Source organism: Melanerpes formicivorus, unplaced genomic scaffold (assembly GCF_026170545.1).
Source record: "Melanerpes formicivorus ecotype bairdi unplaced genomic scaffold, bMelFor1.0.p_v2 SCAF_3, whole genome shotgun sequence".
In the NCBI taxonomy this organism is placed as follows: Eukaryota; Metazoa; Chordata; class Aves; order Piciformes; family Picidae; genus Melanerpes; species Melanerpes formicivorus.
The window spans coordinates 41,507,093-41,651,271 of record NW_027142355.1 but is presented as its reverse complement, the minus strand read 5'-3'; the positions used below and the strand labels follow the sequence as shown (position 1 = coordinate 41,651,271).

Here is a 144,179-nt window from a genome sequence, read left to right as displayed (position 1 = left end):
TCATGTTGTGTGTCCATATGCCCAGGCTAAACCGAGCTAGGATGGCTGAGCTAATCTCCTTGTCTCCTCTTGCAAAGATGCTCCACAGGGCACATCCAGCAGTAACGGTCTGGATTTCCCTGCATGTGTAGTACTTTTTGTGGGAGGGAAGGTGATAACCTAAAAAAGCTTGCTAAAGAGGTGGCTTATGAAATATTAAGCCTCTCAGTACAGAAGAGGTCCATTTTTCATTGTTTTTTATGAAGCTTTTGTTTAACTTAAAGAGTGATGATTAGGAGGGTGAGTGGTTAGTTCTAGCTCAACACCATTCTTAGCAAACAGGCATGATGCACGTACCTTCAGATGAGAGGAAGACTGATGGGAGTCCTGAAGAAGTGGGTGATGTTTTAATGAAGTGTGAGAGGCTGGATGAATAACACTTAGGAACTGATAAAAAGATTTTTTGTTCTAAAGTTGGAGAGAACAAAGCAATGGGTAATGAGAGGTGGCTCTGAGTGTGTCGCTTTACCAGAGGCTGATCCAGCTGACTCTGCTAAAAAACCATCCATGGAATAGGGAAATGTTAGTATTCTCTTTCAAGGCTCCATGGTTTTGGCTTGGGATGGAGATGGTTTGCTTTATAGCAGCTTGTATCATGCTGTGTTTTGGATTTGTAATGAAAAGAGTGTTGATATCAAAAAGATGTTTTTATTATTCCTGAGCAGTGCTAGCAGCATCTTCAAAGCCTCTTCTGCTTCTCACATCGCCCCACCTGTGATTGTTTAGCCTGGAGAAGAGGAGGCTCAGGGGAGACCTCATTGCTCTCTACAACTACCTGAAAGGTGGTTGTAGCCAGGAAGGGGTTGGTCTCTTCTCCCAGGCAACCAGCACCAGAACAAGAGGACACAGTCTCAAGCTGTGCCAGGGGAAGTTTAGGCTGGAGGTGAGGAGAAAATTCTTCACTGAGAGAGTCATTGGTCATTGGGATGTGCTGCCCAGGGAGGTGGTGGAGTCCCCATCCCTGGAGGTGTTGAAGAGGGGATTGGATGTGGCACTTGGTGCCATGGTCTAGTCCTGAGGTCTGTGGTGACAGGTTGGACTCGATGATCCTCGAGGTCTCTTCCAACCTTGGTGAGGTGCTGTGTGATTGCACTCAAGATGACCTGTTCCAGAATCTTGCCTGGCACCGAGATTAACACTTCAAAATGTGGGTGAGTTTTGTTAACCTGTTTTCTTTTTCCCCAGTTTCCAACTTCTGATCTTCTTACAACTGAATCAAGCAACCCATGATGTTAATCTGCTGGGTTAATCAGATTATCTCAGGTACAAGTTTCTCCTCTAGAATTGAAATAAATTCCTACAGGGAAGGGGCTGAGCCTCCATCTTGGGATGCCAGTGCAGCTGTGACTGCACCACAGCAGGTACTCCTTCTTTGTTATGAGTATGGCAAAGCCTGGGTCCAAAGACCTGTTGAAAATTCAGGTTGAGTTCTGTGGGTTAAGGCTTGGGCTCTCCTTAATTCATCTCCCAGATTTTAAAGCAACAAGCTCTTTTCCTGACATGTCAGCTAGCACAGTGGCTGCACTTCTTGTTGTTATGTGGTGGGGGTTTATTATTTTCCTTTGTTTTTCTCTGGTAGCAGTTGTGGAATACATCCAGCTGGGATGGGTTTCTGAATAAAAGATCCGTCTAAATAATGGCCAAAAGAGGATGCTTTGATGTGGAACAGTTAGCACTGCAGACCCAGGCTTAGATTGATCCAAAGATCTAAAAGGTAACCTTTGTTCAGAGTCCCTTTGCTCTCAGAATAATACCAGTCATGGTAATACACAGCAAAGTTTATGATTTCCCAGAGGAGAGTTGTATTGATCTATATAGAAGCTTTCCATAGACACAAATTCAAAACAAGGGCCCAAGAAAGGATAAAGGCTTGTCAAGCTGTTGCTGAAACCCAGAACAGAAGCAATTAATTCTTCATGAACAGTTAACTTTGAGGAGTTGAGGTGACTGTGTTCCACAGCCAGCTTAGCATAATAACCGTGTCCAGTTCTGGGCCCCTCAGGTTAGGAAGGAGGTTGACTTGCTGCAAGGTATCCAGAGAAGAGCAACAAAGTTGGTGAGGGGCTTGGAACACAGCCCTGTGAGGAGAGGCTGAGGGAGCTGGGGCTGCTTAGCCTGGAGAAGAGGAGGATCAGGGGTGACCTTATTGCTCTCTACAGCTACCTGAAGGGAGGCTGTAGACAAGCAGAGGTTGGTCTCTTCTCCCAGGCAGCCAGCACCAGAACAAGAGGACACAGTCCCAAGCTGTGCCAGGGAAAGTTTAGGCTGGAGGTTACGAAGAAGTTCTTCACAGCCCATTGGAATGTGCTGCCCAGGGAGGTGGTGGAGTCACCATCACTGGAGGTGTTTAGGGGGAGCCTGGATGAGGCACTTGGTGCCATGGTTTAGTTGATTAGATGGTGTTGGGTGACAGGTTGGACTTGATGATCTCGAAGGTCTTTTTCAACCTGGTTAATTCTATTCTATTCTACGTTTGAAGCAAGCCATTTTCTTTCCTCAAGTGAAGAGGAAGTGACTTGAAGTACAATATGAAACAAAACACAGCAATGGCTCCGCAACCAACACTTCACACAATAGAACAGTGCAGTAAAGCAATGCTAACACTAGTCCACTGCTGCCATGAAAATCCTCATATCCAAAGGCTCTCTGTTCTCCTGCATATCATGTAACTTCATAAAAGTTTTATGGATGGAAATATAGAAGCAGGTGTCCATGGAAAGACTGGCAAACAGCACTATATTCTAAGTTGTAGGAGTACAGAGAGCAATGGAAAATGTGGCATAAGGACATCTAAACCTGAGGCTGCGAAGAACCACCATCATTGGAGGTGTTCAGGAGGAGATTTGATGGGGTGCTTGGTGCCATGGGTTAGTTGAGGTGGGCTGGATTAGTTGATAGGTTGGATGCGATGATCTTGATGGTCTCTTCCAACCTGGTCTGGTCTGGTCTGGTCTATTCTATTCTATGCTATCCTATCCTATCCTATCCTATCCTATCCTATCCTATCCTATCCTATCCTATCCTATCCTATCCTATCCTATCCTATCCTATCCTATCCTATCCTATCCTATCCTATCCTATCCTATCCTATCCTATCCTATCCTATTATTCTATCCTATTATTCTATTCTATTCTATTCTATTCTATTCTATTCTATTCTATTCTATTCTATTCTATTCTATTCTATTCTATTCTCTAACTGTATGCTGTGGGCTTTTCCACGAAGCCAGCTGAATCTGGAAGGCTGGTCCCATAGTTCTAGTCCAGCTCTACAAACACTGTAAGCACATTTAATACATGTAAATTAAATTATTGAGCTGATGCATGTGGGGGGTGGGGTCAGAAGTGGCCAAGCAGTGCTACATTTCATTTAGGGAGATGAGGTTTTGAAGTGAAGTTAACTCAGAGATGCTGGCATTGCTGCTTATGAAGGCAGAGCAGATATGTCGGGCATGCAATGTAAGCTGGGGACAACCAGCTGGCTGCTGAGGACCCTTTGCTTTGAGCTGGTGATGGTCACAAGACCTCATTTTGATACTTTCCTGTTTTAACTGGACTGGAAGATGCTCTAGGTTTTGGTTAGTATTTGGTTTTGAGAATTTAGAATAAATCTTTATTTAGAATCTTTATTTGGAATAAATCAAACCAGGTTGGAAGAGACCTTTAAGATCATCATGTCCAACCCATCAACCAATCCAACCCACCCAAACAGCTAACCCATGGCACCAAGCACCCCATCAAGTCTCCTCCTGAACACCTCCAATGACAGCGACTCCACCACCTCCCCAGGCAGCCCATTCCAATGGGCAATCACTCTCTCTGTGTAGAACTTCTTCCTAACATCCAACCTGAAATTACACACAAAATGGGTGGGAAAGCTGTGAGATCCCAGGAGAGCCCTCTTTTGTGATGATTAAGGTGAATAAAATTTGAGGTGCTCTGTCTCTCTTTTCTTTCAGCTCCCCAAGTAGAGCTGCACTTCATTGTGTGACGTGAGGCCAAGTAGCAAATTCTTCCTTTCAGAAAGGAGGGAAGGTATTTCTTTCTAAACAGTGATATACTTCTTCATAAATAAATATGGTTGGGGCTAGAATAATCCCTTTGATCATGAGCTGCAGCTTGTCCATTACCCATATTACTTCATATTTCATCTTTTCTCATCTAGTTTCTTTTCCTTTTGATCTTGCTCTTTTATTTCTGCCAGTTGTGCTATGTGAGAAGAATAAGTAAACTTGAGGTCTGAATTGGCACTGGCAAGACACATCTCTCTAGCTGGTAAATTACTCATGTTGGATGTCTTGGAAGTTTAATCGGGATGCAAAAGCTTAGCAGTTGTGTTGGACAGTAAAACGAGAGGTTTGTCTGGCATCCATCTGGCACTGTCTGCGGAGCATTCCTCTTGCACTTGGCTCTTCACCAGCTGGTGTGCTCTAGTGCAGAACAGGCACACAAATATGCAAACCCCAAGCTCTCAGAAACAAATCCCAGGGAAGACTGGGGAACTCTGTGACCTTTTTCCCCTCTCAGTATCTCTGGAAGTCTGAAGCCTGCAGTGTTTAGTTTCCTTTAACTTAGAAGTTAGGAAAAAAAGCTTGAATGTGCTCCTTGTGAAAACAAAAGGAGGTCAAAGCTGTGGAGATTCCAGTTCCTCCACACTGATTCTGCAGACAGACCCATTTTGTAGGAAGAGCTTTCATGGAGAGAATAAAAGGAGTTGGGAGGCACATAAACCCTGCTTACCTCAGTGCCTTTGTGCATGGCCATCTCTCTGAAGCCTTTTCAAGGCTTTTTCTTTACTGGGTCTTGGGTTTCTGGGTGAGCCTTAGCCCATTTCTACAAACCAGTGCCCACACTGGCATTGACTGTTCTGTCCTCTGGTACTTTGGCAGAGAGCAACATGAGGAGAGCACAGTCCCACTCACCTTTGACTCAGCAACTAACTGAAGCACAGAAACCCTGAGCACACTATGGTATGTGATATGACAGAGACTTTGGAGAGCTTAAAGAGCTCTTCATGACTGGGCTTGATGATCTGTCTTTTTTTCTTGTTTGGTTGGCTGCTTTTTTTCCTTTTTAAAAACATTCCAATTTCTCCTTCCTATTTGTGCTCCTCTCTCCACCCTTTCAGATGGTACAGCAAGAAGGACAAGAGGACACTTCTCTGCATTTCAGAGGCACCGCAGTGCTTGGGCACGTTGTTGTACATTCCAGGGGATTCCCAAACTTCTCATTGCAACATATTGGTGATACTGTGATACTGTTACTATCTTCATTGATGAGCTGGATGAGGGGATTGAGTCAGTCATCAGCAAATTTGCAGATGACACCAAGTTAGGAGCAGATGTTGATCAGTTAGAGGGTAGAAAGGCTCTGCAGAGGGACCTCGACAGACTGGACAGATGGGCAGAGTCCAACAGGATGGCATTCAACAAGTCCAAGTGCCAGGTGCTGCACTTTGGCCACAGCAACCCCATGCAGAGCTACAGGCTGGGGTCAGAGTGGCTGAGAGCTGCCAAACAGAGAGGGACCTGGGGGTGCTGATTGACAGCTGCCTAAACATGAGCCAGCAGTGTGCCCAGGGGGCCAAGAAGGCCAATGGCATCCTGGCCTGCATCAGGAACAGTGTGGCCAGCAGGAGCAGGGAAGTCATTGTGCCCCTGTACTCTGCATTGGTTAAGCCACACCTTGAGTACTGTGTCTGGTTCTGGGCCCCACAGTTTAGGAAGGACATTGAGAGACTTGAAGGTGTCCAGAGAAGGGCAACAAGGCTGGGGAGAGGCCTTGAGCATAGCCCTGTGAGGAGAGGCTGAGGAAGCTGGGGTTGTTTAGCCTGGAGAAGAGGAGGCTCAGGGGTGACCTCATTGCTCTCTGCAACTGCCTGAAAGGTGGTTGTAGCCAGGAAGGGGTTGGTCTCTTCTCCCAGGCAACCAGCACCAGAACAAGAGGACACAGTCTCAAGCTGTGCCAGGGGAAGTTTAGGCTGGAGGTGAGGAGAAAGTTCTTCACTGAGAGAGTCATTGGTCATTGGAATGTGCTGCCCAGGGAGGTGGTGGAGTCCCCATCCCTGGAGGTGTTGAAGAGGGGATTGGATGTGGCACTTGGTGCCATGGTCTGGTCATGAGGTCTGTGGTGACAGGTTGGACTGGATGATCCTCGAGGTCTCTTCCAACCTTGGTGATACTGTGACACTGTACTGTGATACTGTTAATATTGTAGGAATTAATGCTGTGTTTTCTCACATCTCTTGAAAGACATAAAGGCACAAATCTACTGAGAACTCCTGAAATTTTGATCATGAGATTTAATTCATTCAGTAGTAGGTTGCTTTTTTCTCTCCCACCCCTCCTTTTGAAGTCTCATCCTCTAGAGGCAAGTGACTACTTGAGAGATTCATTTTTCATTTACTTAAAAGAGGTTTTCAGCTCTCATAATCATGGGCAGATGTTTAAAAAACAAACTAAAAAAACCCCAACCCCCAAGTGTGAACTAAAGCACCCAGGAAGTGAAGGAGCTTAAAATAACTGAGCATTGTCAGGTTAGCAGTAATTGCTTTTAAGTGGAATCCCCTGACCAGCTAGATTTATCTCTTGTATTTGGCTGCAGAGTGCCACAGGCTGTCTGCCAGTAGTTGTCTGCATGAGAAAAGCCCTTTCCCTGAGAAAAGCAATCTTTGCTGGTGTGATTTCAAGCCTCATCAGTCCTCTGCTAACCTAATTTTTAATTCATCTTGTCCTTACTTATTCACAGGAATAAGTTGTGCTCCACATTATATTGCTGTTATGCTGCTAATGTATTTTCCCCCTTTGTGTGACAGATTTGCCCAAGGCAGACAGAAGGCTTTGGATGCATAGGTACTGCATAGGGTACATATGTGATCCTTGAGGAGTCCATATCAAGCTGTGTATTCCTTAAATCCCTGGTTCACATCTTCAGTCCATGGTGCCTTGAAGTGTCCTGCTTATTTCTTTCAGCTTTCAAGCCAGTGTGATGAGAGTTGGGGACACACAGGCACCATTCCCCCCCCTCCTTTTTATGTCTGTGACTGGGTAAAGATTAGGTCTTGCACTGCTGATTCCCATCCCCTCTATTAGCTGTAAAGAACCTTTCTCCTTTCCACACCCCCTACCCCCCACCCAGTGAGGTCTAATTCCATGACACAGAGCAACAAACCCTTTCCAGGTGAATATGTGAGTAAGGCCAATGGGCATCCTTGGGTGCCTTAAGAAGAGTGTGGCCAGCAGGTTAAGGGAGGTTCTCTCCACCTCTAGTCTGCCCTGGTGAGGCTTCAACTGGAATGTTGCATCCAGTTCTGGGCTCCCCAGTTCAAGAAGGTTGGGGACTAATGGAAGAGCTCATCGGAGAGCCACTAGAATGATGAGGAGACTGGAATGTCTACCACATGAGGAGAGACAGAGAGCTGGAGGTGTTTAGCCTGGAGGAGACTGAGGCAGGTTTTCACTCATGCCCATCAATATCTAAAGGGCAAGTGTCACCAGGATGGAGCCAGACTCTTCTCAGTGGTGTCTAGTGACAGGATAAAGGGCAATGGGCATAAACTGAAACACAAAAGGCTCCACATACACACAGGGAAAAAATTCTTCCCTTGGAAAGAGGCAGAGCACTGGAGCAGGCTGACCAAAGAGGCTGTGGGGTCTCCATCTCTGTAGGTGTTCGAAACCACCCTGGATGTGTTTCTGTGTGAGGTACTCTGGGGGATTGTGCTGTAGTCGGGGCGATTAGACTAGACGATCTGTACGAGTCCCTTCCAACCCTGCCAGTTCTGTGGTGCTGAACGTGTTGATTTTGTTACAATTTGAAATAGACCATGTTTTCCTTTTAACCCCCAGACCATCACAACTCCTAGCTAGATAGGATCTTTTTCCTCCCTGCCTAATGGCAGTTGACCTCAGTCAGAGCGGTCTGTGGGGAGCCCTCGCTGTGCTACTCGGTGAGGAAGGCAGAAGGACTTACGGGCAGAGCAGGCAGGGAGCACTCTGCTCTCAGTGTTGGCCTTGCAGGCAGCTGTCAGTGAGTGATGGTCTTGGCATGAGGCTGTGAGTCACTGTGAAGCATCAGCCTGCTGACATGAGTCACTCAAAAGGATGGTGGGGTCCAGGGAGAAGGTTTAATGGAGGGATGCCTGTGCCTTTTTGCAGTGTGTTTAAGGAGTGGGTTGGATCTTTTTATCAGGCAGTGGCTTAACATATGTGAACAGACTAATTTATTATCTTTGGTTTTTTCCTGGTTGACAGAGTGTCCTGGTCCTCTCCCTTTGGGAGGTAACACTCAGTGTGCATTGTGCTGAAAGGACTTTGTTTTACTGGGCTCATTTAAATGCAGAAATCATCCTTTGAAGCGCCTGCTGTGAGCTTCTCCCGCCTGCACCTGGCCCTTTGTCTCCTGCCAGTGGCGGTGGTGGAGGAAATCTCTTGTAATGTTGGTTGTAAGGACGTGTTGGGGAAATCCTGATGGTCATGATAGCTGCAGGTGACACTGAGGAAGCAGTGGTGTGCAGCCAGGCCAACTCTGAAACTCTCCAGATGTATTTATTTGAGGTGGTCCAAGAGCTCTTATGGGAAGCCTTGGAGAAGTTTTCTCACTGGCGCTTGGTCTTTAGTGAGATTTTTGTCTTCAAAGTCCATGCAAGGCTTAGTTTTAGGTAACTTGTTCCAACTTTTGTGCCTTTGAAAAAGGTGATGCATAACCTGCCCTTTCTCACAAGTATTTCAGCTATGCAACTGTCTCTCTTCACTGCAATAATGATTTAAGGGCAACAAAGTTGGTGAGGGGCTTAGAACACAAGCCCCATGAGGACAGACTGATGGAGCTGGGGTTGCTTAGCTTGGAGAAGAGGAGACTCAGGGGTGACCTTATTGCTCTCTACAACTACCTTAAGGGAGGTTGTAGACAGGCAGAGGTTGGTCTCTTCTCCCAGGCAGCCAGCACCAGAACAAGAGGACACAGTCTTGGGCTGTGCCAGGGGAGGTTTAAACTGGAGGTTAGGAAGAAATTCTATACAGAGAGAGTGATTGCCCATTGGAATGGGCTGCCTGGGGAGGTGGTGGAGTCACCTTCACTTGAGGTGTTTAGGAAGAGACTGGATAGGGTGCTTGGTGCCATGGGTTAGTTAATTAGGTGGTGTTGGATTGGTTGATAGGCTTGACGCGATGATCTTGAAGGTCTCTTCCAACCTGGCCTATTCTATTCTATTCTATTCTATTCTATTCTATTCTATTCTATTCTATTCTATTCTATTCTATTCTATTCTATTCTATTCTATTCTATTCTGTTAACTTTACACCACACCGTAATGTGTCAGTTTTTCTAGGAGGAGGTTGTGGGAGGACAGTGTTAAAAGCCTTGGAGAAGTCCAGCTGGACAATGTCACCTGCTCACCCTGCATGACTGAGCAAGTTACTTTGTCAAAGAAGGCAATCAGGTTTTTCAAGGATGATTTGCCCCTGGTGAATCCATGCTGGCTTTTCCCAATTACATGCTTCAGCTGACTTGTGGCAGTCCCTGGGAGGATTTGTTCCATAACCTGTTCAGGGATTGAAGTGAGGCTAATGGATCTGTATTGGGTTCTCCTTGGAACTCTTCTTGTAGATGGGGGTGACATCAGACTTCTTCCAGTCTTCAGGGATGTCTCCTGATCTCTGTGACTGGTCATAGATCACGGAGACTCACCTTGCAACAACATCAGTTGCTGGATGGTAGAATACTGGGCAGTGGGACCATGATCTCCCTGGGAAGAAATAAGCTAAGCATCCCTTCTGATCACAGCTGGAGCCCTGAGAGGGTAATAAATGACTTACCATTGCCCTGAAATAACAATAAGGACACCATGCAGATCAGCTGTATCTTCTAAAACACCCAGAAAGATCGCATGTGTCCTCCACCAGCACTAGGGATTTGCATGCCCTTGCTGCACCCTATTCGCTTTATTCTGTTTCCACTGTAATGCAATCAGACTCCATCAAGCTTGCACAAAGTAAATGCTAGAGGTAAGCCATGCTTCAGCCCTTCCATCCCATCCACTGTGCAAGCCCAGATTACCTGGAGCATTCATAAACTCTCAGAGCACGGACTGCCATAGTCATGTATGTTAATGCTAGCTACAGGGCAATTAATTAAATACAACTCAAAGCTTGACACATTTCTGCACATATTGACATTTTCATGCAGATGCAGTGCACTTGGAAAACATCAGCTCCCCTCTAAACAGCATTTCATTTATACAGGGGAAAAAAAAGAAAGGATAAAATAAACAACAAAAACATTTCCTTTCTTACTTCCAGCTTCCCACCATCTTATCAAAAGGGAAATGCAAGCAAACAAAGCACAAAGGAGACAAATACAGCAAAATGGAGGTTAATAAAGCAAACTCCCTGGACTGAAATGCATCTCAGACAGCAGATAAGTGGAATCTAAACAGAGCTTGTCTCAGACTCCCAGAGAACAGTGCTGGCAGAGCCTTGGGTTGGTCACCTCACTTGTGGCCAGTGCACAAGGAAGAGCCAAGCCTACCCCATAGCTGCCAGCCCATGCCGACTCCTGGCCTGGGAAAAGCCTTTGTCCTCCCAGGTTGGCTACACTCACCTAGCCCAGTACACACAGCCCAGGGGCTTTCTTCTGAGCCAGTGGGGATCATTCAGAAAGTCATGAGACTCTTGAATGTGTTCAGAGAAGGCCAACAAGGCTGGTGAAGGGTTTGGAGCACAGCCCTGTGAGGAGAGGCTGAGGGAGCTGGGGTTGCTTATCCTGGAGAAGAGGAGGCTCAGGGGAGACCTCATTGCTCTCTACAACTACCTGAAGGGAGGTTGTAGCCAGGAAGGGGTTGGTCTCTTCTCTCAAGCAACCAGCACTAGAACAAGAGGACACAGTCTCAAGCTGTGCCAGGGGAAGTTTAGGCTGGAGGTGAGGAGAAAGTTCTTCACAGAAAGAGTTGTTAGCCATTGGAATGTGCTGCCCAGGGAGGTGGAGGAGTCAATGTCCCTGGAGGTGTTCAAAAAGGGATTGGATGTGGCACTTGGTGCCATGGTTTAGTAGTAATGATGTTTTGGGTGACAGGTTGGACTTGATGATCTTTGAGGTCTTTTCCACCCTTATTGATTCTATGATTCTATGTACCTTTAGCCAGATACCTTAAGTTTCTTTATACACATCATGTAGTCTGTGAAGGCTTGTGAGTACTGCTGCAGTTATGCAATTGAGAAAAGGCTTTCATAGAGCCATTAAGGCTGGAAAAGACCTCTAAGATTAAGTCCAACTCTCAACCCAACACCACCATGCCCACTAAACCATGTCCCAAAGTTCCATGCCTACACATTTTTTGACCACCTCCAGGGATGGTGCTTGCACTACCTCTCTGGGCAGCCCAGTCTAATGACTGACCACTCTTTCAGTAGAGAAATTCTTCCTAGCACCCAATCTAAACCTGCAATTTAAAGCAATTTCACAGAATCACAGAAACATTCAGGTTGGAGAAGACCCTCAGGATCACCGAGTCCAACCCAGAACCATACTCTGCAAGGTTCACCCCTAAACCATATCCCCAAGCACCACATCCAAACCATCTTTAAACATATCCAGGGTTGTTGACTCCACCACCTCCCTGGGCAGCACATTCCAAAGCCTTACCACTCTTGCTGGTCCAAATGACCAGTCTAAACCTACCCAGTCATAACTTAAGGCCATTCCCTCTTGTTCTGTCACTAATTACCTGTGAGAAGAGACCAGCACCAGCATCTCCACAACCTCCTTTCAGGTAGTTGCAGACAGCAATGAGGTCTCCCCTCAGCCTCCTCTTTTCTAAACTAAACAGCCCCAGCTCCTTCAGTCACTCTTCATAGGATTTATTCTCTGTGAATTATTTCCTCTCATCCTCATGACTAGTTATTTGGGGATAAAGGGGAGGATGAAAGGAAAAAAAAGGTATATAAAAGGAAGTAAAGGAAAAATGAAGAGGATAGAAAGAGAATTTCCTGCTTTCTGCCAGCATTTGCTAATACCATGAGCAACCTGGTATGGAAAGTAATGGTTATGGCTCCATAGATAATGGAATGCCTGAGGTCATGCAGAGGTTGCAGAGCAGCAGCAGAGTGCAAGGTACCTGTTTTGAAAGTCCTGGTGGTCTGGTGTACTGCTTCCCACTGATGTGATGTCAGTGTGCTTCCATGCCACTACTGAACCCTCAGAGGACATGGGTGATGGGAATCAGCTTCCCAGCTGAGATGCCAGCACTAGGCCTGTCCAGTCTTGTTTGTTGGCAAAAGAAAGCAAGAGGCACTACATGGGTTCAACTCTTCCCCCGTGTTCTGTGGTGCTGCTTAGACTGTGCACAGCCAGCTGGGGCTCAGCCATCACACTGGCATGGCCAATGCTACAGACTGAGGGGGAGTCAGCTGTGCTGCACAGTGCCAGTTTTGCATACACACAGAGTCTCAATTATTTGCATGTTTGCCAGCACCTTATTTTCATGATTTGTTGGTTTTGCTGTGAAAGTGAGCACCAAATCAGCCCCAAATAGAAGCAGGGCAGAAGGCTCTGTGTGCTGCTGGAAAACAGCCCACTAAAATAAACAGATGCTGTCATTAAGGAAAAAAAAAGGAAGAAAGAAAAAAAGGCAAAAAGCAGAAAGTCTGTTACATAGAGCTTCCCCTGAGGACAAGGGAAGTATTCACTGCAGTACACATTGAAGTTTTGGGGGTTTATTTTGACCTGTAAAGTTGCTGAAGCCTTACCTGAAGGGTGTGTGGTGCTGTGAGGCTGAGTGCTCTTGGAAGAGGTCTACACCCAGCAGTGTGAGATTGCAGTGACTGGCTTCTCCAGCTCTGGCTTGACCCTGGCACATCCTTTGCAGAGGAGCTGGCTATTGATTTTCATATGCAAAGGAAAATAATCAAGCAGTGTGTGGTTTGAACTCAGAGGACCCTGACTATTTGTTCAGTTACATTTTGTATGTTTTAAGAGACCAAGAGTGCTTCTTGCAGTAAACCTGCCAAGATAAAACTGGTAGGAGATGTGGCAGGGAGTAGGCCATTTGCAGGGGGCAATACTGAAACGGAAACCCCACAGCTCTCTGGAAGTAGGAAAAGATGAAGACAGCATCACCCTGTGAGACTGCCTGAGAAAAAAATGTACAGCACTTTGGAAGAGGCTGCAGAGGACCCTCAAGGGACTTGGGAGCAGTTGATGATTTAGTCCATACTAAACCTTGCAGATTTATGGCTTCATGTCTCCAGCCTATGGCTGAATTATTGTATTCTCAGGCAGAAGCAGCAGCAACTATTAACAAGCAGAGACAGAGGAGGCAGAAGTAGTATTGCAGCATTGCTCCAGGAATAGCACTACAACCTGAGCCTCTTCAATGACCTCATATCATCTCATTACTAATTTTAGCTCTGCTTGAAGGTGGTCTCCCGCTCTCAAGGTCTTGCATTCTTGATTTTACTTTTTTAACTTGGCATTTATGGTACAGCCTGAACCATTTCTGTTACAGCTTAGCTATAATACACTTAGCAGTCCATCTGCCAATGAGGTGCTCTGCCCTGGCACATCTGGGAATGTGTTTCCTTCTAAATGCAGCATTTTTGGAGAGCTGCTTGAAGGAGGCTGGTTTGCATGCAGGGAGGCTTGTGCTCTCACAGTGACCCTCCAGGGAAGCTCCATCAGTCCCCAAAACTTAACCAAAACAATTAATGCTTTAAGGGCTCTCTGATAATTGTTTTTACACCTTAGGAGAATTAACTCCACAGATTCTACGAGGTTTGAGTTTCCCATTCTTTGCCAGCACTCAGTTGGTTTTGATCATCCTGAAGAATTTTCTTAGTAAGCTAATGTAGGAAAAGCTTTCCCTCCTTATTTAAATTAAAGATTAAAGAATTAAGAAGCACAACTTTTGTTTCTGCCCAGGGAGGTGGTGGAGTCCCCATCCCTGGAGGTGTTCAAGAGGGGATTGGATGTGGCACTTGGTGCCATGGTCTAGTCATGAGGTCTGTGGTGACAGCTTGGACTCGATGATCCTCGAGGTCTCTTCCAACCGTGATACTGTGATAGCATTTAAGGCTGACTGTGTGATGGAGGACCCCTCAACCTGGAAGCACAAACTTCTTCTGCACCAATTAAACTTCCCTTTAGCTGTGACAGCTAGGCATTTTCTGTGGGTTGGCACAGGAAAGGACTTGAGCAGTATTTCAAGATATATATCTGCTAGTAGTGCTCCGCAGAGGACAGATTGTTTTACTCTGCCAAAAAAGTAGAGAACTATGGGGTGCTCCCCCTCCTCACTCCAGGTTAAGAGGCTCTGTGTGAGAATTCATTTTGTTTCTGTTTGAAGCTTTAGGAGAAAATGTAATTCAGTACATACAGCCTGAAAGTGGGGGGTGGGGTGGGTTGGTTTGGTTTGGTTTTTCTAAATCCAGCTTGGAATACACCTGTCTGAAATATCTGTGCTAGAATAAGGTCCAGCTTAATTTTCATGAGACTGTTTTGCTCTGTTTTCTTCCCATTGTAGCACAACTGATGTGACATTTTCCACTGAAAAAGTGTCAGTGAAAAAATGTCTGGGTTTGACCATCTCAGTTTAGGAAGGAGGCTGACTTGCTGGTGCATGTCCAGAGAAGGGCAACAAAGTTGGTGAGGGGCTTGGAGCACAGCCCTGTGAGGAGAGACTGAGGGAGCTGGGGTTGCTTAGCCTGGAGAAGAGGAGGCTCAGGGGTGACCTCATTGCTCCCTACAACTACCTGAAGGGAGGTTGTAGCCAGGAGGAGGTTGGTCTCTTCTCCCAGGCAGCCAGCACCAGAACAAGAGGACACAGTGTCAAGCTGTGCCAGGGGAGGTTTAGGCTGGAGGTTAGGAAGAAATTCTACACAGAGAGAGTGATTGCCCATTGGAATGTGCTGCCCAGGGAGGTGGTGGAGTCACCATCATTGGAGGTGTTCAGGAGGAGACTTGATGGGGTGCTTGGTGCCATGGGTTAGTTGTTTAGGTGGGTTGGATTGGATGATGGGTTGGATTGGATGATAAGTTGGACACGATGATCTTGAAGGTCTCTCCTCTCCTCTCCTCTCCTCTCCTCTCCTCTCCTCTCCTCTCCTCTCCTCTCCTCTCCTCTCCTCTCCTCTCCTCTCCTCTCCTCTCCTCTCCTCTCCTCTCCTCTCCGAACCTCTCCTCTCCGAACCTCTCCTCTCCGAACCTCTCCTCTCCGAACCTCTCCTCTCCGAACCTCTCCTCTCCGAACCTCTCCTCTCCTCTCCGAACCTCTCCTCTCCGAACCTCTCCTCTCCGAACCTCTCCTCTCCTCTCCTCTCCGAACCTCTCCTCTCCGAACCTCTCCTCTCCGAACCTCTCCTCTCCTCTCCGAACCTCTCCTCTCCTCTCCGAACCTCTCCTCTCCTCTCCTCTCCGAACCTCTCCTCTCCTCTCCTCTCCTCTCCTCTCCTCTCCTCTCCTCTCCTCTCCTCTCCTCTCCTCTCCTCTCCTCTCCTCTCCTCTCCTCTCCTCTCCTCTCCTCTCCTCTCCGAACCTCTCCTCTCCGAACCTCTCCTCTCCTCTCCGAACCTCTCCTCTCCTCTCCGAACCTCTCCTCTCCTCTCCTCTCCTCTCCTCTCCTCATCTAGGAGAAGAGACCAACCCCCTCCTGGATACAACCTCCCTTCAGGTAGTTGTAGACAGCAATAAGCACATATACTAAGGCATCCTGTCTGTTGTCTCTTGTGGGGTGGTACAGAGACATAAGGGCAGGGTGAGATGCCAACCACCCTGAGGGATCCTTATGCTATTTGAAGGGTAAACACTTACTCAATAAAGAGCAAGGAGGGCACAGTGTGTGCTCTCCCACACCAACATGCCCCACTATTACGGCCCCTTGGGAGGAAGCCAGCGTGAGGGTATCCTCAGGGATGAGGCACAGGAGGTGGCAGGGCTGAAGGCACAGCATGTGGTGTGATGGTTCTCAGTCACCTGGGAGTTTTAGAAGGTTTGGTGAGGTGGAAAGCTGTTGTTAAGCACAAGCCCAGTGATACAGCAGACCCAAGTGAAGAGCCTGTTTTTCTGTAGGTTTTAAAGGGCTTGCTGATATGAGGTGAAACCATTGCTGTCATCACCTCCCCTGCTGATGTCATTGCCAACCATACCATGAGGGTGGCTGGCAAATTCAAGCTTCCAGCTATTAATCTGTTTAATCTCCTCCTGTTCTACGCAATGTTATCAGCTAGCAGAGCGTGGTTTTCCCTTCAGGATAACTAAATTAATTCATTTTAGTCTTCCAAAACCAAAGCAATATTTGGGGAATTGTCTGAATTTAAATGTTGGGGTTTTCCCCCTGGCTGCTATGTTCTTGCCAACAATGATGTGTTTATTGGGGGGTGGGGGTGGGGGGTGGGATGGGGTAGGTTAATTTTTGGATTAAAAAGAAAAGGAAAGTCCAGAGCCAGCTGGATGTACATTAATCTCAGCTAAAAGCTTTTCAGCAGATTAACCCTGGAAGGCAGAAAAGGATGTGACCACAGCTGGAATGGATGATTATTTTCTATTTCAAAGGCATAGCCATAAAGCTCATTTTGTGGATTCACCCTGAATATTACAAAATGATCTTTCTGTCTTCATTCAGACTTCCCTTTACAAGAGTCCTTAGTGTCATGTACCATGGGCTTATTTCTGGTGAGCTGCTGAAGTGTGTCACCTGGATCTTTCCCATCCCTTTTCTGGGCTGTCAGTGGTAGCTGTGATTTCTTAGGGGTTTACTCTATCTATGGTAAATTTACTGGAAAGTCATAGTATCAGTCAGGGTTGGAAGGGACCACAAGGATCATTTAGTTCCAACCCCCCTGCCATGGGCAGGGACACCCCACACTAGATCAGGCTGGACAGAGCCTCATCCAGCCTGGGCTTAAACAGAAAGAGTGATTGCGCTATGGAATGGGCTGCCCGGGGAGGTGGTGGAGTCGCCGTCATTGAAGGTGTTCAGAAGGAGACTTGATGGGGTGCTTGGTGCCATGGGTTAGCTGTTTGGGGGGGTTGGATTGGTTGATGGGTTGGACACGATGATCTTGAAGGTCTCTTCCAACCTGGTTTGGTTTATTCTAATAAAGGCTTATTCTTATTGCTCTCTACAACTACCTGAAGGGGGGTTGTAAACAGGCAGAGGTTGGTCTCTTCTCCCAGGCAGCCAGCACCAGAACAAGAGGACACAGTCTCAGGCTGCACCAGGGGAAGTTCAGGCTGGAGGTCAGGAGGAAGTTCTACACAGAGAGAGTGATTGCCCATTGGAATGGGCTGCCTGGGGAGGTGGTGGAGTCACCATCACTGGAGGTGTTCATGAGGAGACTTGATGGGGTGCTTGGTGCCATGGGTTAGTTGTTTAGGTGGTGTTGGGTGATAGGTTGGACGCGATGATCTTGAAGGTCTCTTCCAACCTGGTTTATTCTATTCCATTCTAAACACCTCCAGGGACAGCGCCCCAACCACCTCCTTGGTGGTAAGGCCAAAACCAAGGATCCTGGGGCACATGCACAGCTTGGTGCTTGTGGTGCACTACCACAAGGCTCATTAGGAGCAGTCAGTATGTTTTTCCCAGGGAAGTCACGTTTGACCAATCTGCCAGCCTTTTATGAGGACATGATCAGGTGGATAGGTGATGTTAGTGCAGTGGATGTGGTTTATCTTGATTTCAGTAAAGCATCTGACACAGTCACTCACAGTGTCCTTGCAGCTAAACTGGTGAAGCATGGTCTGGATGATCAGTTGTGAGGTGGACTGAGAACTGGTTGAAGGGAAGAATTTAGAGAGAGTTGTGGTCGGTGGAAGAGAATCTAGTTGGAGGCTAGTATCTAGTGGAGTCCTTCGGGGGACCAGTACTATTCAACATATTCATCAAAGACCTGGGTGAGGGAACAGGGGGCACTGTCAGCAAGTTTGCTGATGACACAAAACTGGGAGGAGTGGCTGACATACTTAGAATAATAAACCTTTATTTAGAATAAACCAAACCAGGTTGGAAGAGACCTTCAAGATCACCGTGTCCAACCCATCAACCAATCCAACCCACCCAAACAGCTAACCCATGGCACCAAGCACCCCATCAAGTCTCCTCCTGAACACCTCCTTTTTGATTTAAGCCTGGGTAGGAAGCTAAACTTCTGTCTCTTCTGGTGCCTTGTCAAAGATGCAAAGCTTGCTCTTCCAGCTATCCCCTCCATCAGAGCAGCTGGATGACATACTTCACCCAAGTGCTGACCTTGACTTGCCACTGCAAATAAACCTTGCCTATCCTTTTTTACCTAACACTTAATCATATAGCATCTTCACCACCTTCTCAGCTGAGAAGGGACAGAGGTGTGTCCCACAGCACAGGAATTGCACATCCATGTACTTTTGCATAATTCTCTGCTGCTTCTTTAAACACTAAACTAGAAGGACTGCTCTCACCTTGTTCCTGTTCGTGACTACGCAGTTGTTTTCCCCACTGCAGAACATTATCACACAGGTTGGTTAAACCAGATACTTTATTCTGCATAGAGCAATTCATACCAACACCATTGGAATCACCACTTTAAACTGGTAGGACAAATAAATTCACATCTTTTCAAAATTCCTGATTAGTTCAAAAGGGATGCTTTGTTCTACAAACAAAGACAGACTCATGTCTGTCTTGGAAGTCACTGCTACTAACCATCCCTCCCTCCTAAACCAGCTAGTGCTTGCTTCAAGAAGCATCATCTTGATCACTGCCATCTTATGACTTCTAAGCACAAATACATTTTTATTTCCCCTGAAGCTCAATACAAACACCTCACTGGCAGATAAATAGGGTTGTTTTTTTTTTTTACCTGGAGGCTGTGCTGCCATTCAGCAGGGCCTAGGCAGTCTGGGGAGAAAGTTAATGAAATACAGCAAGGGCAGGTGTGGAGTCTTGCATCTGAAACAGAACAACCCCAGGGACCAGTATAGGTTGGGGACTGATCTGTTGGAGAGCAGCACAGAGGGGAGGGACCTGGGTGTCCTGGTGGATAGAAGCAATGTGCCCTTGTGGCCAAGAAGGCCAATGGTATCTTGGAGTGTATTGGAAGGAGTGTGGTTAGTAGGGCAAGAGAGGTTCTCCTTCCCTTCTACTCTTCCCTGGTGAAGCTGCATCTGGAATATTGTGTCCAGCTCTGGGATCCTCAGTTCAAGAAGCACAGGGAACTGCTTGAAAGAGTGCCACACTAAGCCACAAAGATGATTAAGGGGGTGGAACATCTCCCTTGCACGGAAAGGCTGAGGGAGCTGGGTCTCTTCAGCTTAGAAGAGGCTGAGAGGTGACCTGGTTAATGTTTCTGGATGTGTGAAGGGCAAGTGTTGGGAGCACAGAGCCAGAGTCTCCTCAATGATGTGCAATGATAGGACAAGGGGCAATGGGTGCAAGCTGGAACATAAGAGGTTCTGTGTAAGTGTAAAGAAAAACTTTCACTGTGAGGGTGGACTGAGTATCAGAAAAGGCTGCCCAGAGAAGTTGTGGAGTCTCCTTCACTGGAGATGTTCAAAAGCTGCCTGGATGCCTTCCTGTGGGACCTGCTCTAGGAGAAGAGTTGGACTATATGACCTTTTGAGATCCCTTCTAACCACCAACATTCTGTGATTATTTGCTTTCCAACGTTCCCCCCCCACTACCACTGCCCCTAGCAGCAGGCTGAGGGGTGGCCAAGATCTTGGGAGGGGACATGGCAGGGGCAACTGACCCAAACTGACTGGAGGGGTGTTCCATGCCATGTGATGTCAGCTTGGATACAACAGCTAAGAGAGAGAAGGCTGGGTGGGAGCACTCACTACTGGCATTTGTCTTCCAGAGCAACTGCTACATATGTTGAAGCCCTGCATCCTGGGAAGTGGACAGACATTGTCTGCTGATGGGAAGTAGAGGATATATTTGTTTTCCCTTGCTTCTGTGTGTGGCCTTTGCTTTTGCCCTACTAAACTGCTCTTATCTTGACCCATGGGTTGTCATATTTTTCTCTCCCCTGTCCATCTAAGAAGGGGAGGGATACAGAGGCTTTGGTGGGCATCCAGCCTCCAGCTGGGGCCAAACCACCACAGCAAAGACACATTGAGTTCTCAGAAAATAGTGTCCTGGGTTAACACAGCCCACTCCCACAAGCCCCTCTCCCCCTGCACAGATGGGAGGGAAAGTAACACAGGAAAAACCCTTTGGATTGAGGTAAAGTGTTTCCTGGAAACGATGCAAAGCAGTTACCTGAGCCTGTGTGCAGAGAAGTGCAGCAAGATGCAAAAGCAGCAGCAGAAGCCAGTGACCTCCTTCCACTCCCCAGCCCATGGCCTTCACTGTGGAAAGGACCAACACCCCCAACCCAAAAAGCTGAGGCAGCAACTGGAACAGGAAGCCATAAATCATGTTGCAATCTGAACTTCAAGCCCTGTGATCTTTGGCTGCAGCCAGCGCTTTCATTTTGAAGCTGACCTGAGGGCAGCACGGTGTTGAACAGCAGCAGCAGATTCAGCTCAACCCATGAGACACTGCTGGGCAGATTCAGAGAGGTTATTTTAGAAGTGATAGAAGCAGTATTCTTAGGCAAACATCCAGGGGTAACCAATTATGTAGATTGTGTTTCCTACGGTTCACTGGAAAAAACAAACAAGCAAAACCCAATCAAACAAAGTTTTGCAGCCCTTACGATATCATAGCTCCTGTCGAGCCAAGTGTTTGGATGAGAAATACTGCAATTAGGTTTCAGTGAATTCTTTTAGTCCTTGATGCTGACTGAGGATGCACACCACTGCTTTCTGCTGGAGTTGTGCCTCCCAGGGCTGCCAGGGAAGGAAAAGTTCCCCTGCTTGACAGTTTATAGTAACTGGAGAGCCCTTAGCTACTCTAAAGCTGCACAGCAGGACTGCTATGACAGCTGCTAACTACAGCTCTTTTTGGTCACCTCTGTGGAAGCCAGAGACCTTTTCTCTCATCTTCTTCCCTCCTTCCTGTGGAGAGCACCGAGGTTATTGCACACCAGCTCTCTTGCACCTGGCCACACTCTCATGGGTGTCCCTGTGGTGTCCAGGTGTGGCTTCAGAGGGGTGGGTCCCTGACCCGCACTCCGGCTGTCCCAGCTGGAGAGCACTTGGACCTTTAACTTGCTGCCAGCTCCCAAAAGTACAGGCAATGCAAGGTCTGGACTGAATTCTCACTGAAGAAAGAAGACTTCCCTCGTGTTCATTTGTCACCATTATAGGAAATGGAGCTCCTTGGGGAGGAGGATCTTGATAAGTTCCTGCAATAGGGCAAGCCCATAACCGGTTTGGCTTCAGATTCACTGCAGGCATTTATCTCATTTGTGCATTTCCATTCGGAGGAAATGTGGAAGGAAAAGGCTTTGACCATCGATTTTATTCTTTCCTGGGGTTTATTAGTTGCCAGAAAGCAAGGAATACTTCCTGTGGAGTGTGATTATTATTGCTTTGTTCTTTCTTTTAATATCAATGCTTCCAATGCTCTAAGTGTGTTTGCCTTAAAGCAAGACTTCAGATTGGTTTATTCAAGCCAAGCTTTTTGCTGCTGAGTGTTGCTGTAGAGTTAGCTGCCACCTTCTCTACTATGTTCCTTTCTTTTTCAAGGCAGGCAGGGGGAATATGCTAACCACAACATTTTTCATAAAGCTCTGACTGAGGCCCTGAATTTGCTATTTTCTACATCAAGGCATCAGAAGAAACCTCTTATTTACAGCCAAGAAGGCCTGAAAAGAAGAATATGCAATATTCTGCAACATATTCTCAGCTTCCTCCCTCTGACATGACCTATGGCAACAAGTAGCTCAACTTTTTGCTTCATACCCTCTCCCATCAATGCCCTGTGAACTCCAGAGCCTATGCAGCTGTTTGCAGAGAGGTGTAGCCCACCAAAGATTTGTGCATGCCTGCCACATCCTGCTCTTGTACCTTGGAGCCAGACACCACATGGAAACCTGTGGGTAGTTCTGCTGAAGCCAATGGCTTTGGGTGATCCAGGCTAAGTGTTTTGGCTGAGGAACCAGGTTGCTTGCCTGAAATGGCAAATCCTGAAGTTGCTTTGGCAAAAGCTTCACCATTTTTTTTTGCAGAAGCCCCACCCATGCCATACAATTTTGTGTTTTCCTCTGAATCCTTCCACTTTCTGTGTGCATTTCAGTGAGAAGCCATTTATAGTGCTCATTTCCCTAAGGCAGGTCTAGAGGAATTGTTGATATAACTTATACAGTCTTGGAGGGGATGGCCGAGGGGATGGCTTGAGATGGGAGATGGCGCAGAGAATGTGAGCCAAAGTCTGGCAGACTTCAGCCAAGCAGCCTGAAGCTTTCAGGGTTTGGGCCACATCACTCTGTGATTCCAGATATCCTTGGTATGTGCTTGCACACACTGAGTGAGCAGCTACCTTTTTTGATCTGAAGCAGCCTCTGGATGCTTGATGTTGCAGTCGAAAAGGAGCCTGGCCAAGGTATGCAGCTGCTACTTGGATACGTGCAAACAGCTGTGCTGACAACAAGAGGAGGTTGGAGTCTCCCTGGTTCAGCAGGGTTTCAGCTCACATTTAGCAGGCAGGCAGCCTGCCTGGCCTTCCTTCAGACCCCACTATTTTCATTCCACTGTGCTTCAAAGTTTGTTTGCTAGTTGCCAGCTCACCAAGATTTGTCTCCTCAATTCATCTCAGTGGAGCCTGGGCAGCAACAAGTCCAAAGCCTAGCCCTGGGTTACAAACTTGCTAGCATCTAGACAGCAGAATCTGGGTTTAAATTACAAATGCAAAGCATGAACTTATAAGTGGATTTAGTTTTGGCAACCACTTCCTCAGTATGCATGGATGCTTATGGGATGGAGGGAAATATCTTGCTGTGTGCAACAGAGCGAGGCATGGGAGCTGTGACAAGGCTGGAGAAGCACCTGTGCTGAGGGGAGACTTGGCAAAGGCACTGGCAGTGTTTCAGGAGTTGTGCTCTGGAGGAGAGAACAGCAGTGAGAAGGAGCTGGGGCTGTTTGGTTTGAAAAAGAGGAGGCTGAGGGGAGACCTCATTACTGTCTGCAACTACCTGAAGGGGCATTGTAGAGAGGCTGGTGCTGGTCACACGTAATTAGTGATGGAGCAAGAGGGAATGGCCTCAAGCTGCAACAGGGTAGGTTTAGATTGGATATTAGGAACACTTTCTCTTTCCCAGCAAGAGTGGTCAGGGATTGGAATGTGCTGCCCTGAGAGGTGGTTGAGTTACCAACCCTGGATGTGTTTAAAGGTAGTTTGGATGTGGTGCTTGGGGATATAGTTTAGGGGTGAACCTTGTAGGGTTCTTGGTTGGAGAAGGGCAACAAGGCTGGGGAGAGGCCTTGAGCACAGCCCTGTGAGGAGAGGCTGAGGGAGCTGGGGTTGTTTAGCCTGGAGAAGAGGAGGCTCAGGGGTGACCTCATTGCTCTCTACAACTACCTGAAAGATGGTTGTAGCCAGGAAGGGGGTGGGCTCTTCTCTCTAGCAACCAGAACCTGAACAAGAGGACACAGTCTCAAGCTGCCCCAGGAGAAGTTTAGGCTGGAGGTGAGGAGAAAGTTCTTCACTGAGAGAGTGATTGGTCATTGGAATGTGCTGCCCAGGGAGGTGGTGGGGTCCCCATCCCTGGAGGTGTTCAAGAGGGGACTGGACCTGGCGCTTGGTGCCATGGTTTAGTAGTCATGAGGTATTGGGTGACAGGTTGGACTCGATGATCTTTGAGGTCTCTTCCAACCTTGTTGATTCTATGATTATTTTATTGTAGAAAGTTTGGGGTTTTTTAATCTTACTTTTTCAATTTTTTATCCTGGCTTTGGGGCTTTCCAATGTCATTAGCTGGAGAGAAGTTCCTTCAACAAACATCCCTGTGGTTAAGGAAGGGAAAAGAGAGGGGCTGTGAAATGTCTTTGAGCTCTTACATCTGCATAATTATAGCAGGTAGAGCACAGGGAGGGATTCTGTGCCTGCTTGCTAGGTAAATGTCTGAGTGGCTTTTTCTGGTGGCTGCTTGGGATGTGTTCATCCAGGGAAAGAGAAAGGTGTGCTGTGTGCTTTACATGATAATGGAGTTTGTACAGCAAATCCCAGCCATCACTTACTCACCAGAGGTGGTACTCCCTGCTCTGCTCCCATCTGCCCAAGCAGTGCTTTTGCAACACAAAGTCTAATCAAATCTGGGAATGCTGGGGAAAGCTGGCTTGGCAGTGAACCTTTTGGTGTTGCACTGTACTTGATAGCAGCAGTTCATGTACTTGATTCTCAGGCCAGCAAATATTGGCAAAGGGAGCTTGTAGATCCTATGCTGGGGAGCAAAATTTCAAGGTCAAGTGCACTGTAGCTTTTCAAATGTGAAATGTTTTAGCTGTTCTCAGTAGTCCCACCTGAAAAACAGGCATTTTGCATCAGTTAACTATGCAGCAGTTAAAACCAAAATGAATTACAACCCAGTAATTTGGGAGAGTGCCTTAACTTACAACTGGAGCTTATCTGGCAGATAGGAAAGTATCCTCAAACATCACCTGGATTAAGCTTTTTTGTTTGCTTGTTGCCAAAGCTAAGGATTTAAACCAAATTGTCACAGTAGTTCTCACAGTGGCAAAGCAGCTATTTGTGCTCAGAATGTGGCCTGAGACTCCCAGCAGCTCTCAGCCAGAACCTTCCTGACCCATGCAGACTCTCTATTCTCAGTCTGCCATGCCTTTTGTGCTGCTTATTTTGGATTGTGACAGACACGGCAGTGAGAGGAAGAGATGGTTCTAGTGGGACAGCATTGGGAGTGATAAGGATGCAGAGTGATGGCTGAGAAATGCTCTGCTCATATTTCCTAGCTTAAAAACCAACCAACCAACCAAAAACCAACCCAAACCAACTAAACAAAAACCCCAACAACCCCAAACAAACTAGCAGCACACCCCACCCCCCCCACCCCAAACAACAACCCAAAGGCAGGCTAGGTACAATAGCAGAGGTAAGTATGCAGGCACACAGGTCATGCTGGAGAGTTCATTGCTGTGGTAGATTTAGGCTGATGCCTAGGAAAAATTTCCACAAATCTTGAGCAGCAAGTGGTAGAATGTGATTAAATGACCATTGGATGCAAAAGAAAAACAATGGCAAGGTCCAAACAGTCCCTCTGGGCTGGTAACTAACATAGAGTTAGTCATATAAACAAGAGGGGATTGGATGTGGCACTTGGTGACATGGTCTAGTCATGAGGTCTGCGGTGACAGGTTGGACTTGGTGATCTTTGAGGTCTCTTCCAACCTTGGTGATACTGTGATTCTGTGACTCCTGCTCTTTCTGGCTTCTTCACTCTAGCAGATACTGCATGGTGCTTTTGCTTGGCTGTTGGCTGCATTCTTGTTGTGGCTAAGTACTGACAAGCCACCATCTCCTCTTAGCTTTCTCTTGTCCTGTGTACAGGGGAGAAGGTGGGGAAGAGGGGGAAGCTGTCGGTAACGCCCTGGTTTTGTCCAGGTGTCTTGTGTTGTCTATGAATTGTAAACACATATAAACGTTGTATATTTGGCACATACTCATTGCATTCCATGTTTCTAGATTGTGCTTGTAAACACAGCTTCATTTGCTTTCCATCTGAGCTGGTCTGGCAGGTTTCGTTTTGGGGGTTTACTCCAACCCACCTCAGTTGCCTTAGTTTTCATGATGAGCACAGGTTACTGGGGAAGTGTGGACTGTGCTCCCACTGGTAATGTGGGAGAGCATGCTCTTCAGAAAGGATTCATCCTCAAGGATTCCATCCTGTAGAGCAGGGTTGCAGCAGAAAAGTACAGGCATCATATAACCAACCAGGTTGGAAGAGACCTCAGAGATGAAGCCCCATTTATTACCTAATACCGGACACCTCATGACTAACTAAACCATGTTTCCAAGTGCCTTTTTGAACACCTCCAGGGATGGTGACTCCACCACCTCCCTGAGCAGCACATTCCAACGTCTAATCACTCTTTCTGTGAAGAACTTTCTCCTAATATTCAGCCTAAACTTCCCCTGGTGCAGCTTGAGACTGTGCCCTCTTGTTCTGGTGCTGGTTGCCTAGGAGAAGAGGCCAACCCCCATCAGGCTACAACCTCCCTTCAGGTAGTTGTAGAGAGCAATGAGGTCTCCCCTGAGCCTCCTCTTCTCCAGGCTAAGCAACCCCAGCTCCCTCTCCTCACAGGGCTGTGCTTGAGGCCTCTCCCCAGCCTCGTTGCCCTTCTCTGCACACGTTCAAGTATTTCAATGTCCTTAAATGGAGGAGCCCAGAACTGGACACAGTACTCAAGGTGTCAACATGATGCTTTGTTTCCACTTTGGATTTTGTAGGACAGGTATAAAACCAACGTGCAAAGGCTAGCTGAGGAGAGCGTAGTGACAAGAGTCAGAAGAGTTTCCCTCTCTTCAGATGCCATTTCATTTTCTTGAACAAAATCTTACTGCTTCCTCATTATCCTTGCAAACAAACGCTGGTGATGGATCACACTGAAGGATGAAATGCTGAAGTGAAATCTGGGGAGAGCTTGAGGCTCTGTACAGTTCAGGTGTTCGAGTTCAAATTCTGATTGGGAAATTGAAGCCATTATGTGCTTACACACAAATGCCCACAGATTCCTAACAGCATTGTCCTCCTTGCCCTTCTCAGTCTCCATTCCCCATTCACATCACCTGTTGATAATAACCGGGGTGAGAGGGACAGGATTTTGTCTTCTTGGAAGTAAATAGCAAAATGGTTATTTGCCTGCCTGAGGTTTTGTTTAATGCATTCAGAAGGGCAAGGAGAACGAGCAGCAGAGCGCTGTGGTCTCTGCTTTCCTGTAAGGACAAACACTCAGTGTAAAGGCTGTGCTGCTCCTGTTTGGTTATGATTTGGTGATAACGGCTTGGCAATGGCAGCTGGTGAGTCACCAGCGGAGTTTTAACACTGTGTGAGGAAATTCCAGAGATGCTTGATTTGCTCTCTTGGTGTATTAAAGCTGCTCCTGCTGAGCACAATGTGTTGGATATAATTCTTACTCAATTACTAGAAACATGCTGTAAAAATTGTTGGAACTTGGTAAAGGAGCCACAACACACCCAACACATCAATTTACTGTTTCTCCTCTCACTCCTCTTGTAAATGTGGCTGTTTTCATAACTGCAAGTGCATTGTGAGATGAGGAATGGGTTGTGGTTATTTGTGGTTTTGCCTATCTGTGTTTTTTAAGCTGTCTTTTGCCCTCTTTCTGCTGTGTCTCCAGAAGTCTTAGCACAGTAGGGTGTAATTGTAGTTTCTTACAGTAGTGAAAAAGCCAAGCATTATTGAAGTGCTGCCTTAATGCCTCATGTATGTAGTTATAGCAACTCCAGGAATGAGCTATGTTACCTGAGGTAACTGACACTGTGAGGGATTGAGTTAGTTATTAACTTTTAATAATAATAATAATAATCATCATCATCATCATCATCATCATCATCATCTGAATTTTTTACTGTGTAGGCACATTCCTGCAGCAGTGTCTCATCTGGGGTTAGTGACCTGATGTTGAAAGACTAATTTCTCACGTGAAAAGGTACATCCTGTGTTTGTGGATGCCAGCATTTCACTTTGACATTGAAGACTTAGGATGAGCCAAGGAAGTCAAGAAGTGTTGGACATGACAACAAGGGAGAAAGTGATGCTTGACAGTCACAGGGCAGAGAATAGGAAGAGCTGCTCCTGCTTAGGGAAGCAATCTGTAGCAAGAGGTGAGGAGCCCCCCGCTGGGGACTCTCCCTCCTGCCCATGTGCCGTGTTAGGACCAAGTATGTTACTGAAACGAAGTGAGGAGTGGGTGGGTGGAGGAGAAGCTTTAGGCATAAGCAAAGCTGCCAACAGGAAACAGTAACTGCTTTTTGGTTTTGTGGGGGTTTTTCTGTGTGTGTGTTTACTCCAGTTGTCAAATGTTCCCTTTTACTAGTCTGAAAGCTGGAATTTCAGCTCTGCATGCTTAATGGGTTTGGAACATTGGCAATGATGCCTCCTAAATGATAGGCTACAAAGGGACCTGAGAGAGAGCACAATGCATTTAAAGAGTCTAAACCTTTCAGGCAAAACTGTCTAAAGCCTTCAGCCTGGCATGGGGGAAATGAAGTGAATTGTTGGTCCTGCCTTTGATTACAGAGCAAGTTAAACTTTGTTTGCCCTTGCCTCAGATGGGTAGGTGGACCTACCATAATGTTCATGTGGGACAGAATACTTTGAGTGTGGAAACTGAAATGTTGTTTGTTTCTGGTCAGTTGGATGCTTGGCCCTCTCATCTAGTCTTTAATAGGGGAAAGATGTTTATTTCTTAGCAGTCTCTGTATCCCACTCTTCTCTCTTACATGTATTTAGCAACTGCTGGAAACGTGACACAGGCTAAATGGACCGTGCATGTATTGATGTAATGGTCTTAGCCATTTTTTGTGGTCTGGGTTGGGTGGTTTTGCCTGCCTCCCACCCCTTCCAAACCCAATCCCTTCCTTTACTCCAAGCATCACTTTTTGCTTTAAACACTCTCTTCATTTCACCTTGTATAAACTAGAGAGTATTGCTATCTGGGGAGTTACTGAAGATGGAAGGGAAACCACAAAGTTTGAAGCCACTGTGAAAAACAAACCAACCAACCAGCCAACCAACCCCAAGAATTGGAAACTCAAATCTCTGCAGTCATTGCAGGCAGCCTTTGAAACACTAAAGCAAGTTTTATTACAGAGATTATGTTACGGTACACTCATTTATTAAAACCTAAGGACATCTTTATAAAAACTACTGTGTACAAAGATGAGCAGTGCAACAGCAGTGGAAAACACGTTTTTGGTTTGCTTGGCCATCACTTCAGAAAGACAACAGGATTCATAAGTTGGAGAATGCTGCAAAAAACAGGACAGGATTCGATCAAAACCTAGATTAGCAAATCACTGGACACTGGCACCTACTGATTTCAAACAGAAGTGTTGTGTAAACAGTTTTATTGTCAATGTACTACAGAGTGAGAAATCGCTGCAACCCCAGAATGTCTAGTTCCTTAAATAGCCTAAACTTCTTCTGTTAGTAAAATAGACTGTTTCACTGTGTACATTATCATCTTAGTGATTTACTATTTATGTAAAAGGAGGACTAGAAGAAATGCCTTGTCTTGTACAAGGCTGAGGAAAAGATGCTTCTTCCTGGTGGGTGAGCGAGGCTTCTGTTCTCCTAGCATGACTTTTCATACACCGTCACTGGCAGCAAAGTAGGACTGACCTCAAAAATCACGTTGACATTGCTTCGAGTGGACAGTCCTTGTAATAGAAATCACAGCCATAATAAAACTATTAAAAACAGTTATCTAAAATAGCTGCTACAATATGCTGAAGTATATGTTAAGAGGCCAGGTAATTTTCATTCTGGTTTTGTTAAGATCGATAGCTAGGCACGAAAGATGTTTAACACTAAGTCCTGCACAAGCTTTATAACTTCTTTTTATTTTCTACATTGTACATAGCAATTATTAAGAAGCTGGATACAGCTCTCAAGCAAAACCAAAGAGAGAAAATGAGCTGGACAAGGAAGGAGACTACTGGAGCCTGAAGGCCATTACTAGCTGTTGGGACAGACAACTGCCATTGTCAAAGAGGGAGCATAATGGAATTGCACACTACACTTCTCTAAGTGTTAAGTTTTAGATCCATTATTTTTCCAATCATATTGGGATGGACACAGAGGAACATGTGTCTGTTTTAGTCCAGGTCTTTTCTTGCAGAGAATGCTTGCATTTGAAGCAGCCTCTCTGCAGTAGCTGAAGAATTCATTGTGGTTTACCTGATTCACCGTAATTTGATCAGGCTAAATGCGGAGGAACGTCAGAGCACAGCTACACAGATGGTTGAGATGTTCAGGTGACTGTTTGTCTAGACAGTGCTCTTCTGCAATGTCCCAAACACTGAGGCAGAAGGGGTGACAGTGATGGTGAGAGGGAAACACATGTGGTGCATTATTTCCATTTAGTTTAAGGCCCAGCAAGCGTTAGTCTTCCTCAGGATCTTATATTCCTGCTAAGCTAGAGAAGCTATCGGATGACTGCGACAACACAACTGATGAACAACTGTTCATCTACCACATGGATTTATCCATAAATTAATTGATAGGCAAAATCAGAATTTCTGCCAGAGAGTAACTTATTGTCTGGCTTTGTACAGAGAAGGAAAGGAGGCGACAAAAAGCACATCAGTTACAAGGTAGACATGTACTAGAAGTAAAGCATAAAACTGCTCATTAATAACGCACAGTTCCCAAAGGGAAAAAAAAACCCTTACAAAATACAGTAAGTCACACAAACCAGTATCTAATAAAAATTCCTTCATGAACATAAGCTTTTCTCAAAGCTCTCTGTGGCAGTCGTCATCTCACAAGGACAGTGGATGCTAGTAGAAGGTCAAAGGAGCAAATGGTTACTGCAAAGTGCCAAGGTAAGACTGCACTTTGCTGGGTGTCTGCAGGGGCAGCAGACCTTGGAGCCAGTGTGGTGGTGTGGAGAAGATATGATATTAACAGAGGTATGGAGGGCACTGCTTCCACCTACTTGGTTTCCATTGCTTTTCTTGCAAGTTGACACTACAGTGCCAGCTTACATCTCATAGAATCAGCAGTGCCAACCCTTTTCCTGTTGAAGCTCTCATTGTCAAGGAGAGAGCAGTCTGCACTGTTTGCCAGTATCTGCAAGCTACCTACAGCTAATCTTTGTTGAAGGTCCTTTTTTTCCTAGGGAAAGTGCTTTGAATGGTTCTGGTCAAATATTCTGGGTTTGGAAAAGTAAAATCTCTCAGGTTTATTGTGAATCAAGGGTGTAAAAACACTGACTCTCAATCTTCCTTGGAAGCGCTACATTTCTCACGATGTAAAACACCCCAGTCACACTATGGCAGCTGTGCTATGGCTCCACAAGCTGCACTGCCTGACAAGGGGTGTAAGCAGGAGCCTCTGTGGAGAGTGAGAAGGGGCCAGGCTGTCCTGGGACAGGATGGAATCGGATGCCTGCAGGGTGGCACTTGAAGTCTGTCTTACCAGCCGTTCCCTTGGTGATACACTCTGCATTTTGTGTTAGATGGCTTGCAAAGAAAAGAGGCATGTGTATGTTGGTGGCCTGCTTGGGTTGGGCCTTCTTTGAAGACTGGCCATTGCTGTGGTCTCCAGCCTCGCTGGGTCCCTCAGCACTATTTCTTCCCTTGTGGCTCTAGTTGTGTGCCTTTGCGCACTCCGGTAGCCAAGAGATAGCTCACTTGGTAGCCTATCCTGTTTGTGTCCAGCAGATTAAAATGCACCCAAATCGAAGAGCCACGGAAGGCAGATTTGATTGTTCATTGGTGAGGTGCTCCAGATGTTGGTTATACATTAACATACACGAGATTGTACAGTCCCTCGGATTTGCAGGATGAAATACTGAGCCTGAAGGAGCGATTTGGTGTATGGTGCCTTTGTGCTACAATGTCTAGATTAATTCCCCTGTTCAGTTGTCATTGCCAAGTTCCCCATGTATAGATCTTAAATAATTGAGATTTGCTCTTGCAGTTGATAGCTTTCCACAGGTTAAGTTTAAAGTAAGGTAAGTCAAGCTATTGCAGGCTGGTGACCAAGCACTTCACACACTTTGTCCTTCTGCTTTACAAATGGATTCTTACATTTGTGAGGGATAAACTGAAGTCATCTGATGGCTGAGGAAACTGGATTATTGCCTTGTGATGCAGAGGGATAGTGGTATTATTGCTTTTAAAATACATAGTTGGGTGTATAATTTCTTGCCCTGTATCTTTCAGCTTCAGGGTGGATGGGGGTGAAATGGGGTGTCTGTGTTGCTGCTGAATAAAGCTACCCTCTTCGGAAGGGAACGTGAGGCTGAAGCCAAGACATGCCCAGATGTTTGATGGTTTAGCAGAACCATTGCCAATGATCTTAAAATGTGTATTAGGGATGAAGACATCCACAGCCCTGCAGTGTGACTCACTGAAAGAGCTCCATGCATTCAGCTATATGACCATATGTTCAACAGTGGTGAGGACTGCCAGCATCTACCCTATTGTGACAAAAGCATTTACCAGAGAGCTTTGGAAAAACTCACATTCAGTATTCTGACACTCAGATTAGGCTCCAATGGCAATAGATGGATGGGGAGGCAAAGAAAAGTTATCTACCAAAGGTTTGTCTTGTGATCTGTTTCCACCTTTGTGTATGGGTTTGCCAGAACAACTTAAATTTTCTTCCTGTTGAGCATTTCCTTAAATCTGAGAATATTGTCGGTCTAGAATCAAAATATTGCTTGCAGGCTACTTTCTTCCAGAGACCTTTTTCTATACCTGTTGCCTATAGTAGTTGTCTGAATGGTGTTTCTCTTCAGGTGACTTGCTCAATCCCCTCCCTGCATTCTTTCTCCTGCTTCTCCATCACTGGTTTTCATCACTTGTCGTTTAGTTGATACTGTTGAAAGCTGCTCCTTGAAGTCTGATCTCACCTCTCCCATCTTGAGGCACATCAATGTAATTTTCTGGAAGACATAAACCACAAACATTCCCATAATGGTTCATGAGCACACGACACTGAAGTATTTCCTGCAAAGAAAAACTTGTCATTTTTTGGCAATTGTGGATTTCATTTGGGGAGGCAAGAAAGAGGAAGGAAAAAGGTGGGCAGTGAAGGTGGTAGGAGGCTTCTGGCTTCCCTCATTAGCTGAGTTGGTGCAGTGTAAGCTTGTGTCATATGGTTTGGTGCCTCTTTATTTTTCCTTCTACATCATCAGAGTAGGAGGCTAACCATTTCTCCCTGCTCATATTAAACTGGTCCTTGCTCTGCACAATATTAACCATGCAGTAGGTGTGCAAGTTGCATATTCTTACCTGTTATGCCAGGGGAACAGAACATGGGCTGCTGCCTGGCTCCTAGCTTTGGGTGTGTACCTGAGGGGCTGGGACAACACCTGGGTGAGCACCATCAAGAGGGAACCATGGCAACTTATCAGGGAGGGAGATGGGATGGGTTTTTTGCAGGTCATGGGGAGGTTTAGGCTGGATGTTGGGAAGAAATTCTTCACAGAAAGAGAGATTTGCCATTGGAATGGGCTGCCCAGGGAGGTGGTGGAGTTACTGCCACTGGAAGTGTTTAAAAAGAGACCTGATGAGGCACTTAGTGCCATGGTTGAGTTGATTAGATGGTGTTGGGTGATAGGTTGGACTTGATGATCTTGAAGGTCTTTCCCAACCTGGTTAATTCTGTAATTGTGTAACACCCCAGCAAGGCTGTAGGCTACATGATCAAAATCAGATCTCACCCCTACTCTCTACATGTTCCACATTGTTATGTTTTCTACTACCTGCCAGGTGAAAAGATTAACTACCTGCCTGAAAAGGTGTAAGAGGAGATGCAAGGAACTGCTGAACTTTTCATTTCTACTGCTTGTATTCTAATCTGAAAGTGCAGAGGGCTTCCTTCTGTAACCATACATTTATTTAGAAGCAACTCTTGTTTTGTTTTTCCTGTGGACAATTTCACTGGAGCTGTTTACATGACTGAAGTGTGCCTTTATCAAATGTCACAGTGTCTTCCTGTTGCACTCATTACCCAGGTAGCCACCAGACCAAGTACAGGCTGCTTGCTTTAACCCTTATTCTTTTCCTATGATGAGAGAATGCACTTCTCTTTCCACAGATGTAAATGAGTAAATATTATTTCATGAGCTCTCTTCACAGGAGTGCTCCAGTTATCTTTGTTCTGTTTTGTTTCACCTTGCAGTAACTCCTGAACATAACAAATGCTTTAAATGTGCCCTCCCTCACCTAGTGCCAAGTGTAACTGAATGTGTGACCCACCCATGTATGAACTATGGCAGTGGGCAGGTAAATTGGCTGAAAGCCCAACTAGGGTAAGTTTTGAGGTAAACCAACATTCCTAATCATAGAACTGTTGAGGCTGGAAGAGACCTTTGAGGTCAAGTCCAACTGCTCAGCTACAGCTCACAATCATGGAATTGTCAGGGTTGGAAAGGACCTCAAGGATCATCCAGTTCCAACCCCCCTGCCATGGGCAGGGACACCTCACACTACAGCAGGTTGCTCACAGCCACATCCAGCCTGGCCTTAAAAACCTCCAGGGATGAGGCTTCTCCCACCTCCCTGGGCAACCTGTGCCAGTCTCTCACCACCCTCATGGTGAAAAACTTCTTCCTAACATCCAATCTGAGTCTACCCATTTCTAGTTTTTATTCCCATTCCCCCTAGTCCTATCACAACTTGACACACTAAAAAGTCCCTCCCCAGCTTTCTTGTAGCCCCCTTCAGATACTGGAAGGCCACAATTAGGTCTCCTTGGAGCCTTCTCTTCTCCAGACTGAACAGCCCCAACTCCTTCAGTCTGCCCTCATAGGAGAGGTGCTCCAGCCCTCTGCTCATCCTCATGGCCTTTCTCTGGACATGCTCCAGCACCTCCAGATCCTTCCTGTAAAGAGGGGCTCTAGAACTGGAAGCAGTACTCCAGATGAGGTCTCACCAGAGCAGAGTAGAGAGGGAGAATCCTCTTCCTAGACCTGCTGGCTATGCTCCTCTTGATGCAGCCCAGGATGTGCTTGGTTTCCTGGGCTGCAAGTGGACACCAGTGGCTCATTTTGAGCCATCACTACTGCTAAGCTTCTACCACTAAACCATGTCTTAAGCACCATGTCCACACATCTTTTAAATACCTCCAGGGACAGTGATTCTGCCACCTCCCTGGGCAGCCTATTCTAATGCCTGATAACCTTTTCTAATGCCTGATAACCTTTTCTGTGAAGAAATCTTTCCTAATATCCAACCTGAAGCTCCTTCAGCGCAGCTTGAGGCTGTAAATAATTGCAACAGTAAATTGCAGCAGCACATCTGTTTGCTCAAGCAGGCAAGCATAATGGCACAAAGGCAAGCTGTTGGAGGTGCACATTGGTATCCTAGTAGTAACAATACTTAATTAACTCCTCCCACTAGAGTTCTTTGCATATGGTGTATTCCCAAGCCTGCGTTACGTGATACAGATTGCATTCCGTTAACGTATAAAGTATGAAGCAACATCTGGCTCAGGCAGTAGAATGTCTGTGGGAATCAGCATGGTGGAGGTTAGCTATCATTTACCCATCAAATCTGCTCAGTGTGTGAGGCTTGAGTCTCAAGTTCTGCAGCAGCATAACTCCACTGAAACTGCAGCGGCGAATGTGGTCCAAAGCGCAAGGCTGGGTAGGCAGCCACCTGAGCTGTAGCTCAACTGTTTTGTCCTGATTTCAGTATTAGTATCAGTATCACTAAGGTTGGAAGAGACCTCAAAGATCATCACGTCCAGCCTGTCACCACAGACCTCATGACTAGAGTAGGGAGGACACTACTGCCCACTGCAGGCTTGAACTCATGTCCTTCTCATTAAGGGTCTCATGCACTACCAACTGAGTCACATCTGCCTTCACTACCAGCATTTCTCATAGTGCTGTAAGCCAGGAAGGACCCCTGAGCAGAAACAGGCACTTCTCTCAGAACTAGCTTCGAGTTTAAGCCTTTGCCCAAAAGTCAGTCAAATGAAACCTAGCAACAAAGTTGGTGAGGGGTTTGGAGCACAAGCCCTAGGAGGAAAGGCTGAGGGAGCTGGGGTTGCTTAACCTGGAGAAGAGGAGGCTCAGAGGTGACCTTATTGCTCTCTACAACTACCTGAAGGGAGGTTGTAGACAGGCAGAGGTTGGTCTCTTCTCCCAGGCAATCAGCACCAGAACAAGAGGACACAGACTCAAGCTGCACCAGGGGAGGTTTAGGTTGGAGGTTAGGAAGAAGTTCTTCACAGAAAGAGAGATTGCCCATTGGAATGGGCTGCCCAGGGAGGTGGTGGAGTCACCATCACTGAAGGTGTTTAGGAAGAGACTTGATGGGATGCTTGGTGCCATGGTTTAATTGATTAGGTGGGTTGGATTGGTTGATGGGTTGGATGTGATGATCTTGAAGGTCTCTTCCAACCTGGTCTGGTCTATTCTATTCTATTCTATTCTATTCTATTCTATTCTATTCTATTCTATTCTATTCTATTCTATTCTATTCTATTCTATTCTATTCTTTCTATGTGAAGGAAGGTCTGAAAGTTAATTGCTTTGCAATAACTGAAGAGCCTGGGCAGCCTTAGTCATGTCAGAAGTACAAAAACACCAAAACCCCAACATTATTTTGTGTTTTGTTCTCTCACTGCTTTGGTAGAAACAGATGCTAACAAACCATGCAAAGCTACCTCTTGTGAGGTCTGCTGGCAGACAAAGTTTAAAACAACTCCTTTGTATCTACAAACAGTCTCTGAGTCTTCTGAGACTGTAACCAATTTAAAAAATACCTAGGGAGAGAGAAACTAAAGAGCATGAGCCCTGCCATGGCCTGGAGCCACAGGCATCCTCCAGCTCTTTCTACTCTTCTGGAGAGGCCCATGTGTTCTTTTAGTTCAGATGAAATGTTTTCCTGATCTACAGCCTGCATAATTTAAATCACTGGGTTGTTTGACAGGATGCAGTTTTGTTCAGTTATTTCATTTAAAAGAAATGCTGAAGAGGTAGAGCAGGTATTTGTGTGCTGTAGGACACAACACCATTTCAAATGTCAGACCCATCAGCCCGTTGCTCCTTGTCGGGACCTCAGAGTTGCTCCTGTACAGATTCTCCTTCAGAGGCTAATGTAAAATCAATTGTCACCAAAGTGGTGTAAAATGAGAGTTCACAGATCCAAGGACTATAGGAAAGTTTATGAATATTTATATGCAGCACAGAAGGTAAAATATCACTTGTGTGAGTAGTTCCAATTCTCTGACAGTTCCCCTAATGTGTGTATAAAGCTATAGGAGAGTGAGTGGGAGGATGTGAACAGCAGAGCCAGCAACACATAGACCATACTCAGCTCTGAGAGACTCTTACATCAAGTATGAAGTAATCACCCTGCATTTTTCTGAGCTCCTGGCTGAGCCTGGTGCTGAATCAACAGCTTCTGCCTGAAGCTGAACCCTGCCAGGACAGGTGCCAGAATAAATGGTGATCTTCCTCTAGTAAGAAGGGAGGTGTGTGGTTGAGTGATGGCTGGATCAATAAAAGTGAGAGATACTGCTTCAATAATTTTCCAACAGTGGAATCACTGAAAATACTTACCTTTTCCTGAGAGACAAATGTGAATTTCCACGTGCACTCTGCCAAAGCACTGCAGCCCAGCTTCCAGCACAAAGAGCTTGGCAACAGAAACCCTGTGTTTGTCACTTTTGGTCACTTCTACAGCTTTTCAGTGTATTTAGAGCTGAAACATGCTTTGGAGGTGGCTCACGTAGCTCTTACTGACTAGCAAATGTTAGTCACTGTGCAGCACCCTACGCTGCCATTGCTGCTCTACTTGGCTGCTCAGGGACCAGCACCCAAGCTGTCAGCCCATGGCTTGGACAGGAGCACACTGCATTGGGTTAGGAACTGGCTGGAGGCTGAGCCCAGAGAGTGGTGGTGAATGGTGCCACAGCCAGCTGGCAGCCAGGCACTAGTGATGTGCCCCAGGGATCAGTGCTGGGCCCTGTGCTCTTTAACATCTTTATTGATGATCTGGATGAGGGCATTGAGTCCATCAGCAGTAAATTTGCTGATGACACCAAGCTGGGGGCAAGAGTTGATCTGCTGGAGGGTAGAGAGGCTCAGCAGAGAGACCTCGACAGGCTGGACAGATGGGCAGAGGCCAAGGGCAGGAGATTGAACACATCCAAGTGCCAGGTTCTGCACATTGGCCACAACAACCCCATGCAGTGCTACAGGCTGGGGTCAGAGTGGCTGGAGAGTGGCCAGGCAGAGAAGGACTTGGGGGTACTGGTTGATGATAGGCTGAACATGAGCCTGCAGTGTGCCCAGGCAGCCAAGAAGGCCAATGGCATCCTGGCCTGCATCAGGAACAGTGTGGCCAGCAGGAGCAGGGAGGTCATTCTGCCCCTGTACACTGCACTGGTTAGGCCACACCTCGAGTACTGTGTCCAGTTCTGGGCCCCTCAGTTTAGGAAGGAGAGAAGGAGACCTTATTGCTGTCTACAACTACCTGAAGGGAGGTTGTAGACAGGCAGAGGTTGGTCTCTTCTCCCAGGCAGCCAGCACCAGAACAAGAGGACACAGTCTCAGGCTGCACCAGGGGAGGTTTAGGCTGGAGGTTAGGAGGAAGTTTTACACAGAGAGAGTGATTGCCCATTGAAATGGGCTGCCTGGGGAGGTGGTGGAGTCACCATCACTGGAGGTGTTCAGGAGGAGACTTGATGGGGTGCTTAGTGCCATGGGTTAGTTGATTAGGTGGTGTTGGATGATAGGTTGGACGCGATGATCTTGAAGGTCTCTTCCAACCTGGTTTAGTCTATTCTATTATATTCTACCCAGTCAAGCTGCAGTAATTTTCACTGCCTGACAAGGAAGTAAGTGACTAAAAGATTGTCTCCTCTTCCAAAGCAGTGACTTTGCATATAGGCTAAGTTTTGCTGGAAAAAATTACATCCATTATTAATGAAGGAATGATTCAGAGCCTCTGCAGACAAGCCTTTTTTTAGGGGCTTTTGTCATTTCCAGACAAATGAAGGAACCAGTTGCCACATCCACTGCTCAGGGCGGCTCCCTAAGGCAGTGTGCACATAAAAGTGCCATCATCACCACAGCCCTTCAGACCTTAGATAACAAAGCAAACAAACCTTGCAAATGACCAGATCTCACTCTGGCACAAAACTGTATCAGCAATCCAAGCTGATCACAGAATCAGAATGTCAGGGCCTGGAAGGGACCTTGAAAGGTCATCTAGTCCAACCCTGCTTCCAGAGCAGGATCACCTGTACCAGACCATACAGTAATGCATCCTGGTGTGTGCCTGTTGAGGTCCTGCTGTAATACATTCAAACCTGGCCATGGTGGGAGTGGAAGAAAAACATTTGCTCATTCTGTTTGTAGGAAGAGCATGGATACCAGGCTTAGAAGCAGCTTTCTGCATGAAGGAGCCCGTGGTGGATAGACTATTATAGGCAATAGGAATATCCTTCTTTCCCATAAATGGAAGGACAAAGGAGGACAAAGCACAATACACTAGACTTTGACAAAGCTTCACAAGATTAAAAGGAAGAGGATGAGAAATGAATTGCAGGACAAGCACCAAATGAAAAACCTTTCAGTTGTCCAAATATATCACAGACTAGAAAGAAATAGAACATAATCTAATCCCTCTGCTTGTGGAGTCTGCCAAAGAGTAAGGAAATAATTTTCCTGTCTTGGCATCTGTACACTCTTGCGGCTGTGTTATACACAGCAGTCAACATTATATCCTGGATGGCTGCTGAAGTGCTGCTCAGGTTACTAAGTCTTAATTCTTAAAAGTTATGGAATGCCAGAGTGGGCACTGGCAGTGTAACCTCAGGCTGGCTCTCTGGTTACTGTGACAGAAAGCAGAGTCTCATGCTTTGTAGGTGGGGCTTGTCACCTCTCTTTTTGCCTTTGGGAGAGCATCAGAATAACTGAATGGTTCAGGTTTTGCCATTGCAGAGGAAACTTTTAACAGCAGCTAAAATTTGCTTCAGGTTAGCTCAGTCCTGAAACAGTCAAATGTTTTCCTTTTGTGAGTTGGGTAGGAATGCTTCAACCCCACCCAGCGGCACTGGATGTTGCCATCTTGCCCTAAAGGGGTTTGGCCCTCGCCCTCAGGCTGAATGATCTTTTACTGGGTTGCATCACCTTTGATGTAGCACTAATTCTCTTCTAGTCTAGCTGCAAAATATGTCCTGGCACCTGCCTGGTGTGAACTGTTTCCTTATTTAATAGCAGCAGACAAAAGACAGGCCAGTTGCAACAAGGAGTGGAAGAAGTGCACTTAGCTGCTGTCTTCTGGACAGACAAGGCCTGCTCACACATCTTCTGTGACGTGCTCTGAATGGTGTTGGGATGTGCTACATGCTTCAACATGCTCAGGGCTACCACAATAGAACAGAGCAGAATAAACCAGGTTGGAAGAGACCTTCAAGATCATCGCATCCAACCCATCAACCAATCCAACCCACCCAAACAGCTAACCCATGGCACCAAGCACCCCATCAAGTCTCCTCCTGAACACCTCCAGTGATGGTGACTCCACCACCTCCTCGGGCAGCCCATTCCAATGGGCAATCACTCTCTCTATGAAGAATTTCTTCCTAAAATCCAGCCTAAACCTCCCCTGGCACAGGTTGAGACTGTGTCCTCTTGTTCTGGTGCTGGCTGGCTGGGAGAAGAGACCAACCCCAGCCTGTCTACAGCCTCCCTTCAGGCAGTTGTAGACAGCAATAAGGTCACCCCTGAGCCTCCTCTTCTCCAGGCTAAGCAACCCCAGCTCCCTCAGCCTCTCCTCACAGGGCTGTGTTCCAAACCCCTCACCAACTTCGTTGCCCTTCTCTGGACATGTTCCAGCAAGTCAACCTCCTTCCTAAACTGAGGGGCCCAGGAAAATCAGGAGACAAAGTTTTTGTGGGGGTGGGCTAAAAATTACACTAGGTTCATAGCAGTCCTACTGAAGCATCAGAATGACTGCTTTCCCTCAGTGATGCTGGGAAAGCCATGATTCTGGTGCTGCTTTGCAGGTGGCAACAAACCATTTGGATTAAATGAGTTTCCTTTGGATTGTGCTTGCAGCAGTGTATTTGCTTGTGCTGCAATGTGTCAGCATCAGCAGGGTGGCACACTGAATGAGGAACGAGTCAGACGTAAGGTGTGGCTGGGACCATCTCAGAGGTGAAGATACCAATCAATGGAAGTGGGGCTGCATGTCACCTGTCAGACTGTTCTCCACCCTTCCACTTGGGAACCAGAGGTGGGAAACAGGCATGTCCCTGCTTCCATTGTGCTTTCAGAGCAGAACTGCCTGTCCATGTTGTGGAAACCAATTATCACATAGATGCTTGGTACCTTTCAAAAGTGATTTCTGTCAGCTGTCTTAGACATTGGAACCTTGGAGCAATACATTGAAGAGTAGCAGGCACTGCTTACAATGCTCAAGAAACGGTTATTAGAAAAAAACCAAACCACAAGAGCATAACTGATGCATTTGGAAGGACATCCCTTTTCAGTAATTTGCCATGAGCATCGCCAAATTTGGCTTTTGACTTGCTTGCCCTGTTTCCTAAGAACCTTACCTCTTTTAGCCTGGATTAAACTTGTACAACTCCTGTCAGGAGTGGGGGATGCAAAACAAACTGCACTTCACATCAATGCTGAGAGCTGCTCACTGGCTTTAAAGGAGCTTCAGAAAGCTTGGGAACTTCTTGCACCCCCAGGGGATAGGCTGGATTGGGCACTTGTATGGGAGAAGGAGCTGCTGATGGATGATGTGTGCCTGCCAGCCAGGTCCTTGTTTGTACTGCTGTCCTGCAGAGGAAAGGTTGGTGAACTGGGGAAGATGCAGGGCTACTCTTGGTACCAGAGGAGCATACAGCATCTTAGAGGCTCTATAATCTGTTGCTGCTAAATGTGAACCCAGTAGTAAGACCTGCTCATTAATGACAGCCAAGGACCCATTATGAGTGTGGTTACACTTGAGGCATGGTTACTCACACCAGTAAGTGGCCTTTGCTTGCCTCTTTAAGATACTTTTAAATCTGATTCCATGACTTCTTGTTGCTAAGAGAGTAAAACATTTGTTGTCAGAGGAATGCTTTGTCTAGAGCATGTTTGGTGGGTCCACTGGTGGGTCCACTGGTTCTGATTCGTGTCTAGGGCAGTGCTATAAGAGAGCTGTGAAACAAATTAGAACCAGTTAGAAATTGCTTCCCAGCTCTCCCCTGCAATGAAGGGCAGGGCCCTGCACCAGTGCTGGTTTTGGCATGCATGTGGTTTTGTTACCAGTGATCTGGCTGCCTTTTTGGTAAGTGAAACTTGAGACCTGCTTAGATCCCAGGTCACTCTCATGGGCAGAGGTGGGAGGAGACCTGGCATTTGGAGAGAACCTGGAGAGCTGCTGTAGGCAAAGATTTACCTTCCCCACCTCTTCCACCAGAACTGTAGGTGTTAAACCAGCAGTTGGCTTAACTTTGGTTATTCATCTGGCTGCCTGGCTAACAGACTAATGCTGAGGGAGAAAACAGGCTTCTTGTAGCGCTGCTGGAGTGTCTGCAATTGCACAAATGAAATATGCTTTTTATCCCATCAGCTGGGCTTGGTGGGAGAGGAATGAAATCACACAGGACTCAATTTGCTCAATTATTTACTGAAGACCACAGTTTACAATTCTCAGAAAGAGCAGTGAGGTGAAACCAGTGGGGCTGCTAACATAAATATTTCTCACTGTGAATAATGCTTCTTGAAGCAACCCTATGCTCCTGAAAGGCAACTCTGTTTGTTTGTTTGTTTGGGGTTTTCCCCTATTAGTAGCAGTGCTTCTCATTTGATAGCTCCTGAAATGGTAGCTATTTCTGCACACAGCTCTGGACAGTCAAAACACCCAGGAGAAATCCTGAGGGTGGGTTTTTATTTTTGTTCTTTCTTTTTTCTTAAGCAGAAAATATGAAACATTCAAGGTTCTGACACATCAGTGCTGACCAGAGAGAAGATGAATATGGTTGAGGCCACAAATGGGAAGATGATCCCTGAAAAGATGCATGTGTCTTCCATCACTGAAAATTAGTTTAATGACTTGAAATGAAATGCTTTCTACATCCTCTTAGTCTGGAGAAGAGAAGGCTCCCAGGTGACCTCATTGTGGCCTTCCAGGATCTGAAGGGGGCTACAGGAAGGCTGGGGAGGGACTGCTCAGGATCTCAGGGAGTGATAGGACTAGGGGGAATGGAATGAAGCTGGAGGTGGGGAGATTGAGGCTGGAGGGGAGGAGGAAGTTCTTCCCCATGAGAGTGGTGAAGCCCTGGAATGGGTTGTCCAGGGAGGTGGTTGGGGCCCTGTCCCTGGAGGTGTTTAAGCCCAGGCTGGCTGAGGCTCTGGCCAGGCTGATCTAGTGTGGGGTGTCCCTGGCCATGGCAGGGGGGTTGGAACTAGATGATCCTTGTGGTCCCTTCCAACCCTGACTGATTCTATGATACTACTTCAAACAACAACAACAACCAACCAAACCAAAACCATCCAACACACAAAAAACCCTGCTCAAAAGATAACAAATCTATATACCCAAACCAAAACACCCTGAGCCTCCCAAAGCCTCTTAGAAATGGTATTGGCCAATTACAAATAAAGCTGAAACGGAGCTGGAGTGAGTATTTTGCCAGACATCTATGAAATCCCTCGAGTCACTACTGTGGTGCCCAAATGAGGTGCACCACTTGAGGCCAAAATTAATCTGGCTGATTGCTGCCAAATGTTCCTGTAGGCTAATGTGTGGCAACCATTAAATACCTGACACATCTGAAGGCAAACTGCATACTTTACAAACACACACACTCCCAGTTTCATTATGTGTACAGCTTGAACTGCCTTTATTTATTGTCTTTCAAGAGCTCAATGAGTCACAAGGCCAAGCTGAACAGGGATATCAGGTATTGAACTCAGCCTTGTGTCCACTTGAGACTGTGCTCATTTTCACACACTTTCAGCTGACAGGAACCACCAAACAGCATTAATTGCATTTCTGTAACAGGGGAAAATGACTTGAGGCATGTAGACATGGGAAGGCCACAAGGAAGTCTTCCTGGAAACAAGGTGGTTTTGTTTTTTGCCTGCTTCTTTAAGGTCTGGGGCAGGCATGGTGCTTTGGAAAGGAGATTACTGTGCTGTGCAGTGTAATGAAATAGATACTATAAGAGGATTTCATCTCACCTAGCTTTAGACATTGAAGTGGTCAGAATGTCCTCACTTCAGAGCCACCTCTGGCTCCTTTATTGTCAACAGAAAGCAACAGGCACCTCTGCAGAGCTACTCCCCTCCTCCTGGGAGAGGTGCCAAGTCAGGTGAGAGATGCTGTGGGGCCTCCCCTTTGCCATTATTGGCTTCAAAAGAAAAGGATGGGTAATCCATTCAGATGCCCCAGAGCCTCATGCCTAACTTAGGGAATGGCCTTGAAAACTGAGTTATAAACATGTGCAATGCTAGGATAGATTTCTGTCACCATCTTGTTCAGTCTCATCCTGCCACATGCAAATAATCATGTGTGTCACAGATCTACCTACCTACCTATTTGTATGTTTATGGATATATATCCAACTATGTGCTACTTGCTGCCCAGTAATAGTAAGTGGAAACTGTTCTGAAGTCTCTGTGTTCTGGTGAGGAAACTTACTCCCTCGTTTTAATTTGTGAGCAGGTTTGATTAATGTGTTTAAGATCTGTGACATACTAAAAGATTTTGATGGAGAAGCTAAGCCCTATAGGCATTTCTCCACATACAGCTATTTCTGGAAAGAAAAACAGCTTCTCACCCTACATGTGCAGGTGCACTCCCAAAGATTGTAGGTGTTTTTAATCCTCTCTCATGAACTTCCACTGGCTGAGTGGCAGGAAAGGTGCATCCCTGAGGCTTCTGACTGTAGAACCCCAAGAGATGCTCCATGCTCCTGTGCATGAAGCAAGAGACAGGCACTCTTCAGAGCAGGGCTTGATACTCAGGGGTGGGTTGGTTGGTTGGTTGGTTGGTTTGGTGTGGTTTTGGTTTGGTTTGGTTTGGTTTGGTGTGTGTTTGCAATGGAATTTCTTGGTACTGCTGTAAAGCTTCTTTAAAAGATCTGTGAACCTTTGAATGTTCTACATCAGTGGGTAGGGACTGAATTGTCTGTCTCTGATTTCAGCTCATCCCAGTTTCTCAAAAGCTGATGTGATAGACTTTCAGGATCTGTTCCCACAAAGGGCCTTTGCCATACCCAAGATACTTGAGCATTCACAGTTACTGAGCTCTTACACAGGAAGGTCAAAGACCCAAGCAAGCCCTGTGAAAAGTATGAGGCTTTTCAAGAGTGTCCCCTTCAATGTAAAGCACAGGTACATGATGTGAGCAAAAGGCCTCCTTTCAAAACACTGTCTGACAACTGGAAATAACCAATGGAATTCAGATTTGCAGTGGATTGAAAGGCAGGTTTAAAAAGCAAGTAGTGAAACTTACTGTGTGATTTAGGATGTAGCATGCTAGGAGGCTGCATGAGCCTGGAAGGACAGTCTCCTGTCATCTAAAAACTTTACAAGGGGATATTCTAAACCTGAAAGTCTGGGGTATCAGTAGTGCCTGGTTCAGAAAGAAGAGAGGTCACAGAGTGTATTCTTTTATTAAATCTAATCACCCTTTAATTCTTTTGTAATTTCTTTACTATGCCATGACCAATAAAACAGATCAGATTAACCTGTTGCTTGATCTAGACCCCAGCTGGGACAGCCACAGCTCCTAGTAACATGGGACTCACATAATGGTTGGGGTTCGAAGGGACCCCTGGAGATCATCTAGTCCAAGCCTCTGGACAGAGCAGGGTCACCCAGAGCAGGTGACACAGGATGGCATCCAGACAGGTTTGGAATGAGTCCAGAGATGGAGATTCCACTACTTCTCTGGGGAGCCTGTTTCTATGCTCAAACTAAAGAAGTTCATCCTCATGTTTAGATGGAACTTCTCCTGTCACTGGGCACCACTGCACAAAGGCTGGCCCCATTCTCCTGACACCCACCCATTAGGGTAAGATCCCTCCTATGTCTTCTCTAGACTAGGAAGCCCCAAGTCTCTCAGCCTTTCCTCATAAGACAGATGTTCTAGTCCCCTAATCATCTTTGTAGTCCTTTGCTGTACGTCTCAGGTAGTTCCATGTTCTTGAACTGGGGAGCCAGATAAGGCCTCACCAGGGCAGAGTAGAGGGAGAGGAAAACCTTCCTCATCCTGCTTGCTACACTCCACTTGATGCACCCTGATATGCCATTTGCCTTAGCTGCAAGGGCATACTGCTGGTGCATGGCTGTCCTGCTGTCCACCAGGACTCCCAGGTCTGTTTCCACAGAACTGTTTTCAGCAGGTTAGGCTCTAACCTGTATGTATATGTGGGGTTATTCTTCCCTAGGTGCAGTGCCCTACACTTGCCCTTGTTGAACTTCATTAGGTTGCTCTCTGCCCACCTCCTCCAGACTGCTCAGATCTCGCTGGATGGCAGCACAGCCTTCTGGCGTGTCAGCCACTCCTCCCAGTTTTCTGTCAGTGGCAAACTTGCTGTGGGTACACCTTAATCCAGGTCATCAATAGATACAGTGAACAGGACTGGACCCAGCACTGACTTCTGGGCAGTACCAGACTCTATGCCACTGACCATGACCCCCTGGCCTCTTTCAACTCATTCTGCTGTCCATTCATCTGACCCACGCTTGCTTAGCTATGAGGATACTGTGGGAGAGAGTGTTGAAGGCCTTGCTGAAGTCAAGGTAGACAACTGCTAAATACTCCAGGCTCTTCATTCTCCTGTAGAGCAGGTGCTGCAGGAGCAGAAGAGACTCTGAAGATGGCCAGTTTTTGTGCCCATATCCAACAACCATCAAGCAACAAGGGAAGTGGTGAGCCTTTTGGGATGTTGGAACTGCTCCTCAGCTCTCACTGAGCCTCTGTGTTTCATCTGAATTACAGAATCAGTAAGGCTGGAAAAGACCTCAAAGATCATCACGTCCAACCTGTCACCCAAGACCCCATGACTACTAGACCATGGCACCTCTTGAACACTTCCCTGGGCAGCACATTCCAATGGCTAACAGCTCTCTCTATAAAGAACTTCTCCTCACCTCCAGCCTAAATTTCCCCTGGCACAACTTGAGACTGTGTCCCCTTGTTCTGGTGCTGGTTGCCTGGGAGAAGAGACCAACCTCCTCCTGGCTACAACCACCTTCAGGTAGTTGTAGACAGCAATAAGGTCCCCCCATGAGCCTTTTCCTCTCCAGGCTAAACAATCCCAGCTCCCTCAGCCTCTCCTAATAGGGCTGTGCTCAAGGCCTCTCCCCAGCCTCATTACCCTTCTCTGGACATGTTCAAGAATCTCAATGTCCTTCTTAAACTGAGGGGCCCAGAACTGGACACAGTACTCAAGGTGTGGCCTAACCAGTGCTGAGCACAGGGGCACAATGACCTCCCTGCTCTTGCTGGCCACACTATTCCTGATGCAGGCCAGGATGCTGTTGGCTTGCAAAGTTGCTCTTCTGTCTTCCATTTCTTGTCCCCCACCCCTTGGGCATTAAAAATCTCTTATAATAACTGCTGTTTCCTCTGGAAGGGATGAAAACAAGATGTGTGTGCTGCTTCCCTTAACCTCGCCAGAGGCTGCGCCTGCTCCAACTGCAGAACAGTCTATTTAGGAGGGTGGAATCTGTTTCGTCACTTGAATCTTGATCCCCGAACCTGTGGTTTAGCCTGGAGATGTCTATGTACTCCCAGCTAAACTGGGGTTTGATTTACCTCCACACAACACACTTCTGGAAAATCTTCCACTTCTGGAAATGAAATGGCTATTAATGGCATATGGGAAACGCTGCATTTCTTGAGATACTGTTTCATTTACCAGAAAGATTACTATCTGCTTTCAGGCTTCAGTAGTAAGAGGCTTAGTCTTCTGAGATGGTGCTCAAGAAACAAAAGAAAACGTAGTAATTGCTATGGGAGAGCTAGATTTTCATGCTGGCTGGAACAGCCATTGTGTTTCCTTTAACTATTCTTTCCGTGCATGGGTTTATTTCCTCCCTCATTTGGATTCTTGTGGCTTTTCTAGCAGCATGAAATCCAAACCCATTTGTGTTAAAACACATTTCTGAGGCCATTTCAAAAAAGGTCACAAAGAGAGGTTTTAAACATCAACAAAATTATCCACAATTCAGAAAGGAGAAGACGCTGCAGTTTAACCTGGTTACTCTGGCTTCCTGCCGTGGAGCCAGGGTATGTCTCTGTGCATATAACCATCTAAGCAGTGATTATTAACTTTACTTGTAGTTAGAAGCAGAAGGGCAGCACCCACAACAGGGAAGACAACTTCAGAGTCATAGAATCAGTCAGGGTTGGAAGGGACCACAAGGATCATCTAGTTCCAACCCCCCTGCCATGGCCAGGGACACCCCACACTAGATCAGGCTGGCCAGAGCCTCATCCAGCCTGGCCTTAAACACCTCCAGGGATGGGGCCTCAACCACCTCCCTGGACAACCCATTCCAGGGCTTCAGCACTCTCATGGGGAAGAACTTCCTCCTCACATCCAGCCTGAATCTCCCCACCTCCAGCTTCATTCCATTCCCCCTAGTCCTATCACTACCTGAGATCCTGAGCAGTCCCTCCCCAGCCTTCCTGTAGGCCTCCTTCAGATCCTGGAAGGGCACAATGAGGTCACCTGGGAGCCTTCTCTTCTCCAGACTGAACAGCCCCAACTCCTTCAGTCTGTCTTCATAGGAGAGGTGCTCCAGCCCTCTGCTCATCTTCGTGGCCCTTCTCTGGACACCTTCCAGCATGCCCAGATGCCTCTTGTAATAGGGGCTCCAGAGAAGGGCTGTAGAAATGTCTCTTCTTGCTTCTGTCCCTGCCATTGCCATGTAAAATAACATAGAAGAAATTGAGGTGTGTTGAGATGTGGCAAGAGGAGAGGTCGAGGACCCTGGACAGCTTTAGCAGAGTGCAAGAGGCAAGGGAACAATTCCTGTGCGGGGGCGATGTGAGGCGGGCTGCCGGCTGTGCCAGCGCACACGCGCTCGGCTGCCGGCGCTGCGACCGCCACTGCGTTATTGTTTTTAAATTGTCTCACAGTTGCATCTAGATCTTGGTCTGCTGGCACATAAAATGTCCTCTGGCTGCAACAGGATCTTCGTGCATGGGTCGGTGACTGTGTACAAACCCTGCTGAGCAGCATTTCTTGAATCACAGAGGGGGAAAGGAAAACAAAACAGTGCTGCTTTAGTGTCATCGGGCTGAAGTATTTCACTTGGTCTGGCTTGGTTTGAATGATGATTTATGAAGTATGGATATTGTTTTGAATAATCATGGCTGCCAGCTGGTGGGCTATTCCCTGTCCTATGTTCTTCCTTGCTTACTCATTTGCCTGCATGTGTGTGCATGTTTTGTATTGGGGATCTATCGTGGGCTCGTGATTTTGTGACAGACGTTTAGGCTTCTTGCCCAGGGGTGACTGTGGTTTTCAGGTGTGCACCTTAATATTAGATCATAATAATTCAGAATGAATAATTCAACAACAGCTATCACATGCACCCACTGCAACAAGAGAAGCCTGCTGAGCTGTGTCCGCTATAATCTTGCAGCACTTCCATATAGAAACTCAGAAGCCAGTTAACTCACAAAAATAACCTTCACCTCTCCAGCCCTGCTACCATCACCAGGCTTCTGTGAGATGAGCATTTGGCAGGTGGCGCCAAGAGGAGATTTTGCCCAGAGATTTCCATTCTTTGGTGTGATTATACAATCACCCACAGTCTCACTAGCATCAGCAGCTATTATGCAGCAGCTGCATAACCAGGCGTTTATGGGTAGAGGTGGGGAGGAACAAGGCCACACATTTGTCCCCTGTGTTCCCTAATGGTAGAGGATGAAACAACTGGAAAGAGCACTGTGTGATTTTTTGATGTGCAGCTGTTGGCCAGTGAACACTGGCTGCTTTTCAATCACTATTTCTTTAGAACTTAGGTGAAACAGTGCTGGAGATGAGCTGTTAGAAGCAGAAGGATAAAAGGTGTGGGGTTCAGCAGCTCCCTATGACTCATCACTCTTCAGAGACAGAAAACAGGGAATGCAATAGAAAGTAACTTGCCTCCCTTGTCTGTGTGACTGATTTACAAGCCATGTCACTAATCAACACAGAATATAGCTAATGACTCTTTAATTAGTTTAGTGTAATTTTTTATGAAGCACACTGCAGTGACTTTTCCACATGATGCTACGTGGTAGGAATGATCTCCAACAGAAAAAGGCAACCTGCATAGCATGTGTCAGCTCTCAGAGCAGCATCACTTCAACGACTGCAAGGCACTGCTACAATACAGAATTCAGCTTGAGAGATATGATTAGCTACTTAATACAGCTACTTGCATCCTGTGTCCAGTTCTGGGCTCCTCAGCTCAAGAAAGATGTTGGGTTGCTTGAATATGTCCAGAGGAGGCCCCAAAGCTGGTAAGGGGTCTGGAGCACAGCCCTATGGGGAGAGGCTGAGGGAGCTGGGTTTGTTTAGCCTGGAGAAGAGGAGGCTCAGGGGTGACCTTACTGCTGTCTACACCTACCTGAAGGGAGGTTGGAGCCAGGTAGCGGTTGGTCTCTTCTCCCAGCAACACAACAGAGGACACAGTCTCAAGCTGTGCAAGGGGAAGTTTAGCCTTGGTCTTAGAAAGGAGTTCTTCACAGAAAGAGAGACTGGCCATTGGAACGGGCTGCCCAGGGAGGTGGTGGAGTCGATGTCTCTGGAGGTGTGTAAGAAGAGACTGGATGAGGCACTTAGTGCCATGGTCTAGTTGATGAGTTAGGGTTGGGTGATCAGTTGGACTTGATGATCTTGGAGGTCTCTTCTAATCTGGTTGATTCTGTGGTGGCTGGGGATGTTGTGCTGGGGTCTTCTATGTGCTCTCTGGGGTGCTGAGTGTCACTTTAAGGGAATGGGATACAGCTGTGCTATTCCTGTGCTGGTTACTGGCATGCCAGGTTTTGTTCAGAGCAATACAGGACACTTCCAAGAATACCACCCAGAGATCTGCCTCAGGACTGGATAATTATGAGTGGCAAGGCATGTGGGAGAGTATGGGCAAGTGCCTAGAAGAGTGGTCCCCTCCATTGGTTTGGAATTTCACCCCTGAACAAGTGCAAATTCCTGACAAGATGGTGAAATACTTGGAAAATGTCTCTTGTTAGCCCAGAAGCTCCTGAGAGGCAGAAGTCACTGTGGTGTGCTGGGGCCTTGCCCATGCTTATTGAGCTCTTCTCAGCACTGTTCAGAGTGCTCAGGGGCAAGAGATGGTCTCTGGGCCTGCAAACAGACCAAGAGGTGTGGCAGCTGTGCCAGGGAACCAGCCTGTGCCAGTATTAGCTGCCCCTGTATGGAGAAAGAAACACACAGGGAAAGTAGCTCCTCTGGCAAAGGATGAGGGTGAATGGAGGTGATCAGGAGAGTTAGAGCCAGGGGTGGTCAGTCAGTCTTTCTCCCTGGCCTTGGGAGATGGCCAAGGACAACTGGTGGATGAAAAACTAGCAGTCTCTGGCAATATGAGGAAGGTCTCTCTTCCCCTGTCCAGGCCTGTGATTCACATGTGAAGGACCTGTCCTGGAAGGTCAAGCAAAACTCTTTATCTCAACTCTTTATCTCAATCTGTTTTGAGGGTGTTAGTTTCCCTCCTGCCTGTGTGGGGAGGGAGTGGGGTTTGAGAGACTGTGTTAACCCGGCACACTGGTTCATGTTGAGTTGCTCATCAACTCACCCCTTTGTTGCTGCTCTGTACTGTTACATAGTGCCATCCTAATTACACTAATTTCTCTGATACTTGAAGCAGTATTTCTCACTTGTACTGTTTTAGTATCAGGCTATCACCCAGCACTGAAACAACATTAGCAGCATTTTTAATTGTGTGTGTGACATTTGTCATGCTCCTGTCACTGAATATCTTTAACTGGGTTTCTCTCCTTAGCATTTCCAATTTCCATGAAACTTTTTGTACAGTGGATTTCAAGATCTGCTCAGAGGCATGGGGTTTTCTGTTGGTTTTGTTGTTGTTGTTGCCATCATTTTTCCCCTGCAGTGATTTTCTTCACAATGATGGCTGTAGATATCTCTGTGCATCTATTTGTGACAGTGTTGGCCATTTAACTGCTCCAAAACTTACAAAGTTCTTGGACATTGTTTGCTGACTGACATCAGTGTTCTCTGCTGGCTAAATGAACAGTAAAATGACTCCAATATTCCTCATATGTCAACACTCTCTTGATTTATTCTGCTTCTGAGACTTAAACAGCCATATATCTGGTATCTTGCTCGTGAGGAGCAGACCAGCTGTGGCTAATTGCTGGCCTTTTTTGGAGCTGTGCGGCGGTACATCATTATAAACCCAAGGTCAGACGAACATGTTTGATCACTTTTCTGATGAAATGCTCTAATTGCTTGCTGCAGTTGTCTTTGTTGTGATCTAATCAGGGAGAAGTGACAATAAAAGTAGCTCTGTGGTAGAACCTTGACCTCAGCTCTCACTGCAAGTAATTGCCTGATGTTGTTCCCATTTATGGTCACGCACTCATCATTGCCACACAAGCTTCTGGTGATTTTATTACTGTTTGCTATTCCACACTGTGCCATTACTTGATGTAGAAATTTGAGCTTGCTCTAAAGATCTTCAGAAGGATTATTTATTACATCTGGCTGTTCAGTTAATAGTAATGCTTAGAATAATACACTGCTCTGTACATGACCTTCTGCTCCACTACCTGCCTGCTGCTCCCGGAGTTAGGCAGTTATTTGACAGCCAAAATATACATTGGGAGTTGATTTTCACAAGACACTGGAAGCAATGGGATATTACTGCAGAGAGTTTTTCTTCTTCTTTTTCATTTTCATTATGATTTCTACTAAAAGCATTTAGTAATCATAGATTGTTATTTTGCAGGTGCTGTCCATCATTTTCTTTCCTTTTTCTCTCCCCACCCTTTCTTTTTTACCAAAGAGCTTTCTTTCAGTTCAGAACTCTGGGTTACATGAAATCCCCTGTTACAACAGGAAGATCTGCCTGATCATTAACTAGACTATTAACTCCAGCTCCTTAATACCTCCCCTTTTATTTCTTCTGCCACTTGCATTACCTTTGCCTGATGCTGTTGTTTGCTTGCCCATCTGCCTGATTCAGTCTATAGAAAACAAAAAGCAATTACTTCAATTTTACCAAGGGAAAAAAAGAGTCTTGTGAACACCTGCCTTAGCTTCTTAAGTGCAAATGTAAAAGTGGTGTTAGCCAGCCTGGACACCTTGGGTGTGGCACTGAGAGAAATGTCCAGGCTGCAGGAATGTGCGTGGAGATGAAGCTCAGCCTGGGCCTCTGTCAGAGTTCCTCTGTGATGCTTCAGAATCTAAGTGAGAAGCTTTAGAATAACCTTGCTCTTTTATTGCATAGTGCATGTAGAAAATGCATACAATGTGCATTTGCTATTACAGTTGCTATTGAGCATTTGGCATCTAAGAGGATGCAAGCAGTAGGAGTTTTGTTATTACTATAATAAATACGAAGGCTTTTAAAGTTAAGCGGCTTCTCTTGTGACAGAGGTGATGGAACTGGCTGCTAAAATCTGGGATGTCACACTCATTCCTGTATGTGATGATATCATAGTATCATAGTATCAGTGAGGGTTGGAAGGGACCACAAGGATCAGCTAGTTCCAACCCCCCTGCCATGGGCAGGGACACCCCACACTGGATCAGCCTGGCCAGAGCCTCAGCCAGCCTGGGCTTAAACACCTCCAGGGACAGGGCCCCAACCACCTCCCTGCACAACCCATTCCAGGGCTTCACCACTCTCATGGGGAAGAACTTCCTCCTCACCTCCAGCCTGAATCTCCCCACCTCCAGCTTCATTCCATTCCCCCTAGTCCTATCACTACCTGAGATCCTGAGCAGTCCCTCCCCAGCCTTCCTGGAGCCCCCTTCAGATACTGGAAGGCCACAATTAGGTCACCTCGGAGCCTTCTCTTCTCCAGACTGAATAGCCCCAACTCCTTCAGTCTGTCCTCATAGGAGAGGTGCTCCAGCGCTCTGCTCATCCTCATGGCCCTTATCTGGACACCTTCCAGCACCTCCAGATGCCTCTTGAAATAGGGGCTCCAGAACTGGAGGCAGGTGGGGTCTCAGCAGAGCTGAGCAGAGGGGGAGAATCACCTCCCTTGCCCTGCTGGCCACACTTCTCCTGATGCAGCCCAGGATCTGATTGGCTTTGTGAGCTGCAAGTGCACACTGAGAGCTCCTGTTGAACTTCTCCTCCCCCAGCACCCCTAAGTCTCTCTCCTCAGGGCTGCTTTCCAGCCAGTCCCTGCCCAGCCTGGATTTGTGCCTGGGATTGCCTCGACCCAGCTGCAGGACCCTGCCCTTGGTCTTGTTGAACCTCATGAGGTTTGCTTGTGCCCACCTATAATGTTGTGACATTTCATAGTGCAATTGTAAAGGTTAACTGCACTGTTCTGATTTCAGATTAGTTTTGTGCTCCTACCTGCTCCCTCAGTAGCCTTATTCTGCAGCTGTTATAATGTAGGTTAGATAATGATCTCCCTGCAGAAAAAAATTCTACCTAAAACACAGCAGAAAACTTAAATGTGGAAGACATTCAGAAGTGCTTTCCAGGACATTTTGCTAGCTTTCATTCCTCAGTGTGAAGAATTCATTTAGCAATAGTCTTCAGATAGCTTTTCAAACACTCATTTATTTGTTCTAACTGCTATGTTCTGACAATTCCTTACCGCTTTTAGGTTAAAGCCCTTCAACTGTACAGTCCATTTAAAAGACTTCCCTGAAGCTGATGAATGTCCCACTTTGATGGAAAGGCTGAAAACCACCTAAAATAGGGAATATCAATCAGCCCATATCCAATGAATCTGCAGTGAACAGGAGTGTAGAGAAATGAGTGTTGCAATAAGGGGTCAATAATTTACAGATCAAAAGGAAAAGGAGGATCAGGCGTGAGGTGCACAATATGTATTACACATGTACCAACAGAAGATGAAATGTCTATCAAAGCCCAAAGATTGTCTGCATGTAATTGATGTGGATGGAAAGATTGCATATTGACTTAACTTCACATGCTACCAGTGAATTTCTGCACACAGGGAAGAAAGCCTTCAGTAGCTTGTGTATCTTGAAATCATTCAAATGCAGATGATAAAGATAAGATTGAAATCTTCCATTTATTTGCATGATTGTGAGCACTGTGGCAAGTAAACAACACTTGGAGCATTGCAGATTTCTGAGCTCTTTGGTTCCAAGCCATCTGTCTGCTGGTGGTGTTGGTGTCCTGCTCTGATGTCAAACAGGAAGCCAGACAGGGAAGGGATGTGCAATGCAAAATGAGTATCAGCATCTGGCTCTTCCTGCAGCAAGAAGCCATTTCCTCAGCTGAGCCTTTTTTTTTTTAAACCATTTCTATTTTTGCAGTTATGCAGTTCCTAGCAAACAGACAGGAATATTTCCAACAGAAGATATTCAACAGCATCTGCTACTCTGAGCCAATATATTTTGAAGGGAAGGGAGGCACACAGGTAGATCTTACTTGAAACACCTACGTCTGTTACAAGAGAGATTCTCCAGATGATGTCAGCTCTCAGCTCTTACATAAAAGCACTCTGTGAGTATTCAATTCTCTTTCTTTCCTTTTTTTTGTGCTTTTACTATTAGTGCTGTGATTTGTTATATTTAGTCTGAGCATATAAGAATCCAGGTAGGGTCTGTAAAGAAAAGCTAGGCTTTGCTGTGAGATGCAACATTTTGCAGCTTTAACACAGTGGCATCCTATTCCTGTTCAGTGTAATGATCTTGCAAATGTAAGTTCCAGATCTTCCTTGTTTGCCTTGGACTTAAAAAGGAAAGAGACAAACTTAGTTCATTTCATTACTGTAAGCATCTTGTATCATCAAGAGCAGCCTCTGCGAAACCCCCTGTACTTATGGTGGGCTATGGCCATGCTGACACTGCTCACCTGACCCACTTCAGTGCCAATGTGCCAAGGTAGGTGACACAGGTAAGGCTGAATGCACAGCTCTTAGAAATTACCTAAGCTCAGGACCTACTGAATGTGGATGTTTTGCTCCAGTGGTAGTCTCTATCCCATTTCAGGATTTGGTATCAAAGGGAATTCTTTCACACAGCCTTTTTAGCCAGGAGGCTAAAAAGGTTAGGAGGAAGTTCTACACAGAGAGAGTGATTGCCCATTGGAATGGGCTGCCTGGGGAGGTGGTGGAGTCACCATCACTGGAGGTGTTCAGGAGGAGACTTGCTGGGGTGCTTGGTGCCATGGGTTAGTTGATTAGGTGGTGTTGGATGATAGGTTGGACACGATGATCTTGAAGGTCTCTTCCAACCTGATCTGTTTTGTTTTGTTTCGTTTTGGTCCGGTCCTATCCTATCCTATCCTATCCTATCCTATCCTATCCTATCCTATCCTATCCTATCCTATCCTATCCTATCCTATCCTATCCTATCCTTATTCTATTCTATTCCATTCCATTCCATTCCATTCTTGCCCTGTGTTTTTTTGCACAGCTGTTGTGGACATGCTCTGTCACCTGCTGGCTTCTATAGTGCCAATATTTTGATAGACTTTTTTCTCTCTTTGCTTGTAAGTCCTTTGGTAAGTCATTTGAAGAGGTGCCATGCAGCAGGTGAACAGCAGCCGGTTAAAAACCGTTCCATTTCTTGTTTGAAAGACAACATGACTCAGAGGAATTTGCAGCACAAGCAGACTGCAACATCTGATAAGGGGAAGTAAAGAAGGCTTGCTTTGTCTAGCTCATTCCAAGTGCATGGCTTGCCCTGCTGGGCTGCTGCTTTTCCTGATGCTGGACAACCTGCAGGTTTGCAGAACGCGAGAGATGTACGATCACACACACTGCCTCTGCATGCTGCTGGGCAGAAAGGCAGGGAACAGAGTGGCAAAAGTTAGACTTCAAGGCAGTATTCCCTGTGATTTGAATCCTTGACAGAGAGGGGAAGGAGCTTAATATCATCAGGGCAAGACAGAGAGATCATGGTCATCTGTTGCACTCTCACATCTGGAACACACTGAAGCCACAGAGAATCTAGAGAAACTCTGCCAGGCTGCTCTGGTCCACACTTCCTCTTCTGTGGTTTTCCTTGCTATCCTGCCCTTGTCTAGTCACTATTAATTAACAATATTCCCATGAGTGTGAGAACAAGGTTTTTTTCCCCCGGCAGTTAAGCTTTCAAACCCTCAATTTACAGTATCTTATCATATTGGCTCCCTGGCTTCTACTTTGTGGAGCAGCAGTAACGATTTGCCCTCTGCTTGTTGCATTTGATCTCCAGCTGTTAAAAGCTTGCTCAGGCTAACTAGACCAAAGATTCTTACATGGACCAGTAAGCAGGGAAGGGCCCAGCTCATGCACCTCAGCCACGACCTGGACAAACCACTGAGAGGCCAGCCACAACCGTTTAAGCTCATTCGCTCGCAGTCTGTGATGGTGTTTGAGCTGTAGAACGTACATCCACCAGGACCTTCAGACCACACAGGACTTCGGACAGCCCTCAGATGTTTTCCATACTGAAGAAGAAATCAGCATTAGTTGGGCCACAAAATCCATATGCTATAGGATGAAGCAACATTACTCTAAATTGGGGTTGACGTTTCTGAGATTAGTAATTTTCCTTCCCGACCTTGCACAGCACTGCAAGCTCTCTGCAGAGCAGCCAGCAGCGTGGATAATGGATTCCAGACTTCTTTAGTTATAACAATATTATGGCTATACATGGTCCTCTTTGTCTCATGTAAATAACAAAGTATCATAGAATGACAGAGCTATGGAACGGCTCGAGTTGGAAGGGACCTTAAAGATCATCTAGTTCCAACCCCACTGCCATGGGCAGGGACACCTCCTGCTAGACCAAGTTGCTCAAAGCCTCATCCAGCCTGGTGAATAAGGTTTTCACAACAACTTCTCTTGGCAACCCATCCCAGTGTCTCAGTACCCTCATAGTAAAGAACTTCTTCCTAATGTCTAACCTAAATCTACCCTTCTTTAGTTTAAAACCATTGCCCCTTTTCCCATCATTATAAAATGCACTTATAAAATGTCTCTCTCCAGCTTTCTTGTAGGCTCCCTTCAGGCACTGGAAGACTGCTATGAGGTTTCTCTGGAGAATTCTCCAGGCTGAACAGCCCCAAATCCCTCAGCCTGTCCCCACAGAAGAGTTGTTCCAGCCCTCTGATCATCTTTATGGCCCACCTCTGGAGCTTTTCCAGCAAGATCAATGTCCCTCTTGTGCTGGGAGCTCCAGAGCTGGATGGAGTACTCCAGGTAGCGGTCTCATGGATCCCAGAGAGATCTGCTACAATAAAACAGTCAAACTTCTTGGGGCTGGTTCTACCCACCATATAGTATGACTTGCTTGATTTTCCTCTCTGACATACCTGGTTTAGTTACTGCTTTAATTGCCAGTTCATCGTGGTACTGAGGGCATACATGAAATGCAGACTGAAGCAGAACCAGGCTCTCACACTGTGCTTGATTTGCTTTACGTGCAAATGACCATATTTTCATATGTATAACCTGCAGATTAGCTAACAGAAATGAACAGCTAGACAACCTCCTCTTACTCCCTACTGTCTTAGCAATGGCTGCAGGACACAAGGCTATCATATTCTGAAGGAACTGTTTACTCAGTAGTATCTTTCATGTGCTAAACACCTTGCTTGTGATCAGCAGTGCCTAATTTTCTTGGCATTTTTTTTTAATGTATCCAACACAGACTGTATCCTCTGTGCACTTAGATAAGGGATTGTGAGTTTGAAACGTCATAAGTGTGAAAATGTGGGATCTCTTGTAGTGTTTTACATGCCAAAACATAAGGGATAAATAGAGGTTTGCTAAGGAAACGTCTGCTTATTTACTCCATTGAGCAATGAGAGGTTTGGGAAAAGAGAAGAAAACCTCTTGGGGTCTGAGGGGAGCACAGACAGCACTGGGGAAGGGGTGAGGGTTGGTGGAGTGAATTATCAATGCTCATCTCCTGCAGGCACAGGAAATGGAGCATGTGGGATACGCTCACCTGATCCTAACATACATTCTCCGCTTAACGCTTAAGAAGAGAAAAATCAGACAAGAAACAGAACAACAAAAGTCAGTGATGGAAAGTGACCACGAAGCAATGATGACTTTTCTGCAGTTTGCCTGGTTATTCCACTGTGCCATTACATTATCATCAGGTGAGCAGTGTGTGTGTGTACAGATACAGCTATGTATTCGTGTGGTCACTACCTGCTTGTATAAATACATGTGTGTATGCATTAAGCTAGAATACAATTATTGTATGACAAATGTTGGTCTTAACCTGCTTGGCAATTGTGACTGAAGACTGGGAATTCAATGTGCAAAAAAGCTGAAGGACTTAGAAGAGAGGAGATGAAATAGAAGTGAAAATATGAGTGCTTACAACTAAGCACAAGCAAATCTCTATCTTAAGTAGCTCTGTTAGACTCTTCTGTTTAGACAAGACACTGAGTACACACAGTATCAGCTACCAGGCAAATGACCTCCTCTGTCACTCATTCTTGTCCATGGGTCAAGCCACCACTACCTTTTCAAACTACAAAATATCTGCAACCCTATCTGCTCTAGATTTACACTTAAAATGAAAGGCAATGTTATGAAATAAAAGGACTACTGCTGTCATCATCCCACCTGCAACACAGCGCTACCTAGAGCTTTCAGAGCAAGATCAATGGCATGACTTCACATGCTCTGCAGCTTCAAGAGATGCCATCATCTTTTTCACCCTGCTCATTCTTAGATCACTTACTTAATTTTCCCAAAACTCAGCATTCAGCTTTCTGGAACACTTCTAAAGCACATAGGTAATTATTCCACAGCCTCTCTGCCCCCTTATGCTCTCTCACCAAGGAAAACAGCCCCAGCTCTCTTGACACCTTGTTCAGAGCACTGTTTTATTCAGGTCTCTTCCTTTCCTTCCAAACAGTACAAAACCATTAAATGTAACTTTGTCCCATGGCTATCAGTGTTCATTTCTTCTATGGATTTGCATGTTCTGCCTGCTCCTGCGGTATCCATCTCCCATTTAGTCTGGGTTTTTGGTGTTGGTTTTTTTTTGGGGGGGGGGTTGTTTTGTTTTGGTAGCATCTAACTTTACAGTAGCCTACTTGTGTCACACTGACAAATGAGATCAAGCTGTGCTTTTTTGCCTGTGCATATAAAAAACCCTAACCTGGTTTTTATGTTGTTTGTGTTTCTCATACCACAAATAATGTGAATTTGCAACATATTGCATCTAAGCTATTTCAGCGTTGCTATTTCCACAACCTCTTAAACCCAGACCAACAAACACATAGAGCAGTTGAGTCTTTGACACCAGATTAAAATTCATTTTATAATGAAATGTGGAACAAAGTAGTAAAAACTATTTAGCATGGAAAAATGGCAGCATCTATTTGCCTCAGAACAGTATTAAAAGATGATGAAATCTATTCCAGAGTAAAACAATTCTCCCCTAAAAAGTAATTCTGTAAGACAGTTTATAATATAAAGAATGATGTGCTAAAATGGAGCTGCTCAGCCTGGATTTGGAGGTACTTCCAAATACAGGCAATTGCTCCCACTGTAAAACAATAGTCAAAAAATACATTGCAATAGGGCTTCTCTTACTTACCAGGCAGAAGTACTCTGAAAAGACATCAGGGGTGGGCTTAAAGCATCTCCTTTTAAAGTGTGTACTGTCTGGGATGTTTGAGGCTGTGGCTGAGTTTGAGGCTGTGTCTCTGGCTGAGGCTGTGTCTGGCTTGGATCCTGAGGAGGGTTAATCCATCGACTCTGTCCCTGTGTCATCCACTTTCCCTGGATTCCCCAGCGTGCCAGGTAAAACTTGCAAATATCATAGTTCATTGAAGAGTAATATAAAAGGTCCAGTACCAGCAAGATCACCACAAAAAAGCCATAGATCCACACTCCTAGCAGTGCACTGTAGTTGCTGTGAGACAGAAAGGTGAAAGAAAAGTTACCTCATACATCACTAACGTTCGTTGTTGGTTTATCATGGCCCCTTCTTTCATTAAGTACAAGCAGATAAAACCAAAGACGTTGCTCCAATGCATGTGGCCTTATAAATCATTTAGGATTTCCTTGTGAACAGTGCTACATCCATGATGTGGGAGGTGTTTAAAAACTGAAGCCCCCCCACCCCCCTTAAAAACATTTGTATTTCTCCCTCTCATCTGTGTATTTTTATCAGCATGTACACTTGGGGTGCAATTGGCTTCAATGCCTTAAAGTGAGACCGCTGATGTACACGTGGTTGGTAGCCTGTGTGTCTTGCTCTGCATATTCTCACTCCCAGACAGTCACCCCACTGAAAGTGGCAGGGCATTTATGAGAGTGAGGGTTAGCCACGTGAAAATATGCTGTAACAATGGAGACAGAGCAGTGTCTGTACTATTGAAAGTTCTCACTGCTGACATGCAAGACAAAGCAGGTCTTCAGGGCTGTTAAATGTGCTTAGATTTGCCCTGAATTTAATAATTAATTACTGCTGGATATAGAGCATACTAGCAGAAGAACAGGCTTTCAAGGGCAACTGCTAAAGATCCCTTAGTTTGCTGGTAATAAATGTAGGAAGGAGGAGCCTTGACAAGATCACATTAGACAACACGTCCTACACCTAGACGTGTGTGTCGGTGTAATTACTACGTGTGTATGTAGGCAAAGGCCATGAAAATGATCAGCTGCTGACACAGTGCATGGAGCTGTAAAGTTATGACAGGTGACTAAAGACATTAAAAAGAAAGGATGGGGTGGAGGGAGAAGGGTGGAAGGGAGGAAAAAGTGTAAGAGGTCAAGAATGTGGAGTTCAGCAAGGGGAAGAACTAAAGCCCCGCTGGAAAGGCAGTATTAAAAGCACAACGACTGTCAGGTGTAAATGCAGTGTGGACTGGAAACGGTGAGTGGGGAGGGTGAGGCCAGAACAGAGAAGGAAATGAGATTGTCAGGTATAGAAAGAAGGCTAATCTAGCTGTATGTGCTAATGTGGAGCTGTGTATCAGAGACTGCAAAAACAAGGGCAAGCAGAAGGGATACCAGAAAAAAAATTCAGTAAGGAGACAGTGTTGGAGAAAAAAAATGTAATAAATAGGTGAGCAACTCACTTCTGCATAGACCTAAACTCACAGGAGCTACACAACATGAGTAACTCAACCATGCTCTCGCCTACAGATATTCAGACCAACTTTGAGGGAACTGTATTTTATCAGAACATTGATCAAAATCGAAGTGCTGAGGGAATAAAAAAGGTTGAGAAGAAACACAGATGCAAGCTAGAAAGATATTTTTAAACCATGGTCCAAGCCTTTTTGAGTCTAATACATTTCACGTCTCTGCTTTTAACTTTCACTTCCCTTTAAACTTCTGTATGACTCTTTGATTTTATACTTCAATAATCAGAATTTGAAATTGGGTGAAAGAGAAATCACTATTTTAATGTCTGTGTTGCTGGCTGTCATCACTTAAGAAGGCTGATTCTCCTCTTCAGGGGATTGGTTTTCCGCCACACAGGTACCACAGTATCACCAAGCTTGGAAGAGACCTCAAAGATCATCAAGTCCAACCTGGACTCCTAAAGTCCTCAGATTAAATTAGATTCCATAGCAAATAACAAGGGGCAGGTCAGAGCTAGAGCTGTTAATGGGTCTCTTCCTGTGGAACTTTAGGATTAGAGCAGGTTAAAAAGCCACCCTGTGAGTACATTTCCAAAAGCACTGGAGGCAGACAAAATATACTGCTTCTGAAAACCATTAACTTAAGAGCCTTTGCTTCTACTCAGTGCCTACACATGCACATCCAACTTCACACAACAGTGGGCAGACTTCTGTAATGCAGTAAATTCTTTGTGGTGCAGGCACTTGAAAATATACCAGGATCTAGTTAATGCAGGCTTCTCAGCAATGCTACTCTTGACCCTTAGTAGATTTATTTCTATTAGGGTAAATAGTTCTATTTTCTGCTAATGTAAATAAAAGGGAAGTGAAGCCTGGAGAATTGAGGAAGAGCTCCACTCTAACCAGTGCTGTTCTTCATCACTGACCCCAGCAGGATCCATTTTACAAATAGGTGAGGGGGGTTGGTGTGTAGTAAGAAGGGAAGCATTAGAATACAAGCTATTTCTGTTCTGGCAGCGCGGAGAGAGGCAGGAACGTTTGCTGTCTGTGACTCAAACTCGCATTTTAGGCATCTGGTTTCACCCAAAATGTTCAGAATTTTGGGCTAGTGAACACTGCAGCTAATTTAAGTTTTCCAGTTTAAAACAACCATTTATTAATCCTCCCATATGTTAGTTATCCATCTGCTCCTTCTGAATAACATCTGTTTCTCACAAATACAAACCTGAAAGCCTGCTATCTTTTAATTGACAGTGAGACAACAGCACTATCAAAAGGGGCTTGTAAAAAGAATCACAAGCAAGATTAGCAAGTTTACTACACTGAGGGAAATTCCATACTTGGATGTTTCTCCCCCTACTAAGATAGTAGAAAAGATTGGTTTTGCTGATGGCTACTAATTACAGCAAAAATGAAAATGTCCCTAAAAATTAAGATGCCTTAATTGGAAGATGAAAAAGCAAACACAAGATTTAATCACAGAAGTTTCATCTCGCAGTCTGATTTTCCTGTTTCCATTTAGATCAAAACCAAACTGTGAACAGATTCCAGATATACCAAGACTGAAATGATAAGGGGGTTGTTCCCTCATAGGGAGAGTCATGTACAGTAAATTATTTTGGTGTGGTGCCATCTCCTCTCTCTTTCCCTAGTCAGTGCTCCTGCCCCTCCAAATCAGTTATTTTGGAGGCTTCAGTTTAGGTTCAACACAAGCTTTAGCAATCTAGCAGTGAAGATGACTTCTAAAGACGTTGCTCAGTCCTCTGCTGCTGCTGGCACACAAATACAAAAGCTAAAGCTCTAGAAACAGTTGTGAGACAGCACCCTTTTAGCTTCTCTGTGAAACAGGGTAATTCATGGACCTATCAGAAACACTTAGCAGCTCATTCTTTTAAGACCATTCTTCATCTTTCATAGATGACACAGCTTCGATATAAGCCCACTCTTGTAAACTGCAAGATTTGCTCTGACTTCAGGGAGCCTGGAATTGAACTCTCTGAGAACAATAAATACTTTTTACCCTCCAGCTCCTCCTATTCCATCCACAGAGTCCTGCTTAAGAGTTCTCTAACATTCCACACACACAAATGAAAAGACAGGTTCTTCTCTCATTGTTCTTACCCACGTGAGTCACTACATTTTGGAGGGAGGTGACCAGCAGGTTAAAACCAGGCTGTACTTTTTAGGAGAACTTTTTTTTGGGTTTATGTGCAGCACATGAACAGAAATTAATTAATTTGGTAATTCAGGCTTGAAAAAAGGCCAACAGAAATTGTGAGAGGGCAGGCAAACAGAGAATGCAGAGGGCTGAGATATCCCAGGGCATATCAGATTGTACCTGTCTGCTTTGGCCAATGGCTGATTGTCCTGTCCATTTCAGGTTGCTGGTGAAAGGAAGAGGAGCCTTGCCTTAGGAAGCTCTGGCCATGGCTATGTGGAGTAGATGCCAAGATACTGGCTTTCTACTTGGCTGAACTACAAATGGCCACTAACATCCCAAACCCTGGGGTGAAGCTGCCTGGTAGGCAGATGCAGCTGCTCAGCAGTTTCAGTGCAAGGCTTACAGAACAGTAAGGGAAGAAGTAAAGAAAACTTGCTCAATGGAAGACAAAGAACTGGGAAAGTGGCAACAGTGATTCTAATCCATCCTTGAGAGCAACTGTATCATTCTGTCTCTGTCTGGGACTATCACAGAACAGTTAAGTGTTGGAAGGGACCTCTGGAGAGCATCTAGTCGACTCCCTTGCAAATGTGAGTACCTCTGGATCAGATTGCACTGGAATGCATCCAGGGGGTTTTGAAAGTCTCCAGAGAAGGAGACTCCATCATCTCACTGGGAAGCATGGTCCAGTGCTCCATCACCCTCAAAGTAAAGTTTTCCCTTCTGTCTAAGAAAAAGCTCCTGTGTTCTAGTTCCCCTGCACTGAGATTTCTGAGAGTCCCTCTTCTCAGGTAGGCCTCTGATTGCTGCAGGGGCAGACCAGCCATCACAGTAAACAGAGGGAGCACATCCTGCTTTTACCACAAGGCATATTGTCTGGGAGTGCAGATTGCATGGGAGCACTGGGACATACCATGGTGTATATTCCATGGGGTTGGGTGGAGGCATATGTAGCAGAGTAGGTTAACCCAAGGGTGCTATCAGTTTCTAGATTGTCCAGACTGCACAAAAGCTGGAGAACATGGATGGCCTTTAACGGGCATGTTTCACTTGAAATGTCTCCTAGTGTTCTGTGATATGTTCTTGAGATGTTCTACAAGGCCAAGGTATGCAAATGCTACCTCAAGGGCATAGCTGCACATACACTAACAAGACAGTATAGATCCACATGACTTAAAGGTATCTTACATAGAGACTATTTCTGTCTGTCATATACAGTACACAGAATTCTTTATCGCAGGGGATATGATCACTTGAACATATGTAGAGTTACAGTATGCAAGTTCTACACCTGTGCAAGCTTTAAACTTCTCCAGGCAGAGCTGCACGAGGAGTGCTTGCTAAGGAAGATGACAGCTTGCTGACTTCATGCTTCTGGACACAGCTCTACACTCTGCAGTTAAGAGCTGACATCAGTATTCAAACGCCATGGTCTCCTACAGCCTTACTTCCACAGGAATGAACAACTCACTAATGACTTTTGCACTGCAGAAGAAAACACTGAAACCCCTGATGTGAACAAAAACCAAAATACTGCAACTCCAGTTGTCTTAAAGCTGCCTCTGCTGCCCTGGAGGGGCTGAATAGCAGAATGAAATGGCAGAGGAAAACACATAGATCAAAAATTCAACCTTGGGAGTTTGCATCGGATGACAGTTGCCCTCTGCACCAAAATTAGTGTGCCCAGAACGTCAAATACTAAAGAGGAGACAGAGGCTAAGTAAGTAGGTAATCTGTAACAGAGACCTAGTTGCTACTTAGTGGTTCTTTAGAAAAAAACAAGTTGCTGACTTCTATCTTGGAGGATAAGCCCCAGAGGTACACGGAAGTGTCCCAGGTAACAGCCAAGAAGACCACACAATGTCAGCATACAAGCTAACACGTTCTGTTCCCCAAGGTCAGTGACTACAGAAGGTTCATATTCAGAGCATCAGAGATTACAAAAGTAGTGCATTTATGCTGACATGGAAAATGCCAACTCACTCCCTCTCTCTTCTACTGAAAGCTTTGGGGTTTGTACTCCTGATATACATTTAAACACAGTTTGGATCAGATTGGGGTCAAGGGAGAGACTTTTGTAACCTTCATATGTAACCTTAAACTTGTCACATTGACATGCAACTTTTCCACACACCCTCCTCTAGCAGTGTTTATAGCCCATGTCAAAGCAGAGAACGAGACACTAAAATAGCCTTTCTTTTAGGAGTTCTGTACCAGAACTAAGCACCTTTTAGTCATGTTTTTCTGTATGTGCAATTATTCTAATTGCTTCCATCATTAAGTAACACCTCAGATGATGTTATTAGACCAGGAACAGTTTGGTGAAGAGCACTTTAAAACTCGTATACTTACTTATGCATATATCCATCTGTGTTCCCTGTTAAGTTCATCTGCATAACAGTCTGAAATTCTGTCTCATTGCAGCAGTATTTAAACACTGTGTTGTTATGGTGACAGCAAAAGATGTAAGATTTATTGTCAGAAAGACGAGGGCAATGAAAACCAAAGTGGTAGCGACCTTTGTAGTCTGTATATGGCTCACAGACTCGAAAATGCGCGGACAACACTGCAAAACAAAGAACAATATTGGCTTGGTGAGTCACTTGTATGCTATGAACTATCGTTTTTCATTGGTTAAGCTGAAACAATCTTTGCTCCATTTCTGAAAAGCAGTAATCTAGCAGGACTTTCATCATCATCACGTTTAGAGCTGGAAGACTACAGCATTTCGCCTCTTGTTGTAGTTTGGCTTTGACATTGTTACCATGTTTCTGATTATTATTAGTAGTAGTATTTCTTTTAAGGGAATAGAATAAACCAATGAAATTAGAATAAACTAGAATAAACCAAACCAGGTTGGAAGAGACCTTCAAGATCATCGTGTCCAACCCATCAACCAATCCAACCCACCCAAACAGCTAACCCATGGCACCAAGCACCCCATCAAGTCTCCTTCTGAACACCTTCAATGACGGTGACTCCACCACCTCCCCGGGCAACCCATTCCATAGCGCAATCACTCTTTCTGTATAGAACTTCTTCCTAACATCCAACCTGAACCTCCCCTGGCGCAGCCTGAGACTGTGTCCTCTTGTTCTGGTACTGGGTGCCTGGGAGAAGAGACCATCATCCGCCTGTCTACAACCTCCCTTCAGGTAGTTGTAGAGAGTGATAAGGTCACCCCTGAGTCTCCTCTTCTCCAGGCTAAGCAACCCCAGCTCCCTCAGCCTCTCCTCACAGGGCTGTGTTCCAAACCCCTCACCAATTTTGTTGCTGGGACACTCTGGCTGAATGTTTTGGAATATTAACAAAAACAATCAGATATTCTACAAGGAATTTCATTGGTAGATTGGTAGAATGCAGCTTCAAGTTTTGAGTTCAGTTGGAACTTTCCTCAGTTTGCTCCTTTCCTTCTCCCTTTCTAGCTCGTCTGCTTCTGGGCTCCCTGCCAGAGTGACCCTGAACAGATAAGCATGAGGCCTACTAATACTCTGCTTTATTAATGACTGCTCTTTTTCTCTCTTTCTAACTCTCTTTGAGGAAAAGGGGGAGAGAAGAGGGTGCAGGGGGGGAACCCTCCTCCGGAGGAGGGAATTTCGTTCCTGTATTCTTGGTTGTGTTTTTACTTTGCTGTATATTTCTGCCCATAAATTGTAAATACTGTATATTTTGTGTACATATCTTGCATTTTCCACATTGCTTGTAAAATAGAGGCTAGCTGTGGTTTTTCTTCCTTTTTGTGGGGGAGAGATAGCTTAGACCTTCTCTCCAAACCACCACAGAGGACTCCATGAAACCAAAATCTCTAGGTAAAAACTGCACTGAAAGGTTGATGGCATGTGACTTACAGCCAGTGTTCCTGACAGAAAGCGTTTTCTCCACCCTAGAGGTCATTCTTTGCCAAGGATTAGTCTGCCAGAAGTAGCAATTCCAGTACAGTGGTAACACACCTGAACAGCTTGGAATTTGTCAATAGATAGAACTAACAGCAATACAGCTGCTCCTGGGGGTCCTTACACTTCCCCTTTATGAAATCCTCATGTAAGGTGCTTATTACATTTCTAAGAGCATTTTGTTTTACATCACAATGATTTCACCTGCACTTTTCTTGGATGAAAAAAAAGCAAGAAGACAGTACAAAACAAAAATGTTCTCTGTATATCCATATATATCCTTCAAATGCAGGCTTGAGGCTGCTTGCGGTGTGGTGACAGGCACACTGTGGTTCTACTGACATGGTAATACTATGGGCAGACAAGTTCTCTGCCCATGCTTGAAGCCTACTAGTTGCAAACAGCTCTGAACTGGAAGCTGTGCAATCCTTTTAAGCTTCCCTGAGCTAATCAATCACTCAGAGGAACAGGGTATTGATCCCCTCCTGCAGGGTCATAAGCAACCACATGTGTTTTCCTGGTTGATATGGAAAGTCTTATAGGAGGCAATACTTGGTTCCAAACACTGCCAACATCTGAAGTGATTTATGTTTCACATTATAGCCAAGCCTTGTGGCTTACATGTACCATACAGATCCCCCAAAGAGGAAGCAAAATGTAGAACTCAAGAGTCTGAATACTCTTAGCAGTGAAATTGTACAACCACAGAGCACCAGGGGTTGGAAGGGACCTCCAGGGATTATGGAGTCCAACTGCCTGCAAAGCAAGGCTGCTGAGCGCCAGTCTCACGGGAACACATTCAGACAGGTGTTTAAGAGCTCCAGAGAAGGAGATCTGATCAGAGGAGAGAGAGGCAGAGGGATGCTGTGCAGAGCTGCAAAGGTTACACACTTTAGAAAAACATAACCACTTTAGGCTGACAGAATTAACCCCTGTAACTTGGTACATGAGTTTTTTATCAGTTTATCAGTACAAGAGGTTATAGGCTTGCATGGATTCAGCTTAACCATATTGTATTTCTCTGCACATACTCCCTGTTGATCTATAATTTCGTCTGTGCACCTTACCCCCTAATCCTCATTTCTTTCCATGTTGCTCAGGAAAGTCCATACCTAATACTTTTGTTTCTCAGTTTCATAAGATACATGAATGTTGGGAATCTCTCACTCTCTGTCGGTGTAGTCACACTTAAGGATGGTGACAGAGGGGATTACTTCCTTATTTATGTGTATAAAGGGACCCTAGAACAAAATACAGAGTATTAACTGAAGAGAAGATCAGTTTCCTTATACTGTTACACATGTCCCTGTCAGCATTACTTTAGCAAAAATCTTGTTGCAGATTCATTCAGTCAGAGTCTGAAAGTGCTAGAAGAATGCTTTTGAAAGGCACACAGAGACTGAGAAAACTAATTACAGCTCTGTTCCTGCCCTGCCTGGGAAAATCCTGCATTCCAAACCTGAGGAATGTTATAAGCAGTAAAGAGTTTTGCTTTCTGTAGACTTAGGGTTTCAAAAGATACTGTCACTCTTGCAACAAAGCTGCAGGTTCCCATTCTGCTGTCAAACCTACAAAGTATCCAATTACACAAACATGTAGTTGAACAAGTGCTTATTGGTTATCTGGAAGAGGGGATCGAGTCCCCCATTAGTAAATTTGCAGATGACACCAAGTTGGGAGCAGATGTTGATCTGTTAGAGGACAGAAGGGCTCTCCAGTGGGACCTTGACAGGCTGGACAGATGGGCAGAGTCCAACATGATGGCATTTAATAAGTCCAAATGCCAGGTGCTGCACTTTGATCACAACGCCATGCAGTGCTACAGGCTGGGGACAGAGTGGTTGGAGAGCAGCCAGGTGGAAGGGGACCTGGGGGTAGTGGTTGATAGTAGGTTGAACATGAGACAGCAGTGTGCTCAGGTGGCTAAGAATGCCAATGGCCTCCTGGACTGTATCAGGAATGGTGTGCCCAGCAGGAGCAGGGAATTCATTGCACCCCTGTACTCAGCACTGGTTAGGCCACACCTTGAATACTGAGTCCAGTTCTGGGCCCCTCAGTTCTTAAAGGACATCGAGACATTTGAATGTGTCCAGAGAAGGGCACAAGGCTGGGGAGAGGCCTTGAGCACAGCCCTATGAGGAGAGGCTGAGGGAGCTGGGGTTGTTTAGCCTGGAGAAGAGGAGGCTCAGGGGAGACCTTATTGCCCTCTACAACTAACTCAAAGGAAGTTGTAGCCAGGAAGGGGTTGGTCTCTTCTCCCAGGCAACCATCACCAGAACAAGAGGACACAGTCTCAAGCTGGTCCAGGGGAGGTTTAGACTTGAAGGGAGAAAGTTCTTCACTGAGAGAGTTGTTAACCATTGGAATGTGCTGCCCAGGGAGGCAGTGGAGTCTCTGTCCCTGGAGGTGCTCAGAAAGGGATTGGACGTGGCAGTTGGTGCCATGGTTTAGTTGTCAGGAGGTGTTAGGTATTAGGTAATAGGTTGGACTTGATGATCTCTGAGGCCTTCTCCAACCTTGTTGATTCTATGATTTCCCTGCACCCTGCTTCCTCCCCTCCCCTCAGTAAACAGCAATAATGAAAGCCTTCCAGGATTGATTAAGCTTTGAAAAAAACCCTCAATGATTGTGGCTGGAATTAACTTCTAGAGTCACCTGATCCAACTCTTTTCCTCTGTCAGGGCCACTTAGAGCTTGTTGCCCAGAAACCTGTCCAAATGGCTGTTGAATGTCTCCAACGTGGGAGACTTTACAGCCTCTCCAGGCAACCTGTGGCAGTGCTCAGTCCCCCTCACAATGCAATAAAGCCTTTCTTCATCCTCAGAGGGAACAGTCTCCATTTTAGTTTGTGACCACTGCCTCTGGTCCTGTTGCTGGGCACCACAATCTTCTTTACACCCCCCCCTTCAGGTATTTATATCCATTGATAAGACCTCCCTGAGCCTATTGTCTTGAGACTGAACAGTCCCAGCTCCCTCAGCCTCGGCTCACATGAGAGCTGCTCCAGTTGCACTCATTATTCAGCAGCTCTTTGCTGAGCTCCCTCTGGCAGCTCCATCCCTCTCTTGTAAGGGGAAGCTCAGAAATGGGCACAGTACTCCAGATGTGGCCTCACCAGTGCCGAGTAGAGGGGAAGGATCAACCTCCTTCCTGGAGCACTGCCAGGACTCCTACCAACAGAGCCACAAAGAACTTCCCAGCCAGCTGGCTCACAGTGTACCAAAGAATCAGAGAATGGTAGGGGTTGGAAGAGACCTCTGAAGATCATCTAATCCAATCTCCCTGCTAGAGCAGGATCACTCAGAATAAATCACACAAGAACACTTCCAGGCAGGTTTGGAATGCCTTCCAGAGATGGAGACTCCACAACCTCTCTAGAGAGCCTGTTTCAGTGCTCTGCCACCCTCAAAGGGGAGAATTTTTCCCTTGTGTTTATGTGGAAGCTCCTGTGTTCCAGTTTGAATCCATTGGCCCTTGTCCTGTCGAGGGACAGGGCTGCTAGAGCCTGGAGCCCAGAACCATGTCTGGATAACAGCACAGCTCTATGGCCTATCAGCCACTCCTCCCAGTTTTACACCAACAGGAAGCTTGCCAAGGTTGTGCTCTGCCCAATCACAACTTTAGTTTTAGCTATATATAAATTTATTTATTCTTTGAAAAAATTAAATCAAGAAAATAATGGAAGAGACATTTGGCATGGGAGAAATTAACTAACTCAACAGAACTTCTCATTTGATTTCCAGTAAGAACAGGAGCAGGATTCATTTACTAAAACAGAGTTTTCCAGTGCCAGCTGAGATCTCCCTAGGCTGTTCTGTCTTCTCTTCAGCATTCAGTGGAGGAGATACAGTTCTCTTACAGGTCCAGTACACACATGGATGGTCTTGGACAAGTCAAAAGATAGTAGATGCACACAGGCAGGCACTTACAGAAGCCTCTAAATGCTCCATAACTGTTTCATATCAGCTAGCAAGGGTGAATTACATGCATTACAGTGTGTGTACTTCCATTAGTCCTTAATTTCTTCTGGCTAAGATTGCCCTAGGCTGGTGTCTGGTCTCTAGCTTGCAGTTGAGGGGACACAGGTCTCTTAGAGGTCCAGTACACACATGGACAATCTTTGGCAAGTCAAATGGCATTAGATGCACATGGGCAGGCACTTACAGAGGTCTTCAAGTGTTTTGTAAATGTTTGATACCAGCCTGCAAGCGTGCATTACGTGCATTACAGTGTGTGTGATTCCAGTCTCACAGTATCACCAAGGTTGGAAGAGACCTCGAGGATCATCAAGTCCAACCTGTCACCACAGACCTCATGACTAGACCATGGCACCAAGTGCCACATCCAATCCCCTCTTAAACACCTCCAGGGATGGGGACTCCACCACCTCCCTGGGCAGCACATTCCAATGACCAATGACTCTCTCAGTGAAGAACTTTCTCCTCATCTTGAGTCTAAACCTCCCCTGGTGTAGCTTGAGACTGTGTCCTCTTGTTCTGGTGCTGGTTACTCGAGAGAAGAGACCAACCTCTTCCTGGCTACAACCACCTTTCAGGTAGTTGTAGAGGGCAATGAGGTCTCCCCTGAGCCTCCTCTTCTCCAGGCTAATCAACCCCAGCTCCCTCAGCCTCTCCTCACAGGGCTGTGCTCAAGGCCTCTCCCCAGCCTTGTTGCCCTTCTCTGGACACCTTCAAGTGTCTCAATGTCCTTCTTAAACTGTGGGGCTCAGAACTGGACACAGTTCCACTACTCACCATTACTAGGGCAGAAGGTAAGTCTATGCTCAATGTCAACAAACAGAAGGTAAATCTTGATTGTTGGACACAAGTGAAGGGGTAGTCATCAGAGTGTAGCACTGCACTTCCACTAGTGGTCTTTATCCATGGTATTTTTATTGGCAACAGCCAGTACAAGAGCACCCATCTAATCCTTCCATGAGAAATGGCCAGCTTCAGAGGCTTCAAAAGCAGATACATATAAGCTATGATGAAAAACCCAAACCCAAACCTGTGCAATAAACTCCCTACCAAGAAAAATGCCTTTTCCTTCTTCTTTGGGGATCGCTTTAGTCCCAAGCACTTGTGCTGGGGATTTCTTTCTCCCCAGCTGCAGCTCAAGGGTAACTTTCACTGAAGCTACACATTTCTCATCAGAATGAGATGGCTTATCATATGAATTACTTCAGTTGCAGCTGTAGGAAAATATAACTGATCTGATCAGCTTGACAGCTCTCGCTTTTAGCCATCTTGGCATTTCTTCTTCACTGAAATATCTGCACTTTGATCACATCAACAGCTCCTAGGAAACAAAATTTTTCCTTTCTGATACCTGCAAAGCCTTGGAGTGCAACATAAATTACATTTATTGTGCATTACCCACAGAGCCATCTTTCTTTATTTCACAATGCAGGTATCACACCTTTCCTGGCTAAAGATGTATTAGCTTATTTTTCCTTTTAAAAGTGACATTGTTACAACAACTTAAAAGCTAGTCATTTTTGAAGCCTCCAGCAGAGAGGGTGGGTTCAAGTTTAGGGTGTTTCAAGGGAAGATGCACCAGCAAGATCAGCCACTTCTTGGAGGGCTACATTCACTCTGCATCCAGTTCAACTCCCTCTGCAGTCAGCAGGGACATCCTCAACTAGATCAAGTTGCCCAGAGCCCTGTCCAGCCTCAGCTTGAATATCTCCAGGGATGGAGCTCCAACCATCTCCCCAGGCAACCTGTTCCAGCGTTCTACCACCCTCATGGTGCAGAACTTGTTCCTGACATCCAATCTAAATCTACTCTTCTCTAGTTTGAAGCCACTGCCCCTTGTCCTGTCACTACAAGCCTTTGGAAGCAACCTCTCTCCATCCTTCCTGTAGGCTCCCTTCAGGCACCGGAGATGGTGCTTCTCCCTTTTCTACCCTTTATTCTATTGCTAGAACAAGCTTTGCAAGTAACAGGATAGCAAAAACCGTCAGGTTTTGTGTTATTACTGCAGCTTAGCTTGGGTATTCACCTTGGGTATTGCACCTGTGTTAAGCCACCACAGGTGAGCAGCAGCTCTGCAAGGCTACACCTGTCTTGTACATACATTTACTGCACATTAAAAGAATTACATGTAGCTCTTTCTGTTTCTTAAGCTGTCTACACTTTCTACACGTCTGAAATTATTCAGTGCTCCCAGAGAGATATTACCTTGTGAGAATGCTCCAAAGGGCTACAGGACCTTAAGCTTAGCTTGCTCCTGCAAACCACTGCAAAGTGGTTTACTGAACAGCACACCTGAAAGTGTCCCCCCTGATCCTTAGAGAGCTCCTTTGCTCATTTTCAAAGGAAAACAAACCACAAACTTCTATGGAGATGGAAGCTGGGGGAAGAACAGATGACTACAGAGTGAAGACACCATCAGGTCAGAGGAGGAGTGATGTCTGTAATAGAATGTAAGCAAATCCTTAAATAGCCAAATGTGTGCCAGTGATTAAAATAAATGCACAAGTAAGTGCACACCATGATGATTTAATTACAGGATGAATTTCGTAGTCAGTGTGAGGTGGGTTAACCCTGCTTGGCAGCTAAGCACCACATAGCTGCTTGCTCACTCCCCCACCCAGTGGGATGGGTGACAGAAACAGAAGGTCAAAGAGAGAAAATTCAGGAGTTGAGATAAATGCCTCTTAATAAATAAGAAAAAAACCACCCCAAACAAAGAGGCCAACCCACAGGTGATGGTAGAGCAGTCACTCACTACTCTCAGTGATGCCCAGCTGGTCTCCAAGCAATTTTTGGATAAGCTCCCACCTCAGTTTTATTGCTGAGCATGCTGTTGTGTGGAACACAGAATGTCCCTTTGGCCAGTTTGGGTCTGCTGCTCCAGCTCTGTCCCCTGCCAGACTTTTGCCTACTTCAGCCTCCTTGCTTGCATGCACAATGAGAAACAGAAGTGGCCTTGACACTAAGGGCTGTTCAGCTTACCCTAAGATTTATCTGCCTTAAAAAGTAAAGGTTCAGTGTACAGAATCATAGCATGGTAGGGCTTGGAAGACACCTCTGGAGATCACCTAGTCCAACCTCCCTTGTTGAGCAGGTTGCCACAGGAATGTATGCAAGTGGGTTCTCAAAGTCTCCAGAGAAGAGCTCCACAGCCTCTCTGTGCACCCTGATCCAATGCTCTGTCACCCTCAAAGTAAAGAGGCTTCTCCTTAGGTTTGAGTGTGTTCCAGTCTGTGCCCACCAATGAAAAGATCACAGCCCCATCCCCCTGATCTTCATTTATTAGACATCAATATTGGTAAGTATTGGTTATCAGTCTTCCATTTTCCAGGCTAAAGAGCCCTAAAATCCCTCAGCCTCTCCTCGCGATAGAGATGCTCTGTTCCCCTAATCAATCTTGTGGCCCCCTGTTGTACTCCAGTAGTCCCCCATCTCTCTTGATCTTGCCCAGAACTGGACACAATATTCCAGATGAGGCCTAAGTGGGACAGAGCAGAGGGGCAGAAGAACTTCCCTTGACCTGCTGGTCACCCTCTTCTTAATGAATCCCTGAATGCCCAGTGGTCTTCTTGGCCAAAGGGCACATTATTGGCTCACGGTGAGCTTGTTCACCAGCACTCCAAGGTACATCAAACTGCTCCTCTCCTGTGTGTTCACAGCTAGAGATCTGTGTAATACTAATTAAAGTTTTAATTTAGCTACTAAATCTTTAAAGCTCCAAGGCTTTGAGGTCGGCTGATCTTTAGAAGCCTTCCATCTGGGTCCACAGGAAGATTCACACTCTTTTAGTTAGCACAATGCCAATCATTTGGGAACTTGTGACAGTTTTGCTCTCTGGACATTCATTTCCTGCTTCACAGAAAAGAGAAGCCTGCAACGTGCAAGCAATGCCAAGTTCTGCCTGTTAGTATAAGCCATGCTGTCACCTCTCATCTTGCAAAAGTGTTCTGGTGCAAGAAATGAACACAAGATGTGCACAATGCATCTAAGAGTTAGTGGTCAGAAAGGGCATCCTGCTGGCATGACTGTGCTGTTGGTCCCTTTGTTATGCATTCCTTGTGTGGGTAGCACACCTAGCTGGTGCTCACAAATCTAAACCTGCATGCCACTGTTATCCTGTTAACACAGAAGTAAAGCCAGCCTGAGGTCTTAGTATTTTCAGTCCAATGTAATTCTGTTTTTAAATGGAGCCATAGCCTGCCCAATCTGAACAAAAGCCTTCCCTTTCAGTGTTATTTCTCCCTGTTCTCAGAGCATTCTGCCTGCTTCAACTCCTTCCTAATCAAGGAGCACAAGCTGCCAGACTTCATCCTCATTCTGAAACATGACCTCAGTATCTGACCAAACCTCTGCTCCACTGACACAGTTGCTGCTTCTCTCTTTTTCTGACAGAAGGAAGACAGCACTCTGAGAACAGCTGCTCTGGGAACTTTTGCTTACTCATCCCTATGAGGAGAGACTGAGGGAACTGGGGTTGCTTAGCCTGGAGAAGAGGAGACTCAGGGGAGACCTCATTGCTCTCTACAACTACCTGAAAGGTGGTTGTAGCCAGGAGGGGGTTGGTCTCTTCTCCCAGGCAACCAGCACCAGAACAAGAGGACACAGTCTCAAGCTGTGCCAGGGGAAGTTTAAGCTGGAGGTGAGGAGAAAGTTCTTCACTGAGAGAGTCGTTCGTCATTGGGATGTGCTGCCCAGGGAGGGATGGGCTGCCTGGGGAGGTGGTGGAGTCACCATCCCTGGAGGTGTTCAAGAGGGGATTGGATGTGGCACTTGGTGCCATGGTCTAGTCATGAGGTCTGTGGTGACAGGTTGGACTTGATGAACTTTGAGGCCTCTTCCAACCTTGGTGATTCTGTGATCATCAAGTCCAACCTATCACCCAACACCATCTAATCAACTCAACCACGACCCCAAGTGCATTTGCTGTCATTCAACCTCTTAAACTCCATTTGAAGGCTCAAGCCACCACACCAGTGAAAGTTATGCCCCAAGTTGTTAAGTGCAGCTTTCAACGATGCAGGCAGAAGGCTGTAAATCTGCAGACCTCAAAATGAGCCTTGCCACTAGAGCTTCATTTCAGCTCAGTTTTAAAATGCTGTTGATAGCATTCCAGAGGGAGTACCTTTGTCTTTCTGGCCTGTCATTCTCACTGCAAAAAGCCAGTAATTTTCCTTTTTGGAAGCTGGCCTGTCTTAGACAGAAAACAAAAAGTTACATTCATGCTGGCTGAAAAGTACTGAATTTCCCAGACTCTTATATTTAAAGAGGGTCTACAACATATGTAGTTATTGCTTTGTACTTTTGTAACCAGCAATTCAGAAAAGGATCAAGAGAAATTAAAAGCAGAATAGAATAGAATAGACCAGACCAGACCAGGTTGGAAGAGACCTTCAAGATCATCGTGTCCAACCCATCAACCAATCCAACACCACTTAATCTACTATCCCATGGCACCAAGCACCCCATCAAGTCTCCTCCTGAACACCTCCAGTGATGGTGACTCCACCACCTCCCCAGGCAGCCCATTCCAATGGGCAATCACTATCTCTGTGTAGAACTTCTTCCTAACCTCCAGCCTAAACCTCCCCTGGTGCAGCTCGAGACTGTGTCCTCTTGTTCTGGTGCTGGTTGCCTGGGAGAAGAGACCAACCTCTGCCTATCTACAACCTCCCTTCAGGTAGATGTAGAGAGCAATAAGGTCTCCCCTGAGTCTCCTCTTCTCCAGGCTAAGCAGCCCCAGCTCTCTCAGCCTCTCCTCACAGGACTTATGTTCCAAGCCCCTCACCAACTTTGTTGCCCTTCTCTGGACACATTCCAGCAAGTCAACCTCCTTCCTAAACTGAGGGGCCCAGAACTGGACACAGGACTCAAGGTGTGGCCTAACCAGTGCAGTGTACAGGGGCAGAATGACCTCCCTGCTCCTGCTGGCCACACTGTTCTGATGCAGGCCAGGATGCCACTGAAACCTCGTGCCCACACCACTTTCATCCTGTAAAATGCTTGTGAATTAGGAAGGAACCTAACCCACTCCCACAGATACCAGTAGTAAAATCATCTGAGGAGCAGGATTAAGAGGGCATGAAAGGTTTGTGATGATTTCTAATAAGGCTTGTACTCTAGATGCTAGTAATGGATGTTAGGTAATAAAATACTAGTGGCCAAAGAGCAGCAAGAAGATAAAGCAGAGATAATAACAGATAACAGAAATATGCAAGTAGAAAAAGCAATAAAAATAAAACCATTGTAGTTCAGAGGCAGTAATTCTAAGAGAGAAAAACATAAATCCTAATTGTGGTTTTACATCTGGGTTAAAAGGAGTAAGTGCATACAGGGGCAGGCTGCTACTGCTTGTACACAGAGTGTAAGTGCAGGGTCCCATTCAGCTGGGATGGGTAATTATATAGTCTGGAGGCATGGAATCTCAAGAAGTTTCTAGCAGAAGTCCCCTACAAAGTGTGGTAAAGGTAGGAAAACCTAACAAAAAATCAACAGAAGAGACAAGAAGCTGCTAAAGGTTTGTGATTTTGATCACTGAGGTACGTTCACTGAATAATTGGCTTCACTCATGCACCAGGGAAATGGCTCCCTGAAGTGACTTTAACCTGGCAAGCAACAAGGAAGCCTGTGCCTGTACAAAGAGGGTAACTATGCAAGCTGAGATGCAGTGCCATACAGCCATGGAAGGACTCTACAGAAAAACAGTGATTTAAGAGCAGGCAGAGCCTAGTCTAGTTTACTCAATATTGCTGGTAAAATTACTATGTCCCTTCTAGCTAAATAATGAACTAGCATTAACCTTGGACACCTACAAACAAGCAATGGGACTAGGGGCAACAAAATGCACTTGAACTAATTGAGGAGGATCTAGCATGGAATGTATAGGCCTCACACAGAGTGTAGCACCAGCTCCTACTGGAGCATGATGATATTTTAAGGCAGGGAGGCAAGGAGAGCCCATGGTCATTTTGACACCTGGTGTTGTTTCAGGCCACTTCCTCTCGTTCAAATCTTCTGGGACTAAGAAGTTTTTTAATGGTTCTTTTAAATATTCATTCCTAATCACAGAAACCCTTACCCTCCTAAAAAACACCAACTCCTGAAGCACAAACACAACTGATCATTGCAGCATACAACCAATTCTCAGCCTAACAACTGACAGCTTTCTGCACAAATCCTTTCTGTGTGCTAGTAGCAAACATTTAGGGTAGATCTACTAAGCATCAGGAAAAAAATGTCTCTGGAACCATTTCCTTGTCCTTTAGGTTCAGGAAGGTATTTGTCTACCAAGATGTCACCACACATATTTTATACCTATCTATCAATCATAGAATCAACAAGGTTGGAAAAGACCTCAGAGATCATCAAGTCCAAACTATTACCTATTACCTAACACCTCATGACAACTAAACCATGGCTTCAAATGCCATGTTCAATCCCTTTCTGAGCACCTCCAGGGACAGAGACTCCACCACCTCCCTGGGCAGCACATTCTAAAGGCCAATTACTGCTCCTGTGAAGAACTTTCTCCTCACCTCCAGCCTAAACCTCCCCTGGCGCAGCTTGAGACTGTGTCCTCTTGTTCTGGTGCTGGTTGCCTGGGAGAAGAGACCAACCCCCACCTGGCTACAACCTCCTTTGAGATAGCTGTAGAGAGCAATAAGGTCTCCCCTGAGCCTATATATATCTATAAAACAACAACTTACACTGTACCTAACACGTATACATCTCAAGAGTAGTAGCAGTTCCACGTTCAATCCTTCACATGCTTACATGGTCTTGTGTGCACACAAAACCAGACAATTGGAACCTGAGTGGCTCTGCTTCCAGCAGATGGTTATTTAGCAAACTGCTGGTGTAGAGCTTGCTTGCCCCCCCCCCCCCCCCCCTCCTTTTTTCCCCTCTAGAATGACCTGCCAAGCTAGCACATAAAAACAATAACTTTGTCTCTTTGACATTTTCAGCCTGCTTTACCATGTCAGTATCCCACCACCTATTCATTCTCAAGCTGATTTTTCCCATTGCATGGCAAATTCCACTTTCCAGGTCTTAAATACAAAGAGGCTTTATTTATTTATTACCCAACAACCTGTTTGGCCTTGCTTGTTTTGTAGGAAGCTGGTATTTGCAAGTGATTTTTCCCCTGTGGCACACATTAGTGACAGAGAAATTCAAAACAGAAAAGTTACCTGCTGACAAGAGTAATGAAAGCAGAACCATCAGCACATTCAAGGGCTGTTGACCACAACTTGTCATCATTGGCTTTCATTGGTCCATTACAGAATTACCTGTTTGAGAAGATGCAACATCATGGTTAAGGGTCTGTTTCACCTCACTTTCACTGTTCAAACTTATTGCCTCACAAAGCTCTGGTAAAATGAGCAGAGAGCTCCACACAATAAGACGAACGAGCCAAAACAAATGAACAAACCAAACCCACTCTGGACTCAGAAGTGGAATCAATTCTCCTTTCTCTGTTTTGTTAAAATCCTTTTTTCCTTGTCACCATGAATGTAGACAGCTATTTCCACACTTCTCATTAACCCAGAGCAGAGATGAATCACAGAGGTTTTATTGGATACTCACACCTCCCCTGTAACCTGCGTTCAGCAGAACTGTGCTTGTTTTACTGGCACGAGAATGGGCTCTTGTGTTATGCCTGTAAGGACTTAGAAGGATATAAACAGTACAAAAATGAATGGGCTGCATGGAAAGCCAATCTGGTTTACCCCATTAGAGGGTGCAGTGGTTCAGAAAGAGGGCTGGAAACATGTCCAGAAGTCTCTTTTCGTTAGAATCAGAGCATTGAATGGGATTATTATTTCCTGGTCTCCTAAAGACAGGGGTGAGCCATGATGCAGCCTGGGGAGGAAGCATCAGAAACAGGCTCTGCTCTTTGTCACAGAGCAGTCCCACAACTGATTGAATCCAAATATATGTTATACCCACTCTGATTCAACATCACCAGCTGCACAATCTACAGATCGAGCAGAGACTCTGTCATCATGCAAGGGTTGTCATCACAGGATTTTATGGGTTGGAAGGGACTCCCAGAGATCATTGAGTCCAACCCTGCACCCAGAGCGGGACAATAAATCTAGCACAGGTTGCACAGGAACACATCCAGATGGGTCTTGAAAGTCTCCAGAGAAGGAGACTCCACAATCCTTCCAGGGAGCCTGTTCCAGTGCTCTGTGACCCTCACAGTGAAGAAGTTGCTCCTCATGTTGAGGTGGAACCTCCTGTGTTGTAGTTTATATCCATTGCCCCTTGTCCTATCTCAGGGCGCAACTGAGCAGAGCCTGTCCCCTCCCTCTTGACACCCAGCCCTCAGATACTTGTAAACATTTATTACATCCCCTCTGTTTTCTCTTCTCCAGACTGAAAAGCCTCAGGGCTCTCAGCCTCTCCTCATGGGGCAGGGCTCCAGTCCCTCAGTCATCCTGGTTGCTCTCTGTTGGACTTTCTCAAACAGATCCCTGTCCCTCTTGAACTGGGAAGCCCAAAACTGAATGCAATATTCCAGGTGTGGTCTCACCAGGGCAGAGCAGAGGGAGAGGAGAACCTCCCTTGATCTGCTGGACACATTCCTCTTAAGGCACCCCAGGATTACACCAGCCCTCTTGGACACAAGGGCACATTGCTGACCCATGGATATCTTGTTATCCACCAGGACTCCCAGGGTCCTTCTCCACAGGGCTGCTCTCTAGCAGATCACCTCCCAGCCTGTACTGGTGCAGTTAATTACTCTTTCCCAGATGCAGGATGCTACTTATCCTTGTTGAACCTCATTAGGTTCCTCCCTGCCCAGCTCTCCAGTCTGTCCAGGTCTGTTGAATGGCTGCACAGACTTCAGGCAAATCAGCCAAGCCTCCCAGTTTGATATCATCAGCAAACTTGCTGAGCAGACACTCTCTCTGTCCCCTCATCAGTGTTGAGCAGGACTGGACCCAGCACTGATCTCTGGGGGACTCCACTAGTTACAGCTCTCCAGCTGGACTTGGCACCACTGCCCACCACTCTTCAGACTCTATTTTGTCCCCAGCCATCATCCCCAGTAGAATTGTCTCTACACTATTCAGCTGTCAGTGCTAATGCAGGTTAATGCTGGACGCTGACAGTAAAGAGCAATAATAAACAACTAGTTAGTTTGTACAACAACATCAGGAGCTTGGGTTACAAACTGAAAAGCCTAAGTGGTGATACTGAAAGCTGTTGGGATGAGCTGAAGAGAATAGAATAAAGCAGGTTGGAAGAGACCTTCAAGATCGAGTCCAACCTATCATCCAACCCCACCTAATCAACTAACCCATGGCACCAAGCACCCTGTCAAGTCTCCTCCTGAACACCTCCAGGGATGGTGACTCCACCACCTCCCCAGGCAGCCCATTCCAATGGGCAATCACTCTCTCTGTGTAGAACGTCTTCCTAACATCCAGCTTGAACCTCCCCTGGTGCAGCTTGAGATTGTTTCCTCTTGTTCTGGTGCTGGCTGCCTGGGAGAAGAGACCAGCCCCCACCTGTCTACACCCTCCCTTCAGGCAGTTGTAGAGAGCAGTAAGGTCTCCCCATCAGGTTATTTAACAAAGTTGTTCTCAGGTGTTTATGAAGAGCAACTTGAAAGAAAAAAGAAAGGAAAAATGGCAATTTATGTCAAAAATGAAACCACTTTGGACGGCTCAAGAGCAAGAGGATGCTAAATCCTTATGAAGTGAGTCGTGTATCATGCAATCACTGGGTAGTTTATAACAGGTGTGCACTAAAAGCTACTGGATCAGATTGAAATCCCAAGGCAGTTGCACTTGTACATAACAAAAGGGAAGGAGGTAAAAACCATCACTGTCATGAATATCTCAACTTTCAGCAGCAGATGGAGGACAGGAGACTAGAACAGTGCTGTCTACAAAGTGACAAAGAGACAAAAGTTTTCTCACTAGAAAAAATCCCATGTCTGGCACTAGCAGAGCTTTAAGAGGTCAGCTCAGCACATGAAAACCATCAAATCATAATTCTACAAACCAGTGTAAGTGTTTTACAAGAAATCATCCTAGTTTATGCTGTGGTCTGCAAGCAGGATCAACATCCAAACCACTCTATTGGTACTGCTGAAAGAACTCAGTTCTTCCAAGGCAATGGAATAGGTTGGAAGAGACCTTGGAGATAAACCACTCTATTGGTACTGTTAAAAACTCAGTTCTTCCAAGGGAATGGAATGGAATAGAATGGAATAGGTTGGAAGAGACCTTTGAGACAAACTACTCTATTGGTACTGTTAAAAGAACTCAGTTCTTCCAAGGGAATGGAATGGAATAGAAGGGAATTGGTTGGAAGAGACCTTGGAGATCATTGAGTCCAACCTATCATCTAACACTATCTAATCAACTAAACCGTGGAAAGACAACTAGAAATCATAACATCATGGTGGGGGGAGACAGAAATCTGTGAATGCTAAATAAGTATAGAATCATAGAATTAACAAGGTTGGAAACAACCTTTGAGATCATTGAGTCCAACCTGTCACCCAAGACCTCATGCCTACTAGACCATGGCTTCAAGTGCCACATCCAATCCCCTCTTGAACACCTCCAGGGACGGGGACTCCACCACCTCCCTGGGCAGCACATTCCAATGGCTAATGACTCTCTCAGTGAAGAATTTTCTCCTCACCTCGAGCCTAAACGTCCCCTGGTGCAGCTTGAGACTGTGTCCCCTTGTTCTGGTGCATTTCTCTATTTCCCTACTGCAAAAGGCACTCTTTTGGTTTGGGGTTTGTTTGTTTGTTGTGGTGGTTTTGTTTATTTATTTGTGGTGGTGTTTGGTTTTTTGTCAGAAGGAACATCATATCAATTAAAACATCAACCAGACTTAAAAGCTAGAATGGCATGTAAAGGAATGCTACTGAACATAAGGCAGAGGTTCTGTCTGTTTCTACATTCTTAAAGAGCAAGCTATTGCAAATATTGCTAGGAATAAGAGGAAGCAGATTATTTTTTCCCCCTGCCTAAATAAAAGCTGCAGGAATTCTGATAGTGATTCATTACTAGAGGGAAATCTGGGCTTTAGCAACAGTTAATTAAATAGAGTTCAATAAGCACTTCTGTTGTGTGAAGAGACAGATGTTTTGTATAGCTGAGACTATTAAACATTTCTACATCAAGATAATTTAGGATGTGGTTAATAAGTTGATACCAAGGTTCCCAACTTGACATCTGCAATTCTGTGTAATTCACATCCAGTTATTCCAGAGCTGGCTAGGAGAGGTGTGTGTGTGTGGGGGGGTATTTTGGTTTTTTCAGTTTGTGTGGGAATGATGGCAACTTTCACTGGGCCTGAAGAAACAGTATCACAGTACCACTAAGGTTGGAAGAGACATCAAAGATCATCAAGTCCAACCTTTCACCACAGACCTCATGACTAGACCATGGCACCAAGTGCCACATCCAATCCCCTCTTGAACACCTCCAGGGATGGGGACTCCACCACCTCCCTGGGCAGCACGTTCCAATGATGAATGACTCTCTCAGTGAAGAACTTTCTCCTCACCTCCAGCCTAAACTTCCCCTGGCACAGCCTGAGACTGTGTCCTCTTGTTCTGGTGCTGGCTGCCTGGGAGAAGAGACCAACCCCTTCCTGGCTACAACCACCTTTCAGGTAGTTGTAGAGGGCAATGAGGTCTCCCCTGAGCCTCCTCTTCTCCAGGCTAAGCAACCCCAGCTCCCTCAGCCTCTCCTCACAGGGCTGTGTTCCAAGCCCCTCACCAACTTCGTTGCCCTTCTCTGGAATTGTTCCAGCAAATCAACCTCCTTCCTAAACTGAGGGGCCCAGAACTGGACACAGGACTCAAGGTGTGGCCTAACCAGTGCAGTGTACAGGGAGAGAATCACCTCCCTGCTCCTGCTGGCCACACACTTATGGAAGACTAAGTCAGCCTGGAAATTAGATGCTTGTTTTTCGAAAAGCACAGTCTTGCTAGCAATTGAAGACAGCCTGGTTTTGAAATCAGTGTGTAGGTAGAAATTGAGAAGATTTTTCAGGGAGAGAAAGATTTATGCAATTATGTCCAGCAGAACTGGCAACAATGAAAGTGGCATTTAAATCCAAGCCTTGGGAGGCCTGTGTCTTATTAAGTGCCAGCTGGGAAGATCGGAGCAAGAGAGGATCACTAGAGCCCCACATCAAAGTCCAGGACAGCGAGAGAATCTCTGTATATTTACACTTATCTACATCTTTGTGACAACAGGGACGTGCTCCAATTTTATAGCTTCAGTGATCATTAGACTGGACACAACCATTTTTAGGAGGACAGAGATAAAACTAGCCGTTCACCACTTGGCAAGGAAGACTCTTTTTTACCTGCTGTTGTCAGGCAGTTGTATTCAGTGCAGCATCATGGGGATGTCGCTGAGCTGCTTCAGCTCAGTCAGCTAGGGGGGAGAGATGGGCAGAAGAACAAGTGGCATGCTAAAAGAAATTGTCTAGGTTGTACCAATTATTTCCTAAAGCTAGGCAATAGGAGAGAGACAATGGAAACACGGTAAATTAGCAGTCATCTGGCTGAGTGGTTTTTTTCTGACTAGAACAATTTTTTCTGACTAGTAGCAGTCGAGGCTGACAAAACAGTTATGAGCATTTCATTTGAAGGAGAGAGAAAAGGTAGAGCTGGTTGGGGTTTCTTTGGCCTTTGTGTTTGGGGGCTTTGTGTTTTGTTGTTGGTGGTTGGTTAGGTTTGGTTTGGTTTGTTTTGGTTTTTTCCTCAAATAAACTGTGAGAGCCTGGAGAGCTCTGAAGGTTTTCTTTCTAGTTCTGTAAATCTTCAATTAGAAGGGTGATCAAATGCACCAACTTCCATCTTTAATGCTCCACTGTAAGCTCTTTGGTGGTCACTCGGAGGCAAGGAGAATGCTCATCTTTTTCAGTATCTTTTGAGATTTCCAGCCTCACATCACCTCCTCCCTTCTGTTAGCAATCACAAGAATCTCAGCAGCTACATCATGAAGTAGACTAAAGAAATGGGTGAGGAATCACCATTTTAGATGCTAATTTTTCCCCCACTCTGTTTCCACATGTCTGCCATGAAACAGAATAATTGGCCCTCTCTCAAGTTCTTTGCTATTTTTCCATGGAATAAGGATCACGTTAGGAACACCGATTTGCCTTGAAGAAGATGCAACAGTGACTGATTCAAAGAGAGCAACATTCAAAGGGAAGGTGCTACATAATGTTATGATCAAGGAGAACAGACATTAATGTGACACAGCAGGTGGGTGGCTTTTTGTTTCTGCCAACAGAAAGGCTGTGACTGCACTGTAACTTCCAATCTCACTACCACTACAAAAATGGAACTCTCTTTTCTTTAACCTCCCCCCTTGACATGGATTTAGGTGCAGGGACCTGATACACACGTCAGATTGAATCATACAATTGTTTTGGTTGGAAGAGACCTCTAAGATCATCAAGTCCAACCTTCAACCTAAGACCACCACAGCCATTAAACCGTGTCCTGGAGTGCCAGGTCCACACATTTCCTGAACAGCTCCAAGGACAGCAACAGAATCTTGAAGTTGATATTTTTGACATTAGCCATGCCTGTGCCAAGTCTGCACTGTTGGAAGTGAGCACTGAACAATGGAAAAAGCAAGAGCTCTCACCTTCTCCTCAGATTCATAGTTTGACTAACTTTCCCATGTTGAATGAGTATCTTAAGGACAGTGAAGTATAGCTGCTCACAACAAATGACAAGAAACCCTGAAAGCCACTTCTTGAGGCATTTGATTTCTCTCGCAGTGTTCTAAGAACTAAGGTATTACAAAGTTTGAGGGACACATAGTTACAAGACAAACAGGTCTCTAGTTGGATCAGGTAAAAATGGGGTACAAAATACTAGGAAAAGTAATAACAAAAAATACAAATGATCTTATTATGCAGTCACACATCAACTGCAAATCCGAATTCTGAAACCCCTGAAAATCAGGAAAAGTTCATGATTGCTCTTTCAAGAGAAGGGCATTCCAGTTCTAGGAGACTAAAAATGGAGGAACTTCCCATGCCAACTCTCTGCTTGACCTTTGTTGCCTGAAAAGTAAACTGCATCCTTCATGCATGCACAGAGGTGACCTGGGTAACACCACTCTCTTAGGACTTGTCACTGGGAGGTTTCTTCTTAGCTTAGATTATGATGCCAGGTTTTACTTATCATAGTATGATAGTATCATAGTATCAGTCAGGGTTGGAAGGGACCACAAGGATCATCTAGTTCCAAACCCCCTGCCATGGGCAGGGACACCCCACACTAGATCAGCCTGGCCAGAGCCTCAGCCAGCCTGGGCTTAAACTCCTCCAGGGAGGGTGCCCCAACCACCTCCCTGGACAACCCATGCCAGGGCTTCACCACTCTCATGGGGAAGAACTTCCTCCTCACCTCCAGCCTCAATCTCCCCACCTCCAGCTTCATTCCATTCCCCCTAGTCCTATCACTCCCTGAGATCCTGAGCAGTCCCTCCCCAGCCTTCTTGTAGCCCCCTTCAGATACTGGAAGGCCACAATGAGGTCACCTCAGAGCCTTCTCTTCTGCAGACTGAACAGCCCCAACTCCTTCAGTCTGCCCTCATAGGAGAGGAGCTCCAGCCCTCTGCTCATCCTCCTGGCCCTTCTCTGGACACCTCCCAGCACCTCCAGATCCCTCTTGTCATAGGGGCTCCAGAACTGGCCTTAAACACTGTGATACCTTTGCTCTTACTCTTCTGCTCCATGCATTGCTTTGGTTATCCTTATAGTTTTAGCTGTCTTTTCTTCAAGGGAATCAGTGAATCACTGAAAAGAAGAGCTGCCAAAAGAAATAACCATTTCATGTGGCAAGACTTTTTACATAGAAAAAAATTTCTCCTTACCCACTTTGGAGGAAAAGAAAACCTATGTTTAGAAGAGATGTTTGGAAAACATTGCATTTTTTGAAGTCATTAGAAAGAATAAAAGGAGGTAGCAGGAGCATCTATTAAATACATTAGCACTGCCTCACAAGTTAGCTCTCTGTATAGAACAATCACAAATAAGGCAATTAAAGAGACCATTTAATTCATCTTTCTGTCACAGGACTAAGAACATCTAAACTCTTCTTAGCAGAAGTTCCCAGAGCCTCCACCACCAGAGAGGTTTTCCAGACTTCTCAGGCAATTCCCATCCAGTGTTTCTTCAAACCTCATGCTTAGGAAGGTTTTCCTGTGTCTAACCCGCAGCTCTTTTCCTTAGATTCAAGCCCATCCCATGTCCAGTGGGGCTGCAGAATGATTTGCCTACAGATGCATTGGTTAGACTTCTCCTTGCATCAGTCTTTAACACATACCAAAAGTGCTGCTCTATCCTATTTCAAGTTTCCTTAGGCTGGTAACTTCCACTTCTTACAATCTTTCCTTGAGAACCATATTGGCTATACCTCCTCTAAAATTTGCCTCCAGGTTTTATGGCAAGGTTGTGCATGTAACTTTAGTGCCTTTTTCTGTTTCAGTTGTTTCTATTTTCCCAGTGCCCAGAAGGTCCTAATAAATAATTCAGTAGCTGCCAACTTTCCTAAGGTAAATGAAATTACCGTATTATGAAAGTGCAGAGATCCATAGAGGTTCTGCTCATTCTCAGAGCTGATTGAGGGATACACATGTGTGTCACCAGTATTACCAAGACAGGTACATCTCCATACACACAGAACTATATAGGTGATAACATACCACCCCTTGGGACATAACTGAGGGTGACTCCCTCTTCCACTAACCTCCAGTCTGAGTGAGTACCAGTCACCTTGCCCTGGGAAATCATTCCACACTGATGGGCTTCCCATCACTTCTTCCTCCATTCTCTTGGGGCACAATCATCTTCCACAGTTATGATTACAGGATACTGAGAAAAGCTCTCATCTCCATCATCACTTATTCCCCAGTCTCTTCCTGGAAAAGACGCTCACTAACCTCAGACACGTCATTAGTTCTGTCGTACATCCTACACTGTTGGGACTGAGGGTCACCAGCAGGAAAAAAAAGCCTCCTCTCATCTTATTTGTCATCTGAAGACAACACACAATACTGGTTGCATTATAGCAGCAGTAAAGGGGTGGATAATGCAGCCAAGACAATTAGAGTGGTTGAGGAAGCTGTTTAAAATTACATGGAAAAGAGAAGGCTGTGCTCCAAACCAAACTTCTAGTCCAGCTCTGTTCACTTTTCATATTAAAATAGGCTTGAAAATGCATTTAGTCTGAGTTAATGAATGCTATTACAACCAAATTACAACCTTATTACAAAGGCAACCATGTAACTGGCACGAAATAAAACCTAATGTTATTAAAAAAGCGTTTTCACACTGCAATAATCCCAAGGAAATGTTTTATGGAAAACAGATACTAGTTTTCAGTGGAGAGTTGTCTTGAAGAGACTGAATCCATGAAAAGGAACTGCTGGCAGAAACTCTTTCAGATTCTAGTACAGCATTAACATTATTCAGTGTCTTCTCCCTACAAACATCTCACTACAGGTATGCTTGAAGTTAAGCCACCATTGGAGGTGTTCAGGAGGAGACTTGATGGGATGCTTGGTGCCATGGGTTAGTTGTTTAGGTGGGTTGGATTGGTTGATGGGTTGGACACGATGATCTTGAAGGTCTCTTCCAAATTGGTTGTTTATTATTATTATTATCATGTGTGTCTACACAACTGCAGATAAAGATGAGCAAGTTTAGCTCATGCTGGCCTGGTCATGAAATTCTTCCCCCTTACTTTATCAATGTTAGAATCCATAATATTAACTACTTTGTTTTATTCTAATCCCCTCCCCTATTTGTTATTTCCCCCAGCTATCCTCCAAACAGTTATGAAGAGACAATGTGCATGAGTCCCATAACAGTAAAGCCATTAAGTACAGCCTGAAGATGACCTTGTGAACTTCAAGCAGTCTGTAGCTGTTAATAAGAGAAGCAAAAGAAATCTGTATGTGCTGAAACTGTCAGCTCTCAAAGCCCCTCATTCATCTGCCTTTTACCCTTTTCACCAACACATTTAGTCAGCTATTGCCACCTGTGCTACACCTACATCCTAAGACACACATTATATGCATGCAAGTGTGAAATGGATTTTAGCAGCTCCTAACCTGACTACGAAGTACATTGTGCAGTGCAATCTCATACAGAAGTTAAAGGATTCCTTTATTACATCAGAAATCCTTTTAGAGAATCAGTGGTACATTCAGACCTTTTAATTGCTAAATGTAACTGATGAGAAACTGCCTGAAGATAGCACAGAATCTTCATTATAGACAGCCAAATTCTTCACTTTCTCCACAGCAAAGCTAATGATATTCAAGACATTACCATAACGCAGTTGTAGTACCAATACATTGTAGGTAATCAATTTCTCTGTGCCATTCATTCTGTATTTGCATTTGGCAGGCTAAATATTTGATTTCCTGTATTTATTATTGATGAAGGTCAGAAAAAGTGAAGATTGTTGTCTGTCCTGCATCCAGCCCTTCACTGTACACATTTGTTCTCATTTGGGGGGCAAAAAATACCTCAATTACTTTGGGGAGACAGTCAGCTATGTAAAAATAGCAGCTGCAGTTGTGGTGATTCACTGACACAGATAAATAACTTCAGTTACAAGTTAGTAGCAACTTTCTCACTTCTCATAAGCAAAATTCCTTGTGCAGCCAAGAGCTGCAGCCTTTCCTACTACTCTGAACACACTGTTAAGAGACTGAAGTACTCCTGTATTTGCATTTGCATGTGCTGCATCACTATGAGTGTGGGCAGCTGACAAAGATTTGTCCTAGCCATCCAAACCCCTTACTTTTAATGAGCTAAACCCAGTCCAGATTGAGTCAAACAAGGCAGATTAGTGATTTTGTGCAGCCAGCTGTGTGAGCTGAAAGGAGTTCTTAGGTGAAGAATTCACAAACAAATCGAGCCTGATGAAACAATCAGGTATGGTCCATCCATGGAACCAAGCAATCTGAAACAACTGAATGTTGACTGAAATGATGAATCCTCTTGGTCTCCCATGAGGCAGGAACGATAAGGAAGCACACACAGTTTCATAACCTTCTGAGAGCAGGACAAGATTAATTTTAAAGCCATTACAAATTTCTATTGTTAATCAAGTTATCATTTCAGTTTTTAAACATATGCAGAACTCTTCTCCAGGGAAACTTTAGCTTGTGTTGTTGAGCTGCTTGGCAGTAGGGAACCAGAGCCAACGTACCTCAATTTCAGTTGTAATAATGTCCATGTCTTCAATTGAAAACACAAACCCCTCCTCCTTTATTGCAAGCAGTTTGTCAAAAAAACGTAAAAGATGTTATTAAGAAGTAAAAGAAGTTGTGAAAGTTAGAGGGTTTATAACAGGTGTGCTTTTGAAAGCTTCCAGATCTAACAGCCAAATGTTGTATCACAGTATCACCAAGGTTGGAAGAGACCTCCAGGATCATGGAGTCCAACCTGTCACCACAGACCTCAGGACTAGACCATGGCACCAAGTGCCACATCCAATCCCCTCTTCAACACCTCCAGGGATGGGGACTCCACCACATCCCTGGGCAGCACATTCCAATGACAAATGACTCTCTTGGTGAAGAGCGTCTGCCTCACCTCCAGCCTAAACTTCCCCTGGCACAGCCTGAGACTGTGTCCCCTTGTTCTGGTGCTGGTTGCCTGGGAGAAGAGACCAACCCCTTCCTGGCTACAACCACCTTTCAAGTAGTTGTAGAGAGCAATGAGGTCTCCCCTGAGCCTCCTCTTCTGCAGGCTAAGCAACCCCAGCTCCCTCAGCCTCTCCTCCCAGGGCTGTGCTCAAGGCCTCTCCCCAGCCTTGTTGCCCTTCTCTGGGCACGTTCATCGCTACAGAGCAGCAGAGCTCTACAGCCTGAGAACATGTGTATCTATAAACATGTCGGCAAAATTAGCCAGAGCATTTTTGTTATCCATTTGAGTTAAAGAGTGATACCTCAACTGCTTACCTAGTGAAACAAAATGACCGTGAGTAAATGTTTGGTTTTGTCTATGTTGTCAGCTGTATAGAGAGAGAAGTTAAGGACTACTGTCTCTATGGGAACACTTCTGCTACAGTTCCCTTCCAAAATGGCCTCTTCTGAAGAACAAGCCTTGCTGTGGAAAGTCTATTGGCATATCAATTTTACTTAATCCTTATTTCCTTGAACATTGTTATCCCTTCCCTGTGCCTGACCAGACTGGTCTCTAACCTTCTGTCACTCTGGGTTTTTTAAAAACTTATTTCCTCAAAAGTGAAAAGAGATGAGGAGGAAGTTAAGCAAAAGTTAGAGTGGACTCAGGGGAAAAAATAGGAATAATTTAAACATGGCAAATTCAGCTGAATTCAGAATTCTCATGAATACTTTTTTTCCCCTTTCCATCAACTTTAGCAAGGATGTTTTATTTCAGAAATACAATTTATTACTCTATTCCTTTGTAATCTAATTAAACAGCCAAACCCCTGCAGAGCTTAAGTTGCACTTCAGCTAACCACCAGGCATAAATCCTTGCACAGTTAATACCTTAAAGCGTGTCCTCTCTTGCAGAGCTAGAGCTAAGTTCCCTCTAAGAGGCTCTAAAATAGTTTTCTGGCTAGGAAGTATTCAAATGACAACTGCTGTTCCATGCTCAAAAATGTCACCATGCTATTTAACACATTGGAAAAGCAGGACATGTTGCAATGGGAAAAGCAGCTCATTCTGCTGGCACAGTTAGCTAAGTCAAGGAAGGGTTCAACCCCTGATTAATGTATCAGTGCTGGAAGAAGCTGGCAGTTGTGGTTAAAACGGGGGGGGGAAGTCCTTTTTAACTCATGAGGATCTTCTTTCTATGACAACACAATCTGTGGCTTAGCTGACATAGATGTGTCTGCAGCAGCAGTATTTTGGCAGTGTTATTCCAACTTTCCTAAGGGATAAATTAAAATGCACTACAAGCCAGTTCTAAATGTGAACTGAAAGCACACAGCTGTCCTGGTGCAGACCTATGGCTTGGGTCATTTACCCTGTGAATACATGTAGGCTGGTGCCAGTATTTAAGTTGGTTCATCCAGAACTAGCCTCAGCTGTCTTTATTCTAGAGTTGTGCAGTGTTGATATAGAATCAGAGTCATCATTATGGTTGGAAAAGATCTCTATGATGATCAAGTCCACCTGCAACCCAAGACTGCCAAGCCCACCACTTTCCTGGGCAGCCTGTTCCAGTGCTTGACCACCCATTCAGCAAAGAAAAATTTCCTAGTATCTATCTGAACTGTCCCTGGTGCTACTTGAGGCTCTCATCCCACCACTAGCTACCCGGGAGAAGAGACCAACTCCCAGCTCATTCCAACCTCCTTTCAGGTCGCTATAGAGAGACAGATCTGCCCTCAGCCTCCTCTTCTCCAGCCTAAGCAATTCCCCTTCCCTCAGCTGCTCTTCAGAAGACCTGGGATTGTTTAGCCTGGAGAAGAGGAGGCTCAGGGGTGACCTCATTGCTCTCTACAACTACCTGAAAGGTGGTTGTAGCCAGGAAGGGGTTGGTCTCTTCTCCCAGGCAACAAGCACCAGAACAAGGGGACACAGTCTCAAGCTGTGCCAGGGGAAGTTTAGGCTGGAGGTGAGGCAGACACTTTTCACCGAGTCATTTGTCATTGGAATGTGCTGCCCAGGGAGGTGGTGGAGTCCCCATCCCTGGAGGTGTTCAGGAGGGGATTGGATGTGGCACTTGGTGCCATGGTCTAGTCCTGAGGTCTGTGGTGACAGGTTGGACTTGATGATCTTTGAGGTCTCTTCCAACCTTGGTGATACTGTGATAGTGTGTTCTCCAGCCCCTTTGCCACCTTCCCTTCTCTGGCCTTGTTCCAGTGCCTCAATGTCCTTCTTGCAGTGAGGGCCCCAAACTGAACACTGTACTAAAGGTGTGGCCTCACCCGTCCTGAGTACAAGGGCATAACCTCTTCCCTGGGCCTGCTGGTCACACTCTTCCTGATATAGTTAGGATACAATGGGCCACCTTGGCCACCTGAACACAAGCTGACTCCCACTCAGATGGCTGGACCCAGTACTTGGCCTTGTTACATACACCTCACAGAACTGACCCTAGCCCACCAATCCAAGCTGTCCAGGTGCCTTTGCAGAGCTTTCCTACATTCAAGGAGATCAACAATTCTGCCCAATTTGGTGACATTTGCAAGGTTCCTCAGGGTGCCCTCAATACCTCCACTCACATCACTTAGTACATCACTTAAATACAAGAGAACTGAGCCCTGGGGAGCACCACTAGTAACTGGCTGCCAACTGGATTTAATTCCATTCGCTTTGGGCTTAGCCACCCAGCCAATTTTTAACCCAGCAAAGGGTGCACTTTTCTAAACCATGAGCCACCAGCTTCTTTATGACATGATGATGAAAAGCACCCATCAGAGTCAAGTGAGAAAGAATTGGCCTCCTTCCTAAAAACATCTGCGGCGGCACATTCACACCGCACATACTGAAATGTTTCTCGGTAACATCTCAAATGAAGGCTGTTCTTAAAGCAGACTAGAACAGAAGTAGCTCTCACTGCACTTGCCAAGGAGAAAGGCAACTGTGGGGGAGCTCTGAACCAACAAGTGTTGGCAAGAAAGGCTGTATGGTAGAAGACAGGAATAACTTCCCTTCGCCCATTCTTTTGCCTCATTCCTGTTGAACACACCAGCCTCACGCCGCAGCAGAGGATGCTGGGTTTCACTGCTCTACGCTTCCATACATTGAAAAGCTGGCTTTAAGAGCAGAAGGTGCCTCTGCTACTGCAATCATCCCAGCTCACAGCCATTCCTGTACAAAAACATGGATTCTGGAGCCCCAAGAGCACTGCTTTTCACAAGAACTTGGTTTTGAAGATGACATGGCAGCAGAACCCTGGAAAATGCTCCCGAGTCCTTTGTCTTCTCCCCTTAGGCAGAAACACTTGCAGGACAAAAGAAAGGACAATTTCAGTAGTCAGAGCAGCAGGTGTGGAAGTTGCCAAGCAGAAGGAGAAAAGGCATGCAGAGCAACAGAAAAGTGGCTTTCAACAACTCACCTTTCCTTATTTATTTATTTATTTAGCATGCCTTTTTGGAACTGGAAAACACCAGGTAAAACAAAGCTGTGCTGCTGCTGCTGGCATCACAGGTCCCAGCCTTTGCTTCCCATTCTTTGGTTTACAGGAAGGAAAAAGTCTTTATTTCTAGCCTAGGGTTTCTAAAGAGGTTTTTTTTTTTTCTCTGCACAGAGATTGGTGTGAGAGAAGCTATTTGAAAAGACTCCTACAGAACTATACAGAAACCTCACCTGGATCAAGCATTGAGCACTTCCTCCCTGTTGAGCCCAGAGGAGTTGAGGAAAAAAAAACAAAACCCAGGAACATGGCAGAAGCATTAACTGCAGACTGAAACCATAATTCATTGAGAAGTGGCTTCCTTTGTTTAATAATTTTGCCATGCTCAGTGGGCAGGCATACATCATACCTACAGAACATACTCCTTAGTGTTCCAGGTACTATAAGAGTACCTGTGAAATCTAGCCATGATCTCCTGACACCAGCACTGTACTTTGCCCCATGCACCTATGTACCCAAGGAAGGGCTGCCACTTGGAACACTTGCTAGTTATATTTCTACCGTTACAGCAATGCACAGAGAACAATCTGTATGGAAGAGATGCAGGCAGGACACTCTGAAAGAATCATCATAGAATGGTCTGGGTGGGAAGGGACCTCCAAAGGTCATCTAGTCCAATGGCCTCTGCAGTCAGCAGGAGCCTCCTCACCTAGATCAGACTGCCCAGAGCCCTGTCGAGCCTTGACTACCTCCAGGGATGGGGCCCCAATCACCTCCCTGGGCAACCTGTTCCAGTGTTCCACTACCCTCATGGTAAAGAAGTCGCTCCTAACATCCAATCTTAATCTGCTCTTCTCTAGTTTGAAGCCATTGACCCCTATCCTATCAATACAGCAAGGACTGCTCCAGCCCAGGTGCAGAACACTGCACTTGCTCTTTTTGAGCCTGCCTGGTATAGGCAGGGGAGGAGCAAAGCTCAGCTCACACCTGATACAGGCCTTGGCATAGTGCTCTGGATTATTACAGCACAAAGCTGGCACTGATCACACAGATTCATAGAATCAACAAGGGTGGAAAAGACCTCAAAGATCATCAAGTTCAACCTGTCACCCAAGACATCATGACTACTAGACCATGGCACCAAGTGCCACATCCAATCCCCTCTTGAACACCTCCAGGGATGGGGACTCCACCACCTCCCTGGGCAGCACATCCCAATGACTAACAACTCTCTCTGTGAAGAACTTTCTCCTCACCTCAAGCCTACACATACACTTCCCTATGCACAGTCACCAGAGCAGTTTAATTGGTGAAAATTTCCAGTATTGATAGGGGTCAGTTTTACATTTTTAAACACTGAAGCTTGAAGACAACAATTAAATGCCTTAAGAAATGCAAGTGCACTAAGCATCATCATCAAGCCTGACAAGTATCTTGGACTCAGCCATGGAGCTAAGGGGCACTGGATTCAGCTGCATGGAAAAAATAATGTCACTACCAAAGAAAGGTTTGCTGTCAACTACAAGTGAAACACCCTCTTGCCTTTGCTTGGTACACATGCAAGTCTGGTAGGAAGCTGATGAGCTCACACCTATATACTGGAGACTACAGAACAACTGTCCTGCACCCCAGTCAGCAGTAAGTGACCCTGAAGGCAGGCTCATGACCACAGAGCAAGTGGCAACTGTGCTATATGGTGGGAGGCAAAGTATTCCTTAAAATATATATGTATATACACCCCCATCTTTCTGTAGATCAGTGAGATGTTTCTAGTTCCAGAGTCATTCTAAGCCAGTTTACCTCAGCATGCAGGAACAGTAAGCATGTTCCAACCTGCAGATGGAAAGCACACAGAGCCAGGAAAAAGTAGTCATGATCCAGCCACATACTAACATCCAGCTCAACTGGGCTACACTATGTACATTCCCTCCACATAGCAAAGGGCATTTGTTTTTGCATCTTGTGCAAGGTAGCTTAACCACAGGGTTTTCACTAGTTCCATAGCTAACTTCAAATCACACATGATGGTAAAAAACTGGCTTCACTGTGGTCAGGGGGAGTTTTGCTTTGAAGCCTACAGGATCAGCTTTTTATATCAGATGCTCACACCCACAGTCACAAACCACTACTTGTCCTACAGTTCTAGCACCCAATAGCTCCAGCTCACAGAACTTCCTGATTATTGTTTTTCTGACAGCAGCAGTGGTTTTAAACAAAAGCAGGAGAGATTTAGATTAGACATTAGGAAGAAGTTCTTTAGCATGAGGGTGGTGAGACACTGTACTGGGTTGCTCAGAGAAGTTGTGGAGGCCTCATTGCTGAAGCGTTTAAGGACAGGCTGGATGAGATTTTGAGCAACCTGGTCTAGGGGAAGGTGTCCCTGCCCATGGCAGGGGGGTTGGAACTAGATATTCCTTAAGATCCCTTACAACACAAGGCATTCGATGATGACAGTGACTTCATTCATGCCCTACTGACCTTGCAGGCCAGCATACAGAACATCATCCACAGAATGTGCAAAGTCCAAACAGTTCATATGTAAGGCAGAAAGTACAGCATTCACCACAGAGGGAACAGAGCAGACAATACTGCAGTCAGGCAGTCCATCTATTCATCCAGATACTTTCAAGTCTAAACAAATGAGAAAAGACAAGTGGAGAGGTGGTACTATTTCTATTTTAAAGAAAGGAGGCTGATGCACAGAGCAGTAACAGCCACAAAGGAAGAATACAGATTTGCAGATCACGCTAAGTTGGGAGGAAGTGTTGATCTGCTTGACAGGTAGGAAGGCTCTGCAGAGGAACCTGGACAGGCTGGATTGATGGGCTGAGGCCAGTTGTATGAGATTCATCAAGGCCAAGTCCTGCACTTGGGTTACAACAACCCCATGCAAAGCTCAGGCAGTGCGGCTGGAAAGCTACCAAGCAGAGAAAGACCTGGAGGTTGCTGATCAACAGCTACATGAACTTGATCCTCCTCTTCTCCAGGCTAAGCAACCCCAGCTCCCTCAGCCTCTTCTCATAGGGCTTGTGTTCCAAACCCTTCCCCAGCTTTGTTGCTCTCCTCTGGGCATGTTCCAACAGCTCACCATCTTTCCTAAACTGAGGGGCCCAGAACTGGACACAGGACTCAAGGTGTGGCCTAACCAGTGCAGTGTACAGGGGCAGAATGACCTCCCTGCTCCTGCTGGCCACACTGTTCCTGATGCAGGCCAGGATGCCATTGACTTTCTTGGCTGCCTGAGTACACTGCAGGCTCATGTTCAGCCTACCATCAACCAGTACCCCTGGGTCCCTCTCTACCTGGCTGCTCTCCAGCCACTCTGACCCCAGCCTGTAGCACTGCATGGGGTTGCTGTGGAACCTGGCACTTGGATGTGTTTAACTTAGAAGTTGAAATTATACATAAGTTGAACTTAGGAATTCCTGATGGGAATGAGATGCCAGCCATTGTTAAGGTACTGCTACAAAGTCTCTGACTCAAAAAGAGAGTCATTTAAAGAGAATTATTTAAGGTGTGTATAATTAAATACACACCTCAGTTCACTGAGGGATTGTGATGAAGTGATACAAGGATAGCAATATCATTTTAGAGCACCCTTGCAGAAAACAATCTCCCCATTGAGTGAGAGTGCGAAACAGGAGACAGCTTGGCCACGGTAAAGCAGCAAAGACAGAATGCAGTTTTAAACCACAATAATATTTTATAAATGAATTGCTTTGTTTCTAGAAATTCTGGCTAAGTAATTTCCGCATTTCCTCAGCAACAAGACCACATCAAAGTCTGTGTAGAGACTTCCTGGCACAGGGATCAACTTCTCAGGGCTCTGTCCCAACGACCCAGTCTTTGGGGTAATTGAGTAAGCTGAAATCAGTTACATTTGTTAAGTGACAACTTCATTATCCAGAGAGTTTCTGCTATTTTACTTGAGTGGGGAACACAGAAAACTTACCAGAATGCCCTGTTATAAAACATGACCCAGGAAAAGAGAAGCTGGTGCTAGAGCATCTAAGGCAGGGAGGGGAAAGGAACAATATGCCTGCAGGTCTTACAAGCAGAGCATTATTTTAATCACAGTACCCTAAAGTATTTTCAAAGCCTGTTCCCAAACACCACATCCACAGTATCACAGGGCTTTGACCCTCTTGTCTATTAAAAGTACAATCCTTTTGGAAGCCATCACAGATGCTCATTCTGCAGTGATTTTCTTTCCACTGAGCATAAGGTCTTTGCTGCTATGTAATCTATATTTATCAGTACGGATGAAGTCATATACCCCAGACAATCAGTTGTGTCTGGGGACATAAATTACATCCCAAATACATCCAATTGTGAAATCTCTAGAACTCAAATGTAGCTGAACTGAAGCTAATGCAGTCTATACAAGACAGAGAGGCTTTTATATATTCAGGATTCACCCACTTCAACTCCAGGCTCCAAATCTTGATTCCAGCCTTCAACCAAATAAGGAGGTCTGATATAGGGGAAAAAAAGAGGATTCAGATCTGCCTTCCATATTTTACCTGGAATGAAACCTCACACAGACATCCCTGGCAACCTCTGTGGGAAAAATGGCTAATATTTTAAGAGGCAAAGAGATGATGAGAGAGAAACTGAATGACAGTATAATGGAAAATAGGGTCTTTAAAGGAAGGAAATAGGACCCAGATGCAGAAGTGATTTCTCTCTTCCTGTGTAACCTTATTCTGTTCTTTCCCTTCTTCTAACTCTCCCAGCTGCTAAATGATGATTTGGTCCCTCCAGCCAAAATGGTAGGAATAAAAATGACCAAATGATTTCTGAAAAGCCCTTCTCGTTCTTGAATTTTATCTGCTTTCCAGCTGCCTCTAAAATCCTCCTTTAACTCCCTGTTACCTGCAAGTTCATTGACATATGAACCATTTTAGCCAAAAATCCAAGTTGGCAGCCCATTCCTCAGCTGCCTTGGTAATCAATTGTCTATTACACTATTAAACATAACACTTTGGTTTGTGGTATTTGAGCAAAAGTCACCTACTTGTCTGTATTCCGCTCATATCTTGCTCAACCCCCTTGGCCCCTGAATCTTTATGTTTTCATATCCCTTCTAAGGAGGACAGGGAAGACAAAACCTGTCTATGTCTCCTTAGGGCTTTGTCAAATTCTCATCTACCTAGAAAGGATGTTCTCTTTGAAAGGCCACAGTGGATGAGAATGGCCTGTCCCCCAAAGGGAAAAAGATCCTGGGGAGGGAATTGGCAGGTCTCATCAGCAGGGCTTTAAACTAGATTAGAAGGGGGAAGGGGCTGAAACCAGTTCCCCCAGGCAGGAGTCTGGGGGTGATAAGCTAGAGTCAGGGGTGAAACCAGCAGCCCAGCTGAAGTGCATGTACACTAATGCACGAAGCATGGGTAACAAACAGGAGGAGCTGGAAGCCTTGCTGCAGCAGGAAAGTTATGATGGAGTTGCCATCACAGAGACGTGGTGGGATGACTCACATGACTGGAGTGCTGCAATTGATGGCTACAGGCTCTTCAGGAGAGACAGGCAAGGAAGAAGGGGTGGAGGGGTGGCCCTGTACATCAGGGAGGCACTAGATGCCATTGAGGTGGAGATCAGGGATGACCCCACGTCCTTGTTGGTTGTACAAGTCAAACCAGGACATTTTGATTATATTGCAGGCATCTTGTTTTGGAACAATAACAACTTATGATGTCATCTGAAAATGCCTAGTTTTTAAAACAAGAAATGTTTCATATTCTAGATATGAAACATGACATCCCCAAATGTTCCAGACAATTGAGAATAACAGGAAAAAAAAGAGTATTCTTTTTTTCTAGAAACACCCTGAAGAGAATTTCATTTCTATCTATGTGTAGAGCAAGAGGAACATACAGTGTCCTGGGTCAAATGAAACATCTTGGGTTGATTTAACAGTTGTGAGGTTTTTTTCCTCCTTGAGAAGGCAAAAACATTTCTCCTTAACCTTATTTAATGCCATTTCATTCCTCATACAATGTGCTTTCATTTTTCCATATGGCCACCAACTCCAAAACCCAATTCTAATGCCAACTTCATTACACTGAGGGCAATGTCAAGAGATTCAATAAAGGATCAAAACTAACATTTTGTATTCTTAAACAGTAGATTTTAGAGGCATCCCAGTAGGTTAGAAGAGGCTACAGTAAGGTTTCTCCAATTTCTATAGCTGTCAATATCAGTCATAGATCAAATCCAGTTTTCCCTCTGCAGGACAGACTGCTAGACATTTGAAAGCAGACATGAGTTTGCCTTAGAGGGAAGGGTTTTAAATCCTTTTCGTTACAGGCTTACATTATTATGAAGAAAACTTTAATCCTGAAAGCTTCTTATGTAATTATCATAAGTGAATTGGCCAAGAAGGCATCCTGGCCTGTCTCAGGAATAGTGTGGCCAGCAGGAGCAGGGAAGTCATTCTGCCCACCCCTGTACTCAGTACTGGTTAGGCCACACCTTGAGTCCTGTGTCCAGTTCTGGGCCCCTCAGTTTAAGAAGGAGGTTGAGCTGCTGGAAGGTGTCCAGAGAAGGGCAACAAAGCTGGGGAGGGGTTTGGAGCACAGCCCTGTGAGGAGAGGCTGAGGGAGCTGGGGTCGATTAACCTGGAGAAGAGGAGTCTCAGGGGAGACCTCATTGCTCTCTGCAACTACCTGAAGGGAGGTTGTAGCCCGGTGGGGGTTGGTCTCTTCTCCCAGGCAACCAGCACCAGAACAAGAGGACACAGTCTCAGGCTGCACCAGGGGAGGTTTAGGCTGGATGTTAGGCAGAAGTTCTTCACAGAGAGAGTGATTGCCCATTGGAATAGGCTGCCCGGGGAGGTGGTGGAGTCACCATCCCTGGAGGTGTTCAAGAGGGGATTGGATGTGGCACTTGGTGCCATGGTTTAGTTGATTAGATGGTGTTGGGTGATAGGTTGGACTTGATGATCCCAAAGGTTTTTTCCAACCTGGTTAATTCTTTTCTATTCACCTCAGTTGTATACTGAAAGCATAAACAGAAAAGGTAAAACTGAAATTTTATCCTACTCATAGGCTATAAGCACAGAAGCTTCTGCAGGTGATTCTGGAGATGGATTTCCAAAGCAAGTCATGCAATTCATCTTTCTCAAAGTAATTCACAGGAACAGGGAAGGCCATGGTAACCTACAAAAGCTCTCACTCTGAAAAGGAAACTCACCTGGAAGTGCAGCACTGTTTATGAGTAAAATCACACACTCAGTTAATCAGGCTTGCAGCTTGAAACTGAAACACTGTGGGCTTTAAGTTCCACTTAATCCTTCAAAGAAAGGTTCATAATCAGGCTAGGCATCTGCACTGTAACTGCCTTCCAGTGTCACAAAAGGGGCTCCTCAAATGAAGACTATTGCAAAATACGATCAGAGGTCAGACCACAGTTCATCTGAAGAGGTGACTTATCTTCAGAGATGTCAAGAGGTAGCAACCAGATCTTAAACATCACCACTTGCTCCCTTGCAGGGCACAGTCATTGGATAATTAAAAGGCAAGGGTGGCAAAAAGCACACATCTAAAGAGCTGCTGATGCATATGAATGAGTAGGCTTATTTGTGTATCCAGCAGAACATGGGAGCTCTTCAAGTAGCTAAAGCAAACCCTAACAAAACCCAGAAGCGATTGTCTGTTAAAGCAAGCAGAAAGGAATATTGGCCAGAAATGAAGACAAACATGGCAGTTAGTGTTTACAACCCAACAAGCCAAAAGGAAAGCCAAAGCAGTCACATGTGTGATAGCAATACATACCCATCTGAACTGAGGAGCCGACTGCTAAATGCTTGCAGTACAAGACACGTAAATAGATGCACTGAGGCAGAGACCTGTGGGGATATCACTCTGCACTGCTACCTACAGACATTTCCAAGTTTTCTGTGGGAAATGAGCAATCAAAATGGTTTTTGAAAGCACCAAAAGGCAGATCTTCCATAGAAGTACATATGTAAGGTTTCAAAGCAAATCTGGGCTTGAAAGTGCTGTCGGTTAACCTGAGCCAAGGATTTAGGTTCTATTTGTCTTATAGGTAGAGGAGTACAAAAAGCCAACCGAACTCAGCCTTCCTGGCATTCAAGTGTATCGGCACGTCTCATAGAGCAGACATCAGTACCGCTAGCAACACTACTGAAAACTTCCTCTTCAGTCTTCTAGTAAGGGAAGGACACTCTGATTACCTATCTTTTCTGTCTACAACTACCTGAAGGGGGGTTGTAAACAGGCAGAGGTTGGTCTCTTCTCCCAGGCAGCCAGCACCAGAACAAGAGGACACAGTCTCAGGCTGCACCAGGGGAAGTTCAGGCTGGAGGTCAGGAGGAAGTTTTACACAGAGAGAGTGATTGCCCATTGGAATGGACTGCCCGGGGAGGTGGTGGAGTTGCCGTCACTGGAGGTGTTCAGAAGGAGACTTGCTGGGGTGCTTGGTGCCATGGGTTAGTTGATCAGGTGGTGCTGGATGATAGGTTGGACACGATGGTCTTGAAGGTCTCTTCCAACCTGGTTTATTCTATTCTATTCTAATAAACTACTAGCTAGCAGGAAAGCAGTACTTCCAAGGCAATGACAGAAAAGCAGGATAGGGGGCAGCTGAGACAGGCACAGTACGAGAAAACACAGAATCCTTGAACATCGTGGCCTCCTACGGCACATCTGGTTACAAAGACCGCTCTTCCTGCATGAAAAGAAGTTTCTGGCAAAGCCTGAGCAGAGGCAGACAAAGGGAAATGTGTGTGAAAGTTTGTGTATTTAAGAGAGAGACCACAACGTGAGAAGTCTAAAAGTAATTAGCTTTTTATTACAAGCAGTTACATAACGGGCACTAAAGCAAAAGCATTCTCACTATAATGCTTCTAGCAACTTGTCAGCACCACAACGTGGCACCTAATTAAGCCTGCTACTCTTTTATCCACCTTACTTCCTATTTCAATTTGCTTTTGTAGCTGGAGCATGAAAAACATTCTGGAAAGATTTGTGGTATCTTAAGGGGGGGAGGGGGGAACCCAAACACCAAAAACAAGCTAAAAAAAACCCACAAACAAAACCAACAGCAAAAAAACCACAAACAACCCAACAACAACAAAACAAAACAAAAACCCCCACATTTATTTCTGTCACCCATCATTATAACTAAAAGCCAGACTAAAGCTTGTTTTAAATAACATTTATAATGTGACAAGTATATTCATACTGCCTGAACAAAACCACTCTCCATCTGTGTGCAGCAGCTTGACTTTCATCCTTTGGATTTTGCAGTCATCGCTACCCTAGTCCTTTTGGTCACCATGAAGGATTCTATATTGGAGAAAGTCAGAATACTTCACTTAAGCAATATGTGGGAGGGAAAAAAAGCCAGATGCCAAAGACTTTGAAACAGTCCTGGTTTAAATTACATTACAGAAAATTTGCCTCTAGAAGTTCCCTGTTACATGTATTTTGCAATGCAATGAGAATGGCATTTCAGGCTCTCCTGCTTTAACATTTGTCTCGAGTTGTTTGTGCTATAATGATTGAAAACTGTGTGATATGATCTACAATTACATGCTATGTACAATGTGATGTGCATGCTACAGACACAATGATGTGGATAATATATAATATGGTAGATTCAATATATATATAGTAGGATAAACTAGTATGAAAGGTCTGATATATATCTTCACCGAGAGAGTCATTCGTCGTTGGAATGTGCTGCCCAGGGAGGTGGTGGAGTCGCCATCCCTGGAGGTGTTCAAGAGGGGATTGGATGTGGCACTTGGTGCCATGGTCTAGTCATGGGGTCTGTGGTGACAGGTTGGACTTGATCTTTGAGGTCTCTCCCAACCTTAGTGATACTGTGATACTATTATATATCTCTATCATATATGATACGTATATGAGATATGATACATGATGTTAACTATACTGAAACCGAGTGCACTACATAAAAGGAAACAACAAACTAACATGAGATAGGATACTAAAAAAAAAAGAAGAGTGAGAAGATGTGCAAAAGAATAAGAAAGCTTCTTAGCAACGAGGTACAGAAATTAAGAGGATGCTGCACATATGAAGCAAGTTTGGTATAAACACGGGCTAGAACCCAACTGACCAAGTAAAGATCTTAGTGTAATAACAGCACATTTCCTTCAGATGTGTAGGAAAATGTCCTCAGTAAAAACACTGATTACTGGAGCACCAGGCATGGGCAAGGTATTTTTGAAGACTGAAATGCTTAAAAGAGTTTCCCACTCTAAATACACTCAAAAGTGAAACCAGTTAGGCAGAAGGGAAAGTCAATGCCTGTTCCAAGGCCTTTAAGAATCAATGCAGCTAACTACAAACTGCAGTGACAACAACAGGCAGAGTAGTACTTTTTACTTTCCACGGTGATTATCATACAAAACTCCATCACTAAGCAATGTTTTAAGTTACTTTACAAGCTACATGAAAAGAGCAATTCCTTTGGCACTTGAAAACACTCAGTGTTGTTATCCAGTATCTTAGATCCAAATGGCTCTGCTGCTGTCTACTTAACTGGTGCCATGCAGGGGGAAACTTTGTGATTGTCATCAGCTCAAAATCCCTTCTTCCCAATCTGCCGAGGGTTTAAATGTTAGCAACCATGAGAACAAACTACAGAATCTGACACACTTAAGATCAATAAACAAAACGTTCATTTGCTTACTAGATTAGCTAGGTAAACAATGTTGCACATACCTGTGAAGGGCCTCATTTGAAATGTCAGCTTTGCTATTGCCAGGCAGTAGTGAATGCAAAAGTCTTGGTGTTTTGCTGTGCACTGGACCTTTGCTGTCTCAGTTTGCTTTGCTTGACTGAGATCAGCTTCATCAAAACGATGGACTGAATATTTATTAAGATGACAAGGAGCTTTGGAACAAGTTGTCTGGGCAAGCTTACTTATCTAGAGATTGCCTATTGACCCATGATGATGGACTGACCATCTGTGACGACTGCCCTTGCTCCTCATCTCTGGAGACAACCTTGCAAAGGGCCCAGCTCTTGCAGAAAAGACTGCTGTGCCCCATTCTGCCAAAATGAAGTACAGAATGGTATTCCAGGAAGAAAACCAAACCAAAACACAACAAAATTACACTGGGACAAGAAATCTTCTGTCTATTCGATGCTTCTAGGGGCAAGAGGGGTAAGTCAAGGGTTCCTAAGTAGAAATTCCCCTGGCAGATATTTAGACATTCCTGACATACACTTCATCTATCTTTCTGCAGCATATAGATATGTTCTGTACTCAGTTCAGCAGAGAACGAAGCACTTTCTGCATGCAAATCAAGTTGAACATCTCCATTGTGAAGATAAGGAATGTGCTGTTGACTCTACTGGTTGATGCAGGTGGAGAGAACTCCATTGTGCAAGAATACAGCCAGTTTAATGAACCACATCCTGTCTATTAGCAGTGAGCATCTGCTAAGTGCGAGATAGTTTTAAGAAACCTTATTTTTGACAGCAGTTGTTTGTCTTGCAGTCAAATCCAACTGAGAGGGTCAGCTATGGAACATCCTTAAAGAGAAATGGGTAATACTGCACTGACAAGAGAGCAGACTGTAGCTACAGCACACAGCATCAGCAGAGAAAGACCACTGGAAGATGAGAGTTGAAATTTCTTAAGGAAATACGAATGTGTCATGAAGTTGCCCATGGGCCTATGGGGATATGATAGCAAGAGAACTTCTTGGCATGTGAAGAACAGGTGTGGTGACCACGAGGGAATTATGTCAATTATGTCAGAGTGTAAAGAACCAAAGCTTGCACAACACAAACGAGAACCATGTCAATAACATAATTAGTTCAAAAGCATTCTGCTTAAGAGAAAGCTTTTTTAAGAGGTACAAGGTTTTAGGAGAAGGTAAGCAAGACTGTCAGCCCGAAATCAAATGGGCTGTTTAGTTTGAACACAGCATACAAAAGTTGCCATGGTTAACCAAATTATGGTATCAAAACTTTAAAAACCAATACTTAGGGGAAGAAATTAAATTAAGGTTCAACAGCACTTGACTTTCACAGTGAGGGAATACAGAGTAAAATGTTTAAGTAAATGAACTGAGAAAAGTGCATCACGGCTAAATGGTGGAGAAGGGATTACTCACCACTGAGTTTAACCATGTTGCTCACTAGACACATCATTCCTGTGTGTATAAAACTGCTAATGAAGGGTTCAAGGACAATGTTAATGTGACACAGGAATGGAGAGAAAAGAGCTCAAAAGCTTCAAGCACTCTGCAGTCTGTACCTCAAAACACAGATTACACAATGAGTCTTTTGCCATATGCCGGTTAGAATAACACGTAAAGCAAAGACAGAATGCACCTTTAGAATAAACCTTTATTAGAATAAACCAGACCAGGTTGGAAGAGACCTTCAAGATCATCGTGTCCAACCCATCAACCAATCCAACCCACCCAAACAGCTAACCCATGGCACCAAGCACCCCATCAAGTCTCCTTCTGAACACCTTCAATGACGGCGACTCCACCACCTCCCCGGGCAACCCATTCCAACGGGCAATCACTCTTTCTGTATAGAACTTCTTCCTAACATCCAACCTGAACCTCCCCTGGCGCAGCCTGAAACTGTGTCCTCTTGTTCTGGTACTGGGTGCCTGGGAGAAGAGACCATCATCAGCCTGTCTACAACCTCCCTTCAAGTAGTTGTAGAGAGTGATAAGGTCACCCCTGAGTCTCCTCTTCTCCAGGCTAAGCAGCCCCAGCTCCCTCAGCCTCTCCTCACAGGGCTGTGTTCCAAACCCCTCACCAACTTTGTTGCTCTTCTCTGGACTCGTTCCAGCAAGTCAACCTCCTTCCTAAACTGAGAGGCCCAGAACTGGACACAGGACTCAAGGTGTGGCCTAACCAGTGCAGTGTACATGGGCAATATAAAAGAAGGTAGAACTTACACATTAGCAGTGAAAATACAATCACCACACTTGGCAAAGGCAAAGTTAATGGCTGGACTGAATGATCTTAAAGGTCTTTTCCAAGCAAAGCTAGTCTATGATCACATCTGGAGAGACAAATGAATACAAATAGGTCATATAGCTTAGGACGCCCAGTGTTACATCTAAAGCTGTTGGAAAGCCAGAATACCTCCATGGTACTTCTTAAAGGAATCAAGGTATTATGTAGATTCTTTTCCCAGCAAATAAGGTAATTAAAGGAAAATCATAGATACTTTGATTGTGTAAAATTTTAATGTTGACAAAGCTGATGCCTTAATCTAAAACAAACAGCAAAAGAACATGACTAGAGGGCCCAAACAGCTCTGGAAAGAACCAGGATTTACCAAGTCAACCTAAGCAAGAAGGCAAATCCTATAAAAATAACACTAACATTAATACTGTACTTGGAAACAGGGACATCTCAAGATGCTCAGGTGACCACAAAGGTGCCACAAAAACCCAAAAAGGGCTGCTGCACAAAACCCCCTCCACTTTCTTCAGTATCTCATCTGAGCTGCTATTGATGTTCAATGATTTTTCTGTCTCCGTCAGATAAACCAATGTGAAGACTAGCTAGATAGCAGCCCCCTTAATTACTGAATTACTCTCCGTGACTGCACAATGAAACACATCATTTTGCAACACTGGTAACTGCAATTTCCTTTCCCAAAGACACCATGTTTACCTGTACCTTCATCAAAACAAAGCCACAGGGAGAGAAAAAAAACTTAAACACCCGCTGATGCTGAAGACATGAGGCAAAACGGTTTATAGGAGAAGATCTGACTGCCTTAAAGATTCTTCTTATTTTGTAACCAGTGAACAGACACACCTTGAGACTGCCTTGCACAAGAAACCCATTCTTGTGGACTTACACCCTAGTTTCATTGGGAACAGCAGATCATTTGCATGTCTGTGTGACAATGAATTATAATAAAAAAACAGGTTGGAAGAGACCTTCAAGATCATCGTGTCCAACCCATCAACCAGTCCAACACCACCTAAACAACTAACCCATGGCACCAAGCACTCCATCAAGTCTCCTCCTGAACACCTCCAGTGATGGTGACTCCACCACCTTCCCAGCCAGCCCATTCCAATGGGCAATCACTCTCTCTGTGAAGAACTTCTTCCTAACATCCAACCTAAACTTCCCCTGGCACAGCTTGAGACTGTGTCCTCTTGTTCTGGTGCTGGCTGCCTGGGAGAAGAGACCAACATCCACCTGTCTGCAACTTCCCTTCAGGGAGTTGTAGAGAGCAATAAGGTCTCCCCTGAGTCTCCTCGTCTCCAGGCTAAGCAACCCCAGCTCCCTCAGCCTCTCCTCACAGGGCTGTGCTCCAAACCCCTCACCAACTTTGTTGCCCTTCTCTGGGCTCGTTCCAGCAAGTCAACCTCTTTCCTAAACTGAGGGGCCCAGAGCTGGACACAGTACTTGAGGTGCGGCCTCAAAGCAGTCTGAATAGGCATGAGAAATTCAGGTTACTTTGAAAGAAGATATTATAGCACAGTACTAGTTCATGGTCTGCTACGTCTCTAGAGCTGGAACGAGAGCAGGAGGGAATAAGAGTAGTAGGAAATAAAGAATTCTTTTCTACATGCAATCATTGAAAGAGACTAGAAAGATTCAGCTAGGAAGGAATCTCAGCCAAGTCGATAGAAACCTGTAAATGGCACTGCTAATCGGAATAGGCAGCAATCGAGCAAGACCTCTCATACTACAACAAAGAGTTATCAGACAGCAGCTCCAAAACAAACAAACAAGGTGTTTTTCCTCCACAGAGCATGCACTTGGATGTGGAGGGGGAAAAATGTGGGTTTGGTGTTTTGTTTTGTTTTTTTACTTAGCTTACTTATATTTTTAAAACAATTAAACACATTATATGGATGAGAACATCCACCAACAGCCATTAAACACAAAACCATGGCCTCTGATGGAGGAAGTACCCGTGATGCAGGTGGCCAGAAGCTAAGAAGGTATGTCTGAGGAAATGTACTTACATGACAGGGTACCTAGTCCAGCTAGCATCTAGGACACAGCAGACTGATGCTTAACCTGACCCTAACCATCCACTCTTCTGTTTCTACATCAGTGCCCATTCCAAAAGAGCCACACCAAAGCCCTTGGACCTGACCCCCATTTCTGCAGAATGCCTACACATAAAACAAGTACAGACTTCCAATTACCTTTTGATGGACACAAAGATCACAGCTTTCTGAAACTTCTTGATTCTAGATGTCATTCTCCAAACTATCTGAAAGTCTGCTCCTGGGCAAATACAAACTACCATAGCTTCAAGTTCTAACATTCCACTACAGCAATAAAAACTTCATCCCCTGATACTCCTAATTTACCATTCGCTGTGCCTCCCTGAAGAGCTGACCCAGCTTTGGATTCTTTAAGCCCAGAGAATATAATGGAGTCAAAACTTGGGGTCAGAATGCACAGGAGAGTTCTTCAAACAGACTTTTACATCTTGAAAGCATCTTAAGAAGGACATTCAGACAGTTGAACACGTCCAGAGAAGGGCAACGAGGCTGGGGAGAGGCCTCGAACATAATCCAATCCCCTCTTGAACACCTCCAGGGATGGTGACTCCACCACCTCCCTGGGCAGCACATCCCAATGATGAATGACTCTCTCCGTGAAGAACATCCTCCTAACCTCCAGCCTAAACCTCCCCTGGAGCAGCTTGAGACTGTGTCCTCTTGTTCTGGTGCTGGTTGCCTGGGAGAAGAGACCAACCTCTGCCTGTCTACAGCCTCCCTTCAGGTAGTTGTAGAAAGCAATGAGGTCACCCCTGAGCCTCCTCTTCTCCAGGCTAAGCAACCCCAGCTCCCTCAGCCTCTCCTCACAGGGCTGTGCTCAAGGCCTCTCCCCAGCCTTGTTGCCCTTCTCTGGACATGTTCAAGTCTCTCAATGTCCTTCTTAAACTGAGGGGCCCAGAACTGGACACAGTAGCCAAGGTGTGGCCTAACCAGTGCTGAGTACAGGGGCACCTTCTGGAAAGTCTGGATCCCTTTCACAGGGAAAGGAAGGACAGAGAATATGCAATCCTGATGAATTTTAGTTGCATCCATCATCACTCAATGCTTCAAAATTTAGGCTATTTGTTCTATAATTACATTTGGGTTTCTTCTACCATGACATTTGTTAGCAGTAGTAAGCCATATAACACATGGCTTGCTTTATTGGATCTGCTTTGCTACTATTAGTAGCAAGGCAATTTAATTAAGGTGAAGTTCATCCTTCCCCCTACCAAACAAACCCATCATACTGACTGATGAACTGCATTCAGCATCCATACAGACACAGCCTGTGAGGTAACTCCACCACATGACCCAACAGGTACCCATGGAAAAATACTTTCATATTTCATATTCACAGTACTTTCTGAAATGAGATTAAATATGTTTGTGATTCTATGATTAATAGAATAGCCAGAACAGGCTTCAGACTGGAAGATACCAAGTCCCTTGAGGACCACATCTTAGCTTGCTTTTCAAGAGAAAAAACAAAACTGGGAATTTGCTACCTTTAAAAAAGAAAAAAAGAAATGGGGGATAAAAAAAAGCTTTGGAGTTCTTCTAGTAGTTTCTTAAAGTCTCCAAACTCTGTGAACATCTGGCTTTCCAATGAAGGAAAATGCTCTCACACAAGACAGGACTTCTCTTCCAGGAAAGGGGACTTGCAATGATGACAACTCTGGAAACCAACTGGAAGCCCCATGTGCTCAGCATCCCAAATTCCTAGGAAAACCCCTGCTGTTTTGTTCAGCAAGGCTCCATAGCTGCCTGATAGTTTTTGTTGTTATGGCAGCTGAGCTGGAAAAAAAAATAGAGAACACATTCATGTTGAAATGGAACAAACATCTGTTTGGGCTTGATGCTGGCAATTAAAATACCAGAACGTTTACTTCATAGCAGGCAGAAAGGAAGAAGAACAGAAAAAACCCAGGGAAATAGGGCTTAGGCTTATGAAACAGAAGGGCTTTCCTGGATCTGGTCAGTAGTTCGTGAAACAAAACCTCTGCTACTGCACCTAGTGCTATGTCTTATGCAAGACACGAAGAGGAAAGAAGTATAGTAAGTATTTGAGATAAAAACCTGGAATTGGGTGAGTTTGTTGGCAGCTGCTGGACACCCAAGCACTACCATACCTGCCCATGTTACTGGCATACCACAGGAGAGTCAGTCCTGACTTTATCAACTAAATTGAATAGCAGAGTGCCATTCCTCGTCACATCTAAGGAAGGATGCACGACTGGCAAAGCTGACAGAAAGGGAAATACAACAACAACAACAACAGTGAATTATTAAAAACTAGGCAAGCAGTTAAAGGAAGAGAAATCTCAGCTTTGATCACGCTGAGTGCCAGAGCTACAGTTTCATTGGCATTCATTTTACACAGGGCTCTCTCAGTTGTCATGTGATAGAACTACTCTGCACGAGGTTGCAAAAACAATGCCAGCTTTAGGAAAAATAATCATCAAAGCAGACAGGTAAAGAGATTCTGCTCCTCTCTTATCATTCTTCAAAGAGCACCCAGTACCAAGAGCCCTGACCAGGGCATGCTGTGAGACAGACGAGGTAACTGTGAACAGCGTGCCTGTGATGTCCAGTCTCCTGCTTGACATTTTAAGATTGGACCATAATAACCATTGATTTAAGACTATAGGATTAAATTACATATGTAAGACAAGAATAAAAGTGGGGAAATCATCTCTTAAATGTTTAAAACCGTGAAGCCTTGTGAACATGTTTATTCCATATTTAATTTCCACCACTGCAGCAAGTTTAAAACAATGCTACTTATGCTCAATAGGCAAAGCAATGAATTTTGCTCTTACTCGTTCTCATTTGGACTCCTGGTCACGCTACTGCAAATCTTCCACTGCACTCCAAACTCAGAATATTTAAGGAGAAGCTTGGTGGAGTTGGAGAATAGTTATTAGCCTTACACACTCTGGACCAAAATTTGCCCTAAGCATTGATCTTATTGCACGCCTCATATTATCACCGAGAGATCGGGGAACAACCAAACGAGGCCAGGCAACACAGATTGATTCAATGAGCTCTGCATGCACGCCTGTATGAGGGCACATGGATACACAGTAATCTCTCTTGTAGAAAAAATAAAACAAAAACAAGCTTTAGACTTGGTTTTAGGGCCTCAAGGACTAATGATGAATTCAACATTCCCTGCTACAAACACCTCACTGGGAGAAAGAATATAAAGGCTGTCTATCAAAGACAATTAATGGACTGAATAGCTCTCTGCTGAGAATGACCCAAAAGTGTGGGTAGCTAATGATAAAGACTAGAAAGGCAGAAGAGGTATTATTACAGACAATTCCCATCCTCATAAATTTCACATTGTTATAGTTAGATTACTGGCCAGGACTGCATCCTGATTCCTGCAGAGCAGACTCTGCAAGGGTTTACTTTGACAATAGCTTTCCCTCAAACACATTCAAATGATTAGCAATCTGCCCAAGGATTTATAAAAGTAGGATACAGGTACCAAAAACTTAGCTCATACTAAAAAAAATAAAAACATAAATGGAATAGACCAGACCAGGTTGGAAGAGACTTTCAAGATCATCGTGTCCAACCCATCAACCAATCCAACCCACCCAAACAACTAACCCATGGCACCAAGCACCCCATCAAGTCTCCTCCTGAACACCTCCAGTGATGGTGACTCCACCACCTCCCCAGGCAGCCCATTCCAATGGGCAATCACTCCCTCTGTGTAGAACTCCCTCCTAACCTCCAGCCTAAACCTCCCCCAGCAGAGCTTGAGACTGTGTCCTCTTGTTCTGATGCTGGCTGCCTGGGAGAAGAGACCACCCTCTGCCTGTCTACAACCTCCCTTCAGGTAGTTGTAGACAGCAATAAGGTCATCCCTGAGTATTCTCCTCTCCAGGCTAAGCAACCCCAGCTCCCTCAGCCTCTCCTCATAGGGCTTGTGTTCCAAATCCCTCACCAACCCTGTTCAATACATTTTCACCTGTTCTCTTTTACTGTAAAATAGAGGTGAGCTGTTTGTCCATTGCAAGATGGGCTTTTCATAGAACCAATCAGGTTGGAAAAGACCTCAGAGATCATCAAGTCCCACCTGTCACGCAACACTTCATGACTAACTAAACCATGGCACCAAGTGCCACATCCAATCCCCTCTTCAACACCTCCAGGGATGGTGACTCCACCACCTCCCTGGGCAGCACATTCCAATGGGCAATCTCTCTTTCTGTAAAGAACTTTCTCCTCACCTCCAGCCTAAATTTCCCCTGGCACAGCTTGAGACTGTGTCCCCTTGTTCTGGCGCTGGTTGCCTGGGAGAAGAGACCAACCCTTTCCTGGCTACAATCACCTTTCAGGTAGTTGTAGAGAGCAATGAGGTCTCCCCTGAGCCTCCTCTTCTTCAGGCTAAACAACCCCAGCTCCCTCAGCTTCTCCTCACAGGGCTGTGCTCAAGGCCTCTCCCCAGCTCCATTGCCCTTCTCTGGACACCTTCAAGTGTCTCAATGTCCTTCTTGAACTGAGGGGCCCAGAACTGGACACAGGACTCAAGGTGTGGCCTAACTACACCTTTTAACTTACATACTTCTACAGGTGAGGTTCCTAAAAGGTAATTTCCATCAGCAATGTATGATGTGAGCTGGTTTCTTATCTAAAACTTGGTTTTACTTTAAAATTCTGTTTGTTATGTAAAACCTCTAAGAGTGTCAAGGGAGCACCTTCTGACTGATACCAGGTCCAGGGATCAACAGTGAAGCTCACCATGGGTGAAAAAGCAGGCACTAGAAATGGGAAGAAGGTAAGAGTGACCGAATTTGACCTTGGCAGTAAAGATGCTGACCACATATTGATTTGTACACCCTGCTGCCCTTCTAGCAATGGAGCAACTTGGCAGCTGTCACAAAGGACAAGGTAGCAAGAGAGCACCAAGACCACTAGACACTTTCCATCTGCCAGTGGTCCTTGCAGGTTCTAAAGGACAGGACATGTAGTAGTAACCCTTGTGCTAGCTAATGCCCCTGCACTAGAGTCCTCTCTCTGCAGCCTGTAGCACAGCTACTGAGTCATTTCACATACCAATTCACAGATTTGACCAAACACAGACAAGACAGCCTGCAAAACAAAGCAATAATTAACCGTCTCCACCTCGTGTGTATAGCATCTCCTTGCATAGTTGGCTCCAGTGAGGGTTTATTTTCTGGCTAGAGTTCAGATTTCCAAACCCCTGCCAATACCATTTCTGAAAAGGAAAATTCAGCAATAACTTGCTCAAGCAAATGCTGCCATGTCACAGTGCTCCACAACAGGATCACAATAAGTGACTCTTAGAAGGCAGCACAACAGAAAAAAGATAACAAAAAGGATTATATTGAATTTGCTTCATAAAAACACTTTCAGTACTGAAAGGAGTCACCCACTGGTTTAGAATCTTAGAACAGTTTGTCTGGAAGGGACCTTTAAAGGTCATCTACTCCATATTTCTGCAGTAAGCACAGGCATCTTTAACTAGATTAGGTTGCCCAGAGCCCTGTCCAACCTGACCTGGTATCTTTCCAGGAGTGGAGCATCTGCCCCCTCACTGGGCAGCTTGGGCCAGTGTTTCATCACCCTGTGTGACCATCTCAGGCGGTGCCTTTACTTACAGGGGGGGGAAGAAGGCTTGAGGCTTTCCCCTCAACCCTTGACACCCTGGCTGTGAAAAATTTCATCCTGTATCTGGTCTAAATCTCCCTCTTCTAGTTTAAAACCATCACCTCTTGTCCTGTCACAACGGGGCCTGTTGAAGAGACTGTCCCATTTTTCTTGTACTCCTTTAAGTACTGAAAGGTTGCAGTAAGGTCTCCCCAGAGCCTCCTCTTCTCCAGGCTGAAAAACTCCAGCTCTGTAGGAGAGGTGCACCAGCCCTTTGGTTATTTTTATGACCCTTTGCTGGACCCACTCTGACATGCTAATGTCCTTCTTGTGCTGAGGACTCAACAACTGGACACAGTACTCCAGGTGAGGTCTCACAGCAGCAGCAGGATGACCTTGACCTGCTGGGCACATTCTTTTGATGCAGACCAGGACATCATTTGCCTTCCAGGGCTGTGAGTGCACATTGCTGTCTCACGCCCAGCTTCTCATCCACCAGTACCCCCAAGACTTTTTCCACAGAGCTACTCTCAATTCCATCACCCCCAGCCTGTTAGCAATATCTAGGATTGCCCCATCCCAGGTGCAGGATCTTATTGAACCTCATGAGGTTCATACAGGCTCACTTCTCCAGCCTGTCCAGGTCCCTCTGGATGGCATCCCATCCCTCTGTCATGTCAACTGCACTACTCAGCTTGGTGCCATCTGCAAACCTGCTGAGGGTGCATTTGATCCCATTGTCTATGCCATTGATGAAGATGCTGAACAGCACTGATCCCTGGATGGACCCCTGAAGACCACCACTTGTCACTGATCTTTGTATGGACAACGAGCTGTTGACCACTACCCTCTGGCTGTGATCTGCCAACCAATTCCTTAACCACCAAACAATGAACCCAACAAATCCCTAACCCTCTACCTTAGGCAGTCAAAGCCTTCACAGAATTCCTGACAGATGACATCCATGGTTCTACCTGTGACAGTCTAATAAGTTTGTCTCTCTCTATGTGAGTCAACAAAGATAAAAGTGATAGCAGAGCCACTGGAAAGAAGGTGGAAAGAATCCTGTCCACCAATCCTGGATGCAAATCAGCTTGTGATTGCATCGTGATAACACGGGACTACAACAATGGACCCAAGGACCCAGCCATCACACCTTTAGGGCAAGATAATCACCACCTGTTTCCTGAGCTTTGTCTGGATGGAGACAGGGTAGACGGAGATTCCCCCCTCCTCCAGCCAGGGTCTTGCCCAAACACACAGATTTCCTGCCACTGGAATTCCTGAGGGACAATATTTGACTACATACCTAAGGACTAAAAAACTGTATAAAAGACTTGAGCAACTACTGGTTTGTAGAGAGAAACAGAGGAGAGAAACAGAGGAGAAAAACGGGGAGAAAAATGGAGATGAAGAAAAACACAGGAGACGGGCCAGGCCGCTGAGAAGCCGGGACAATGCTGCTCCGGAGAACAGAAGCTGCCCGGAGGACCACAGCTCCAGCCCTCTACAGACCCAGGCTGCCCAGAGGAGCCTCAGCACTGTTCCTGTATCAACCCAACATCTCCCCAGAGGACCACAGCTGTTCTCCAGCAAAAGCCTCACCACGGTGTCTCTACAAACCCAACATCTCCTGCAGCACCTTTCCTCCACAGACTTTATCTTGGGGGGGATGAGGGGTGTGGTAATATAATTCCTTTCCTCTTCTATCTCTCGTCCCTCTCTCTCTCTCTCTCTTTTCTCCCTTCCCCTTCTTATGTCCACTTTCTCTATTTTCTCCCTCTTCCTTTCTTATGTCCACTTTCTTTATGTAATAAATAGTCTAGCTGTTGATACTTTGGCCTCGTTTGTGCCTTTAATTTCACAACACGGGAATATTTAAAAGAACTGTGTCTCTGGACCGAGACATCTAATGTCTCCGGACCGTGACATTTAAATGGCGTAGTCGGCAGGATTCCCGTGCAGTGAAAAGTATCACAGCAAAATTATTGCATTTCTGAGAACCCCAAAATGTGTGTGTGTGCCTGAGACGTACTTTTAGTACGAAGCGAGAGTGGAGTCCAGATTCGCGTTTCCACTCGCCCGCGAGGGAAGTGGCCGGAGAAGGACGAAGCGAAATTTTCAGAGAGACTGTGTGGGAGTTCTCAAAAGCTTTAAATGTGTGTGCTTTCTCGGGGAAGATTATCTGGGGTACAACTGTTGGTTTTATAGTGTGACCTCCTCGAGAATCCTCTGTACCCTGCTTTAAATTTGTGTGTGCATTCCCGGGGAAGATTATCTGGGGTACAACTGTTGACTTTATAGTGTGACCTCCCCGAGAATTCTCAGTACCCTCTTTTAGGAAACCCAGTGTTGGTGATATTTGTAAAGCGTGGCTTTCCCGAGAAGCCCAGTATTGCAGCAAAAGTTGAGAAACTTCTGCCGGTGTGTGTTCTCTCAGGGAAACAGAGTGACTCTTCCCTAAGAATCACAAGGTTGTTATCCTAGTGTAACAAAAAAATTTTGAGGTACAAAAGCTGAGAAGCTTTTGCAAGTGTGGATTCACTCAGGGAAATAGTGTGACTTCCTTGAGAAGCCCAGGTTGTTGTTGTTTTTTCTTGTGTGTGACCTCCCCTGAGAAATCTATTGTGCATTTTTCCTGGAGAAGATTATTTTGAAGTAAGCCTTTTAAAAGTGTACGTTTTTCCAGGGAAGATTTTGCTGGTACAAAACAGTGTTTTGATCTGACTTCCCCGTGAAACTTAGTGCCCTATTAAGAAATGCTTTGTGAAACAAAAGAGATGGCCCGGTGTGAGAGGCTTTTCAACCTTTTAGAAGTTCACGGTGCCCGCCCATCTGTACAGGTACTTGACTGGGCCCGTGAAAATTGGCATAATTTCCAGAGTGTGGCTGATAGAATTGTGGCCCTGCAGAAAGATGCACGAGCAAAAGCCGGGAAAGGCAAAGGTTTTATTTGTGCGGTTTTAGGTGCCTGTTTAGCCGCCTCAGTGAAGGAGAAAGAGGAATGGCATGAACAGGAAAATATAACTATTTCCTCTTTGCAGGACTTAGTTTCGTCACTACAAAGCCATGTTGCCACTTTGAAAGACGTAGTGGCAGATCTTAAAATTCAATTGGAAAAGGAGAGGAGGCAAAATTCGTATTTGGACTCAAAAGAGGGTGTGAATTACTTGGAGTCTGCCCCTATGTGCCCTCGGGCAGAACTGACAGTGGCTAAGGAAGCTGCTGCGCATATCAGACCTCTCATTAAAACTGAAGTTTTATATGAGGATGGGGAGGTTACCCCCACTATCACAACCAAAGAAACGCCTTTCTCCTACACTGAATTGGCCAAAATTCGTGCAGAATTTGCACGCTCTGCTGAGGAATCTGAGGTGGAATATGTCTGGCGAGTTTCAAAAACTGGAGGTGATCAGATTCTGTTAACAGAAGCTGAAGCCATGGGCTATTGGGGTGATAATGTTTTTCTAACTACAAAAAACAGAAGTGGACCCTGGAGTCTTACGCAAAGGGCTGCCTATTGGGCAGGGGGGTTTGATCCAAAGGAGAGGGGTGAACCCCTAATTCTGCGGGGAGGGATGAATCAGATAATGGAGAATGTGCAAAAAGCTGCATGCCTGCAGATGATATATGAAAGGGAACTAAAACATCATTTTGAATCCCCTCTTTCTATCCTGGTGGATGCAAACAGAATGACTCCTTTGATCAGGGGTCTCAGTGACTTGCTTAAAATAAGAGGTATCCAGCTTCAAAAAGAAATAGCTAATACCCCACTTTCTTCCAGGACATGGCAAGATGTGGGGAGGGAATTATTAGATTATGCTAGGCAGTATAGTGTACCTGAGGAAATGAAAAAACCTCAAACTAGAGGCTTGAGACATGTGAAAATGACTCACCCACCAAGCCCCCAGGGCCAGATGCGCCGTATTCCTAGTAGGCACCTGGCTGGGGGCAGGGAACACTTGAATACCCGGCAATATTGGTGGGGGGTGGGTCGGGAGAAAGGTATTCCAAAAGAAGTGGTTGATGGGGTAGCCACGAGACAATTACGAATCATTGTGCAATGTTGGCCCGAGCCTAAAAAGAGGGCTGAGGTCACTGCTCCCCTCTTGGTGGGACCATTTGGTGAGGGGAGGGGTATGCACCCCAGGGCAACCAAGGGCTTCACTTCCCAGTGGTGAATTGGGGGGTGAAGCATGAGTCAGGAGATCACCAAAAAATTGTACTTGGTTTGGAAAAAGACTTTTGTTTCTGTTTAGCTTGGCTTTTGAGAGAACCTGAAACAATCAACGATACTTACAGGCCCATTCAAAGTAATTATCACCTGAGAGGGTGGCTCTGAATGGTAACCTGGAAATACCAGTTTTGTATGTTTCAAGGTTGTGTTTCTTATTTAAGTTCTAATGCTAAATTTAAGTTCTAATGCTGAAGACTACCTGATGTATTGTCAGAAGGACTTGTCTTGCTACAATATGGAAGACTTCTCAAGTTTTGCATCACAGAAGACATCTCTTCAAGGACTGTACTTTCCATAACCCCGCAGACATTCAGATCTGGACTGAAGCTCTCACTTCAATTCCAAACTGAAGGACTGACGGGGTGGGGGGGGTATGGGTTTGTTTGTTCTCCTGGCTTCCAGGAGGAACAAGGATGCTTTCACCTTGTGTAATTACCTTGTTTAATTTTGTTATATTTTCTTAGCATTGTCAATCTTGTATAAATCCCTGTTGTATACAGTGATTCAACATGTAGTGTCCAATATGCAGTTTGTGTCTAATGATGGTGTACAACAGATTTGTGCTGTTAGCCAATCAAAACTTATGTCTATTGCAAAAATTGTTTAAAACTTCTTTCCTTCCTTTTCCACTTCTTTCCTTTCTTTTCTTTTCTTTCTTTCTTCCTTTTATCTTTGATTGACGGGGTGGTGTGACAGTCTAATAAGTTTGTCTCTCTCTATGTGAGTCAACAAAGATAAAAGTGATAGCAGAGCCACTGGAAAGAAGGTGGAAAGAATCCTGTCCACCAATCCTGGATGCAAATCAGCTTGTGATTGCATCGTGATAACACGGGACTACAACAATGGACCCAAGGACCCAGCCATCACACCTTTAGGGCAAGATAATCACCACCTGTTTCCTGAGCTTTGTCTGGATGGAGACAGGGTAGACGGAGATTCCCCCCTCCTCCAGCCAGGGTCTTGCCCAAACACACAGATTTCCTGCCACTGGAATTCCTGAGGGACAATATTTGACTACATACCTAAGGACTAAAAAACTGTATAAAAGACTTGAGCAACTACTGGTTTGTAGAGAGAAACAGAGGAGAGAAACAGAGGAGAAAAACGGGGAGAAAAATGGAGATGAAGAAAAACACAGGAGACGGGCCAGGCCGCTGAGAAGCCGGGACAATGCTGCTCCGGAGAACAGAAGCTGCCCGGAGGACCACAGCTCCAGCCCTCTACAGACCCAGGCTGCCCAGAGGAGCCTCAGCACTGTTCCTGTATCAACCCAACATCTCCCCAGAGGACCACAGCTGTTCTCCAGCAAAAGCCTCACCACGGTGTCTCTACAAACCCAACATCTCCTGCAGCACCTTTCCTCCACAGACTTTATCTTGGGGGGGATGAGGGGTGTGGTAATATAATTCCTTTCCTCTTCTATCTCTCGTCCCTCTCTCTCTCTCTCTCTTTTCTCCCTTCCCCTTCTTATGTCCACTTTCTCTATTTTCTCCCTCTTCCTTTCTTATGTCCACTTTCTTTATGTAATAAATAGTCTAGCTGTTGATACTTTGGCCTCGTTTGTGCCTTTAATTTCACAACACGGGAATATTTAAAAGAACTGTGTCTCTGGACCGAGACATCTAATGTCTCCGGACCGTGACACTACCCTTGTCCACTGATGTAGTCACTCCATCACAGAAGGCCACCAGTTTGGCCAGGCAGGACATGCCCTTGGTGAAGCCACACTGTCTCACTCAAATCATCTTGTATTGCTACTGAGGATTACATCAGCCTAGGTGCAGGCCCTTGCACTTTGCCTTATGGAACCTCTCCTCAGCCCACATCTCTAGCCTGTTCAGGTCACTCTGCATGGCATTCTGTCCTTCAGTCTTGTCGACCACACCACTCAGTTTGGTCCCATCAGCAAAACTGCCAAGGCTACACTCAATCCTGATGTCTGTATCATTGATGAAGATATTGAACAGCACTGGTCCCAGCCCCTTGAGAGACACCACTTGTGAGCCATCAAGCCATTAATCACTACCCTTTGTATGTGATCATCCAACCAATTCCTCATCTACTGAACAATGCACCCATCAAACCTGTATCTCTTCTGTTTAGAGAGAAGGAAGTTGTGGGGGGCTGGGGCAAAGGCTTTACAGAAGTCCAGAAGGATAACATCTGTTGGTCTTCCCTTGTCCACTGATGCAGTTACACCATCAGAGAAAGCCACAGAAAGGTGGCTCAGGCAGGACTTGCTCTTTGTGAAGCCATGCTGGCTATCATGAATCACCTCCCTGTTCTCTGTGTGCTTTAGTATAGCTTCTCAGAGGATGTGCTCCATCATCTTCCCAGGCACAAGGTGGGGCTGACAGGTTGGTAATTTCCAGGGTCCTCTTTTTAACCCTTTTCAAGAATGGGTGCAGTGTTTCCCTTCTTCCAGCCCCCAGGGACTTCAGCTGACTGCCAGGGCTTCTCACATATCATGGAGAGTGGCTTTGCAGCTTATCAGCCAATTCCTTCAGGACTCTGGGATGCATCTCATTAGCTCCCATATATTAATGTATGCTCAGGTTCATCAGGTAGTCCTAAACTTGATCTTCCCTTGATCTACCCTGTGGGTCTGCACTTAGTGGTCCATCAACTTGGAAAGGGGATAGAGGAAGTTTGACAGTGAAGATTGAGGCAATAAAGTTACTGAGTATATCAGCCTTCTCCTCATCTGCTGACACTAGCTCTCCATTCCCACTCATCAGCATGTACACTAACTTTTCTATTCTGGTTAATGTACCTGTAGAAGTCCTCCTCATTATTCTTTGCACCCCTTGCCAGGGTCAGCTCCAGCCATGACTTGGCCTTCCTGACCTCCTTCCTACACAACTGGGTGCTGTTCCTACACTCCTCCCAGGTTACCTGGCCCTGCTTCCACTGTCTGTGCAGTTCCCTCTTACTCTTTATTTTCACCAGCAGGTTGTTCAGTCACACCAGTCTCTTGCCTGCCTTGCCTGCCTGATTTCATACAGCTGGGGATCGAGAGATCTTGGACTCTAAGGTGATGTCCCTGTCTGCCAGCTCTGCTCCCCTGTCCCTGAGGATCCTTTCTCCTGGGGCCCTACAGGCTAACTCCCTAAGGAGCTGGAAGTTTGCCTTCCTAAAATTTAGAGTCCTGACTATACTCCTTGCCTGTGTGACCTTATTGCCCTCTACAACTACCTGAAGGGTGGTTGTAGCCAGGAGGGAGTTGGCCTCTTCTCCCAGGCAACCAGCACCAGAACAAGGGGACACAGTCTCAAGCTGTGCCAGGGGAGGTTCAGACTCGAGGTGAGGAGGAAGTTCTTCACCGAGCGAGTCATTCGGCATTGGAATGGGTTGCCCAGGGAGGTGGTTGAGTCATCGACCCTGGAGGCGTTCAAGGGGAGATTGGACGTGGCACTTGGTGCCATGGTCTAGTCATGGGGTCTGCGGTGTCAGGTTGGACTCGATGATCCTCGAGGTCCTTTCCAACCTAAGTGATACTGTGATACTGTGATACTGTGATATCCCTTAGGACTGCAAACTCCACCTGTGCATGATCACTGCAGCCCAGGCTGCCCCTAATCTTGACATCACTGATGAGTTCTTCACTTGCATTTGTGACCACCAGGTCCAGCATTGCATTCCCTTGGGCAGGGCTGTCTATTACCTGGCTCAAGAAACTATCATCCATGCATTCCAGGGTCTCCTTGATCGCCTGCACCTTGCTGTGCTATTTTTCCAGCAAATGTTGGGTCCCCCCAGGAGGATGAGAGCCTGCAAGCATGAAGTCTTATCTTGCTGAAGTAGGAAGACTTCCCCAGTGGGCTTCCCTTGATCAGGTGGCCTGCAGTAGATGGCAACCACAAGGTTCCTTTTGTTGCCTTTGTCTCTCAATCTTGTCCATAAGCTTTCACCTGTTCATGGCAGTTCTTCAGAGACAGCTCTTCACATTCTATCCATTTCCTGACAGGAAAGGCAATGCCTCTGCCCTTCCTTCCTCACCTGGCTGCAGGCTGTTCAGAAGGGCCATCAATAGCCACACTTCAGTCATAGGATTCATCCCACCAAGTCTTAGTAATGGCTATCAGGTCACAATTTTCTAGCTACACATTAGCTTCTGCCTCCTGTTTGTTGCCCATGCTGTGTGTGTTCACCTGGAGGCACTTCAGCTGGGCTGTTGGCTGCATCACAATTAAAAGAGATCCCCTTCATTCCCTTGAGGTGTTTCATGAGTTTCCTTGCTGGCTTCTACTGCCTCAGTAGAGCCTCCAGTGAGTAAATCTTCTTTTTATCATAGGCAAGACTTATTGCTTCCCCCTCCCCCTTCACATCTAGTTTAAAGCCCTATCAATGAGTCCTGCTAGTTCCTGGGCAAAGACCCTCCTTTTCCTTTGCAAAAGGTTGCTCCCATCTGCTGCCAGCTTGCAAGCTGCCAGGTAGGCTAAGCCTCTGTGAAAGAACTCAAAACTCTGACATTGACCCCGTGTGGCAGTTTTAGGCTGATGCCTAGGAAATTTCCACAGATTGAGCAGAAAAGTGGTAGAATGTAAATAAATTACCATTGGATGTAAAAGGGAAGATAATGATAAGGTCTAAATAATCCCAGTGGTCTGGTACCTGACAAAGTTGGTTGTGTAAACTAACTCTCTTTCAACTTCTTCACTCTAGCAGATTCTGGCTGGTGCCTTTGCTTGGCTGTCTCTGACCTTGGCTGTGCTCTTGTTGTGGCTAAGCATTAACAATCTACTCTTTGCTCCTCTTTCTCTTTTCCATTATAGGGGGGGGCAAGGAGGGAGTCAAGAGCTGGAAGCTGTTGGTAGCCCCCTGGTTTTGTCCAGGGGAGCTCTTGTGTTGTTTATAGATTGTAAATCCATGTAACTGTTGTATATTTTGTACATACTCATTGCATTCCATAGCTCTAGAGTGTAGTTTTGCTTGCAACTGTAGCTTCATTTGCTTTCATCTGAGCTGCTCTGGCAATTTTATTCTGGAGGTAATTTCAACCCACCACACCCCAGCCACAGAGCCATGTATTAATGGAGTTGATTTGCCTGTTCCTTCCAGTGTCTCTGCCCATCACTAGGAGGGTGGAAAAGAACCTGTGCCCCAGATAACCTCACTAACCATCCTAGGGCCCCAAAGTCTCTTTTAGGTGCCTTTGGGCTACACATTACAGCTTCTTCACCAGCAGTGGGTAGTAGTCTGGGTGCCCCAACCAGCTTGGGAATTCCCTAGTGATAAAGTGTTTGATGCAGACAAATTCCTTGGAAAAGTTTACCCTCTGGAGAATTTTGCCTGTGGTTTTGAATGTTAAAATATTAATTACCTGGGAAGCAACATATTGGGGAAAACTTTTCCTGGCTGCTTCTTGTTGTTAGTAAGTGTAAAAATTGTTGGGCAAGGGAGGAGGTGAGTAAGAATTTAACACATGCTGATGCTCTGAGGATACTACAGGGAAAAAGTGCCCAAATGTTCACCACAAAACCAAACCACTTTGAGATGGAAGACAACCATGCTTCCATGCAACCATGCAGTGCTACAGGCTGGGGTCAGAGTGGCTGGAGAGCAGCCAGGCAGAGAGGGACCTGGGGGTGCTGGTCGATGGTAGGCTGAACATGAGCCTGCAGTGTGCCCAGGCAGCCAAGAGGGCCAATGGCATCCTGGCCTGCATCAGGAACAGTGTGGCCAGCAGGAGCAGGGAGGTCATTCTGCCCCTGGACACTGCACTGGTTAGGCCACACCTTGAGTCCTGTGTCCAGTTCTGGGCCCCTCAGGTTAGGAAGGAGGCTGACTTGCTGGAACGAGTCCAGAGAAGGGCAATGAAGTTGGTGAGGGGTTTGGAGCACAGCCCTGTGAGGAGAGGCTGAGGGAGCTGGGGCTGCTTAGCCTGAAGAAGAGGAGACTCAGAGGTGACCTTATTGCTCTCTACAACTCCCTGAAGGGAGGTTGTAGACATGCAGAGGTTGGTCTCTTCTCCCAGGCAGCCAGCAGCAGAACAAGAGGACACAGTCTCAGGCTGCTCCAGGGGAGGTTTAGGCTGGAGGTTAGGAGGAAGTTCTACACAGAGAGAGTGATTGCCCATTGGAATGGGCTGCCTGAGGAGGTGGTGGAGTCACCATCATTGGAGGTGTTTAGGAGGAGACTTGACAGGGTGCTTGGTGCCATGGGTTAGTTGATTAGGTGGTGTTGGATGATAGGTTGAACACGATGATCTTGAAGGTCTCTTCCAACCTGGTCTATTCTATTCTATTCACCTGGTAATCAGAGAAACTGGTATTGCAACCAGCACAAACTGACAGCTGTGTGAAAAAACAGCCCTGGAAAGCTCATGTTTGGGACTGCAACACAAACAGCAAATGTCCCATCTGTGCGGCTCGAGCGACCACCTATCCACCACTGCTGTGCACCCTGACAAGTGTGGACAGAACAGTGCTTTTCTAGTGGCAAAAAAAATGGAATACATGGATTTTGGAAAGCAAGCCAAGAGCTGCAGATGTCCATGAGTTACATTTTAGAACCCCCCTAGCTCCAACAGGCAAGGGGTACCTCATTTCATCTGCTCTTACAGAAAACAACCTGTAACTGCAAAGGTTCCTGTAAGTGGAACCGAGAATGCCAGTAAGAGTGAGATGAGGGGTGAAGATGGGGAGAAAAAAAAACCAAAGGAGGAAGAAAAAATAATTGTAGTTAGGAAGTGGTTTGACTAAAACAATTCAGAGTATCAGAATCGTAGTCCAAAGACTCCCTTGGTAATTTCCATCAGCTTCCATATAACTATGGGAAAGTGTCTTTTGCTTCTTCAGGTAGACTGAAATGCCACTGCCTTTTCTGCCTGGCATATTCAATCCTTTCTCTAACAGCCATTAGGGCATACATCACTGCTTCTAGAATTCCATTCCTGAGAGAATCTAGGGGACCTGAATAGCGTCCCTTAGAATAAATGGGATTTTATTGGTAACGTGATCAAGCCTCAATTGTTTCTCGGGGCAGAATGAGGACTGGTAGCCCTCCACAATCCTGCCAGGAATGCCCCAAGATTGTTGTTTTCAGCACTGGGTCTGCAAGCATGTCACTGTTTAGAGCTTTGAAGCCTAGAACAATGCCTGATGTTTTGTGTAATGCTACAGTCTGGTTCTTTATTAGGAAGTTTCTTTCTAGCTGCTGAAGTATGTTTAGGAACACATCTTGTTCCTATGGAAATCAGTGAGAATTCTGCCCTTGACTCCAAATAGAGCAAGAACAGACTCCCTGTCTGCAAGATCAGACGTCCTGGCATAGAGTGACAAAATTGGATGGGCCTGCTAAGCTTCACTAGTATGAAAAGGTTAGCCTGCAAATCAAGAGACCCAAAAGGAGAAGCATACAGGCTGCTGCTGGGGCTCCTGCAAATCCATTTGTGAGCTTTCTGCCTGCCATATCTTCAGAGAAGACCACAAATTCTCTGTAGTATATTTACCAGCAATCAGGACGAGGAGATTGAGTGCACCCTCAGTAAGTCTGCAGATGCCACCAAGCTGGGCAGTTCAGAAACAGCATTGAAGAGCTGAGATGCCACCTGAGCTCAGTGTCATTATACAGTGACAGGAGGCACGGAGGTGTACGTGGGGAACACACTATGTATTTTTCCTGATCTGCACCAATTTTGGGGGGGGGGAGCTGTTCCTTCTGTATGTTTTGGTGAGCCACATTGTGGGCATCTGGGGCATCAAAGCATAAACCTACCCTCTTGTCCTACAAGCCCCTAGCAGGTAAATTGGCCTGTATTCTTCCAGTTACCAGAAAGAAAAGCAAACCAACCAACAAACCCACCCGTACTTTCTCCTACAGTGCTTTCAGTCTGAACTGTTCTAAAGGCTGCACTACGCTGTTATTAGTTTTTCAAGGAGTCTCCCAAGAGTAGAGGCTTCTGAAGTCTACTGGATATTAACCAGGTACCAGAGCAAAGCTACATTACAGCAGATAAACTATTTGCCACATGCTGCCTGCCTCTATCTCTAAACACCAGTCAGGTTCTTGGAATCAGAATTACACCACTGATATTTCCCAGCACCGGTGGATGAACTCTTTACAATCCAGGCAAGGGCTTAGGCAGAGGTAATGTGCAGGATCTATAGAGGCCAACAAAGAGCTCTGTCTTTGTTTTTGTGGCCTTTGTAACTAATCCTTTTGTTCCCTGTTTCTGAAGCAGTCAAGCAGTCTGCTTGCTCTTGGGTTTGATCTACTCTGTGATTTTGTTACTGCTCTTACTGGACTTCTGGTGACTACTAACACCACTAACTATTACTACCCAATTCATCAGTACCTGCCTAACTCTTTTGCAATGCCTGACTTCAGAGTGCCACATTTCTTCCCAAACTTTCAAATCCTTAGAAAAACTTCCACATATTCTATTCCCTCGTGCAGGACACCACACCATGTTCAGTGGGACTCTGTGAGAAGGAAGACACTTGGCTGTTCAGACTTCCTACAGTCCATGCTGCAGTGATGTACAAATCAATCATTAGCAGAGCTCTACAACTACTGAACTCTGTTATTAGTTTGCACAATGAAAAGATTTGGAAGTTAACTTGAATGTGGAAGCAATTTGAGCAGATGTCCTTTTATTCTCTTTTGTAAGTAAGAAAACACAACCAGGTCCAAAACTTCCAGAGTACCTAGAGCCTGTATATCTGAACTTTTAGCCATGCAGCAATGATCTGAATCTGAACTTTCAGCCATGCAGCAATAGGCATTTTAGAGACCTGGAAGATGGCTGCCTCCTAAATCAATTTTAAACAAACACCACCACCACAACAATAAATCAGATTTCTTTGGGTTATTTTGAATGTGGGCCTTAAAATCCTGAGCAATTTTGAAACCACTGAATATTTAGTTCATTAAAAATATGGCAAGTAAATGAAAGATCAGAAAGGAGCTTCTCTGCTTTTCACCATTAAGACTAAAATGACCAAAGCCAAAGAGTATTACTTTACTTTCCACAGGCAGATAAAAATCTCTCTCTTTTCTTGATTTTTTTGAGGTGAGATAGATCTGATCAAAGATGGAAGTAAATCTACCATTACAACAGAGAAGTGATTGCTTTAAAAACTGAGGATTCATCTGTAAACCTTCCATAGAAAATAACCCTGCTTTGACCTGAAAGCATCAGTATTGATTAGCACAGTGATTCTGAAAGGCAAGACCAAGCAAATAAACCCAACCCATAGCTAAGCCAAGCACATCATATTTTGAAGTATAAACATTTTACAATAGTTTATGAAGAATATATTTAAGCTCCCAACTGGAGTAATACAGAAACAGCTCTCATATCTTACTAACATCATTACTCACTCCTGTCAAATGAAACTGTGCTTTATAAGCTCAAACAACGTACTTGGAGGCTCAACTGCCATTCTCACTCCTTAAAAAAGAAATGGCAAAGGGAAAGAAACAAAAGTAATTAAAATCAAGATCCCACTTTTGGCTCTGCAGCGCTGCTTTCTGCCCTCTACAAGCCCCTTGCCACCAATATGCAGCTTTTAAATTCATGACTGACTTATTTTTACCGCCAGAAAATGAGTACTTTCAACCTGACAGCAAACACAGGTCCTCAGCAATGAGCCATTATTTAGTCTCTAGTCCCTGGAGGACAGATCTGTGAACTTCTTCTCTGAAAGCTGTTTTCTTCAAATATATTTAGCAAAACAAATTTTAACTTAACTAGAAGCAATTGCTCCATTGCATCTTACTGCCTCTCAGACAGTAACGAGTGATCATGCAAAGACCGTGGTGACCAACACAGGAAAAAACTGTTTGCACTACAATAACAAGAAATGATAGCAATAACATTTTGCTGCTCCAACAGAGATGTGTCCAGACACAATATGTGCACTTCACAAGACTCTACACTGAAGATTCTACACAGCAAATAAGCAAGCCTCAATGACAAACAGGGGGAAGACTACTAGGGAAAAGATGAAATAGAAATAGCAAGGCGACCTGTCCGGAGTGGATCATTGAGAAAGAAAGGAGTTTCACCAGCTCCACTGAATACTGCTCCAGTATCTTATCTGACAAAGCAGTGAGGGACTTCCAACACTTGAGAAACAGACAATATTATTTCCACATCACCAAAGTTTCATCAATATGCAGCTTGTGCAATACGTAGCCTGACGATGAGCAGAGTCAGAAGCATTTTTGTTTCTGCAATCCAGTGTACATCATGCCCACAGTACTTCGGTGTAATGGTGAGTAAATAACAATATAAACCAATATCATCCATACCTATTAGATTTAGCTTTCAGGTTCATGTAGTTTTTTCCACTCCCTCAAACAGAACACTATCTCTAACAGCTCATATATTGAGGTGTCTTCTTGCAATCTTAAGTGACTAGTGTTCTGAAAGATAACCATGAAAGTACTACAGGCTGCTTATGAATTCTTTTTCTTGCTGCCTTGTTATCAGGCTTCAAAATAATGATTTTTTTTCCCCCCCTTCCTCTCATGACAGCCAGTGTCTGAGACCTGATTGGGAATAACCTGTTGTTCCGCCTACCACCAGGAAAAAAAGACTGAGCTTTGCAGAAGGCACAAAGCACAGCATAAAAACTACATCACATTACCTGTAATGACTGTGAAGTACTAGGTAGTTAAAATGTAATAGCTCAGTACAGAAATGTAAGTCAATGACATTCAAAGGAGAGAAGATGCTGACTAAGGTATCATTTTTTTCTTTCTTTCTCTCCATGGGACTGTCATACAATTACTTCACTGGTAATGGCCAGAAGGTTCTCAATTCCCAAGGAACATTGTAGATGGATGACTTGCTACTAAGCCGTTAGAAAACAGAATATGAAAGTCAAGGTCACCGAGCCTTGATTCTTTAGAGTATTTAAGTAAAAGCTTGAAGAGCGATTTGCCTACTGGTACTAGAAACCACTAATGCATTGGGAATGAGGCATGGCTTAGCACTTCGCTGAACTGAGATGGCCTGGGGATAGACTCTTCCTCGCAGTATAAAAGACAAAGTTATTTTCTAGCAGTTTATTTGTGGAAAAGGAGCATTTCAAGAAAGAAGAAAAATATACACTTCTTACTGAAGTTTTCCCACTGCTGCAACTTGCTACTCCTGTCGTCTAAACCAGTCACAGCTGAACGGCGCTCAGCGGTATTTTGGTGTAGAACTGTGTATTCTGAAACCCCCCTTACACACTCCCCATGCTTCTCAACAGAGCATTACACGTGACTTTTCTTGCCAAACAATGAAAATTGGTAGAACAGTTTCAGAGGTTTAACCTGACATACAGGTAAGGTTAAAGTGCAAGCCTGCTCACTGTGTCTCCTTGCTGAACGGATGCTCTTTGGCACAGGAGAAAAGAAAAAGATGAAGAATGTTAAAAACTCTCTCTTTTACCTGACTCTGATGAAGTTAACCCAGAAAAGGAGTGACTAGTAGCTAGCATAAATGGGATTAGGATGACTGATTTCAGATGGGTGACAGCAGTACACATCATTTTAAGAGCTAACATGACTGTGCTAAGTTAAATAGAGTTAACAAGGAAGATTTCACTTGCATCATTAAGGAAGAGAGATGTATAAGGTATGTTTACTTCTCATAGCAGAGAAGAATAAGTACAGTTTTTAAAGTACTCCATTTTAGAAGTATTTTGTTTCATTAGCTCAGAGCACCTCACAGGTACAAGTGGGCAACATTTTCTGCTGTTGAGATAGGGTGGGATAGAGACCCATCAAGGTCACACCACAAGAAGGTGACAAAGTTACACTACCGAGAAGCAGCTCTGCTGTAGCAGTAAAACCACAGAGGCCGCGATACCACGACTCTCAAAGAGGTCTGCACTACTAAATGATACACAACAGATATAAAGAGTACTTCGAACAAGCAACAAGACAAAACAGATTTTAGGTTCAGCTTTATAGCTAAAGGACATAAGGCAGTACAACAAGTACTAAGAAATCGCAACATAGCTCACACGCTTGCTTAACCCTATCCAGATACCATTAATTAAGGCTGAAGAAGTAACTGAGCACTAGGAGAAGACTGACGGCAACATGATTGCACAGGTTTTATTTGCTTGTTTTTTCTCCTCAGTGATAAAACATGATTCTAGTACTGATACTCTTCATGAAAACAAACAAACAAACAACAAAAAAAGGAAATCGGACTAACAGATAACCCCGAAGACTCAGAGGGGTCCTGTTGTCATGGAAACAAGTCACCACTAATGAGCTTTTCAAGACAGGAGTGATTAATACCTGAGTCCTGCAAATAAATATTGATTCAAACCCGAAACACACATAATCAGCCCACTGCCAGCAGCCTCACTAATGGGCAAACAAACACGACAGTCATCTCCACCAGGTCCCTCAGCAGTGCTGTTTACCTACCGCCTTAGCGTCCTTCCACATTGGGAGGCACACAAAGTTTCCCAAACGCGAGCTGCCGGCTTGCTGCGCCAGGGAAAGGCAGCGGGGGCCGTCCAGCCCAAGACGGGCCGGGCCAGCTCCGCTTCTCCAATCCCGGCCGCTGCGCCGGGGAACGGCTCCCGCAGATCTCCTCTTAGGTAGCGCACAGGAGCCAACTCTCGATCCGCGACACCCCGCTCTCCAAAACCTCCACACGAATGAACCCCTCACCTTGCGCTCAGTCGCTCTCGGGGCACAACAGCCACTTTTCCCAACAGTTGTACGGCGAAGTCCCAGAGTGAAAACTCGCCGACGACCCGGGGTCGGGAGCAGTAGCAGAGGGGCGACAGCAAAGGCTGCACCGCCGACCTCCAGCAACAAAGCAAGGTGCTTCACTCCCCAAACCGGGAGAGAAGGCCCTGGTGCTCAGAAAGAGCTGCCACCTGCACTTCCCTACTACAGCTCTCCCATCCCCTTTAATCCCCACCTGCTTCTCCACCTTTTCCTTTCCTCCTCCCGCCCCCGCTCCAACCAGCTGCTCTCCCTCCACCTGGGACCGGCTTTCCAGGTGCCTTCCTACTCCTACGCGTCTCCTCGACAACAGCTGAAGCACAAGGCGCGGCCGCGCTGCCTCTCCCCGCTCCAGCTCAGCTGTCCCGCATGCAAACTTCCCCGGTGCCTCCCGGCGGTCCTTTCCTACCGCGGGGCACGGAGCGGGCTGCTCCACTCGTCTCGGGATATCGCCGCACGGAGCCCTGCCACGGCTGGAGAAGGGCAGCGCTGCCAGGAGGTGGCCGCTCTCCTCAGGAAAGCCCGTCGGCGTCCTCCGGGGGTAGGGGGTAGAGGCATCACTGGCGGAGGTAAAACCTAACGGGTGCGTCCCATAGCCTCCTCTTCCTCCTGCGGGGCTCGCCGAGGAGAGCCGCGCCGCTCTGGCTGCCGGCACCAGGCGCCCCGCCGGAGAGCCAGACCGCCTCTGCGGCTCGCCGCCCCCCGCCCTGCTGCGGGCGGGAGTGCGCGGAGGGGGAAGAGAGGCACACGGAGGGAGCTGGAGAGATGAGCAGGTGAGGTGCGGCCGGAGCGCGGCGCCGCTCTCCAGCGCCTGCGGGGCGGGTCCCTCAGTGAAGTTGGTCTTTGTCACTAACGAGCGGGCGGCTCGGCCCCTCTCAGGAGGGGCAGGAGGCGAGGAGTGCGGCGGCTTTCCCCGCGCCGGGCTCTTCCCACCCTGGGCGGGCAGCAGCGAAGCGTTGGCTCCCTACCGCCGGCACCCGGGGGACAGCGACCCGAGGCTGCCCCACGCTCCACTGTCACGTTCCTTCCCGTGCCCCCTCTCCCCGTTCAGAGGGCAGCGGGGATTAAGTGTACTTTCAATTTTAAGAGCATTACATTAATAAATACTGGTTCGGTGGTTTTAAATTATTCTGGGAGCATTCAGCAGCCCGCTAAGTAGCAATCCTCTGCGAGGAACTAATCAGAGGGATCAAACCCGGGCACCACGTTCTCCCGAGGCTTCTGTTGTGGCTTGCCCACCCGGGCTTAGAGGGGAACGGAGACCCTCAGCTGTTTTGCCTGTCTGCTTCAGATTCCGTTGGACAATGAGAGATTTAAAGAGAGCAGTAAAGAAAATATGGGAGTCATCAGTTGTCGGAGATGGCAGCTCTTGTCCTCGGAACCCGGGCAGCCGAAGCAAGGCCACGGCAGCTGTAGCGAAGGCTGCCTTCCTGTGCCTGTATGGGTGCCAGCAAGCAGCCATGGGCCCTGGAACACACCACAATGGGAGCGTGCTATGAGGGTGTATGAAGGCATTGGCACAGCATCTCCTAGGAGCAGCGTGACGCAATCACCAGCTTGGTAGTGCTGCTGGCAAGCCCCAGCCTCTGCTTAGTAACAGCATGAGAGATTGGAGTCCTGCGTTTCACTATGAATTAAAATAGTCAAGGCTAGATGGAGTCTGTCCGTTCAGCAGGAGTTTAGGCACTGGCCTAGGTGCACGTCTCACAGCACTCAAAGCCCTTTATTATTGTTTTTTCTTTAATGTGACTCCAGTCACACTGCTGTGCACACACACATGCACTAGCAGGGCAACATGAGTCCTTACGGCTCTTCAGGGAGGGGTGAAGCAGATTTGCACAGCCAGTACACCTGCCCTTGCTGCTGCAACAGCAGAACCTGCCCCTCTAAGACAAAGACTAGAACACCCCTGAGAGAGGAAGATGTACACTGATTTGCAGACTCAGTTTTCTAAAACTGGCTAAAGCTTTCTCATCTGTCCTTCCCTGCTCCTGTGCCTCATCTCGTAGCCCAACAGGTAGCCATCACCTCAGAGGAGACCGCTCTAGACCGATGTCTGTAAAGGATCTCTCTCATATGAATTCAAATGACAATAAAATCGACTTTTCATTTTCATTTAATGTGTAAATCATGCAAAGCAGGGAGCTCCACAAACACTGTTGCAAGAGTGATGACTCATGCTTACCACATGTACATTATTTACTGTTTGGGGATGGAGCTATGCTTAAATTAGGCTGCTTGATAACATAGTCGGGATGTTCTAAACTGCTTCCCCGTAATTACTATCCGGAGGAAGTAAAGCATCATTTCTTCAACCTAATCTCTCTCCCTGATGTGTTTTAATTCATAGTCTTGTGTGAAACTATGGTTTTGAATCTTTGAGCCGGTGAAGTGTGTTTCCCGCTCAGGTGTTGCACATGGGAAGAGTTATTTCAGGTCTACTTCCCTGACCAGGCAAAACCATGACATTCTTCACAACAGCAAACTCAGTCAGTTGTTTAAAAACTGTGGAGCTGAACAATGTCTAACAGAAATGAAGGTTCCCCTGTCAGCTTGTGCCAGTTTCTAATAGTAGGATGTCTCATTACACAGCTGTGTAAAACTAGGCTAGACTGTCCCATTGGGACTAATTCTGTTACAGGCACCAAATAAAACTTATGACTAGGTGGGCTGCTGATAGTTTTTCAGAAAGTAATTACAGAGCATAGGAATGGTGGACCACCAGTTCTGTAGTACTGTGGATTTCTCCTCTATTTCACTAAACCCTGAAAGAACAATAAGCTGTTCTATCCCCTATGAGCCAGCAGTATGCCCAGGTGGCCAAGAGGACCAATGGCATCCTGGCCTGTGTTAAGAATAGTGTGGCCACCAGGAGTAGGGAAGTCATTGTGCCCCTGTACTCTGCATTGGTTAGGCCACACCTTGAGTCCTGTGTCCAGTTCTGGGCCCCTCAGTTTAAGAAGGACATTGAGACTGTTGAAGGTGTCCAGAGAAGGGCAACAAGGCTGGGGAGAGGCCTTGAGCACAGCCCTGTGAGGAGAGGCTGAGGGAGCTGGGGTTGTTCAGCCTGGAGAAGAGGAAGCTCAGGGGTGACCTTATTGCTCTCTACAACTACCTGAAAGGAGGTTGTAGCCAGGAGGGGGTTGGTCTCTTCTCTCTAGCAACCAGCACCAGAACAAGAGGACACAGTCTCAAGCTGCACCAGGGGAAGTTTAGGCTGGAGGTGAGGAGAAAGTTCTTCACCAAGCGAGTCATTTGTCATTGGAATGTGCTGCCCAGGGAGGTGGTGGAGTCACCATCCCTGGAGGTGTTCAAGAGGGGATTGGATGTGGCACTTGGTGCCATGGTCTAGTCATGAGGTCTGTGGTGACAGGTTGGACTTGATGATCCTCGAGGTCTCTTCCAGCCTTGGTGATACTGTGGTACTGTGTGATATTTTTCCTTTTTAAGCAGATGGTACCAAGGAAGCTCTTCCCAAGTGGGTGCAAAGATTCAGAAGATGCTTTTGGGAGGTACTCAAGCTTCAGCCATTCTTTTCTTTCTGGGAATCTCTATCTGTTGGAGTGACATGCTGAAGCCTCATCCATTTCATTGTCTTAAGTGACCACAGAAAAAGCCATGGATAGAGTCTCAAGTAAGATAAGTCTCTTAGGTAAGTTTTAAGTAAGATAGAATTCTGTATTACTCATGCTTATTTCTTGAGGAGCAGATATTTTCAAGAGGCTATATATGTGAGAGGAAAGAGCAGGAGGGAAGGTGTTTGACTTTTTGGGGAGGGGAGAGAAAGAGATGCTGGACTTCCAGCGGCTTGAGCTTTCAATTGGGTTTTGGTCAGATCTCAAACCCACAGGCCTGAAACGCATCAAATAGTAATAGACAATGCAAATTAGGACAAGAAATGAAAATGAAACCCCAACCTTTGATTCTGCCATTCCATGCTGATTGCAGCTGCAGCAACCAAATGCTTGTGTCTAAACAGCCTCACAATAATCCACTTGGTGTTGTATGGCTCTTTTGCAGTAAACATCAAATAAACCCAATCTTGTCTTTTAGGTAGATGCTTCCCATTCTTTTGTAATAGCTACAAGTCTTCCTGCTCCAGCACTCCTGTATCATGTATACCAAAGCTGTTTAAACTCGTGTGTTTCTATCACTGTGTATCACAGTATCACCAAGGTTGGAAGAGACCTCAAAGATCATCAAGTCCAACCTGTCACCACAGACCTCAGGACTAGACCATGGCACCAAGTGCCACATCCAATCCCCTCTTGAACACCTCCAGGGATGGGGACTCCACCACCTCCCTGGGCAGCGCATTCCAGTGACGAATGACTCTCTCAGTGAAGAACTTTCTCCTCACCTCCAGCCTAAACTTCCCCTGGTGCAGCTTGAGACTGTGTCCTCTTGTTCTGGTGCTGGTTGCCTGGGAGAAGAGACCAACCCCCACCTGGCAACAATGTCCTTTCAGGTAGTTGTAGAGAGCAATGAGGTCTCCCCTGAGCCTCCTCTTCTCCAGGCTAAACAACCCCAGCTCCCTCAGCCTCTCCTCATAGGGCTTGTGCTCAGTTACTTATTTTGGTATGGAGAGTGACACTGAGCAGAGAGCAAGCAAGTGATTCCTCTATCACTCTTGTCTAAACCAATGCTGGAAGTGGTACTAGGACCAGGTTTGCTGAGTATGGCAGTGTTCCTGATTAAGCCTATACTACTTCAAGGTTTCAAATTTAAAGCTCTGTATGAAAATACACAAGATGGTTACAATCCAAGCTGTGATCATAGAATCAGAGAATGTTAGGGTTTGGAAGGGACCTCTGGAGATCATCAAGTCCAACCCACCTGCCAAAGCCCACCTAGGGCAGGCCACACAGGAACACATCCAGGCAGGTTTTGAAAGTCTCTAGAGAAGGAGACTTGAAAACCTCTCTGGGCAGCTTGCTCTGGGGCTCCATCACTCTCACAGTAAAGACGTTTTTCCACATGTTGAGGTGGAACATCCTGTGTGCCACTTACCATCCATTGCCCCTTGTCCTATCAGAGGGCGCCACTGAAAAGAGACTGGCCCCTTCTCAGCCTTCTCTTCTCCAGACTAAATAGCCTGAGGTCTCTCAGCCTTTCCTCATTTGAGAGATGTTCCAGTCCCTTAATCATCCTCGTAGCCCTCCATTGGACTCTCTTTAGTGTTTTACTGTCCTTCTTGAACTGGGGAGTCCTGAACTGGGCACAATACCATATGTGGTTTCACTAGGGCAGAGTAGTAGGGGTATTGGGGCAGGTGGAGAACCTCAGTCAACCTGCTGATCACACTCTTAATGCACCCAAGGATACCACTGGCCTTTTTGTTCACAAGGGTACTTTACTGTCCAATGGATCACTTACTATCCACCAGGACTCCAAGGACCTTCTTTATGGGATGCTTTCCAGCAGGTCAGCTCCTAATCGGTACTGGTCCATGGTGTTATTCCTCCCCAGATGCAGGACTCTACAGTTATGCTTGTTGAACTTCATTATGTTCCCCTTTGCTCCACTCTCCCATCTGATGAATGGCAGCACAACCTTCTGGAATATCAGCCAGTCCTCCCAGTTTCATATCGTCAGCAAACTTGCTAAGGGTACACTCTGTCCATTGCTCTGATTAAGGTGTTGAACAAGACTGGACCCAGTACTGACCCCTCTACTCAGTCATGATCCCTCACTTATCTTGATCTTGGAAGAAATGATGTTTGAATATTAATCAGCTCGCTTGGGCCCCCCTACCTGCTAGTGTCTTAGCTCACAGGATTCCTCCAAGTAGATCTTTGAGGAGGGCAAAGTTAGCCCTCCTGAAGTCCAGGGCTGCAATTCTCCTTACTGCCCTGCTTCTTCTTTGTATGATACTGAACTCTACCACATTGTGATCACTGCCACCAAGGCTGCCCACAACCTTCATGTCCCTGACCCGACCTTCTCTGTTTGTTAATACAAGCTCCAGCAGCAGAACTCTCCTTGTTGGCTCTTCCACTACCTGCATTGGGAAGTTATCGTCAGTACACTGCAAGAACTTTCTTGTATGCCTTGCTGTGTGGCCTTTCCAACAAATATCAGGATGATTGAAGCCACCCACAAGCCCTAGGGCATGTGATCTTGAGGCTACTTCCAGCTGTTTATAGAATCTGTCATTGACATCCTATTCCTGTATTGTGGCCTGTAGAAGACACACACCACAGTTTGTTTGCCCCTTAGTTCTTACCCACAAGCTTGTGTAATTGTGGCATAAAGAAGCCTCAAATGGGAACCTCCTTTGGGCCTCAGGATGATACCACAGTAAATAACATACTAATGAAAAATAATACAGAGCCACTATTCAACAAGTATCTTTTCTCTCTGAAGCAGAGGAAATCACTGTTTAATGTCTGAAGAGTGGTGGGTTGAAATTACCTCCCAACTAATTTGGAGAAAATTACCCCCAAAATAAAATTGCCAGGCTTAGCTCAGTTTGGGATGGAAGCAAAGGAAGCTGTGTTTACAAGCAAACTACAATCTAGGGATATGAAGTGCAATGAGTATGTGCAAAATATACAATATATGTACTATATATACAGTACAATATGTAAATATATGTATATATATATATATATTTGCAATTTATAAACAGCACAGGAACTCCTCAGATCCCCCTGGATGGATGCAGGGGACTTGTTCATCTTCTCTCCCACTCCACCCCTCCTCCCCATTGCCTCACACAGTAGTCAAAACAGAGCCACCCCTGGCAAGGCTACAGGAGAGAGAGAGAAAAGTTGCAAGTGGACAGGACAGAAGAAGAAAAGAGAGAGAGAACTGCTTATGCCTCTGCTCTATTTTCCCATTAGCAATCCAATGAACGATATAGACCTTATCATTATTTTCCTTTTACATCCAACAGTCATTTATTTTACTTCTTTGCAGTCAGGCACTAGGCTAAAGTTGCCCCTTCAAACTGTAACAATGGTTTGTTATGTTAGCCACGTGTGGGCCAGCTCTGCTGGCTCATGTCACTAACCTGCTTTGTGTAGAAAGTCCCACTGGCTTCAGGAAGGACAAAACCACTCTCTAGGCTTTGCAGTTCAGAACCCTGTGCTGAAGCAGCCGTGTCAGAGGCCAGATGCTGTAACGGTCTGCACGCATGGGTTACACATAAAGATAATCATATGTGTAGGCCTTTGCAGGACTGACCCCAATTTTCTCAGGTTTTCATCACTAAAGGTTGTGCTCTGCCAAAGCCAACAAGGCTGCATTGTTCCGTCCTTGGAATTCCGCGCGCTCTCGCTCTCACTCTAACCGTTAACATACGCGTAGCGGTTGCCCTAGGTCACGTCAGGAAAGCTTAAGAGTGCGTTATGAGCACACAAGTATAGCACAGGGCAGTGCAAGGTTCATTTTTTAAATGGCTAATTCACCTTTCCTGGAACTTTAAATTGTTTTCATTGGACTATTATGACATGAAATGCACACTGTTTCCACACAGTATTTGGAAAAGAGAGTGTTTGCAAGCATTGCTTCGGTCATGCTTTTATAACTCATCTTTAAACACTATCTAGGAGAAACTTGCATGGATTTTTTGTGAGGGCTTTGCATGCTAGCAAGGAACACCCAAGCTATTAGATCCTTCCAAATGAGATGTGTTGACATCTGCAATGAATTAACAATCAAAGTGCTGACTGCAAACAGAGACGTCCAAACTCAGGTGGTTTGGACATGACCCTGGCTACCACATGGTCCTGAAAGATTGCCAAAGATGGTTTTCAGAACTGAATGTCAAGGAAATGAGTCAGGGACAGGCCTTAGCTGTCCAGGCTGCCTTTATATCTGCATTTATCTATATCTGTATTTCATTTGCAGGAAGAAGCTGGCATTTAAAAAGTGGATGACAACAAAGAAGACTGGCATATACTCATGTAAACATGGCTGGGGCCATGACTTTGGAAAGGACTAGCTACAGCATAGACATTTGGATATTGCTTTTATTAGGTGGGGTTTCTAAAAAGAAAAAAATAAAGGTAACTCAATAGTTAATTCTAGTAGCACAAGGACATCTGAGTGATTTGTGTACACAGAGGCACTAGTACACCAAATACACCCTTTCAAGTTCACATCTAGGGAAACAGTGGCTCCCAACAATGCACAGTGCCCTGTTTGCTTGTGGTGGGAGCTTGTACCAATAAATCCACCTCAGAACACACACAAATGTGTGGGGTTGGTATCAATCCTGTTATCAAGGAAGGAAGGACATTCACTCCTCCTCCCACAGAGCAGCCTACCATCAATTCAGGGTGCTCTCTCCTCCATTTGGTTGCTAAGCAAGTCAGACTGCACCACCTCTCTCCCACTCAGATGCACCCCAGCCAGCTGCTGTTAGAAGGGAAAGACAGGAGGGTAACTATTTTTGTGTAAGCAGATAAAAAGCATTGGTTACTTCTTTGTGTAGACAACACCTGACATTTTAAGTCCATTAACACCTGTCACAGAAATGTTACAGGATGGGTGGATTATCCTTCAATCGTTAAGTGAAGCCATCCCTAGCCTCTTTCTTCTATCTTTTGGATACTTTTTTGCTCTTTCACTACCTACTGATTGCCTAGGAGAAAATGTACAAGTTCTATCATTCCCAAAAGGTTAATGGGTCTGTGCTTTTAGGTTGTGTTACAATGGACTTTTAAAGCAGAGGTTGGAGAGCTGGAGCAGCATTCCTGTCGGTCATTGGAAGCAAAGATATCTTTATTGTTTTTCTGTAAGGGTGCCATTTTTTCAATGACTGCACACCCTTTTGAATCATTCTGAGCACAGCAGAGAAGTTACCAGTCCTAAAAGAGTCAGAGCTGGATGGGACTGGATAACTTTGTAATGATGGAGGGAGGAAAGAGGAAGTGGAAAGAAAGAAGATTAGGCTTGACAAAACCCAAGTAGGTCTGTGTGGCCACAGTGTCCAGCCAAGCCCTCCAGTTACCAAGAAAAGAAAAAGATGCAGCTAGATGGAGTATTTGGACTTGGATGTGGAATCCTTGGTGAGAGAAAAAAGTGGTGGAAGAACAATTGCAATGGAAGTAAAGTTACGCAAACCAGATTGGAATTGTGAAGAGAAAAGAGAGCAAATCCCCAGGGGAGTTTTGTATCCTCCACAATTTATGGTTTAAATGATTAAATGGTTTTAACAGTGTGTATCAGCTCATTTATTTGCCACAAGTCCTATTTTGTCAGTGTTCACTTTCTGTCAAAGATTATTACACAGAGCCAGAATATTGAAGAGTGGCTACATTTGGTTCCAAATACAGCTACACTTAAGAACTGCTATTGCAGAGTTGTATCTTCCAGGAATTTTTGAAGGGTCCTTGACATGGAAAGAGCTACAGAGACGTGTGATAACTATAGTTTGCTGGGAAGTGCTAAACCAAAGCTGGAAGGATAGCAAATAGGCTGGATTTTCTTGTAGTTACAGCAGAAGACTCTTGGGAATCAGGGGGGTTTCTTCCAGGCCCTTGATTCTCTGCTTACCATTGACAAGTGGAACACTTCTTATTTTAGCTATCCATATCATAAACACAAAACTGTCTGATTTCCCAAATGTGCTGCGGAACATATTGTTTGTAAGGTATTTTAAGGTTCTCCAGATGAGATGGAATTTGTATTGTTGTATTTTGCTTGCTCTAAACCAGCAGGGGTTCTTCAACAGCTAACTGCCTCCCTCTGTGCTCACTCTCTGGATTTTGGAGAGTGGTATGCACAAGACAGATGGGGCTGAGCCATGTTCATATTTCTTAGCTGGTGTAAGTGACCTTTGCAGGACGGATTGTTTAGAGTTTTGTTGGGAATGTAGGTTAGCTTTGGGTTCACTGGTCTCTTTCAGTTGTGTTACAACTATAGGACATTCAATGATCTGGTCCAATGAAGGAGATAAGGAAAGCTGTTGTGTTTTGGGGATTTTTGTTGTTTGTTTGTTTGTTTCTTTTCTTTGAGTCAGAAAAGGTTTTATTTTGATGGGTGCCCAAAATGAGATATTCCCCTAATCCCCCGTGCAATTCATTCACCTAATCTCTTTGTAGGCACATCCTATTAATCCTTTTTATTACAAAGAGAATCTAAAACACTGACATTGTCAAAAGAGAAGAGGCTGAGCAGAAGAGGCCAGGATGTTGGATCTCCCCACTCTTTGTACTGTGATAGAGATTTACATTGTTTATGTGTTAGCACTTCACTGGAAATAGTTCTTGAAGTTAGTAGTCACAGAATTAAAAAAACAAAAGACCAAAACAGGGAATAAGAAGGGAAAGCATTCAAATGAAAAATATACAGTTCAAAAGAGAGCCATGCCAGCTATGGGATTTTTCTACTGTATGGTAATGAACTGCAAAAGCTGTGTGAAGGAGTTTAATATAAGATGAACCTAGATACTTGTGATGGGTTACACATGGAATGAAGCTGGAGGTGGGGAGATTCAGGCTAGATGTGAGGAGGAGGTTCTTCATCATGAGAGTGGGGAAACCCTGGAATGGGTTGTCCAGGGAGGTGGCTGGGGCCCCATCCCTGGGGGTGTTTAAGAGCAGGCTGGCTAAGGCTCTGTCCAGGCTGATCTAGTGTGGGGTGTCCCTGCCCATGGCAGGGGGGTTGGAACTAGATGATCCTTGTGGTCCCTTCCAACCCTGAATGATACTATGATACTATGACAGCAGTGGGGAGGGCTTGTGAGAGCTTTTACCCTCCCTGGAGGGTGTTTTCCCCTTGGGAAACAGACTTAGTCTGTTCCAATCGCCCTTCCTGTCCAGCAAGGGTATAAAAAGGAGGACACTGCAGCCATTGCTCTCTTCCTTCTGCTTTGCGGGGATGAGAGAGAGTTGCTGCTGCCGTGCTGCTTCTCTGCCACATGGTCCTCCCTTCTGCTTCCACACCTCTGCAAAGGACTGGTTTTGTATTTAATATTTTTTCCTCATCCATCCTTGTTCCTTATCCTTGTGAACCCTACCTGTTATTGTTACACACACACACACATATATATAATTTAAAGAGAAATTCTTTACCTCTCTACTTCCAAGCCGACTCCAAATTATTTCTTGGTGGATTTGTTCCTTCCCTTTCTTTTCCACTCTATTGGGAAAGAGGAGGGGGGAGCAGGGGAGGGATTCACAGCCTTGCCCCCATCTGAGCTCTTAAGTCCCAGTTAAGGCTCAAACCACCACAACACTGAAGCACACTTTGCAGAATTGCTTTTGTTTTCCTTTATATTCAATCTCCATGGACTCTGCCCATTCAGAGCAGACACACAGAGAAATTAACCTATAAAACCATAATGTAAATAAATTCCTCTTGCACAGGATTCCATGCACACAGGTTTTAGATTGCCAAGGTCCTTGTCTGTACAACCTCTGAACAGTAATCCCTTCTGTTATCCACCTTCAGTCACTCTGAGGTTTCATTCTATACTGAGACACTTGAATCACTGGGTTATTTATGCAGATGAGGAGGCTGGCTACTCCAAGCTTGTTTTTAAGGGTCATTTTGTAAATTCTATACAGAAAGAGTGATTGCCCATTGGAATGGGCTGCCCGGGGAGGTGGTGGAGTCGCCGTCATTGGAGGTGTTCAGGAGGAGACTTGATGGGGTACTTGGTGCCATGGGTTAGCTGTTTGGGTGGGTTGGATTGGTTGATGGGTTGGACACGATGATCTTGAAGGTCTCTTCCA

At 45.5% G+C, this 144,179-nt stretch overlaps 1 protein-coding gene and 1 long non-coding RNA gene across 7 annotated transcripts; one reads left to right on the top strand and one right to left on the bottom strand.

Moving 5' to 3' along the window:
- Positions 1-28,712: 28,712 nt before the first annotated feature.
- On the bottom strand, positions 28,713-133,447 carry SHISAL1 (shisa like 1). Of its 6 annotated transcripts, none has more exons than XR_010992765.1 (7): positions 132,902-133,447; positions 80,051-80,149; positions 66,347-66,560; positions 60,336-60,653; positions 58,722-58,751; positions 57,025-57,216; positions 28,713-32,547 (listed from the first exon to the last, which is right to left on the bottom strand). XR_010992765.1 is itself a non-coding variant. In XM_068170706.1 (6 exons), exons 2-6 carry the CDS (start codon positions 80,118-80,120, stop codon positions 57,201-57,203), a joined length of 648 nt encoding a protein of 215 aa, XP_068026807.1. In that variant the 5' UTR covers positions 80,121-80,149; positions 132,902-133,447; the 3' UTR covers positions 53,614-57,200. The 6 variants fall into 6 exon arrangements, 4 of the variants coding, with proteins under 4 accessions (XP_068026820.1, XP_068026807.1, XP_068026809.1 ...); XR_010992759.1 differs by lacking the exon at positions 28,713-32,547 and adding an exon at positions 53,615-55,512; XM_068170706.1 differs by lacking the exon at positions 28,713-32,547 and having other exon boundaries at positions 53,614-57,216.
- Positions 57,725-64,669, top strand: LOC137460284 (uncharacterized). The gene is made up of 3 exons (XR_010992771.1): positions 57,725-57,970; positions 58,689-58,878; positions 64,214-64,669. It is a non-coding gene; the product is annotated as an uncharacterized lncRNA (long non-coding RNA).
- Positions 133,448-144,179: the final 10,732 nt, after the last annotated feature.

Bases quoted from the DNA above. Each gene is read 5' to 3' on its own strand.
- SHISAL1 (XM_068170706.1), bottom strand. From the start codon at position 80,120: ATGATGACAAGTTGTGGTCAACAGCCCTTGAATGTGCTGATGGTTCTG. The intron at 66,561-80,050 runs GTAACTTTTCTG...TTTGTTTTGCAG, and splicing joins TTCATTACTCTTGTCAGCAG to TGTTGTCCGCGCATTTTCGA. The intron at 58,752-60,335 runs GTAAGTAAGAGA...TCTCTTCTTAAG, and splicing joins TTTCAGAGTACTTCTGCCTG to CGTTAAGCGGAGAATGTATG.